The 144,179-nt window shown below is 41.1% G+C and overlaps 2 protein-coding genes across 7 annotated transcripts; one reads left to right on the top strand and one right to left on the bottom strand.

The window, feature by feature from the left end:
- Window positions 1-35,555: 35,555 nt before the first annotated feature.
- LOC136871878 (uncharacterized) lies at window positions 35,556-140,103 on the bottom strand. Of its 6 annotated transcripts, none has more exons than XM_067145536.2 (3): window positions 140,013-140,103; window positions 124,281-125,045; window positions 35,556-37,335 (listed from the first exon to the last, which is right to left on the bottom strand). In XM_067145536.2, the coding sequence occupies exons 1-2, from the start codon at window positions 140,041-140,043 to the stop codon at window positions 124,339-124,341; spliced, it is 738 nt and encodes a 245-aa protein (XP_067001637.2). In that variant the 5' UTR covers window positions 140,044-140,103; the 3' UTR covers window positions 35,556-37,335; window positions 124,281-124,338. The 6 variants fall into 6 exon arrangements, with proteins under 6 accessions (XP_067001637.2, XP_067001638.2, XP_067001635.2 ...); XM_067145537.2 differs by lacking the exon at window positions 35,556-37,335 and adding an exon at window positions 63,277-64,905; XM_067145534.2 differs by lacking the exon at window positions 35,556-37,335 and adding an exon at window positions 95,103-98,312.
- LOC136871877 (uncharacterized) lies at window positions 52,973-86,039 on the top strand. The gene is made up of 3 exons (XM_067145533.2): window positions 52,973-53,079; window positions 62,574-63,269; window positions 84,068-86,039. Exons 1-3 carry the CDS (start codon window positions 53,055-53,057, stop codon window positions 84,175-84,177), a joined length of 831 nt encoding a protein of 276 aa, XP_067001634.2. The 5' UTR covers window positions 52,973-53,054; the 3' UTR covers window positions 84,178-86,039.
- Window positions 140,104-144,179: the final 4,076 nt, after the last annotated feature.

Below are 144,179 nucleotides of genomic sequence, written 5' to 3'. Positions count from 1 at the left end.
CCTCATAACCCTTTATCCTGCTCTTTATCTCCTTAAAGATGGATCGTGATTTGTTTTTCTTAAACGCATGATCAGCTTCTTCCAGCCTCTCATTCCACCTTTTCCTTCTGGCATTCCTGATCGTCTTGGCAGCCATCTTTCTCGCTGTCTCGAAAGTTGACAGGTCCTCTTCCTTCTTGGTAGTCTGCCACCTTACCCACATCTTCCTCCTGTACTCTACCGCCTCTTCACATTCTTCTGTCCACCACTCATGCTTTCTTCTCTTGTTATTAGTGGCCAATCGTTTGGATTCTTCTCTAACCTTATCCTTTAAGTTTTCCCATTTACTCTCCACTGTCAGGTTCTTCATATACTGATCTTGGTTTTTCTTCAGCAGTTGTCTGTCGATATGGTGTGAGTTTGTGTTCGTGTTTCTCCTAGTTCTGTTTGGTATCCATCTACATTTGATTTCAGTAAGATAGTGGTCAGACTCCATCCTGCTGTTTTCCCTGACTTTGGTGTTCATGATCTCTGCATGGTTTTTGTCTCGGATCGCTACGTGGTCTATCTGTTTTTCACCAATTCTATTGCCCGGACTTACCCAGGTTGTCTTTTTACTCGCCTTGGCTTTGTAGTGTGTGGTCATGATTCTCATCTTGTGTCTTTTGCACAAACCAACCTTGTGTTACCACCTACGTTTGTTATACAGTCATAGTTATATGAGAAGTGGAAGTTTGTCTCATTAACTTCCTGGAGGATTAAGATATCAATATTATATTCCTTCAAGAATCGACTAAGCAGCGCTTGAGTTGTAATACTTCTTGCTCCATTAATATTAAGGGTGCCGTAAGTTATAAGAAGACTCACCATAAAAAGACAGAGAGGAAAAGCAAAATGCCAAGATGCTATATTCAATTTTTCGTAGGTGGTTATTTATAGATACGACAGGTAGTTGTTGGTGAAGTCAGTTAAGTACGGATGATTTAGAATTAGACCCTTTCCGCTCGGCAATTTTCTTTCTTGTATGTATACGTGGGACCCTATGGCTTAAGGAAGTGTGTGATGGTTGACTGTCCTTCAAGATTTTGGCCGCCGTGGATGACGTACTGTGTGTTTTATTTATGTTTTGCATTCTCGGTGAAGACACCTTACTCTCTTTCTCTTTTCCAATACACTGTTCGTTTTCCAAACCTTCCTCTGCCAGTTCAGTGTCTATTAGGTCCCTACCGCGCGTTTTTGCATTTTCCATAAATTCATTTTCCGTCCTAGAGGTGAGAGATGCATTATTCGGGGTCTGGCTAAGATCCAGGATTAAGGGGATCCTTGGTATATGTAGCTGGTATTTCACGGACTCCTAGGCGGGCGTGGAGCTTACTGTGTCCAAGGATATGGAACGCACGTCTTTAGTTTCACTAATTTGTTCATAGATTTCATGAGGTAGGGATTAGGAAATGTTATGTTCCAACTCGGTCTTCATACATTCACTCTGACTCTCCGTGACCGAAGGAAATTCATTCCTATCAATAGCCGGGTTGTGTGCTGTGTTTTCCTCATTGTGTATATCTGCCCACGGGGCTTGTTTACATGCTGTGTTGTGCGGCTCGCTTAGCGAGGTTGAAACTGGTCTAGCGGGGTCTTGCTCACTGACGGCGGAGTTAACAGGTATGTGTGTGTGTAGTAGTAGTAGTAGTAGTAATAGTAGTGTTTATATTCCTTCTCTCTGTCAAGTGATTTGGCGTAGTGGACAGTCCGTCTTCAAGTGACCGGGCGAATTACAAGCAAGGCATGTCCTAGTCTGGCCGTCATAAATAACCTGTGCACGAAAGCCTTCAATACATAAGAAGGTTTGTTTTGCTAGTGGCTTTACGTCGCACCGACACAGATAGGTCTTATGGCGACGATGGGATAGGAAAGGCCTAGGTGTTGGAAGGAAGCGGCCGTGGCCTTAATTAATGTACATCCCTAGCATTTGCCTGGTGTGAAAATGGGAAACCACTGAAAACCATCTTCAGGGCTGCCGACAGTGGGATTCGAACCCACTATTTCCCGGATGCAAGCTCACAGCCGCGCGCCCCTACATAACAAGGACGGTATTGGGTCTTTTAACTCCATTCTAATAGCACGTGTACCGTTGCGTACTTTCAAGGGGTACTGCTGTGACCGTTTCTCTTCCCTGTGTTCTACTACTTTCCCGTATTTACCAAACGCTAATGAAATGGACTCTATAGGCACTTACGGGGAACATTCAGTATTCCAACATACTTTTGTACCCTGTCAGCTGGCATCACAGTAACATTTCCTATACAACTATCAGTTAACATTATTTTCTGAATCCCTGAGTAGTTACATACCAAACGTTCGTAAATCACTGTTGAAATTACCTAAATATATGCTGCAGTTTTCAGACTGTCCAGCTGAATCATGTCGATTTGATCTGATGAGAGTTTCAGCAGTGACTGGTTCCAATTATGTACATCCCACGCCGAAGGTTTATTCTCACGTTCAAATATGCATTTCAGAGTATTGCTCGTTGCAAATTTTGTTGCCATGATATTACTTATCTTTTCACTGTTTCACTGAAAATAATTAAGCGAATTTACACAAGTAGAACTCGAAACAAACTCGCAGTTTTCTTAACAAGTACACTTGTCGTGACTCGAGCGACTAGCAGGAGAATGCAGAGCAGACAACGTTCTCTCACCGGTAACAGCGGCCAACTGCAGTATTGGTACCAGTTCTACGAACGGCAATTTGCAATGGGATATACGGTTTGTTCATTACTGGAACGCTTCAAGGTACTGTATGTGTAATATTCCTTCCCATTTCACGAGGTCTTGAGGTTATTGAGGTTACTGTGGGTGACGCTTGACCACACATTCTATGATGTATTAATGTGTTATAATGGCGTTATGGGAATATGTTTAAAAATTTTACTCTAGCTGAACTGCATAGAATTTATGTTCACGGCAGAGCGCGTACCGGAGAGTAACATAGAGCTCTGCTGTGTACACGCTGCAGTACAGGCGGACAATGAGAGAGCCCCGTTCCTTGAACTAACGGCATATGCGCCGGAAGAGCCGAGAGCAGCTGGTTTCTAATAGTTTGTGCTGTAAAAACTAGATGCCAATATGCGGAGTCAAGGCGCAAGCAAAGCCACAGCAATGTATCTGGCTGAGTACAGCGGGTCTCATATAAACTAAGACCACCGAAGCGGCGTTTTTACTCTCTAATCCGTGAACTACGGTATGGGAGGCGTGCGCATATAGTTCTTGACCTTGCAAGCAGCCTGCACGTGTTCGACCTGGCAAGCATCAGTCGCCAGTCTGAATCTCAGCTGTTAACATGGTGAGAGAGTTATTATTCCAACAACGTATTTTCGTATGTAAAAGTTCTGGTTTCATCTCGATGGTAGTGTGAACAGTCATAACTCTCGCTATTGGTGTGTAGAAAATACTAATGGTGTTTATGAAGTCCCTCATTATGATTGGTGTTTGGTGTGCTGTTAGCGCAAGACAAATAATTGGGCTTATATTTTTTTCGAGACGTCAGTAAATGAAAAGAGGTACCAAGATGCCATTTTGACGCCGTTCTTCTATCAGTTAACGAAAGAAGAAACTCGTGGTGGTGGTTTCAACAAGATTCATCCCCTGCTCACACAGCAGAATATTTCCTACTTACAATCTCGGAAGTGTTTGCAGACAGAGAGTGAACAGTGCTAGTGTATTCCCCCCACCCCCATGTTCTTCAGATCGAACAGTGTGCGATTTTTACTTGTGGGGTAAACTGAAAGAAAAATTGTATCGAACAAATCCTCACACATTGAAGCAACTGAAAGAAAACATTATAAACGGAATCAGAAACATTACAGTGGCAGAACTCACCCGTATCAACCAGAATGGTGGTACCAGATACAATGCCTGTATAAGCGAGGAAGGACGACACTTCCAGCATCTTTTATAAGGTAAGATTTCACATAAGATTGTATACACACTTAAAGCAGGGCGTCCGCGCGCGACATGAGTTCGGCTGAGGCAGCTGCTGTAGGGCAGAGTACAAACACCGTGCGTTCGACCGTTGTTTATTTGAGAGACCCTGTGTACGTTTAATCAATACAATCTTCTTCTTCTTCTTCTTCTTCTTAATCTGTTTATCCGCCAGGGTCGGTTCTTCCCTCGGACTAAGCGAGGGATCCCACCTCTACCGCCTCAAGGGCAGTGTCCTGGAGCTTCAGACTTTGGGTCGGGGGATACACTGGGGAGAATGACCAGTACCTCGCCCAGGCGGCCTCACCTGCTATGCTGAACAGGGGCCTTGTGGAGGGATGGGACGATTGGATGGGACAGGCAAGGAAGAGGGAAGGAAGCGGCCGTGGCCTTAAGTTAGGTACCATCCCGGCATTTGCCTGGAGGAGAAGTGGGAAACCACGGAAAACCGCTTCCAGGATGGCTGAGGTGGGAGTTGAACCCACCTCTACTCAGTTGACCTCCCGAGGCTGAGTGGACCCCGTTCCAGCCCTCGTACCACTTTTCAAATTTCGTGGCAGAGCCGGGAATCGAACCCGGACCTCCGGGGGTGGCAGCTAATCACGCTAACCACTACACCACAGAGGCGGACTATCAATACAATCGTACAGTTTGTTTTTCGTTAATTGTTTATGCTGCATTCCTAAACAAGCTTTTGTGTTGGCCTGCAGTATTTCTCTGAGTACAGGTAGTATTGAAAGTGGTATTTAGTTATCACATCATATACTCGGGGACAAAACTTGACGACCACAGTTCCTGGAAGCGAGCTGGAAGCCAGCAGTGAATCACACCCTGCTGAGTTAACGAGTTCTAAGTGATCCTTGCTTGGTGTGGAGAGGTTGCCAAACCACATTCTTCCACACTCTTTTCAGGCTTTACCTTTTCTTCGTGTCGAGTGCAGTAGACGATTTGGCAACTGCAGCCACAGTCTGCATAGTGTACCATTACGTTACATTAGCGGCCGTAAATGTCATGGAAACAGTGGACAAATATGGCGTACAATAGCTTCAGGCAAGGTGCAAATGCACAGAATAGAGATATAGTAAATCGATATCGACCGGTCGCAAAGAAAAGAGTTTCAAGATTAAATAATGATGGACCATAAAAAATTTGAATGGAACCGATTCTTGACTACCTTGAGAAAAGTTACGAGTTGAAGAGGATCAGCACAACCTACTGAAGGAGAAGAAAAAGATTAGCGCAACGTTAAATATTAAAGTAATAATATACAGACATCGTTGAAGACTTTATCTGCAAAATATCGGCAGGAAAAACAAAGATTTGAAGAAGAATATTTATTATTGCAACAGCCAAATTCAGAAAAAAGAGACTACAGCCGAGTCGAACATTGCCGAAATCAATATTATAGCGGCCAATTTATGCTAAGGAAGGCATAATTTATTGTTTCCAAGTGGGAAACTATATCTGTTTAGGCTAAAGAATTAACAAAAAGTAGGCCGAGTTAAAGAAATTATCAAATTAAGAAAGATATTTACGACCAATACGAGAATCACAAGGCAATTAATACGTATTGAATAACCTACTATTCACCAGTGAAATATGCATTCTACCATGTATTTGTTGTTTTTGTCATTTCATGAGAACTGGTGACAAGATGGAGTCAGCCTAAACAGATGGATTGATCGCTCAAGATGAAAATAGCTCAAGCCAAGATTCCCAGCCGGAGCCGCAGATGACGTAATCTTTGGACTGCAAGGGCTGCCTGTTCCAAGATGTCCTAGACCAGGAGAAATCCAGCAGCAAAATCCCGTTACGAGATAAGTATTATGAGTTGCATCGTATTGAATTTGAAATTAATTGATGAAAAATATTTCGTATGAGTGCAGGAGTGCTAGAAGTAAGAGATTTAGTGCCAATGAACGGATACTAGAGTATAAATGCCAATTATTAACCGATGATATGTGCCAATTTCTGCAGTATAACTATGGTGCTTATGAGATAATTTTAGGCTAATGGAAACAAGATCAGATTGAGCACATATGCATGTGTAGTGCTAATCTATACGAGCAGACCGTGAAACGTTAAACCAGTTGTGATTATAGAAAATGCATGCGAGATACAAGACGTAACCTAATATTTGAGGTCAATATGAGTTGCAGACATGGCCAGTGCGATAATTGTATTGTAAGGAAATGTTGAAATATTACGGAGTTGCAGTGTGTGAAAGAATATTCAGGCTATTAAGTATTTCTACCGTAACACAGAGGTTATTTAAATGGAGTTAAATGAATATGTTTTTAAATATGGAGCTATATAAAGGAAATGGAATAATAGTATGGCAAGATGTTGTTAGTATGAGGAGATACGTTTTCTGTTCGTCGCATGAGTAAGGGATAGCTGATTGAATTGCTAGTTCCTGTGTTACATATAATATTTATATTAGAATTAGCACTGCAAGTGAAGGATTTAGGCCATGTTAAGTTGAGTGTATGACTTGAGCCAAACATAATATGTTTCGTAGTGACTTTCAAGCTGAAGGTATTGATAGGTTACTTGTTTATTATACATTACGTAATATAAATATACAAGAATAAAATGGAGTCTCGCATATATATATATATATATATATTTGAAGTTCAGCGCGTCAACGCTAATATGAAGAACGGTTTTCTTTGACAAAATCTTGGCACAGCGAAGAGATATTTGAGAATATAAGTAAATACATTGGCATATGATTAGGAATTCGTGGCACGATTTTCGCAGGTTAGACTGATTTACTATTATATCTATGGCACTCAGTAGTAAGGATATTTGGTTTATTATGTACATATGATGGCGTACAGTTTTAATTTATTCAATTCTAGCTATGATTGGAATGATAATAACTGTGTTGGTGTTTTTGAACCCATATTTAAACAACGTAATACTTATCTCGTGACGTGATGAGTCAGAAGTGAGAATCCAAACAAGTATCCAAATAAATTCAGACAAATAGACCAAAAGGAAAGATGAAAACCCAAATGATGCCCCAAAGACAATCCCAAACAGTAATAACAGGAAGATATTCCACTCCCCCCTGATAAATAAAGTTTTGGTCCCTACCTTTCCCCATGAATCAACTTAAATACTCAAAATATGATATATTATTGAAGGTTAACGTAAATGTAAACAAATATAATGGTAATTTAAAGATTTTCAACTATGTTTATCTCAGAAGTCAAGAATTTAAGAATGATTTTGTGATTTCGTGCGACTTTCTTTTCTTTATTGCCGATAGATGCATTGATATTCCACTTTATAATATATTAGCATGCTAATAAACTAGATATAGTATTACTATTGCGTTTCTATTCTTAAAGTAACTTATAGTACGTAGTAATAAGATAATATATGGATCAATTGAATTTGTTTATGCCGTATACTAAGCGTTGATCAGGCAATTACCTAAATCTATGGAAACTGAATGACTGATTGAGCATATAGCTACTCTTCAACGGAACCTGCGACTTATCTAGAGTATATGGGAATACAATGGAAGTAATTTACCCTGAGAAACGAATATGCACCTTATTGTTAATGCTCGTGTTCATACATGATATCCCCGTTTTCATGTAAATTATCCATAAATGATATAATACAGAGTCTAGGTATGATTCCTGACCCTATGTTGTGAATTTCGTAGCCGGAGCAATGTTTAAACAGGTGTATATTTAATTAATGCTCCAACGCGGCGCAATAGAGGAAGTCACCGCGGGAACATCAATACACCAAACGGTGCATTTAATTGTCGCCCATACGTGTGGCAAGTTGAAGAGAAAGGTACCGTGGTTGCCATATATCATTTAATTGGTTCCCATACGTGCGGCAAGTTGAAGAGAAAGGCATCGTGGTCGCCGCATATTATTTATTTGGTGTCCCGAAGTAAGGACAAGTTTCAGAAGAGAGGCAATTGTGGTATATTTTTTTATTTAGTTCGCGTACATGAGGCGATTTGAAGAGAAAGGCGTCATGGAGAAATATCGCGCATATATTTAATTATGCCCAGATATGAAGAGTGGTATAGAGGAAGGAACTTTGGTTGACATGCATATATTGTGATTGGTTTTCTCAAGAGAAAGGTGAGTTGAGCGGTAAAGCTAGCTGAGGAGGAAAATGGAGTGAAGAGAGTACCGTGGCTGTTATGTAATATTTTGAGCTCTTATTCGTAAAGTGAGTTGTTGAAAAAGGCATGGTGGAAGAAAATGATATGATGGGAATTGAAGATAGACGTTGGACGTGGATGAATATAGTTAAATGATACAACATAAGGCAGAGGATGAGGAGAATATATCGCGGTAAATGAATATTGAGAAGATAGATTATGGATGACATGAAAATATATGAATTCAGATTTTAGCGGTGAAGAGAGATAATAGGAAAAGAGGATGGGAAACGTAATATAGTATACCTGAATCAAGAAGAAAGCTGCACAATGAGTTAAAATGTAACTATGAGACTGCATGGAAGAATGAAATGAAGCATGATGGATTGCGGATGCAAATATGGCATGCGATGAAGGATGATTTCTTGTACACTAGGACTGAAGTAGGAAAGGATTTTCTATACATTTATTTAGATTGTTCCAAGAAATTTTTTTGTAGGTACTTAGGATAGTGGAAGTAGAACAATAGAATGTTAATTTTATTTATTGTATATGTAGATTAAGTGAATAAGGGATAAACATAATTGAAAATGAGTATTGTTTTAAATGTTTGGATTCTCATATGACTTGGACAGGCTGGCTTGGTTGAGCTGAAGTAGTCTTGGGTGATCTTTCCTAATTAAGAAACAATTTGTTGAAGTAAGAGAGATTGTAGAATAAGTATATAATTAAGTCTGACAGACTGTTTTATGGTAAGATTTTGAGATCGAATTGGTTGAGTTTACGGATACATAAAGAAAATTAGGCTTATATAGAATTTAACAGGCATATTAGAGAATTTGAAACGATATAAAGATGTCAAATTTAGATCAGCTGAAATCCCAACTTGAGGGTTACCAGAAGGTAACTGAGGAGGAAAACAGGAAGAGAGACGAAGCGATACAGGAAGTCAGGGACAATCAAAAGGGGATCTTGGAGAGAATCCAAGAAATGATTAAAGAGGAAAGAAGAGAAAGACAGGAAGAATCAAGAAAACGAAATGAGGAAGAAAGAAGAGAAAGACAGGAAGAAGCAAGAAAACGGAATGAGTAGGAAAGAAGAGAAAGACAGGAAGAAGCAAGAAAACAAAATGAAAAATTCCAAGAAATGATTAACAAACTGGAAGGAAGAGAAGAGGAAGCAAGAAAGCAGAATGAGAAATTTCAAGAGATGATTAATGGGCACAATGAAGAAGCAAGAAAGCAGAATGAGAAATTTCAAGAGATGATTAATGGGCACAATGAAGAAGCAAGAAAGCGAAATGAGGAAGAAAGAAGAGAAAGACAGGAAGAAGCAAGAAAGCAAAATGAAAAATTCCAAGAAATAATTAGCAGGCAGGAAGAAAGATTCCAGGAAATGGGTAATGAGAAGAACGAAAAAGCGAGAGAGCAAAATGAGAAATTCCAAGAGATGATTAATGAGAGATTTCAAGAAATGATTATCAGGCAGGATGAGAAGCTGCAAGAAGAGATTAACAGGCAAAATGAGAGGCAGCAAGAAATGAGGGAAGAAATGAAAGATGTCATAAGAACGGAAATTGAGAAATTTGGAAGCGAAGTCACGCAAATTGAAACAGATATCGACGAGCTGCGTAATCAGATGACGGAAATTGTGGAAAACAGGAGTGAAGAGGTTAATAAAAAAATAAATGAAGTCAGCAAGGAGTTGAAGGAAAATAGAGAGGTTATACGAACTCTGAAGGAGAAGGAGATGAAGAGTTTGACGGAGAATTTGGAAAACTTGAAATTAGATTCCACAGAGAGATGGGAACAATATCAAGAGAGGATGAAGAAATTAGATGAGATAATAGGAAATACGAATAAGTCAATGGAAGTAAATTTTATCCTGGCGAGAGTACAAGTATCGAATAAAATAGATATAATCCGAGAGGAAGTAGAGCGGAACAAGAACGAGGTTGACAGTAGAGTTGACAATACGGAAAGGGAGTTGCGGACCATCCGAAAAGAGATACAGGAATTAAGGGTACATAACCAAAACACAGGATCCAGTATGTTAGGGAATATGGATATTCGGATGAACGAAAGAGAAACAACACCAACGATGACGACGGATTCCAACCAGATCATCAACGGCGGTATAATTGGAAATGGGAATTGTAACAATGGAGGTCCAGCGGTAATAAAATTAATATTATTAAGACAGTTGATGATAGGCCAAAACACTTCGATAACACCGCAAGTCTATCACCTAAGCAGTTTCTTAGGGAAATGGAGGATTATTTTAGGGCTAATCAGATTCCAAATGAAAGGAAGCTCAAAATAGTTGAAAAACACGTAGACTCCAACCCTGGTATATGGTACCAAGCATTTAGGTACAGCTTTCATGATTATGAGGAGCATTATGAACAGCATTCTTGCGAAGGTATTGGAGCTCAGAGGTACAATTACAGCTTAGGATGGAGCTGTACTCCAGGAAATACGCATTTAATGGGCAGACAAGATACAGCGATTATTTCGCGTTTAAATTTCAACGATTTCAAGATCTGGACGCTGCACCAAGCGAAGTGGAAGCAGTAAAAACAATACAGAGGCAATTTCCTCCCGAGGTGCAAAGGCACTTGGCAGTAGCAAATGTTCAGACAGCAATAGAAATGGAAGACCGGCTAAGGCAACTAGACATGGCAACTGCACATCCCACGACCAGGTTAATGCGGAATGCAGAAAATGAGGCATCAATAAATGTGATAACGCCGGAGAATTTGGAAAATGGTAGATGGAGAGAACCTAAGAATGGTGTTAGAAACCGTGAAGTAGATGGAAAGAAAGAAACAAAAGAATGCCAATGCCAAAAAGATTATGTAAATCGACGGACATCAAACGAGCGATAGATATGTACCATATTATAGGACGAATAATAGGTACTCAAGAAACGGAGCTCGGAATAATTTTCGAAGAAGGCATCCCTACGAAGGAAGGAGAGGACAGAGTTACAAGGGTAGAGAATTCGCCAATAGAAAGTATGTCCACGAGTTGAGGGAAAATTCAAACAATAAGGATAAGTGGGAACAGGCGATAAAGGACAAAGAAGTGGTTGGTGACATATAAGGTGCGGAGAGCTTAGAACTCCAGGAGTACAAGAAGATGGAGGCAGGGAAACGAGGGTTGAATCCAAATGCACAAAATTTTAGTGCAGGGATAGACGTTTCCGAGAAAAAAACGTCGATTATGAATTAGACATAAATGAAAGGTGCAATAAAGAAAAGAAATCGGATGGCAAAATTATTAGTTGGTTAATTGCGCAAATTGAGTCATGGGAGGTAGGACCGGAATATTTACTGTATGATGAGTCATCGAATGTAGGACCACAAGGAGTAAATTTACCAATAATTATTGTAAGAAATGAGGACGCATTGTCTGATAGATTCAGGGGCAAGTATTAGTGTGATCTCGAACATGTTATTTTTAGAGTTAGAGAGAAAAATGAAGTTGCCAACGATACCTGTATCAGGAATAAAAATCAAAGGAATTATACCAGATAAAACTGTGGAATGCAAGATGCAAACATATTTGAATATTGGAATAGGGAACCAAAGATTTGAGCACCCATTTATAATTATGAACAGAATAAAATACAATATCATTTTAGGCGTGGATTTCATGATTGCTACAAAGATGGTCATTGATATGGAAAGACAGGAAATTAGGTTCCCAATTAGCGAAGATCATGGAAAGGAAACGACAGAAAAACTCAGAATAAGCGTTAAGAAGGAACTTTCGGAACATATGAGAATTGTAGGTCGGGAAACAAATGGCCATGACCAGGAGAGCAGTTACATAAACCAAAGCCCAAATCAGACAGCAGAATCAGAGATAGCCTACACTATTGAAAGAATATTAAGTTTAGAGGAAGAAGAAAAGGATCAAGAACTATGGAAAAGCCTTATGGAAGCTAAGATCTCGCCAGAGGAGAAAACCAGGTTGTACGAAATTTTGAAGAAGTATTCAGACATATTTAAGAACAAACCAGGAAAAATCCCCAATTTCAAACACAAGCTGATGGTTAACGATTGGACACCGTATAAAGCAAAATTGTATGAAATACCTGAAAAATATTTCCATCAAGTGAAAGAAATAATTCAGGAAATGTTGGATGATGAGATAATAATAAAACATCTACACCATACTTGAACCCTTTGGTAGTCGTAAAGAAAAGCAACGGTAGCCTGAGAATTTGCCTAGATGCGAGGGGGCTAAACGGGAAGCTAATTCCAGAATATGATAAGGTACCAAAAATTAAGGACATCATTAAGAGGTTGAAGAACATGAGGTATTTTTCTAGTCTTGATTTTACATCATCATTCCATCATATTGTATTGGAGGAGAAGTCACGACTATTGACTGGGTTCATGTTCGACAACCAAACGTACACTTACTGCAGGCTTCCATTTGGGTTGAAGAATAGTTGTGCAGTTCTTATCAGGGCTCTGGATAGAAACTTAACAGCAGAAGTAAAGGGTTATGTGACTTCCTATGTAGATGACTTGATCCTTGCAACGAGAACATACGAAGAGCACTGTGAGAGACTTGAAAAGTTGCTGGATAATTTGAAGAACACAGGATTTAAAGTCAATGTTGCCAAATCAAAGTTCTGCCAGTCGGAAATCCCTTTTGTGGGACATATTATCGACGGAGAAGGAATACGACCTAACCCAGCTAAAATCAAAGCGATATGCGATTTCCCGAGACCAACAAGGATAAAGCAGCTTAGACAATTCCTTGGAATGACGCAATTCTTTGCAGATCACTGTGATAGGTATACCGAAGTGGCGGCACCGTTACAAGAATTACTAAAGATAAATAATAGATGGAAATGGGGAAATGAAACGGAAAAGGCTTTCGTACAAATGAAGGAATTAATGGCGAATAGTATCAGGTTGGGTTATCCTGATTACGGGAAGGAATTCGTAATACAATCTGATGCATCCAGGATTGGAATCGGGGCATGCCTGTACCAAGAAGAACCGGAAGGCGCAAAGAAACGAACATATTTGGCATTTGCAAGCCGTAAATTAAGAAAACATGAACAAAATTACACGACAACAGAGCAGAAACTCTTAGCAATAGTGTTCGCATTGCAGCAATGGTCGAAAATAATAAGTGGGTACCCTGTGACCATACGCACTGATCATAAAGCATTAGTCTTTGGTTTGAAGGCTGCAATGGCAAGCGAACGAGTAACGGGATGGATATTATTCACACAGCAGTTTCAGTTGAAAATAGGACATTGTAGAGGAAAGGATAATATTTTGGCCGATGCTTTCAGTAGAAATCCAGAACAAAAGGAGGAATTAACACATCAAATAGAGTTGGATGACCGAGCAGGGATATCATTGAAAGGCTGCGAACTATTGAGATATTACAAAGGGCAGATACAAATATAGCTAAAATAGTAGATAAATTGGAAGGCCGGACTACGGAAGCGAACGTAGCACAGACATACTGGATCATAAATGGAAGGTTAAATAAATATCTTCTTGAAGGACAGAGGAAAGCACGAATTGTGGTGCCAACCCAGTTACAAAGTGAATTCATATGGTTGACTCACCGGATCACTGGACACGGGGGCATTGACAAAGTGTTATATACCGTTTTAGAGAGATTCACCTGGAAAGGAATGAGGGCAATGATAAGAAAAGTGATTATGACATGTGACATATGCCAGAGAACCAAACATAATGCAAGATTACTTACTCACCAACCAATAGCAATACTACCAAATAGAGCAAAAGAGATATTCGCAATCGATATTTTTGGACCACTTCCAGTGGCTAGTAAAGGAAGAAAATTTATCGTAGTAACGATGGATATATTCTCTAAATATGTAGTTTTACGACCAATACAAAGAGCCAATTCAAAACAAGTCCTCCATGCGTTCATCAATGGAGTCATACCAAGAATGGGAAGACCTGAAAGAATACTGAGCGATCATGGTACTCAGTTTACGTCGGAACAATTCCGTGAAGCTATGGAGAGGTTGAATATAAAACATGTAATGTGTTCAATTAGGCATCCATCATCAAACCCAGTAGAGCGATGTATGAAGGAGATTTCGAAGTTTTGTCGGATTTACTGCGGAAACAGCCATTGGAGATGGATTGATGTAATACCAATAATTGAGCACAGTATAAACGATACCGTACACGAATCTACCGGACAGATCCCAAGTGTTCTACATAGAGATGAAATCCCAAATAGGCCATGGGATGAGGTGATAGAAAGGCTAGTGGAGGATAAACTAAGTGCACAGAACTGAATAGTATGGTACGCACAAAATTGGAGGAACAATCCCGGAAGAGGCTCAGAAGATTGCGAAACAGAAAGTTTCACCGTCGATTGAGAGTAAATGATCTTGTATTGGTCAAGAAAACGCCCAATTCCAACGTCATAGGGAAGGTATTTGCGAAATTTGCACATTCATATGATTGACCGTATATAATTAAGAAAGTGTTTGGAAACAACGCATACCAGATCGAAAGTATGTCCGGGACATATAAAGGAGTACACAACTCAGCGAACCTTAAATACTATTACAGAGAAAACGAAGAATTAATCCCAAATAACACGTTAGAAATCAGTGAGAAAAATGATGATCCCTATATGGAATATCGAACAGATAATGGGAATGAAAACGATCAAGAATAATTGTAAGAAAGGAATCAAAATCACATCAAAGTAGTTAAGAAATAATCAAACATGAAATGAGATAGGAAGAATGAGGATAATGTAACGTAAAGGTCCATTATACAAGTATATGGAAGTGCAGTTTAAATATGTTGTATCCAACATATTTAAAATTAACTGGGAGGTGAAATGTACCATTACGTTACATTAGCGGCCGTAAATGTCATGGAAACAGTGGACAAATATGGCGTACAATAGCTTCAGGCAAGGTGCAAATGCACAGAATAGAGATATAGTAAATCGATATCGACCGGTCGCAAAGAAAAGAGTTTCAAGATTAAATAATGATGGACCATAAAAAATTTGAATGGAACCGATTCTTGACTACCTTGAGAAAAGTTACGAGTAGAAGAGGATCAGCACAACCTACTGAAGGAGAAGAAAAAGATTAGCGCAACGTTAAATATTAAAGTAATAATATAAAGACATCGTTGAAGACTTTATCTGCAAAATATCGGCAGGAAAAACAAAGATTTGAAGAAGAATATTTATTATTGCAACAGCCAAATGCATAAGCAAAAAGAGACTACAGCCGAGTCGAACATTGCCGAAATCAATATTATAGCGGCCAATTTATGCTAAGGAAGGCATAATTTATTGTTTCCAAGTGGGAAACTATATCTGTTTAGGCTAAAGAATTAACAAAAAGTAGGCCGAGTTAAAGAAATTATCAAATTAAGAAAGATATTTACGACCAATACGAGAATCACAAGGCAATTAATACGTATTGAATAACCTACTATTCACCAGTGAAATATGCATTCTACCATGTATTTGTTGTTTTTGTCATTTCATGAGAACTGGTGACAAGATGGAGTCAGCCTAAACAGATGGATTGATCGCTCAAGATGAAAATAGCTCAAGCCAAGATTCCCAGCCGGAGCCGCAGATGACGTAATCTTTGGACTGCAAGGGCTGCCTGTTCCAAGATGTCCTAGACCAGGAGAAATCCAGCAGCAAAATCCCGTTACGAGATAAGTATTATGAGTTGCATCGTATTGAATTTGAAATTAATTGATGAAAAATATTTCGTATGAGTGCAGGAGTGCTAGAAGTAAGAGATTTAGTGTCAATGAACGGATACTAGAGTATAAATGCCAATTATTAACCGATGATATGTGCCAATTTCTGCAGTATAACTATGGTGCTTATGAGATAATTTTAGGCTAATGGAAACAAGATCAGATTGAGCACATATGCATGTGTAGTGCTAATCTATACGAGCAGACCGTGAAACGTTAAACCAGTTGTGATTATAGAAAATGCATGCGAGATACGAGACGTAACCTAATATTTGAGGTCAATATGAGTTGCAGACATGGCCAGTACGATAATTGTATTGTAAGGAAATGTTGAAATATTACGGAGTTGCAGTGTGTGAAAGAATATTCAGGCTATTAAGTATTTCTACCGTAACACAGAGGTTATTTAAATGGAGTTAAATGAATATGTTTTTAAATATGGAGCTATATAAAGGAAATGGAATAATAGTATGGCAAGATGTTGTTAGTATGAGGAGATACGTTTTCTGTTCGTCGCATGAGTAAGGGATAGCTGATTGAATTGCGAGTCCCTGTGTTACATATAATATTTATATTCGAATTAGCACTGCAAGTGAAGGATTTAGGCCGTGTTGAGTTGAGTGTATGACTTGAGCCAAACATAATATGTTTCGTAGTGACTTTCAAGCTGAAGGTATTGATAGGTTACTTGTTTATTATACATTACGTAATATAAATATACAAGAATAAAATGGAGTCTCGCATATATATATATATATATATTTGAAGTTCAGCGCGTCAACGCTAATATGAAGAACGGTTTTCTTTGACAAAATCTTGGCATAGCGAAGAGATATTTGAGAATATAAGTAAATACATTGGCATATGATTAGGAATTCGTGGCTCGATTTTCGCAGGTTAGACTGATTTACTATTATATCTATGGCACTCAGTAGTAAGGATATTTGGTTTATTATGTACATATGATGGTGTACAGTTTTAATTTATTCAATTTTAGCTATGATTGGAATGTTAATAACTGTGTTGGTGTTTTTGAACCCAGATTTAAACAACATAATACTTATCTCGTGACGTGATGAGTCAGAAGTGAGAATCCAAACAAGTATCCAAATAAATTCAGACAAATAGACCAAAAGGAAAGATGAAAACCCAAATGATTCCCCAAAGACAATCCCAGACAGTAATAACAGGAAGATATTCCACTCCCCCTGATGAATAAAGTTTTGGTCCCTACCTTTCCCCATGAATCAACTTAAATACTCAAAATATGATATATTATTGAAGGTTAACGTAAATGTAAACAAATATAATGGTAATTTAAAGATTTTCAACTATGTTTATCTCAGAAGTCAAGAATTTAAGAATGATTTTGTGATTTCGTGCGACTTTCTTTTCTTTATTGCCGATAGATGCATTGATATTCCACTTTATAATATATTAGTATGCTAATAAACTAGATATAGTATTACTATTGCGTTTCTATTCTTAAAGTAACTTATAGTACGTAGTAATAAGATAATATATGGATCAATTGAATTTGTTTATGCCGTATACTAAGCGTTGATCAGGCAATTACCTAAATGTATGGAAACTGAATGACTGATTGAGCATATAGCTACTCTTCAACGGAACCTGCGACTTATCTAGAGTATATGGGAATACAATGGTAGTAATTTACCCTGAGAAACGAATATGCACCTTATTGTTAATGCTCGTGTTCATACATGATATCCCCGTTTTCATGTAAATTATCCATAAATGATATAATACAGAGTCTAGGTATGATTTCTGACCCTATGTTGTGAATTTCGTAGCCGGAGCAATGTTTAAACAGGTGTATATTTAATTAATGCTCCAACGCGGCGCCATAGAGGAAGTCACCGCGGGAACATTAATAAACCAAACGGTGCAATAGTAAATCCTATAAACCGCTAACAGACACCGGGCTGCCGCTGGAGAGTAGTGTTGTGAGGCGAGGTGATCATGTTTTGTCCCCAAGTATAATACTTAATTTTGGTTCCTACGCAAAACCAAATGAAATGTATATAATTAAACGTATTTACTTAACACAAGGCATTTGTATACACAATAAATTATTTTGTTTGTTCGCCATAATCTAATGAACTGATTAGAACGAGGCATTAGGTACAATAAATCTGTTAAAAGTTTAAATTTGTTTAGATACTTGCCCCTTCACTTGTTATAACCAAACCGAGCTCGATAGCTGCAGTCGCTTAAGTGCGGCCAGTATCCAGTATTCGGGAGATCGTGGGTTCGAGCCCCACTGTCGGCAGCCCTGAAGATGGTTTTCCGTGGTTTCCCATTTTCACACCAGGCAAATGCTGGGGCTGTACCTTAATTAAGGCCACGGCCGCTTCCTTCCCACTCCTAGCCCCTTCCTGCCCCATCGTCGCCATAAGACCTATCTGTGTCGGCGCGACGTAAAGGAAATAACAAAAAAAAGTTATAACCAAGATCCGTGCAAGCGGCTGCTTGGCTTCCATCAGAGTAAACTCTGGTCCTTTACCTGCCTAAGCTTGGGGGGCTGCTCTTTGAGCTGAATTGTGCCCACCTTTGCACTACAATTTTCCGGACAGGAAAAAGGAACCTCTATTATTATTATTATTATTATTATTATTATTATTATTATTATTATTATTATTATTATTATTATTATTATTATTATTATTATTATTATTATTATTATTATTATTATCGCATGGCGTTGACAAGCATAATGTGTAAAAATATACAATGAACATATAAATTAAAATATAAAAGTAATTAAACTATCCAGCTTCGACAACCAGTCCACTACACTTGGTGTCAATTCATGCAGAGCCCGTAAACCGTCCTTAAATGCTGACAGTGAACAGTTCTCAACAACATGAACTAATGTCTGCATCTCAGCACCACACTCACACGCAGCACTTTCACAATATCCCCACTTTTTCATCATGTATCGGCACCTGCCGTGGCCTGTTCTGAAACGGTTGAGTTTTGACCACTCATGTCGAGGAAGATCGAAACCTGGCAATTTCTTCGTTGGGTCTTTAATCAGAAAGGCGTTGGTGGGTAGACATTGTTCCCAACGCTGTCTCCATTCTGCTGTTAAACTGAATTTTTCATAGGACTGTAGATCAGTCCAGAGTGGATTCCGGGATTTTTACCTCATCAAAGGTGGATTTCGTAAGGCACTGAACAAGAGTGATTTCTTTGTGCAAAGGTCTTCTTGAGCATTTGTACTTTCGCTGCTTTTCTCCTCAGATCTCGAGGAGCAATGTTTGCAAAAACAGCCAGCCACTGAGTAGGAGTGGACCTCACTGTACCAGTAACAACTCTCATGGTTTCATTGAGCTGTACGTCAATCTTGCTCGAATGTACGCTGTTTTCCCACACATGAGCTATTATCAACAACGAACGCACAGCCCACATTCGCTAATGCCCTCGAACCATCCGTGTAAATAACTACTGAACCTGGATACCGGCTAACAACGGGCAGGAAGAACATCCGATAAATGGCGAGGTCCATGTTCACTTTTGGGTCGGTATGCAGAACCGAGATGATTTCAGGCCGTTGTATTAACCAGTCGTCTAACAAGATATGGAACTGAAGGTACATCAAATGATCTGTAACTGCTCTCCAAGCGTCTATCAACCTGCTGCGTTGCTCATTGGTAAGCAGCGTACAGCCAACGGTTTCCGTTTGGGAATACGTAAGGATAGCTTGGATGAAGTAGCATCTGTCGCAAATTTGCAGCATACTACAATAATGTTTGTTGGGGCCTCAGGTGTAAGGGCGACCCACCAGATTCAGCGACCAGGCTAGCAATGGGGCTTGTACGGAATGCTCCCGTTGACAACCTGATTGCGCTGTGGTGGATGCTATTCACTTTCACAAGAACGCATTGTCTTGCTGATCCACATGCTGCATAATCTAGATAAAGTATATGCAATATAAAAGCGTAGGAGCACCGTGCGATCTGCCCCACAAGTAGTGACAGCAAAGAACTTCAAAATATTCCATATCTGAGGGCATTTTACATTTAACTGATGCACGGGTGGTTCCCACGATAAGGAACGAAAGAAATCGGTACTTGTCAACTACAGGAAGAGCAACTGCCCAATGCAAATAAAGTACAGGATGGGGATGAAAATTGTGCTTCCGGCAGAAGTGAACAACAGAGTTCTTATCAGTTGAAAATAGAACATCATGTTCTAAGGTCCACTGCGCTACTCTCCTAATAGCTTGCTGTAATTGTCGCTCTGCGACTGCCATATATTGTGAGGTATGATACAGAGCAGAATCGTCTACATATAGCGACGCTACTACTGCCTTACCAGTAGCAGCGATAATGTTTATGGCAATCGCGAGCAAGGAGACATTGAGAGCCGATCCCTGTGGGACTCCATTTTCCTGCACGTGTCATTGCGAATATTCCCTCCCCACTCGGACTCGGAAAAGACGTAGGGACAAAAAATTCGCAATAAACGCCGGCATGTTACCTCGGAATTTCCACTGATGCAGGGCTGAAAGGAAGCCATATCGCAATCTAATATCATTGGTTTTCTCCAAGTCGAATGTCTGGCTCCATGGCTAAATGGTTAGCGTGCTGGCCTTTGGTCATAGGGGTCCCGGGTTCGATTCCCGGCAGAGTCGGGAATTTTAACCATAACTTCTTAATTTCGCTGGCACGGGGGCTGGGTGTATGTGTCGTCTTCATCATCATTTCATCCTCATCACGACGCGCAGGTCGTCCACGGGAGTCAAATCAAAAGACCTGCATCTGGCGAGCCGAACTTGTCCTCGGACGCTCCCGGCGCTAAAAGCCGTATGCCATTTCATTTCATTTTCCAAATCGAATAAAACAGCTATCAGATGTTGTTTTCGGAGAAATGTTTCCTGGACCAGAGAAACGCTTCCTGTTCCGGAGAAATGCTTCCTGGATAGAACTCTCTAGGCGTGCCAAGTGGTCGGTTGTGGAGAGAGTAACTTGAAAGCCATAATGGTAGTCGGACAAATATTCTCTTTTCTCCAAATACTACAAAAGTCATCGATTCACCATCGTCTCAAACAATTTACACAGACAGTTAACTCGGGCGTGGGACTGAAAGGATTAATTTGCATCTCGATTTTGGGTAATAATAATAATAATAATAATAATAATAATAATAATAATAATAATAATAATAATAATAATAATAATAATAATAATAATAATAATAAATGCTAGTTGGGGTTATGTCTTATCATCGCGAAGAAGTAGATAAAATTTTCCAAATTCTTCTAATTGTTTGGTGGAGTACTTACTGTCTCAGAAGCATGTAATAATGTGTTGAGTAATCGTGGCGATTCTATTTATATAAGATGAAGGGGGTTAAAAAGTGTCTGTTCTCGGGATTGCAATACACATTATCTTTTCCTAGAATCGCCATCGGATGGAAGAGAATCTTAACATTGAGACTTAAGTTAAATGTAGGATTCCAGGGCGTTCATCTATTGCTGTTTGATACAAAATACTATAACCTTTCAATGGTCTCAAGGTCGAGTGTGAAGGAGCCACTGAAAGTTATGATAAGAATAGATTAACAGAAAACTGTGAAGAAGTACACGTTCAGCAGGAATACGTCCAATCTACACGTCCAACCACGTCCGTAAACCGAGATAACTCGCTCATCTAAGAGGAAATTTAATGGAAATAAAATCGGGAGAAAATCATAAGCTCAGAACCCCACGGTATTCGGATGATTGAGTTAAGAAAACATGAGTTGGGATACGAATAGAGACCAGCAAATAAAAGATCACATCAACAGTTGTGAAGAAGTTAAATCTCATAGGCCTATGTAACATTTATGTCCAAGAACGTCATGCGGCGGAGGCTATGGAACGGTTTGGAATAGTGCAAGTTTAACCATCAAGAAGGCGTGTGCGGAGTAATGGAGTGTATGCACTAAGAAGATGAATGAATGGCAGAGAGTGTTATTTTGCGTATTTTTTTGACTGAAGAGAGCGACTGTGTTAGACAAAATGTTCCTCAAATGTCAAAAACAGAGATTACAGTATAGTAGTTTTAGTAGGAATCATGTAATACGAACTGAAGTATTATTGTAATATTATAAAATAAGATTTTGTTTTTATGACAATGAATGAAAAAACCATCGAAGAGGGTTGACTAAAGAACAGCTCTGGTACACGTTGAGAAGGAATTGACGAAATTATAAGGAATTGAATGATATTGTAAGGTTTAAAGAGCTCGACAACATATTGCGTAATAGTAATATACGAAAGGCGAGTGTCGTAAAAAAAATTGAGATAATTATAAATCTATTTGGACTGTATTAATATCATTTGTACAGTCCGACTCGTTGGCTGAACGGTCAGCGTACTGACCTTCGGTTCAGAGGGTCCCGGGTTCGATTCGCGGCCGGGTCGGGGATTTTAACCTTAATTGGTTAATTCCAATGGCACGGGGGCTGGGTGTATGTGTTGTCTTCATCATTTCATCCTCATCACGTCGCACAGGTCCTGGGATATCCCGGCACTGAAAGCGATACGACATTTAATTTTTTCATTTGTACAAGTTTCAGATTGGAAGGACGACGGACCTGGTTTATCATATACGTGAATCCAAACAAGGCAATAATAATAATAATTTCGTGTGGCTATTACTAGCCGATTGCAGCCCTTGCAAGGCAGACCCTCCGGTGAGGGTGGGCGGCATCTGCCATGTATAGGTAACTGCGTGTTATTGTGGTGGAGGATAGTGTTATGTGTGGTGTGGGAGTTGCAGGGATGTTGGGGACATCACAAACACCCAGCCCCCGGGCCATTGGAATTAACCAATTAAGGTTAAAATCCCCGACCCGGCCGGGAATCGAACCCGGGACCCTCTGAACCGAAGGCCAGTACGCTGACCATTCAGCCAACGAGTCGGACAACAAGGCAATGATGTGTGCTTAAATCAAGACTAGTGTCTTGATGGGTCCGAGTTCGGTTGGAATTACCTGACAGGATATGGAAATGAATATCCAGGGCTACAGCAACCAAGTAGATGGGCGGAACACCAGAGTCGTCAATGAGAAGTAGCCATAAAGCATTGTCTTCCTTTATTCTATCTGTGGAGAGCTTATAGTAGTATTAGCTTTTTTTAACCATATTAATCAGGTGACCTTAAGGATACATCGTCATTGTGTATCTGTCAGAGTGATAACCCACTCATTGGTAAGAGTAGCTATTCGGTGTTCCGTGAATGTTCAGGCGATGAAGGCATACAAGTGTGGTGATTTTTTTATGGAATTTCCTGATACTGTCTGAATATTTGTAAGAGTCTGTTCGTAAATAAGGTAATATTGAGCGCTGCGTATGTGATTCTAGTGAGAGATTATATGTAATTAACATGTCAGTGTCGAGATCTTCTATAGAATGAATTGTGTCGCATAATAATTTAGTGAAGTGCGATTATGCTGTCAATTATGAGATGATTTTATACACGAGTAGTTGAGGTTCTTCGGATACATGCGCTTGTGTATTTAGAATGATAGTGTAGGCATGGTGCACATTTTGAGGTAAGGTAGGTAAATGTTAGGTTCGTCGAGTATATTATGGTGATGTAATGTGATTATTATGATAATGTGGTTTGTTGAGATTAATACTACGGTAATGTAGTGATTCTTCGAGAATGTCAATGAACCTAGAATTGGTAATGATTTAAATGAGATGTTCATCATGCAATGTTTTAAAGATTTTCGGATAGGCAAGCGATTTGATGTTATAGTGTTTCAAAAGGTATCCCGGAGATATTAAATGTCGAGCGTGTGGAAATCATCGAAATATGAATTTATGGTACGGCAAGAAGGTAAGATGAGTGTATTAATGGATTTTTTTTTGTGAGGATCTTCGATAAATGACACGAATAAACAGTGAGATGTGTTGTTTAAGAGGTTAATGTTACCTGTTGTAGTACGTTAGCATTCAGAGTAGTTGCTTGTAGCAGTTGATTTTGGGCAGTAGTGTTACAGGAAATCTTCGGAGGAGAACAGACGCAGTATGGACATCCCAATATTACCGTTTACATTGAGTGGTCCAGATTCGTGTTATCATCACCATGTTTGATTTATTTATTGAATTTATTTGGTCACTTTGGCTGATTAACAGATTATTACATTTTCATGCAACGTTAGTAAGACTAGATCGTTGGGATATTCAAGTTGTGTGTTAGATAGATAGTTAGACGATCAAAACAGATAGAACATGGGAAGGCAGACTGTGGGCTGATATGTGATACAGATGAATGAACGAAGTGAATGTTTCAAATTAATTATTTTACGATTGGCGGTTTCTGAGAACTGTTAATAATTCATTATTTCCTGGACAAGGATTTCAGAAATGTTATGATGAATTTATTTATGAATTTTAAGGAATTATCGTCAGATAAATGTTCATAATAATGTTAATGGAAACCAACAAAGGTTAATTAATGTGATATTGGTATTCTCCCTCATGTTGTCTATTTGAATGATTGTTATTATTATTATTATTTCCTTTATGAATAGTTAATTAAAGTGGAATGAAAATGAATGAAAACCTACAAGCAATTTTCCAGTCATTGACCGGGTCAGGGATGTAATGAATGAATCATATATAGGCTATTATTACGATGGAGTCGCCACGCCCAAAGTGATGTATATTAATTACTGATAGATGCTATGAAATGGTATTGGAGAGTGTTGCTGGAATGAAAGGCAACAGAGAAAACTGGAGTACCCGGAGAAAAACCTGTCCCGCCTCGGCTTTGTCCAGCACAAATCTCACATGGAGTGACCGGGATTTGAACCACGGTGTCCAGCGGTGAGAGGTCGACGCGCTGCCGTCTGAGCCGCGGAGTCTCAATTAAAGTGGAATATCCTTCCAAAATTATATTTCATAAATTATGATTTAATAGCCTTATGAAGTTAGGTAGGACGTAGAATTTACTCTGTGTTTTTGAGCCTGACGTTGAATGAAAGGGATAAAACCGGTACTCGCCGAATGACCATGCTCGTGAGTGGAATCTCTTGCAAGCCGTTGACACTAGCTGAGGTTTAATTGAAACAAAATATATCACTACGAAGAAGCTATCATACCACATCTCCTGTATTTTTGTGCGGCCGGGGTGACACCTCAACTTTACATCGCACCTCGCCGGGCCAAACAGCATATCGGCTGCCCCTAAGTAGGTTGACGGCCTCCCCCAGCAATGTTATATACCTGCGTAGTTCATGACATTGACCCCGCCATCCCGGAAGAGGACGTTTATGAAGACCTTCTCTCGACCGGTGTCTATTTTGTTAAACGCCTCTTTCAAGGCACTAAACCAGCACCGGAGGTCCTGTTCTATTACCAGTCTGTTACTACCTGTCTCTCCGTCCAAGAAAACGGCGCTCTCATCAATCGTCGCATCTATCCAGTGGAGCCTACACCGTCTAACATCCTTGCTGAAGTAGAGGCTGATGGAGAACTGGCTGCGAGTCCTGACAGAACGCCCCTTCCAGTGTCTTTCTGCCCTTCCCCTCCTACTATTAACACCGCCGAATTTTCCCCAGCCTCTCTTACCACTTATTGTACAATATCTGTTACCACTACTACTACAACTTCTACCTCCACCACCACCACCACCACCACCACCACCACTGTCGCTACTTCCTTTACTACTCCGAATATGTCTTATCCCTTTCTCCTCTCGCAATTCTCTCTCCCACTCCCTCCCATCACTACTCAAACAACTCACCCTCCTTCTACACAGCCATCTGTCGAGGGACATACCGCCGATCATCCAGAGAACGTGGAACACCTACCTCTGACATCACCACCATCTGTCTACAGCTGTGTCATCCGTGGTGTAGATCCCAGCGTAGCGCCAGCCGTCCTTGCACACGACCTTCGCCAGGCAGGTCTCCCTATACGGCGCGTCTTCCGCATCTACAACTCTGACGGACCTACTTTCCTGGTGCGGATCCAACTGCCCACTGCTGCCGCCGTCCAACGCCTCATCACTTCCGGACTACACATCTATGGTCGCCATTATCGCGTGTAACCTTCTCATTCTCCACCACAACCCCTGCACCGTCCTAACACGCCTCGCAGTCGTCCCCGTCCTGACCCTTCTATTTCACCTAGTCCACATCCTCGATCACCTACAGTCCCACCCCCGTCGTGCTATTTTTCTCCCCCACCACCTTCCCCTGATCTCCTCCGTCTTCTTCTTACTTCCCTCGTCAACTTCTCCTCATTCTATCATACCTTTGCCTTACATCTTCTCTCTACCCCACTCTCATAACTCATCATTTATATGTTTTGTACTGTTAATGTTCTGTATCTCTTATGAATCCTATAATAAAGTTATCTCGCTTTCACTCACCTGGAAGTTACAATCCCATTCCCTCCACATCACCTATCCATCACTCCTTCCATACCACACCATCTCTCATGGCCAGAGAGAGGGTGTTGCCCTCTAGGTGGCCCGCCCCACCCCTTCGGGGTGGGGAATGAAAACGTTTGAATAATAATAATAATAATAATAATAATAATAATAATAATAATAATAATAATAATCACTACGAACCACCCACATCTACGAACGGTTAAAATACATAATTTAAAATTTGAAGAAATAACCACAATCATTCGTCCATCCTCCCAACGAGGTTGACCACAGCGATCCAGAATCTGTAAATGAAACATGCGTAGACCTACAGGAACAGAAGATTTCTAACATCAAATTGGAGAACTAATAAAGTAGTTTATGGACTTTTCAGCCATGGGTGGGATCTTCTGAAGGATATAGTTGGAAATTCTTAATTTGTGGTAAGTCATAATCTGAAGTGGGCATTTCATTTTAAAAAATGATTATGAAGAGATTTGAGGGTGAATTTTTATACTGAGTCCGGGGCACCGAAAATTACGTCTGTTATTGACCTCGTAGCAAAGAAAATTAGCTATCGCTCTGTCTTATGAGCAGTGACTTTATAATGGCGACTACTCACTTTCAGAATCCTTAGCAGTTTATTCATACACACATAGTTATATAGCGTTCTACTCTAACTGAACGACTGATGTTTTGTCACGAAGTGTGTACTTGTTTACGGCACATTCTCTGATTACAGTGGCACAAACAATGGCCGTCGCTCTCTATCGCTATAGTTCTGTTGCACATATCAGAACGTGTGTGCAGCAAGATATTCTGGCCTCCCAAGGTCACGGTGAGGCAATGTTACATCAGACTTGTTGGGTATTCAGAATAGTTTGCTTATTATCTACATTTTAGTACACGGCCCTGCAAATACAGATTCAGCCGTTCCTCAGTTGAGGATTCTAGGGTAAGACAAGTAAGAATTGGCATACATAAATGTTTAAAATCACCTGACCCTACATTTTTAGTTTCGAAGGCATATTTAAATTATTTTTAGTTTCATGTGTTATTATTGTCCGCCTCTGTGGTGTAGTGGTTAGTGTGATCGGCTACCATCCCCGGAGGCCCGGGTTTGATTCCCAGCTCTACCACGAAATTTGAAAAGTGGTATGAGGGCTGGAATGGGGTCAACCGGGAGGTCAATTGAGTACAGATGGGTTCGATTCTCTCGTCAGTCATCTTCGAAGTTGTTTTCCGTGGTTTCCAACTTTTCCTCCAGGCAAATACCGGGATGGTACCTAAGTAAAGGCCACGGCCGCTTCCTTCCCTCTTCCTGGACTATCCCTTCCAATATTCCCATCCTCCCACAAGACCTCTGTTCAGCATAGCAGGTGAGGCCACTTGGGCGAGGTACTGGTCCCCTCCCCTGTTGTATCATATCCGCCCGACTCAAAGTCTCACGCTCCAGGACACTGCTCTTGAGGCGGTAGAGGTGGGATACCTCGCTAAGTCCGAGGGAGAAACCAAGCCTGGAGGGTAAACGGATTAAGAAAGAAAGAAAGATGGAAAGAAGTGTTATTATTGCTATGTAGTTTCTAGACCGGCACGGTGTCGTAGGTCTAGCTTCATCTTTTCCCTGGAGGTTGTAGGTTTGATTCCCGATCTCCAACAATTTTTTTAAAATGTCTTAACAGTTGCGAGCGAATTGATAGGCCTATTTCTTTTTTCGTGATAGTTGTTAACGTGATCATAGCTACGGCACTTCCAGTTTTACATGGAACATGAAGCATAGGAACTGACATCTTATTTGAAAAGTCCAAAAACTGGAAATGCATTTAGTAAACCTTGGGAGGCCAACGGAAGAGCTGTCTCATATGAAAGTCAGTGAATTCAGTCAAAAAAGCAAAGCAGTACGCCTGAGAAACCCTTCACACTGACCACATACACTCCATGGAACAGATTCATTCCTTAATGGACTATACAGTATAAGTTTACTTTAAAGGCCGTCTTCTTTCAGTACCCGTCCGCTTAATGCTCTCGTTGCGTATATATTGTAGGATGCTTCGAACATAATATTCAAAAAGCTCCATGTACGCAATGTGTGAGGAATGTTTCTGATAACATGTGTGAATGAGGCGCCTCTATCAGCGTTCGTGTACTTGTAGTTCATTGAAGGTGAGGTGTTAGGAAGGAAGCGAAATACCCTGTAAACTACGTCTAGGGTTTCAAAAAGTCAGTGGCGGCTGGTGGTGTCTGAAGCTGGGTGTTACACCAAAATTTTCAATGTGGCAATTTTAAATGAGAATCTTTTAGAAATAACTAGAATCCCTAGTATCCGTATGTAATGAACTGCATTCATATTAAAATTGAAATATATCCAGCAATTAAAACGCAGGAAATAAGAGTATAACTACAGTTATTCTTACCTTACTTGAATTGAAAATTCGCCCTCCTGTTTTTCATTGATGCAAACTTGTCAGTCACCCGTTGATTGAAGTCTGCGATTTCCATCAACAGATCTGTTTCTATAGAAAGCATTGCCAAGGCCGACCATCTTTCCTGGGCTATAGATTTCCTTAAGAAATTCAAAATAGAAAAACATCTTTCTGCTTCGACAGACGTCATAGGGATTGTAAGAATTAACTTCAGTAGTTTCAAGCACTCAGTTTAGTGAACGTCATCTCTAGGTTGTTGGTTATTATAAACTTTTCTAGACTAACAGCACCCGACAATGATCTGAATTCTTGAGCTAAACAGATGGACGATAATTCATGGCGTAGTTTCAGTTTGTCCAAAAACGCATAGGCTACACTATTTGTTGAAATTAAACTACACAAACACCGGCAGCTTTGTGACGAACTCTTACTCACAATTTAGAATCCATCAGTTATAATAATAACGCACAGAAAAACTATCTAGAACCAAAACACTCAGTCACCTGAAAACACACCAAGACCTGCACGTGATAAATGTAAACATAACGTCTACATTAACACCAACAACTCCATGTCGCAATAGTCCAGCCGTTTACCAACATGTGACAATGTTGGCACAAAGCTCGTTTTACGGTTGACAAATGTATGATTGTGATAGTGATTGATAACATGAAGTTATGCTGATGAGAAAACGTTTCCTCTGAAAGTATATCCTCAAAAAAAATTTGGGATTTTAAAAAAAAGGTTATGATTGCCCATGTAATATCAATGTTGGTAACATTGTGAATGGTGCGGTGCAGCTTATCCTAGAGGCGTGGGAAAGAAATTATCGTTGCGAGAGGGGAGAAAGCAGGGATGAAATCATCTCTGCAGAGTGGTGCAATCTAACGGGGACATTTGGAATTGTTTTTCCTTAGGGGACTTGCTGGTCTCATGCAATTCTCTAGGACCGGTACTAGCGGGCTTGCTACCTGATGCAAACGTAAACTTAACGACGTAACGTAACCGTAAAATTAACGTAAAATTTGAGGTATTCCCAATGGAGGAACGTAACACGAACGTAAAGAGTACATAGCAGCCAATCAAACCACTGCCATGTTATTTAGCACGGAAGTCTTGGGCTATCTCGCAGTTGTATATTTTAATACCTCGATGGAATCAAACAACGTGGTAGTGGAATTCATATTACTTCAAACACCTCTTGCTTTGCTCCTAGGAGCTGTGTACCTGAAAAGGCGAACTAAGCAACGGTGCAGAAAATGGGTTCATCCCTTGAATCAAAGAAGGTTATCTCAGGGCGATTTCGGTAATCTACTGTAAGAAATGGCCCTCATCAGTTCGTTTTGTAGATGTGGATGAAACCTGAACTGTTTGACACTATCTTAGGATTTGATTCCCCTTTTCTAATAAAAAGAAGTGTAAGGTCTCCTGTGTCCCTAGCTAGGTATCACACCCCGATGATATGTTTGGATCTATTTGGTTAGATGATATCGTTTTCGTAAACTAGTAGTCCGTCATAATGTTAAGAAATATACAGGGACACTGTTTTATCTATGACAGATTTTGTCTCTCGTCCGTTCGCCAGCGCTGCGAGCTAGTCTCCCGCCATTTAACGTCAGATTTCATTGCTACAGGATACTTATTTCCACGTATTATTTTTCGGTACAGCGTCTTCGTAATTATTTTCCCTTTTATCATACACACACACACACACACACACACACACTATTTTGAAAGAGAATTACAAGTGTTTCGTTGAAAGAAGTCATTATATCGTACACAAAATACAATGTTTGCATCTGCTCTGATTGGCTGGTTCTGAAAGCTAACGTAAAATTAACCACAAGAGCTTGGAGTTTGCAATCTCTAAATTTTACGGACTCGCAGTTAAGTTTACGTCGGCGCATTGTGAATGGTTCCATTAGATAACACGGCCCCTAACTTCTAAGTTCACGTTAATTTTAAGTTTACGTTACGTTACGTTACGTTTGCATTGTGAATGGGGCTTTAGGCTCGACCCTGCTGAAACTAAATAGCGGCGCGCTGTGCGCTAGGGAATTGGCGTAGGAAAGTCAGCTCCCTGAGGTTGATTTGAAGACGGCGGAGTTTAATGGTCCGTTATGAGCATTAGTACATCGAACGACAAAGGGTGGTTGGTTTTAACACATTTTAGAGTACATGTTAGGTTTATTAAACTGCAAAATAGGAAGAAAAGACGACAAATGAAGCGTAAAATTATTGGGAGTTGTGCAACTTTGCAAAAATACCACGCACCGCCCCTGCAAAAGTGGAAAATTACTCCACGTCATCACTTCTCTTTACAGTTGTACCCTCAGTACTTGACGTAAGTTATCTCATTCATGCTAACCTGTAGTTCCCTATAAATTTAAATAACCTAACCTAACCTAACCTAACCCAATGGCACTACAGACCTGAAGGCCTACAAAGCGATCGCTGCTCAGCCCGAAGGCCTGAAAATTACGAGGTGTTATGTGGTCAGCTCGACGAATCCTCTCGGCCGTTATTCTTGTCTTGCATTCGGGAGATAGTGGGTTCGAATCCTGAAGATTGTTTTCCGTAGTTTCCGATTTATACACCAGGCAAATACTGTGGCTGAACCTTAATTAAGGCCATGGCTGCTTCCTTCCCATTCCTATGCCTTTCCAAACCCATCGTCGCCGTAAGACCTATCTGTGTCGGTGCGAAATAAAGGCAATTGTAGAAAATAAATTAACTTATATAATTATGCTTCAATTCTTTTCGATATAGGCTATGTTCCTTAATCACAAAATTATGGTTTTCTGGTTTTTGTAAGGGTCACCATTTAATAATCGCAAGTTATTGTAAAGAGGAAACGACACCTTTATGTTTCTCAGTTAATAGCAGATTTAAGAGAAAATGTATAGGATCAATTTCAATAAAATTTAAAAGTCTGCTTTGTGTGCATTTCAGGTAAATAAGGTATCTAAAGCATAAATAACGGTGTCTTCGAGTGTTCAAACCTGAGTGACCTGTCACTGACGTACAACGTATAGTATGGTTTAACTTGATGATAGGATAATAATAATGATAATAATAATAATAATAATAATAATAATAATAATAATAATAATAATAATAATAATAATAATAATAATAATATTGTAATCGATAAATCAAAAAGATCTCCATCCCTTCTAGAAATTGCTTGTCCAAACACCTCCAATCTGCAAACAACAATGGCCACAAAGATATCAAAATACACAGAACTGGCAATAAAAGCAGAGCAGCACATCACGCAACACGGATTCTCATTATTTTTGACATCTCATTATTTTTGATTCGACCGGGTGACGCCGCACCTCTACCATCGCACCCAGCCGACCCAACAAGCATATCGGCCAGACGCCAATTTGGAAGTCGGCTATAGACAATGTTCTCCTGTGTTGTCCTGGACGTCCACCACTCCATCTCGGAAGAAACCATCCTATCCGACCCGCAAAACGGGAGTATATAGCGCAACCAGACTCTACGAAGGCTCCGTACCAGTACCAGACGTCCTTCTATTTCTCACCTCTCCGACCGACCGTGACCATCTTCTCGCCACTGGTGCCCATATTCGCAGCGGTCTTCATCGCGTGGAACCCACTCCTCGCCAAGTTCTTGACCAACTACCGGATTACTCGACTGATCTTCCGGCATCTGCTGCTTCTACGCCACTTCCCTACATCCCCCCGCCACAGCCCTTGTCCTCTCTCTGCATCACTTCTACAGCCACCACCACCTTCTCTGTTCACAATCCCATCACCAACTCTATCACCACCTCGGTTACTGCCCATCCCACCCCTATAATATTAACTTCTTTCCCCACCCCTTCCCCATCAAATCAACAACCAGCATCTGAAACTGCCACCGACACGACGCCATCATCATCGCCAGAATGCACCTGCGATATCCGAGGAGTGGATCCGCTCTTATCCACAGATACCATCGTCCAAGCCCTCTGTCAGACCGGAACACCAGTGCGCCGAGCAACCCGGATCTTCAATGCCTCAGGACCTACGCACCCCGTTCGACTTCATCTAACGACTCCGGACACCGCCCAACACCTCATCGACAACGGAATTCATCTCCAACGGCGCCATCATCAGATTGAACCCTCTCGTTCTCCTCCCCAACCTTCTACCCGACCTCCCACACCTCGTCGCCGTCCCCGGTCAGCTCCACCTTTCCTTCCACCGAGTCCACAAATCCGCTTTTATCCGCCTCCACCCGATTTCTCTCCCACACCACCACCCCTATCAAACCCCCTCCATATATTACTCCTTTCACTGCATCACTTCTCTCGTATCTTCCACAACCTCGCCCATTCCTTCACACCTCGCACACACCCCTCAGTAGTCCCACAGCCTTTGCATCCTCCCTTTACCCCATCATGCTTCTCTGCCTGCTTATAATTCAATGAATAATCTTTGTAACATGTCGCAACCGAAATTGTAAATCTGTGACTATCATTGGCAATAAAATCTCCCAACACACTACACCCCCCTTAGCCAAGAGGCCCCTTTTCACAACACTCCTTAAAATTACACATCTCCTTTCCCATCTCCTTCTTCTATCAAATATCCTCAACCCCGCCCAAGCTCCCGACCAGAGGGAGGGCGTTACCCTTCAGGTGGCCCGCCCCATGAAAACATTAAAAACGTTAAAAAGGTGGCAATAGAAATATAACGCCTGGAGAAACTACTCGTAGAATCATACACCACAGTGCCAATAGTAATAACATGAACCGGCGTAATTCCAAAAAGCTTGCACAGCTCTCTGGCTGCATTAAACCTGCATCATCACACATACGTTGAACTACAGAAAGCCACCCTCCTGAGCACCTGCCACATTGTGAGAAAGTTTCTAGCCATGGAGCATAAACCAGTAAATTGTGTTATACCTGTATTTCTTTAAGTACGTTTTCGGAGATAATGGGAAAGAACTAAGGCTGAAAAAGTATCAACCCTGGTCTTAAATTAACGTTCTGCCTCGGCATTTGCCTGGTGTGAAAATGGTAAACAACGGAAAGCCTTACTTAGGACTGCCGATTGTGGAGGGTGATTACACCCACCATCTGCCTAGTACAAGGTTACATTTGTATTACCCGTTCTCATAGTCAGCTCGTAATTATTATTATTATTATTATTATTATTATTATTATTATTATTATTATTATTATTATTATTATTATTATTATTATTATTACATCAAATTAGGAAGGCTCGGCTTGTGCCGGTAACATAATGGGCTGACTCGGCCTAAGCAAGGAGTCACCCTCTTGATTATGAAACTGTAGGTACATATAACTACAAATATTTACAATAGAAATAATTACAACATATGCATTAATACGATAAATATGCACAGATGATGTCGCTAAACAACTTCATATCTCCCCGTTTTGGGAATCTGTTCTTCAGTATTGCTGGAACTGCGGCCTGGAACTTCATGCTGTTTGGTTTATGCTCCATGGCTAAATGGTTAGAGTGCTGGCATTTGGTCACAGGGGTCTAGGATTCGATTCGCGGTAGGGTCGGGAATTTTAACCATCACTTGTTAATTCCGCTGGCAGAGGGGCTGGATGTATTTGTCATCTGCATCATCATTTCATCCTCATCAGGACGCGCTGGTCGTATACGAGCGTCAAATCAAAAGACCTGCACCTGGGGAGCCGAACATGTCCTCGGACACTCCCGGCACTAAAAGTCATACGCCATTTAATTTTATTGGTTTATGACGTTTTTGCACACTGAATATGTTTAGACTAGGTAAACATTTTTATATTACACTACACACAATGTTATATCATATTACACGATAGTTAAGTTCAATTTTACAACACCAAAAATTCGAATTAAAATCAGGGATGAAGACACCAATCAATTAGGTACCCTCCAAGGTAACATTACATTCAGACAATATAGATAGTGCATTTAGTAATTTAGAACTGAAACATGTTATGCGTTAGCCTCTGTGGTGTAGTGGTTAGTGTCATTAGCTGCCACCCCCGGAGGCCCGGGGTCGATTCCTGGCTCTGCCACGAATTTTGAAAAGTGGTACGAGGGCTGGAACGGGGTCCACTCAGTCTCGGGAGGTTCGATTCCCATCTCAGCCATCCTCCAAGTGGTTTTCCGTGGTTTCCTAATTCTCCTCCAGGCAAATGCCGGTATGCTACCTAACTTAAGGTCACAGCCACTTCCTTCCCTCTTCCTTGCCTATCCCTTCCACTCTGCCCATCCCTCACCAAGGCCCCTGTTCAGTATAGCAGGAGAGGCCTCCTGGGGAGGGACTGGTCATCTCCCCAGTTATATCCCCCAACCCAAAGTCTCACGCTCCAGGACACTGCCCTTGAGGCGGTAGAGGTGGGATCCCTCGCTGAGTCCGAGGGGAAAGCCAACACTGGAGGGTAAACAGATTAAGAAACAAAGAACAACATGTTATGCTTTTTTATGACGAAAACGTTTAAAATACTTTACACAACCGATTTACCTAAATAATGAAATTGCACAGCCACATTGACCATCGTCTCAATATTCCACGGCATGAAAGTATGGATTTTATAAGTCAGGCAAGTCGAATGGCCCACCTGACTGCATTGTTAATCCTATTTCTTTTGCTTACTGAGGAGTGAATTCATCTTACTATAGTTAAGATTATGGTCAATAATTGAAGATTAATAATTGTTACGGAGTAATCCGTGGTAGTTAGAGGTGAAAGCAGGTGCGGGTTGGAATAGGTCTCAACTACAGAAGCAAAGTTAATTTAAAACTTTAACAACGGTTATATTTTCTTTTCAAAATCAACAGATAACAACAACAGAGTAACAGGTACCAAGTAGCAGGAAAACAAGTTAAGAAATTACAATTGTTACAAGATTTGGGCTTCGAGCCCCAAGATTAACTTACATAACGTACGAATACTCTCAGCCTGCTCCTCAGGTAGATGTCTAAGATCTAACAACATCTCATCCTGGGTAGGAGAAATAGATGAACATGACACAGAACTACATTTTTGCAAAGGGATTTTGGAATTACTGTCAAATTTGAAAGTGCACGACTTGCTCTGAAGATCGAGCACTCGGCCAGTTATACAGGGGCTAATCCCATACTAGGGAGGTGACTCGTAGGAGAATAATTTATTACACTAAGAAGAGAAGGAAATCGGGTATGAAAACGTAGTCACCTCAAAACAACATGAGTGGGAGCTCGAGAGGGTTAAGCACTCTCTATCCCAAATTGCGGTTAATTTACATGAATATAGTAAGGTTTACATTAAAAGGATTCGAACCTTCCCCCGCAGGTTAAAACTGCTGAGCTAGCAAGAAATGAAGATGATAACAGGCCATTACCTTGTTGATGAACTGCTGCCCGAAGAAAGAGGCGCTTCCCGCCCCCTGCTACATAATCACACACTAAGAAAGATGTTACAGAAGTGGCCCCGAGACAAGAAAATCAGCAGTTTATATACCCTCGTGGAAGATTCGAGACCTTTCATGAATGATAACAACCCGCCCACAAACTTTTATTGGCCGACAGCAAAAACTAATACACAAGACGATGAAGAAACACCTTATTGGTGGAAAATTAATTACAGAAATTTATGATTGGCTAATTTCAAAACTGGCGGAAGGAAAGGATTATATTGCCAACCCACAAACTACAGAACAAAATTTAGTAAAAATACAACTTAGGAATACAATATTTATTCAAGAAAGTTCATTTCATTGCACCAGAGTGTGTTACCATAGTTTTGGGTAGCTACATCTGTTAGAGAATGTTCAAACTTCTTGATACGGAGCAAACAAACACAAATCAAAATAGACACAGTTCAGAACACTTCAAGATTACCAAATTTACAGTAGTGACATCTTCCGAGAAACCGTTGAGTTAATACAGTTTGTTCAAGTTCAGGGTTTCTCCTGTAGACAGGTTTCAACTGGCGCAATATTTGAATTCGTGGTGTGGAGGTGCACCTCCCGGTACAGCCCCCCCCCCCAAAGTCCTTCCAAGGGGTGACACAGAAGAAAACAAAACTTTGTTAAAAATGTCCAACTTTTTGTTGAGGAGTTGAAGAATTTAGAAGAGAAAATCAGAAGTTAGTTTGATATAAGTGAGATTAAATAAAATCCAGTTTTTAAACTTTTGTAGTAGATTTGATGAAAAGGTCTCTATGGTTGTAGTAATTGAATTCCCAAGGAAAACTTTAATTCTTGGAAGAAGAAAAAAACATTTTTTTTAAAGTCCACTAGATGTTGATGTTGAATCCAAAAACGCCGTAATTGTGGATATGGAATGTCCATGTAGCTGAATAAGTACATTAGTTGTTGATTAAGTTTGACGGGCAGACCAGTCGCCGCTGCTTGTGTTCAGAGGAGGCCGCTCGGACCCCTCAAGTACCCTGAGATACACCTCTCCCGCTACTATGAGAGGGGTAGTGGTGGTGAAGCACGCCGCTCACGTGACGATTGTTTACAGTCCGCAGGCAGTTAGCAGGTGGTGCGCCGCACATCAGCCTTGGCCGGAAGGAGGACTCCGACTCGCCGTACACTGGTTGACCTCACTGGAGTAGAGCGGGCGCGTACTCCACCACAGTGGCGGTACGGCGCCGCACGGCTGCGGGGGCACTGAAACATTAAGATCTCGGCGGCAGAATTTTGTTGGACCATAATGATTTTAGGGTACAGTCTTTGTGGTGAGGCTGAGGGGCCAGCGGCGTGGAAGTTTTTATTTCATTTTAATTAGCCACTGGTGTGGTTTAACGGGAGACGGGAGCTTGGTAATGGCCTTACGGAGAGGACAGCAGAGTAACCTGAGGGAAGGTTTCACACAATTTATACAAGGCAGATTCAACCAAATGTAAAACAACAAGGGGCAGAAGGCCTTAAAATGAACTTAAAAATATAATATTCAGGATTCTTACAAAATTATATGGACCAAGTTAGCACGGAAATTACACAGGTTTCACCTGCGACAGGTGAACCCTAAATATCCTCTCGGTGGCTGGATTGCTTAGTAACAACGTCACCGGGGTAAGGAAATCTAAAAGGACGCACGGCCCATGAAATCTGGGGGCAAGCTTGCCCGCGGGAACAAAATTCTTGACCATAACCTGGTCGCCTACCTTCAAATGGGTGGGTCTCCGTCCACGAGCATATCTTTCCCTAACCTTTTCATGAGACACTTTAAGGTTGGCCTTAGCCTTCTTCCAAAGATCTTTAATGTTATCAGGATCTATTGTCTCGGGTAGAATATCACTAAGAGACCAAAGGTTAGAGAGCGGCGTGTTGGGAACAAACTTGAACATCAAAGAAGCTGGAGTTAACTTATGAGATTCATGAACCGCCGAATTCAAAGCAAAAGCTAACCAATGCAGAGACGTGTCCCACCTAGAATGATCTTCATGATGATATGCAATCAGCGCCGACCTCAGATTACGATTGACCCGTTCAGCCAGAGATGGTTGAGGATAGTAAGCAGAAGTTGAGAGATAGATATATCAAAACAAAATTTACGGAAAAGATTCGAAGTGAAAGCTTTAGCGTTGTCGGACACGATATATTGACAAGGACCAAAAGAAGCAAAGATAGAATTTAAACAGGAAATGGTGGACTGAGCGGTAGCCAGCTTAGTCGAAAATAACCATGAGAATCTAGTGAAGCCATCTACACACACAAGGATGAACTTGTTGGCGTTCCCCTTTGACTGGGTGAAGGGTCCGACGTAGTCGATATACAGACGTTCCATTGGGCGCGATGCTTGATGAGAAGACAATAGGCCTACCTTGGTGGACATGGTGGGTTTACTAAGCAAGCAAGATTTACAAGCTTTAACTAGTTCACGAATTTCACCGTCCATACCTTTCCAAATAAACATCTCCCGGATCTTTTCACGGGTTTTGAAGATACCTAAATGCCCCCCTAATGGGGTTTCATGATAGTACTTGAAGATCATGGGCACGAGAACAGCTGGAACCACAACCTTCATCTTATTATCATGCCTCGACGGGCAACATAAAACACCATTCCTCAGCACATAAGGGACAACATGTTCTCCAGAAGAAAGGGTTTCCATGATAGGGGCCAGCGTCGGATCTTCACGTTGATATTTCTCAAGATCCCTAAACAACTTGGGAGCATCAGTTAAAATGGCATTAACCTCAGGTCGTATGGACTCGGGAGGTGAAGAACTATCGACCAGTTCATGGGTCTCTACATCATTGGAAAACATACGGCTGAGTCCGTCTGCCACAACATTTTCAGTACCTCTGATATGCCTAACGTCAAATTGGAAGGCAGAAATTCGGATGGCCCACCGGGCTATACGACCAGTACGACGCGGCCTACCTAAGACCCAGCTTAAGGCTTGGTTATCAGTCTACAAGTCGAACTTGACATGTTCCAGATAAAGGCGGAACTTTTCTAGCGCAAACAAGACAGCCAAACCCTCAAGTTCATAGATGGTTTACTTGGCTTCTTGAGCTGAAAGAGTCCTAGATGCATAGGCGATGGGTCGCCTCCCTAGTTCGGTCTCTTAAAGAAGGACCGCAGCCACTGCCGACGACGACGCGTCGGTTTGGACGATGAATTTCTTCGAGAAATCCGGCATAGCCAGAACAGGGGCATTACACAGAGCTAATTTGAGATCTTCAAAAGCGGCTTGTTGAGAACGTCCCCACTCAAATTTGACGCCTTTCCTACGTAGTTCAAGGGCGCCGCTCTATTGGCGAAATTTGGAATAAATTTCCTGAAGAAATTCACCATACCAATGAACCTAGCAATACCTTTGATGTCCTTGGGAGGCTTGAAACCACGGATGGCCTGTGTTCTAGAGTGATCGACTGCAACACCATCGGGCGACACAATATGCCCTAGGAATGACATGGAAGGCTTAGCGAAGGCGACCTTGGACAACTTCACAGTTATCCCAGCCTTACGAAGGCGATTGAGAACTTCTCTCAGATGATCTAGATGTTCTTCGAAGGTCTCCGAAAATACGACGACATCATCAAGATAGTGGTACAAGTACTCAAACTTGATGTCGGAGAAGACCCTGTCTAGCAGTCTAGTGAGTACAGCTGCTCCCGTGGGGAGCCCAAAGGGCACGCGGTTGTATTCGTACAAGTTCCAATCTGTGGCAAAAGCTGTCAGGTGTTTGGATTCCTCTCCTAGCGGAATCTGGTTATAAGCCTGATTGAGGTCTAAGATGGTGAAGAACTTAGCTTTACGAAACCATGAAAAACAAGAATGAAGGTCGGGAAGGGGCACAGATTGTAACACCGCCTTCCGATTGAGAGCCCTATAATCAATCACGGGTCTGAAGCCACCTTGCGGTTTCGGAACAAAGAAAATAGGCGATGAATACGCCGACTTATAGGGCCGAATAATGCCATCCTTCAACATCTGATCAATGATCTCCTTCAGAGCCTTCATTTTAGGCGGAGATAGTCTATAAGGTGGAAATCTGACGGGGATGGAATCCGTAACCTCAATCTTGTATTCAATAAGGTCAGTAACACCAAGAGTATCCGAGAAAACCTCTGGAAACGACTGACACAGCTTACGAATACTATCAGCCGGCTCCTCAGGTAGATGTCTAAGATCTAACAACATCTCATCCTGGGTAGGAGAAATAGATGAACATGACACAGAACTACATTTTAGCAAAGGGATTTTGGAATTACTGTCAAGTTTGAAAGTGCACGACTTGCTCTGAAGATCGAGCACTAGACCAGTATAGGACATGAAGTCTGCTCCCAATATAATGGGGCAAGACAAGTGCTTTGCCACCAATAGTTTAACCTTCCAAGTAAATTTAGATATACGAATTTTGGCATATAAAAAAACAATTCTAATGGAGAAGAATTAGCCGAAACATATTGAACCGAAGACGAGCAAAAATCAGGAAGTTTACAAATAGATTTTAACTTGGAATACCACTCAGCCGAAATAATTGAACATACACTGCCTGAATCTAAAAGAGCAGTTACGGGCTCATTATTTAATTCAATTTTGAGAAAAGGAACAGGTGCGGGGGTATCCGCCGCAATCCTAAGACATTCTTTGGGACCTTCAAAAGATACATTTGAAGACTGAGTTTTCCCTGAAATTTCGATATGTTTACTTGGGGCTGAGCCTCGGGAAGATGGGTTAGCCGACTCAGCCGAAGCCACTAGGTTTCAACTGGCGCAGTATTAGAATTCGTGGCGTGGAGGTGTACCGCCCGGTACAATAATAATAATAATAATAATAATAATAATAATAATAATAATAATAATAATAATAGTAATAATAATAATAATAATAATAATAATAATAATAATAATAATGACGGATAGCTTCCGGAGAGGTCTGCTGGAGGTCTTCCGCGTTGACGCCGTATAGGCGACCTGCGTATCTTTGAAGATGATGACCTACCTAACACCCAGCCCCCGAGCCATAGCAATTAACGAATGACAGTTAAAATCACCGACCGAACCGCGAATCGAACCCGGGACACTTTGGATCAATCCCAGCAAGGTAATCATTTAGTCAATAAGCCGGACAATTGAAGATTTATTACAATAAATGATAGAATGTCAGTACTTGAGAGGAAAATATTTGACTTTGATGATTAATTTCTTTTTTTTTTTTTTTTTTGCTTGTGGCTTTACGTCGCACCGACACAGATAGGTATTATGGCGACGATGGGATAGGAAAGGCCTAGGAGTTGAAAGGTAGCGGCTGTGGCCTTAATTAAGGTACAGCTTGCCTGGCGTAAAAATGGGAAACCACGGAAAGCCATCTTTAAGGCTGCCGACGGTGGAAATCGAACCCATTATCTCCCGGATACAAGCTCACAGCCGCGCGCCCCTAACCGCACGGCCAACTAGCTCGGTTTTCTTATTTGTCTCCACAAGAGACACCCTACATTTGATTAAGTCAGTTCGACTCGGTGCAGCATTAAAGTTATGCCTCATATTCTGATTAGGTATGGTCTACATCTGTATTGATTATGTGTGTATATTTTGCATACACGAATGCCATACAACATTCTATGTCCTCGTCTATTCCTTTACACTGATGCGAAAGTGATTCGATAGTTAGTCATTTAATCGGAAGAGATAGCGGGCTGTACAGTCCAAGCGTAAGTAGCCTACCTCTTACCGGGAGGATTCGATTCCATATGCGGTCAGATCAGGGATTTTTGTCTGGATCTGAGTGCTGATTCCACCCAATCTACTTGAGACCGGGCAAGCTGGCCGTGCAGTTAGGGGCGCGCAACTATGAACTTGCATCCGGGAGATCGTGGGTTCGAACCCCACTGTCAGCAGCCCTGAAGATGGTCTTCCATGGTTTCCAATTTTCACACCAGGCAAATGCTGGGGCTGTACCTTAATTAAGGCAATGACCGCTTCCTTCCCACTCCTTGGCCTTTGCTATCCCATCGTCGCCATAAGACCTATCTGTGTCGGTGCGACGCAAAACAAATTCTTTAGAAAAGTCTACTTGAGAACAATTAAGAAGCTCTTTGTCGTTGAGATAGCGGCCTCAGTCTAGAAAGCCAAGCGCTATGGCAAAGGGAATTCGTAGCGCTGACTAAGCGTCACCCCGTAATCTGGAGGCTGTCGGGCTGACAAGTGGTCGACTGATAGCGCCATGAGTGTTAGGCTTTTATTTATTCCTCTAGATTCAAGGTTGGTATCATCGGGATGAATATGTAAATTGGTCGATCGTAACAACCAATAGTTCAATACCGGTACGTCGCATTTTGGCTAGTGGTGAGTCAAACTTTCAGAATTACTTGAAATAAACTACACATTGATTACGATTTCCAGATTATTTTTCTGCAATACTTCTAATAACATATAGAGCTATAATGTTGCTTCATTTAAGTTATAGTTAGAGAGTTATTATTTTATAGTACTAAAAAGCTAAACGTTTGTATACCACAAAAATGTTTGGAAAATAAAGGGTATGATAATGATGATGCTTGATGTTTAAAGGGGCCTAACATCTAGGTCATCAGCCCATACTGGTACTACAAGAAATGAAATGATAATTAACATTTTAAAATTTATCCACTAACTAGAATTTAGCAGAGGATGGTGACAAATGATTATGAATTTAGAATAATCAGTGGATCTCAATGGAAATGCCTCAATTTCTTATAACATTGATTTAAAATATATTAAAATATTAAAAAATTAAATAAGCATTGCCTTTGAAGTGAAATAAAATATTTCATGCAAATTAAAAGTTTAAAAAATTAAACTACAGAAAAAAACAGACTAAAACAGAGTCAAGAAAATTCATTTCTAAGCTCGATAAAACGGATGACGAAGTATGCTGACTGCTCGTCATCTCGTAGGATGAGGGAGATAGTATTCGGAAGTTTTAGACAACAGCGCAGATTGGCAGATCGCCCAGGTCCGTGCACTCCGTAAGGTTGTGTACTACGGTCAGATGACCGCTAGAAATACTGTGGTTGAAGGGTGGGACGGGGGGGGGGGGAGCTTCTCCTCTTGAGTAAGTAGGAATGTGTCACCTTCTTGCGCCTCCTTGGCAGCCCTATCAGCTATCTAGTTTCCCACTACACCCATAAGGCTTGAGAGCCACAAAAAAGTGATTCTGCTGCTAGAACTCTAACACCCGGCCAGCAGGTCCTGGATCCGCTGCACTAGAGGGTGCCACAGAAAACATGCATCAATAGACTGTAACGGGCTCAAGGAGTCAGTAGAAAGCAGAAAGTGCGCCGACGTTCAATGGACAGCGCGTATCGCAGATCTTCAAGAAAAGCAGAGAGTTCTGCTGTGTATACGATACAGGTGCCATAGTGCGGACATTTAAAAGAGTATTTAGCTTGTAAGCGACGAGACTCTTTTTACCCTAAACACCAATATTAACATCCACATCTGTGGGTCAATGGACGAGAAGATTAGTGCTTCTTCGAGACTTTTCGCTGGATGGATTTCTTCCTACGAGGGGAGTGGATAGATTTTAAAGAAGACATACCTGCTGGCGCTGGTGCGTACCCTCCGGATGGAGGATATGGTTTGCCGTTCGCAGGAAGGAAAGGGGGGGGGGGCGAGTGCTTGGTATTGACGTCCATCTTCCGCGCCTTCTTTTCTTGTTTAGACGGGCTGGGACGTGAATTCCCATTCCCGGTCGACTATGCACCCCCGCCGGCTTCAGTGCAGCTATAGCCTACCTCTTGGGGGAAGATGTTCTTCCACTTTGACGGGGATTTCGCCAAAGTGGTCGCACTTAAGCAACTGATTAGCCTGAACTTCAGTGCGCGTTTTCAACAACAAACCATCGCTGGGTATTTTCTTCAAGTCTTCAAGTTCGCCGTAGACACCTTCGATGTATCTACTGAACAAGATAGACTTCACCAACTTGAAATTTTGCCCATCGGTTCTAGTAGCAACCAAGAACCTAGGAAAGTTGGATTCCGTGTTTTTACGCTGCACTTGTTCTCAGTGGGGGAGGGGGGTGCCTCTCTCAGGGAATCAAACGTTAAAGACTTGAGTGGCGGACCACCGTGGGCAGACTTGAGATGTTTTTAAGCCATGCCCGTAATCATTGTCCCCGAATGCCACCCACTCCGATCGGGGGCCTCTGTAGCCCCACCTGGTCGTGGCAGGTATTGCCTAGTGTCCGATGTTGGGCTGACTGAAGCTATGAGCACTAGGAATCGTTTCTTCAAAACATCCGCAATAGTATGTAGCCTACCCCTTTGCATATACAGAGTGATAAGCATAGATAAGAAAAAATAATAATGATATGTTCTTCTGGCATTCGGCTGTGCTGGGACCTGCGTAGTCAGGTAGATACTACAGCCGAGTACATGGCGCTCCCTCCGGACAGGCTAGGGATACCGTCTGGGCTTTCGAGCGTAGTAGCACACGTAAGAGGCCCTTCCTCAAGCAACACGCACATACATTTTAATTCGGTCGACAATCAAACCTCAATACAGAAAGAAAAAAGGAGGGGACCGATAGCCTCATGAAACTTTTAATCGTCTTTTACGACAAGCAGGAATTGCCTGTGGATGTATTCAAACCCTCCCATCGACAGGGATACATTTCACTGTCCCATAACCAAAATCCAAGTCCACACCCAGGTCTCCCCTTTCAGTCGCCTTCTACGACATAGGATTTACCGTGTGAGTATTCTTCGTTTGCGTCCGCCATCCACGGGGGGATATGAAGGATGTAATGCAATAATAAAGTTGTTTGTTGTACCGCAGACACACACAACCTAGAAATGTAAACTTTTACAAACGTAAATGTATTTCTTCCAATATCTAACAGAACTAAACAGTAATAATGAACATTTTAAAATTCGTGTTTTCCTTTTACTGAAGATTGTCCCTTCTTCACTCTGTCTTAGTACCGTGTATGGTCTCCTCTGGCTTTTTTCAGGTCTGACACGTTGTGGTATGCTTGCGATCAGTTCATTGAATTCATCTTTGGGAAGAAGGTCCCATTCCATCTGGGCAATTGTAATGAGGTCTGGGAATGTCTGTGGAGGCTGTGGTCGACCAAAAACAGCCATTTTCAACCCGTGTAATGCATTCTCAATGCAGTTCATATCCGGTGATTTAGCTAGCCAATTCATATAGTTGATACCCACCTACCTCATGAAGTTCCTTACTACAACGAGGGCGACCATTATCGTCAAATAAGAGGAATTCAGCACCGTATTAATCCCTTAAGGGTTGTACAAATGGTCGAAGAATTTCATCAGTATACGGCTGGGCAGTTAAGGTCCTTTGAATTGGTACCAAAGGTGTACGACGACCATGCATAACCCCAGCCGAAGATATTACCACCAACAAATGCATATACCTCTTGAAAATGATGGTGATTTCCGCCGAGTCCTTTACGTCTCCTGACCCTTTGTTATCGTGTATCTGGCCTAAGTGATATCTGTGTTTCAATAGAAAACTGTGATAGTACATATACCACACCCTCCTACTATATTCAGAAATAAGAGATATTATTGTCATTATTCGTATTATTATTATTATTATTTCATTTGTATATGTATTCTTAATATTTTAAGCTGGAAGGGCTTCATATGTGATATGAGTAATTTGCGTTGTACAAGCAGATGGGAACACAGTGCTATTTACAACTCGCAAACTTTCTGTGAGTCATGTGGAACAGCCCAGAGTCCGATGAGGTGGCCTTGTTGTCATTATCTTGGGACTCGGAAGAGGTTTGAGGCGTGGTCTTGGTGTGGTAAGATGACCTTCTACTCGTGATTGGATGGACAGGATCAATCTAGAAGTATCATGTGAGAGTAGGGGAAAGCTGAGGTCTATATAAGACTTGACTGAAGACAGTAGAGAGGTTGATTTAAAAATCTTTGGTGGAATGTGGGAGGAGATGTAACTTTTGTGAAACATTTTGGTCTTAAAATCTTTGTTGAAACTGTAGAGGAGATGTAACTTTTGTGGAACGTTGTTGACGTGAAATTTTGTGGAATGTGATGTGTGGTACTGACCTACAAACTGTGGAGTGCTTAGGCACTTGGTATATCATTTGTGGTGGCTTGGTGTCTTATATGTTGGTGAAAGCTATGGTGTACGGTATCTCAGGAACAACAAGCGTGTGTTGCTCAAGTGAAAGTATCTTTAAACCAAGTGTTAGAATCAGTGAACACAGTATTATAAAGTTACTGTATCTGTGTGATATAACAAGTGCGCCAATTATGAGAATATGCAAGTTGTGTTGATGCACAGAGATAGTGAAGGGTATTTATCTACATAAGGGAAAAGGAATACGAAGACGAAGAACCCATGGGACTTTATGGATATGGAACAAGAAATGAAAGGGGAGACAGACTCATACAGTTTGCACTAGGACAAAGATTAAAAATTGTAAACACCTTCTACAAGAAACACCCGGAAAGTAAATGGACGTGGATCGCTCCGAATGGAAAAACCAAAAATGAAATAGACTACATCCTAGCTCATAGCCTAGAAGTTGTAAAAGACATCCAAGTAATCAATGGTCTAAAATTCGATACAGACCACAGAATGGTCCGACTGAAAATGAGAATAAAGAAGGAAAAGAGACGCTACTTCAACAAGACGACCCCAAACCCCGAAAGTACAGATCGAACAGAATACACAAAAGCACTACAGCACAACCTCCAAGAGCTTAGTCAACAAGCAGACCAGAAGGCACAACAATATTATACAGAGCTCGTAAACTGCATATCCCTCTCAGTCAAGCAATCTTCGACACCGGGAAACAGAAGAAGAAATAGAATAAAATTAAAGGATAGTACTAAAAGACTGATCGAAGAAAGAGAACGTCTGAAACCACAAGCCAAAGAAAATGAACGCTCAAAGCTGGAATATACAAAAATCAATAAACAAACGAAAAGGGAAATCCGAAAAGACATCAGAGACCACAACACGGAAGTAGTCAAAGAAATCATGGAAAATACAAAATCATTGAAGGAGATTCGAAAGGAATTAACTCCGGACAAACATTGGATACTGGGAGTGAAAGACAGTAATGGTAAAAGACAAGCCAAGAGAGAACATATAGTGACACAAGCGACAGAATTCTACAGGAAATTATATACAAGTAATTCCCAAAATGGCACACAGTGTCATAAGACGCCAAAAGAGGACATTGAGGAAGGAATACCACCCGTTCTTCCCAGTGAAGTAAGAGCAGCCATAAGGGAAGCAAAGAATGCAAAATCCCCAGGGGAAGATGGAATCTACAATGAATTCCTGAAATGGGCTGAAGAAGACATAACCCCATTCATCACTACGCTATTTAACAAGATACTCGAATCAGAAGACATACCAAGGGAGTGGAAACAAAGCACCATCATACTTCTGCACAAAAAAGGAGCCAAAGACGATGTCAATAACTACAGACCTATCAACCTAATTGTAAATCTTTACAAACTCTTCATGAAGATCCTAACTAAGAGAATGGCGAAGACACTAGATGAACAACAACCAGTGACACAAGCAGGATTTAGAACAAATTACAGTACATCAGACCACCTACAAGCAGTGAATCAACTGATCGAGAAAACACAGGAATTCAATCTGGATGTATATATAGCATTTGTGGACTACAATAAAGCATTCGACTCCGTGGAACGGGAATACGTTTTAGAAGCACTGAGCAAACAAGGGATCCAGAACAAATACATCAGACTCCTGGATAAACTCTACGAAGGCAGCGAGGACAGAATAAAAACAGAAAGAGAAGGAAAGGACATCAAGATAGAAAGAGGAGTTAAGCAAGGGGACCCTCTCTCACCAAAATTATTCACGTGCTTACTGGAGAATCAGTTCAGAAAACTAGATTGGGAAAACAAATACGGCATCAAAATAGATGGAGCAAGACTAACGCACTTACGATTTGCAGACGACATCGTATTGGTGGCAGAGTCGGCAACGGAGCTAGAACAAATGATAATAGAATTAGACAACATCAGCAAAGAAGCAGGCCTGACAATGAATCCAAGAAAAATAAAATTGATGACTAATGCACTGGAAACTCCAGTTAGCGTAAACGGAGAAATACTGGAATACGTAGAGGAATGTGTATACCTTGGCCAGAACATATCATTCTCAAACTGTTCAGAAAAAGAGGTCAAACGGCGAATAGGACAAGCATGGAAGAGGTTCTGGTCTCTAAAGTTTATACTGACAGACAAGACTCAGAAACTCACCTTTAAAGCTGAAGTCCTAGAAAAATGTGTGATACCAGTCCTACTATATGGATGCCAAACCTGGGCGCTAACACTAAAACAAAGGAAAATGATCCAGATATGCCAGCGCAAAATGGAAAGGAAAATACTCCAGGTCTCATTGAGAGACAGAATACGGAACGAAGATATACGAAGGAGAACCGGCATGAAAGACGCTCTGACGACAGCCGATCAGCTAAAGTGGAAATGGGGAGGACACGTAGCGAGACTGGAGCAAAATCGATGGACCTGCAAAATGACAATGTGGGATCCCAGACAAGGAAGAAGGAACGTGGGAAGGCAAAGAACTAGATGGGCAGACTGGTTTGCGAGATGGGGAGGAAAACAATGAACAAGAACAGCAAAGATCAGGCAAGAGTGGAAAGAGCTGGGAAAAATTGTGTGCAGAGATCACTGACCTTACGGGATACACCTTTGCTCAAGCCCTGTAATAACATAGGTCGATCAAGACACATATTATAGATATTGTGCAGCAGTGAAATATGTAACAGTGCGCTTCCGCAAGGAGACCTGGAGATCACCTCTCTGATCACTACGGCATAATACAGTAAAATTGATAAAAGAGGTTTTTATGAAGTGGTGAATATAAAATTATCATCCTCGCGTACACTGCGGAAAGAAGCCGAGCAAGTGTAAAATATGTTGAAGTACGCTCTCAGGACAGAGGCGAAGAATACAACATACAATTGTACGCTTCGACAAAGAGGATACCGTGATGGTCATTTTCTGTGCACTCGGTAGAATAGCAAGACGAATGTCAAACAGACAGACGTTTGCATGCAGTAGTGATATAACTCATCACGTAACACATAGTGGAAGGAAGATATGCACTTGCAATGTATGTCAGGAGAATTTCAACGGAGGATAAGGTCAAGAAATTATAAGAAACGTCTACAACATTCGGAGAAGAAGCTATGCAAGAACGAAGAGTACAAGTTTACCTTTTACCTAGAAATAACCTGAACCCTCCCTGGGATAAAAGTGTACACGTGTCATTAATGCAACAGTGCGTTTTCGCGAATTGTTGTTCCAGAAAAACACAATTGCATTCACTCGGGGGTGAGACTACACAAGTGTACAATATGCGGTAATACGTTATCATGAAAAAACTACAGATTAACCAATATAATAATGCTCTTCAGGACCTGCTCACCTGATGAGCTAAACTGAGCACTGTCCCTGCATTGCAGGAGGCCATAGCCCTTAGGGGATTCATGCGGCTAATTTATTTTTTATTTATTTTATGTGCTTTGTAATTAATGTTCAACTTACTGACTGCGAATGGTAGCTTGGTGCTCGCTTTTGATTTCCCACGGTTCTTGTTCTTGCTGTTGTAAATATGAAGTCTTCCAGCAGCATTTTATGTGTGTATTATATGTATATTTTGATGTGTTGATGAGGTGCTCATTCATGGATATTGTTCAGAATATACTGTAGTTAATTAGTTTTTCTATTTGTTTTACGTCACACCGACACAGATAGGTCTTTTGGCTACGATAGGATATGAAAGGCCTAGGAGCTGGAAGGAAGCGGCCGTGGCCTTAATTAAGGTACAGCCCGGCATTTGCCTGGTGTGAAAATGGGAAACCAATGAAAACCACCTTCAGGGCTGCCGACAGTGGGATTCGAACCCACTATCTCCCGGATGCAAGCTCACAGCCGCGCGCCTCTAACCGCACGGTCAACTCGCCCGGTAATCACATAGTTCTCTCTTTGTTAACTTTAAAACTAATGTTAGTAAAGGACGTATGGGTTGGGGGGGGGGAGGTAGTGTGCGACGGGTGTGGGTTTTTTCCACTGTCCTCAATGTCCTCAACAGACCCACACCCGTAATTACGGGGAGCAAAGGAAGTGAATTGGACAGGGATCGTACAACAAGCTATCCAACCTGATATGTTTATGAATACGATTCTTAATTTAACCAACAGCGGATACACCGTTTCCACTTAGAAAAGGATAAACAAAAGGATCAACCTTTTTAGTACAGTACAAAGTGACGAGGAAAAAACTAGAAGTCAAGTAAAGAAGAAGCACATTTCACCAAAAAACATTTCTTCAGGATCACAACACCAATTTTTTAGTTTTTTAAACAACACGTGATTTTATTAAGCCGTCGGGACTTAAAATGTTACCAAGTATTTTTAATTCATTTTAAGTTTAACGTCCTTGTAACAACCGCCCCCCCCCCCCCCCCAGCCCCTTCCAACCCATACGTACTTTACTAACATTTGTTTTAAAGTTAACAAAGATTTAACTAAGTGATTGCTTTATGCTTTTTATCTAAGCTTTTGTGTATGCAGCTGATGATGATCGAAAAGCGATCGTAACATGTCCTGTTATTCTTAATGATTTTATAGGCTAAACTGCCAAAGGCAAAATAAAAGAAAGGTATCGATTAGGTGGAAATATTTTCTTATATTGATTAGATTATATTATCGATATGGCAATGAAGTGATTGTCTCTGTGCCTTGTTGATGCACATAGTGAAATCCAAACAATCTGGAAACTACAGACGTCTAAATTAAAACTGTATATCTAAAGGGGTGATTTGAATCACACAAATGAATACTACTTCACCCGCAGTATGTGCAGTCATGATTGTGGCTTCAATAATATTTGGCATCAGTTTTTTGACTGAGAGTCGTGCCCCATAGTTGAAACGATAAAAATAATAAAATAATTAATGAAGGCAGATCTTTACCTGTATAAAGGCTCATCTATGAATACGCTTCTATTAGCAATTTCAGATCTCTGCTTGCCGTAGATTTGGATGGGCATCGCACACGTACACACATACAAGCCGCTTCTTGTTGACGTTTACAGCTTCATTGTCCGGCTCCATGGCTAAATGGTTAGCTCGCTGGCCTTTGGCCACAGGGTCCCGGGTTCGATTCCCGGCAGGGTAGGGAATTTTAACCTTAATTTGTTAATTTCGCTGACACGGGGGCTGGGTGTATGTGTCGTCTTCATCATCATTTCATCCTCATCATGACGCGCAGGTCGCCTACGGCCGTCAAATCAAAAGACCTGCATCTGGCGAGCCCAACTTGTCCTCGGACACTCCCGGCACTAAAAGCCATACGCCATTTCATTTCATGTTTACAGCTTCATTTCTAGAATCAAGAATTGCTCTTTGATACAGCAATGCGTGAAAATTGTAAGTGAATAAAATGAATATCGAGTTAATATTGAACCTCACCCTTACGTGCAATTGGAAGTGTTTATTTTCAGTGTTATTGCATTGCAATGGCTCGATTCCTGGTCAGGTTAGGGATTTTTTAAAAACTGAATTTGAGGCCTGGTTACAGGTCCACTCAGCCGAGGTGAGAACAATTTCGCCGGTGATATTAATTTCGTACGGTTGATTCCTCTCGATCGGGGACTGGATGTTTGTGTCCATCTTAATACACACATTACACACCACTCTACCGACTTTTACAGTACGATATTAACATGACGTGTGGCCTCCAGCGAAGCCTGCTGTAGGTAATTCGAGTTGACTCCCATGGGCGACCTGACCACTTGTGAGAGTGGGGCAATACATCCGATGTAATCTACTGTTGAAGGGAGCACAAACACAGTCCCGAGCTGGGGGAAATAAACAATGAAGATCAAAATTCCGGACCCAACCGGGATCGAACCCCGGAACATTTGAACTAAAGACTAGCATGCTAATGAGTTGAACCATGGAGCTGCACCGTAATGTAACACAAACCAAAAAAAACAAACCTCATGGCACTACAGCCCCTGAAGGGCCTTGGCCTACCAAGCGACCGCTCCTCAGCCCAAGGGCTGCAGATTACGAGGTGTCGTGTGGTTAGCACGACGAATCCTTTCTTAGCTTTCGATACCGGGGCCGCTATCTCTCCGTCAGACAGCTCCTCAATTCTAATTAGGGCCTACGTAGGCTGAGTGACCTCGAACCAGCCCTCAGGTCCAGGTAAAAATCCCTGAACTGGCCGGGAATCGAACCCGGGGCCTGCGGGTAAGAGGCAGGCACGCTACCCCTACACCACGGGGCCGGCTAATATAACACATAAAATAAGAAATTTCTTTAGCCCCTCACTAATTTTCTACATTTCTCTTCTAGCAGAACACACACTCACGTCGCGTCAAATCTCACAACAATAGCAGCTGCGCAAGCAATTATTGTCAGCAATGACCCCTACTGCATTATGCCAAATGACTCAACAGCAGTTGAAATTACATAGTGTTAGTTATATTTTATATTTCCATATATCAAAGAAAATTAACTCGGCTCTCTGTGACCCGAGTAATTAAGGTTTAACTGGACAACTTCATTTATACACACATCTCCCGTTAAGGTCATCTTAATTTTGAAAATCCATCGATTTCAGCCCATGACTAGTTCGCAGAGGAAGTGATCAATAGGGATTGTTCATACAATCGTATATAAACAGTCTCACCTATCAACACATTCGCACAGCATGCGACGTAATCTACTCGAACATGTGTGTCTATCTCCTCGACTCGGCTCATCCTTGAGCTTGACTCACTGGTGGATGAGTCGGACACCTGCTTAATATCAGAGGAAGGATTCGGTATATAGTAGGAGCCGATACCTCTCTGACATTCACTAAGTTGACATCATGTGGAAGCTAACGCTGTTTTCAGGTAGCGTATAACATAGATAACTATTTCGAAATATTTAAAGAAATGTATATTGAGGGATTTGAAAATTTATATTTTGGTATGTAGGTTGCCGAGCCGAAGTAGTAAAGGTGTGCTTGAGGTAACTGGGAAGGACGTGGGCTCGATTACCTGTAAGGAAGTGGAAACATGTAGAAAAGAGATTTCTACTTCTGAGCAGGCTCACTCATAATAATTGTCAGAATAATTGTGAGTTATCATAATCAATATCTCAATATGAACGCGTCATTTTTGTACATGATATACGGAGAAAGTATAAGCACAACTACATTTACTAAAGCACATTAAGTATAGAATTATGATACATATGTTCAATATTTTCAAATATATGATGGTATGTTCAAGTTTGATTTCGAGATCCAGAATATTTATCCATTCAGTTGCTTCTGAAAATGCTTGACAGATGTTAGTTTAGTTACAGAATTCGTCCAATCTCGGAGGTACCCAATGGGTGATTATATGATTTGTATGCGCCCTCCCCCCATCCCAGCAACACCACAGTCACAGCTTGCAGAAGTAACTGAGGCGCATTAGTATAGCAGATATACACACCTGCCTTGTCTTTTTGGGTTCAGATTAATGATCGTACATTGGCATCCGGGGAGACTGAAACTATGTATTGCAAGTTTTCTTTCGTTGACTGACATAATACAATCTTGTTTTTATGAATTCCAAGAAAAGTAACGTGTTACACTTACAGTTTGGCCTCGATTAATACGGAGCCTTGATAAATCGCGGTGCGGACAATCGGGATTTAAAACTTAAAGTTAGTATTTTAAGCAAAGCATTAGTAATAACTTACGTTATATCACTCATACTTACCGACCAAGGGACAGGACGCCTTAAATCACGAATATTTGGACATGGTATACTGTATACACGGGTTCGAATATTACAGTTAGTCACCTTTAAAGTGTGTTTCCGTGGTTTGTCATTTCATTTCCAGATTAATGCTGTTATTGTACCTACCTTAGATCACGAGTGATGTTTCCCAATTGTTGTCCCAATTAATCACAGTATCCTCGTACACACAACAACATAGGCTATCGGACAGAGTTATCATTCAAAATTTTGTTTTATCTTATAGGAGGCGTATATTTATGAGAAAATCATACCAGACAGTTACGTCTCAAACCTCACGTGCTAACATTAGTATAAAATAGTATCAAAACATACAACTACAAACTAGTAGCTAAATTAACATTCTAATGAGTCTCAAAATTCACGACTCCGGACAGCAGGTACCTGCGATGACCGTAGGAGGGATGAGGTGCGCGATGTCTCGCGCTGCCCTTTCACTTTTAGAATGGAATATCTCATGTACTGTTAACAAGAATTATCGTCCTACCACAGGACCAAATTCTCCAAAAACACTGATCGATACTCAGTTACTCTGCTTAGTGTCATCGAGCAGTGCACAACATGGAATTCATTACTTCGCAAAAGGGTAAACTAAATTTAATATACAACGGTTTTATAAGCAGGGAGAAAAGAAGTCGGGCGAAACAGCACGGTTTTGTCATAAGACTATCACCCGCGTGTGCCGGTAAAGTTATCATTGCGAGTGACATAGCGTTTCAAGTGGAACAGTCCACCAGTGTGCACCTGATGTCCGTGCGTTTTTTAGCCTCCTGTCGCGTATACTTTGTGTTCAGCTACACAACAGACCCACCTCTTGGTAAGAGGAGTGCCAATTACAAGAAGGCACGCAGTTTCGGCTGGAGCTAACAATGGACCTTTTGGCACAATTCCAATTCTTCTTCTTCTTATTCTTAATCTGGTTTCCCTCCAGGGTCGGTTTTTCCCTCGGACTCAGCGAGGGATTTCACATCTAGCGCCTCAAGGGCGAGGATGACCAGTACCTCGCCCAGGCGGCCTCACCTGCTATGCTGAATAGGGGATGGGGAGATTGGATGAGACAGACAAGGAAGAGGGAAGGAAGCTGCCGTGGCCTTAAGTTGGGTACCATCCCGGCATTTGCCTGGAGGAGAAGTGGGAAACCATGGAAAAACCACTTCCAGGATGGCTGAGGTGGGAATCGAACCCACCTCTGCTCAGTTGACCTCCCGAGGCTTAGTGGACCCCGTTCCAGCCCTCGTACCACTTTTCAAATTTCGTGGCAGAGCCGGGAATCGAACCCGGACCTCTGGGGGTGGCAGCTTATCACGCTAACCACTACACCATAGAGGCGGACACAATTCCAATTACTTTTTCAAATATCTATGTGGGGTAGGGTGGGCATTTATTCATTCCAAAAAGAACTGGCCCTGTTCGTGAGTTTTGAGACTGGCCCAGGTAAAGAAACCTCTTACTAATCCTCTTCTTGGAATTCATGAATTTTGATACTCGTGAGTTTAAGACTCGTGAGTTCTGAGACGACACGTATCAGGTGTACTTCATCAGTTTCAGAAGTGATCAAGAATGAGTTGAAGAAATAATACATAGAAAGTTTCATATTTTAGTCAGAAATGATTACATAGCGCTGACTAACCTAATACAGATATACCATTACCATAAATACAGCAAAGCTGAGTGGCTCAAATGGTAGAAACGCTGTCCTTGTAAGTCCAAGTTGGGGATTTGATCTCGGTTTAATCCGGCGATATTTAAAAGTGCTCAAATATGCCAGCCTCGTGTTGGTAGACTAAACGGCATTTAGAAGAACTCCTGCAGGAGAAAATTCCAACACTTCGGCTTCTCCGAAAGTGTAAACATATTTAATAGAACGTAAAAGTATTATTATTATTATTATTATTATTATTATTATTATTATTATTATTATTATTATTTTGCTATTTGCTTTACGTCGCACCGACACAGATAGGTCTTATGGCGACGATGGGATAGGGAGGGGCTAGGAGTGGGAAGGAAGCGGCCGTGGCCTTAATTAAGGTACAGACCCAGCATTTGCCTGGTGTGAAAATGGGAAACCACGGAAAACCATCTTCAGGGCTGCCGACAGTGGGGTTCGAACCCACTATCTCCCGAATACTGGATACTGGCCGCACTTAAGCGACTGCAGCTAACGAGCTCGGTATTATTATTATAAAAAAATTCGTGTGGCTATTTCTAGCCGAGTGCAGCCCTTGTAAGGCAGACCCTCCGATGAGGGTGGGCATTATTATTATTATTATTATTATTATTATTATTATTATTATTATTATTATTATTATTATTATTATTATTATTATTATTATTATTATTATACGAAAAATATAAGGAAGGGAAGCTGTTGTCATCAGTAGGAGATATGGTTACATATAACAGCTATGCATACATTGCACCGTCCCCACCTACTTTGGACGTGATCGTTCAGAGTTCTTGTGATAACACAGTCCATTCCGTCTTCAGTGCCATCTTCAACTGTTGCAAATCGTCCAGTGAGTGTTCATGCGTAGCTACTGTAGGCTACGTGTCTTCTCAAGATGTCCTACACATGTTCTAAATTATTTAAAACGGGAGAACGGACAGGCCAGTCTAACCGTCAAATATCTCTTACCAACATTGCGATTAGAAAGGTGTCTGTGTATGATGTGGTCGTATAATATACAGTGGGTAAAATAAGTAGGCTATGCATACATACCTGTACATTGTTTCAAAGGGTACACAAATGGGAAATATCGGTAGTACTACGGATGCACTACTATTTGATGTAATTAACTGTAACGTACATTGTTCGTCGCACTATATTCCCTGGTTTACAACAAAGTATTGTCGCCGAATGACGGCTGAATACAAATTATTTAGTGTGTATCCAGGATAACAGTGAGTATTAGTGCCTGGAACTAATAGTGTACGGAAATGGGACGTCGAGCGGGTGAGTTGAAGACTGATGTGAAGGAAACAAAATACTGTAGTTTCCGTATGACTATGATACCGAAACATTGCTAGAAAACTGAACCTCTCGCGTGCTCCTGTCCAGTATGTTGTGAACAAATACAAACAAATAAGATCTACGGCGAATGTGCGAAAGTCTGGACGTCCTAGTGCTTTAACGGACGGAGAGTCACGATATGTAGCCTACTGCAAGAAGCGCGCAAGAACTCAAGCGTGAGTGCCCGAATGCTTGCTGAAGACATAGCAACAGCAACATACAACCATAAGGAATTACATTCAGAAGCTGGCTTAAATGGCAGAGCGGCAAGGAAAGAACCATTCATTAACAAGTGCAATAGGATGAAAAGAATGGATTTTGCTCACACATATCTCAACAAACCCAAATAATATTGGAAGGAGCTTGTATTCCCGAATAAGAGCAAGTCTAACCCTTTTGGATATAATGGGCGAATATATGTGTATAGTATAAACCAAATAAAAAATTTGATCCTAAGAAAATTGTACTAACTATCAAGCATGGTGGAGTTCATGTCATGGTTTGGGGATGCACGAGCTACGCTAGGGTGGGAAAACTGGTTGTTGTTGAGGGTAATATGATTACCATGCGTATGAGAACATACTCTGTGATAATTTGTTGGCCAGTGTTGCGAAATTAAATTCCGAGGACTTATTTGTTTGTTCAACAAGGCAACGATCCCAAGTATACAGCTCGTATAACAAGAGAATGGCTGCTGTATAATGTTCACGAGCAACTTCCAACGCTTCCACAGTCCCAACACATCAATCTCATAGAAAATACGTGGGCATTATTGGAGCGGAGAGTAAGGGAACGGATATGCCGGTCAGAAGAAGACTTCCCCGATCATCTAAAGCAGAAATGGTTGAAATTTGATCAAAAGCACATGAAGCCTTGCAAGCTTCATGTCACGAAGGCTTCAAGCAGTTATCGATGCCAAGGGAATGCATACGAAGTACTGATTGTCAAACTGTGTGTGTCTGAGGACATTGTTCCAACAAGTATGAATATTAATTTTCGGCTATTTGCTTTACGTCGCAGTGACACAGATAGGTCTTATGGCGACGATGGGATAGGAAAGGCCTAGGAATGGGAAGGAAGTGGCCGTGGCCTTAATTAAGGTACAGCCCCAGCATCTATCTGGTGTGAAAATGAGAAACCACGGAACACCATCTTCAGGGATGCCGGCAGTGGGATTCGAACTCACTATCTCCCGAATGCGAGCTCACAGCTGCGCGCCCCTAACTGCACGGCCAAGTCGCACGGTGAACATTAATTTTGAGGACAGAAAATGGATTTTGTTTTGTTGGGAAGACTGCATAATTTCTATCCGTAGATGGTTCTTCACACTTAATTAAGACATATAATTCGTGAACTAGGGCATGACGTATTTCTGTTTTTATTGTGACAAGCCGCACATGCAGTCTATGAATACTTATTTAATCCACTATATGTTATAAATTGAAAAAGTGACATTTCTGACGTCAGTATGCAATCGGTTCGTCGTTGTCCTTCTATTCCAAATCTAGGCTAAACTCGGTGGCATTTAAAATATGCGATAACTGCCCGTTTTTTTCTTTTTTGGCTTCCGTCACGTTGATGAACTCCTCCGAGGAAAGAAACTCAGACATCTTGGTGTATTATATTATTATTATTATTATTATTATTATTATTATTATTATTATTATTATTATTATTATTATTAGATGCGGAAAAGACCAGAAAACTGATCACGCAAAGCTCACTTAGAAGTTGTTCATTTCCTTCTTTGCCAGGCAGCCTTCAATTTTTCTCTCATCGTGGTTCTTCGTTCTTCTGTCCACTTAGCTCCTGTCTTCTTCTTGTGGTTTCTCTCTGACTCTACTTCCCACTTGCTGATTTTAGTTCTATAGCAGGTTCGGTCAGCGATGTCGGCCACTTTGATTCCTGATTTTTCCAGGTCTTGGCGGATTTCCGTTGTCCACCTATTTGTTTTGATGTTTTCTGTTGCCTCAAGTAAGATTCTTGTCAGTCTGCTTTCTGGAAGGCGTTTGATGTGTCCGTAAAATTTCAAGCGTCCTTTTCTGATGTCAGCCGCAAGGTTTGAGTGCTCCTCGGTTTTTGTACGAGACTGCAGTCGGTATCCTTCGTCAGTCAGTTTTGGGCCGAGAATTTTTCTGATGATTTTACGTTCCTCTTTCAGGATATCTTCGAGTACTGTTTTTCTGTGGAGATCCAGTGTTTCACTCGCGTATAGTATTTCAGGTTTGATCACAGTGTTGTAATGTCGAATTTTGGTGAAGATTGAAAGGCATTTTTTGTTGTAAATATTTTGCGTTCGGCCGAGGGCTCTCTTCATTTTCTGGATGCGGACCTCGAGGGCCTTCTGTTGTTTTCCTGTTGGTACTACAATTTCTTCGAGATATCGGAACTTAGTTACTTTTTCGATTGTGCCAATTTTCGTGTTCACATTCTGGAGCCTGCAGTGGTTGCACATGACCTTGGTTTTTGAGAAGGAGATTTGTAGTCCGAATTTTTCTATTATTTTGAGTATTTCTTGAGGGTTTCGATTTGGCTGATTGCCTGTTGTTCGTTTGTGGCGAGGATCGCGAGATCATCTGCGAAAGCGAGACAGGAGATTTTTACATGTTTTCTTGTCATACTTAATGGTTGCCAATTTCCTTGAGCATTTAGAGCTTGTTCCCATTCTCTCATGATTTTGTTCAGGATTATGTTAAAGAGTAGTGGGGAAAGTCCATCTCCTTGTCGGAGATTATTAAAGCGAAGCTGTATGAATAAAACGGTTTCGGTGGTGGAGTTATTATTTATTTAGCGTATGACTGTTAGTGCATGGTGTGTCCGAGGACACGTTAGGCTCATCTAGTGTAGGTCTTTCTAGTTGACGCAATATAGGCGACCTGCGTATCTGGGTGCGAAATAATGATGATAAATGAGGTAGGGAGATGGATAAACTCGGTGTCGGAACATAGCCTACTCTTGTTGAATAACAACAAGGGGTCTGCTCAAGGCTTAACGCCTCCATTCGACGGCCGAATCTCCATTAACAGCGTCATATGCCCTAACTCCACATAAATACTGCGCAGAGGTTTCGAGTAGAATCAGGATTTTGTCAAGCAATCTCGTAATTAGAAATTGTACACAACCACCTCTCCTAACCTGCCGGTCAACATTCTGATGGTGAATCTTTTTCACCAACGGGACTCGAAACGGCCAAACACATTAAAGACTTAACGCCATAACGATCAAGGCTACCAGGTTGGCTAGGTGGTGGGGCCATGTGAAGCAAATGAAGGAGTATAGGTCTCCTAGCAGAGTTATGAACTCGGCCATGTGTTGTAAAAGGAGTATCGGGAGACCAAGGTAAGGATGGTCAGACTCACTTTTTAAAAGGTCTGAAACTAAATAAGGCTGCGGGGCTAGTTGAAAATTGAGGTCTGTGGAGACTCGTAGTTAATTCAGAGAGGCTTGCAGACTGAATGCTGAACGGTCTACAATGAAGGTGCATGTAGGCTATGTATCAGTGACGGAGTGTTCTATATGTTCAGTAGTTCAGTAATAATAATAATATTATTAGTGGTTCATTGAACCTCCTAGAAATAGAAAATAGATGTCTTAGTAAAATGGTTTATCAAGTACCTATTTATTTAATTATCTCTGTAGCGATAAGTTTGACATCAACAGTCGCTTGCTCTCCGGAACCAGCGAAGAGGTTCAATTTCTGCATTGAGGGCACGGGTCTGCGAGACGTAAGTAGGGTGCACAAGGCGAGGGGCTATGAGGAGCAAGGAGAACATAGCGCAGAAATCGCTGACAACTGGACCAGCGATACACACGAATTACATCGAGCAGCCCCGAAATTAACCGAAGCGCTGTCTCAGAGAGCGCGGTTAATACGAGTATTTACCTATGTTTTCAAGATTTTGTGGTTCTGATGTAATTAATCACAATGAACCAGAATGTTTTAAGTTTATATAAATAATCACACTTTTAATTAGTAATACGTGTTTTATGAAAAGTGAACAACGAAATACATCAAGACATAAATTACAGTAGTCTGCCTAACACGTTCTTGAAGCAGTTATTCCTACGCAATGTCTTCTGAATCAGAGAAAACTGGATCAACTAAAGCAACTGTAACTTAAATTATTTCTCTACCGTTCCTCATCTTTTTAGTAACTTTAGTAACTTTAGTAACAGCCGTGTGCCTTAAAAGGAAAGTCACGCTGTTAATCAAGCAACGTCACTATTTTACTTCTATGTAAACATCAAGTAACAAATTTGAACACGTTATTTTTCAAAGAAGTGAACTCCCATACGTTTTATCCACGCGCCGCCAATGGTATGTATGTTATAGAAGTCGAACTTCAAGATATTCTAGCATTAAAATTACATAATATTACGTTTTTATTGAATTACTTGTCGATTGCTTCAACTGGGAAGGAACTCCTATTCTTTTATGAGGAAAAGCTTTATAAATATTGAATTATTTCAACAAAAATGATGACCACTTCGTACACGGTATATTGACATTTGCTTTCTTTTTTGTTGTGGTTTAACGCCACACTAACTCAGGTTGGTTTTCAGTCATGATGGGAAAGGAAGGAGCTCGGATTGGGAAAGAAACGGCTGGCCTTAATTACGGTACAACCGTAGAACTTACCTGGTGTGAACACGGAGAAACCACGGAAAGCTATCATCAAGGCTTCCGATGTTAGGATTCGAGTGCACCGTCTCCCAAATGCAAGCTTACAGCCACTCGCTCAGTACAAAATACTGTATATGTATTGTATATATACCATGTAGATTCTTGTATTAATGACAAAATAATCATTTAATTCGGTCTGCACTGTGGTGTAGGGGTAGCTCGTCTGACTCTTACCTGAAGACTACGGGTTCCATTGCCGGCTCGTCTAAAGTTTTTAATGCTAGACTTAGAGCTGGAATGAGGTTCCTTCAAGAGGCCGGAACGTGATTTAGGTACACTATGTATGTAGGTATGTATGTATGTATGTATGTATGTATGTATGTATGTATGTATGTATGTATGTATGTATCTCGAGTAGTGGTTTGATCCTCAACAGCTCCGCCATTAGCTGTCATAGATGACATAGGCGTCACTGAAGGGTTATACTAGGGAAATGAGGAGTGAGGAAGTTTCCAGTTGCTTTTCTTATAGAGCCAAAAGTTGCTATCACATATCAGTCAGTCGATCCCACTAAAATGTGCACACCAATTGACCCTATGTGTGACACTTTTACACCAGGAACTGGCTGCATGAGGAGTGGCATTGCTAGCATCGCTCATACCTCTATCACTTTCATATTGTTCAAGTCAAGCACGAAGCCGAGACAGTTCAATAAAAGTAACAAATTGTTCTAGCCCTTACTAGGAGACATAGTGCCCTGTAAACACCAGGTCTTGCCAGCAAAGGCACACTATATACATGCATATAATTTATCCCTTAGATTACTAAATGAGAGGAGATAATCATTTATTTGTATTTCAAACAATATTTACATTTCGTTACACAAACAATTTCTATGCACACTCCACTTGGTATAAATATCTGTTTTAATAACAAATATATGTATGTTTCTGATTGCAGTGTTTATAATCAACACATTTGAGGTTCATCTCGTCGCCAGCGCTTTTTCACGTGTGCCGTGGCATCCACAGCCTCCGTTGTCGGCCATATCTCCACATCCACGTCCAGCAAAGCCAGGGCATTCGCGTCCTATAATAATACCGGCTATAATACAGCTACCATCCACGATGCAGCACTCCTCTCAGCTGTCTCATGCTGTTATAGTTCCTCTCCCGCCCACGCAGAATCCACAGTTTCATCAACAGCCTGCATCTCCCGTTGGTTATCCAAGTCCTGTAAACTATTATCCACCTCCCCATTCTCCCTCTAAAGGAAATCTCCCACCACGCTATGCCTCTCGTCTTCCGCCACCCAGTAAATATCCTCCCGCACATTTAAATGCAGTTCATGTTCAGCCGAATAATTACAAGTACCTTCAACCCAATGTTCAACTTCCTCCACCTAGGAGATATCTTCCACCAGTCGCCGATCACATGCCACGTTATCCCCAGCCACCCCCCGACCCCAACCATCTTCCACCACCTGTACCACACCAGGATTCCATAGCAAAAAATACGTTTATTCCTGCCAAGAACGTGTTCAAAGGCGCGTGCCCCATGATCCATTTGCCAGTCTGTGCCGCCAGCGGCACGCAACCACTGCGAACCTTCTACAATATCTGCTTCATGAGACTTTTCAACTTGAGGAATAGAGTGGGTGAGTTATTACCGAAAATTAATTATTCCGAAAGTTTTAGAAAGTTTCTCTCAGTTGAACTCAATTGAAAGTAGACAGACAATTTTAATATTGAAAATATGGCTGAGAATTTAAAGGAATACTTATACGAAATAACTGAAGAGATTCTTCTCTAGGCGGCACGTGCAAGAGACATTATGAATGTTTCGACTGTTATAGACTTTGGATAAATTGTCATTTTTTGAAATATTATTTTTTAAGGCTCTTATGTTGATGACGTAAATCATATTTATATTGCACTTAACATGTTAAAAATGACTTTATTAGATGAGCTAGAATTAAGAAAATGTATTATAAAATTTATAAAATGATTTTAAAAATTAATGTTTAAAAGCCCTTCAGAAAATAATAGGTTAGACACAAACTTAAAAAGTACATTATATAGGCCTTTTATTTGGATGTTGCTTGAAGACATGGAATACACAATGCAATGAATATTGGTTGAAAGATTACTAGAAGACATAGAATTCACAATAAAATATTATAATTTATTAAGGTACACTCGAACAAGAGCCTCCGTGGCTCAGACGGCAGCGGGTCGTCCTCTCACCGCAGGATAGCGTGGTTCAAATCCCCCGTGACTCCATGTGAGATTTGTGCTGGACAAAGCGGAGGCGGGACAGGTTTTTCTCCAGGTACTCCGGTTTTCCCTGTCATCTTTCATTCCAGCAACACTCTCCATTATCATTTCATAGCATTTATCACTCATTAATAAAATCACCTTGGGAGTGGCGACCCCATTGTAATAACAGCCTATATATGTTTCATTCATTACATCCCTGACCCGGTCATTGACTGGAAAACAGGTTGTAAGTTTTCATTCAAGGTACACTCGAAAGAGCATTGACTACAAACCAAACATACTTTAACACTCATGGAGACCTGATTCAGAGTGCAATGAACAATCATAATAAAACTGAAATGATCTCCCGAACAGGGATTAGTTTTCAGTGTTATAATCAGACAAAGATTTTGTCCTCATCTGGCATACCGCTATGTGGTACAGGGTACATCTCTGCCCGCATAATTCACACACACACACCTTTCGTTCGGGGAATGAAAAAGCTTATTCTCACAAATCTTATAATGAAATTCATGAATGGCCAGTCTCGTAACGGTATGTCTTTGCTCCTGGTGCGGCTTTGTCCAGTTGCGGTCGATCATCGCTGATATTCCATAGAAGTCAATATCTATCTCTGTTCTCTTCGTCCTCCTATGTTTTCAGTAGTTTATTGGATGCCTCAGTAGAAGGCAGGCGTAGTCTTAGATCCTCCATAAAAAAAGTGTCCTTGGCAAGTACGTAAACAAGTCTAGATGGTGCATATTTCCCCACCCTAAGGGCATGTTTTAGGAAACGAGCTTTCACCTTTTCTATGCGATCTAAGTCAGTGATGGGCAGATTTTCCCATATTAGTTCCAGACCGTAGGTAACTATGGGTGATATCATCGTATCAAAAGGTCTCATGGCTGTCTTCAGCGATAGTGTTGCAATGTTCCATATCCTGCATATTGCTTTCGTGGCCTCTGCTGTCCAACCTGGATGTGACACCGGAAGGAGCTCGCTGTCGTTTGAAGGGTTACACCCAAATATTTGAACCTATTGACTGTCAATACATAATACAATGAATATTGGTTGAAAAAGGAGCAGTTTGAAAACAACTCGAAATAATAAAATACGATTTGTGAAATTAAAGTTTACAAAAACATTTTGAAAAAATATTAAAGAATCAACTTGAGAAATTAATTTCTACAAAATTTAAAATATAAATATGTTTAGAAACAAAGACTCGAAAGAACAAGAATAAGACTACATAATATGATAATGAAATGTTTTATTTCAAGATTCGCGAAACTACTAGATAAGGCTTTGAGACATAATTTCATGAAATAATATGGTAACATGATAAAAGGGAAAAAAAGACCTAAAGAGACAAATATCTCCAAGATATGACCGAAAAATTCTCCGAAATCAAAGAAATTGCTCTTAAAATATAGAAACACAAAAGATGAAAAAAATAGTAAACAATGCAAATTTAGAGTAATAAACTTCATGGTTGGGTTCCGTATTGAGTTAAGACTTAACTTAAAAATGAGTGCAATTTTTTTTATTGTTCCACCTTCTCAATACTTAAAATCATTTAACGTTTGTCAAAACATTACAATATAATAATAACAGGTACTAGTTTCGGTCCGTTTTTTGGACCATCATCAGCCTAGCCAAAGTTACAAGCAAAAGACATATTCTAAAAATGAAGTGATGTGGATGAACAAGGGGATGGGATGGTGATGGAATGTCATACAAAAGTAAAAACCTTATACATGGGTTACAATAAATATGACCGGAATATGTTAAAATTAACAGATGAATAAAAGCATTGTGATGTCGTGTAAAATCACTTGATGACAAAGTCTTAGGTTGACGGTTGAACTTGTGTTGCACACTTAAATTCGAGTGAAATCTTATGTAAGTTCTTATGTTTCGGGAAGGTTCTAAAAGCGAGTTCCACAATGGCGCAGAGGGAATTGTCCAATATGACCAGTATAGACTTGACGAATTGAGAAAGACGGACTCGTTCTATGTAGCATGAACGAACGATTGCTGTTCTTTAAAGGTAGTCTCAATTCAGTCGGAACCGAATGAACCTGAAGAACAAAATTGGAATTAACTCGAGAGATCTAATAGAGAAAATACAAGAGGAGGGTGGGGGTGGGGGTGGGGGTGGGGGTGGGGGTGGGTGGGGTGGGGTGGGGTGGGGTGGGGTGGGGTGGGGGTGGGGGTGGGGGGCGAAATAACGAGTATTTACCTTGCGCTTTTTGTAGAACAAGCTGCTGGAATGAGTGCAACGGACAGAGTGAGCGTCACGCGAAATAGAACAGCAAAAGAGGAGAGGGGGATGCGGAGGGGAAGGAGACGTTGGGAGGGAGGGAGGGAAGGGGGAATGGTTCAGGGCGGGCTAGGAGAGAGGGAAGTTAATGGTATTTGTGGTGGTGGGGGACCCTTAATTGATTTTAAAAAAGGGTTATGAACAGCGGATTTATTTTTCCTATAATAGGAAATAAAAAGATCAAATAAAATATTGGGTTTCTCTGTAATTTCATTAAGATTGTAGTTGGCATTAAAACATTGATCCAAATGTATGTAAAAACTCTCGATTATGTTGAGTAGAGGTCCCTTTTTTTTTAGCTATTTCGAGTATGTCCATATCTGTTTCGATGTTGGTAAAACTATGGTTATAATCGACCATATGTTGGCCGATGGCTGAAAATTTGTTGTATTTGATCGCGTTGAAATGCTCAGAATATCTAATATTGAAGTTCCTACCGGTCTGCCCTATGTAGGAAATATTTGAACATGTGTTACATCTAATTCTGTAGACACCTGATTTTGAGTACCTGTTTATTTTATTAATATGTGAGGTGTTATGTAAGATGTGCATGTTGTTGTTGCTGGTTTTGAAGGCTATTTTCATACCTTTCTTCTTTAAAACATTAGTAATCATGTGAATTCCTTTGACATAGGTAAAAGTGGAGAAAGAATCGTGTTTGGATGGTTCTTTTTTAAGCGTGGTCTTAGGTCGGAATTTGTGTTTACTAATGATATTTTCTATGAATTGATTATTAAAGCCATTGAATCTAGCAATGTGACGGATAGTATTCAATTCTGTGTAGAAATATTTTTTATTCATGGGTACGTTGAATGCTCTATGTATAAGACTATTGTAGGTTGCTTTTTTGTGGGGGAAGGGATGAAATGAATCTTGTCGGATTGTGACGGCCGAATGGGTGGGTTTTCTGTATATCTTGTAGGTTAAGGATTCCTGTTGTCTAGTAATGGTAAGATCCAAAAAATTGATTTTTTGATCTACTTCTGACTCCAAAGTGAACTTAATATGAGGATCGATGTTATTTAATGTTAGAAGTGTGGTATTAGCATCTTGCAGGTTCTCGTTAATAACTACAAGGACATCGTCGACGTATCTAGCCTAAAAAAGGACGTAATCAAATTTATTGTTGATTTTTGTGTTCTCGAGAAAGTCTAAATAGATTTCTGCGAGAATCCCGGAAGCCGGTGAACCCATTGCTAGATCGCTTTGTTGGTAAATAGTACCATTAAACATAAAAAAGTTGTTGTTAACTATCAATTTGAGCAATGTAATAAAATCTTGGATTTCCAGTTTACTCAGGTGACCGTTTTTCTTGTAGATTATTTTTGATGATGGGAATTAGTTTAGAAATTGGTGACGAAGTAACTTGGATCGGAGCCACACTTATTCCAGTCCTTATTGTTCATAGCATCTATGATATACAAATCAATACCATTTTTTAATTCTTCCTCTGATATTCAGGGACTACCTGTTGGTACTGCCAGTAGCATATGCAGATATTTAAGCAAAACCGTATTATTTTCTTAGCTTGTTTATGAAGACGTGGCGAGGTGAATTTAGAATATAAACACCACTCGATTTCCTTTAAGATGCCATACCAAAAAAATAATTTATATTTATCAAAATCACTAATCTCTTCAAGAAACAAAAATAGCCTGATATGTGGAGTTTGAGGAGTAAGTCAGGTGCCGATAATGCGCCATCTCAGTTCACAACGTTCGGAGAGGCTTGAACCTATTCAATAACTTCTCTGATTCTGTTTTCGGTAACAATAGTACCTTTATAAGGACTCAGATAAAGCGAAGATATAAATGAACAATTATAAGCCTTGCTGAGAGTGCACTTGATGAGGTAATCTCAGTCTTCTTGATTTTTAAATGTTCAGAGGGGGAGGGTGGTCGTGGGTGGGAATTATGTTGCACATGTGAGCCAGCCGTGTTTTACGGCCGGGTACTACTTCTGGCGCCAACCCTATGTGGAGGGAAGTGTTATCCATTGGTTAGTAGTGTGGTGTGTTATGTTGTGTGTGTACGAAGAAAAGTGTGTTAGGACAAACACGAAAATCCAGTCAGAAGAATTAACCAGACGTGATTGAAATCCCCGACCACCTCAGGAATCGAATCTGGGACCCAATTAACCGAAGACCTCGACGCTGAACATTAATCCAAGAAGCCGTGCATGTGATCTTAATTAATATAGGTTCGATTCCCGAGGTGGTACACCTCAACGCCGCGCATTCAAAATAAGCGCCTTAATGAACTCCTCTATCGAACAAAGTGGAAACTAATACAACAGGAACTTAGAACTTTAATAAGAAGATGTCACCACTAAAATACTGAGTAATTTTGTTATTGTGAAGTTTCCTAACCTGACCGAATTTCTCCTTGTTTTGTTTGCTCTACATCAAGAAGTTTGGATATTTTTCTACAGATGACTCCACTAAAAATGTATGATCATGCACCCTGGTGCGAAGTGAAAGAACTTATGATTTAAAGTTTTGTGTTTCTAGGTTTTTGTAACTGATTGATGTTCATTTATTTTTGGGTTGGCAATATTTCCTTTTTATTTCCGCCAGTTTTGAATCTAGCCATTCACTAATTTCTGTAATTAATTTTCCACCTATCACAGGCTTCTTGTTCGATTCTGAGTGTTACTTTTGAAACCTACCAATAAAATTGAGAGGGTGTGGCTAGTTCAGTGTTGAATGATCTCGAACCTTCCCTGAGGGTTTATAAACTGAGGCTTTTCTCGTTTCTTGGCAATTGATCGTCGTCTTACTGAGTGTGTGTGCTTAAGCAGGAGGCGGGCGGCCTCTTCGTCTGCAGCTAGAACATCTACAAGGTAATGGCCACATAACTTTATTCTTTCTTGGTACCTCCGCAGTTTAACCCGAGGGAAAGATCCGACTCTTTAGTTATGTAACAAGCTTTTCTAAAGTGTAACTTTACCGATCTCGATAGCTGCAGTCGCTTAAGTGCGGCCAGTATCCAGTATTCGGGAGATAGTGGGTTCGATCCCCACTGTCGGCAGGCCTGAAGATGGTTTTCCGTGGTTTCCCATTTTCACACCAGGCTGTACCTTAATTAAGGCCACGGCCACTTCCTTCCCAGTCCTAGCCCTTTCCTGTCCCATCGTCGCCATAAGACCTATGTGTGTCGATGCGACGTTAAGCCAATAGCAAAAAAAATGTAACTTTCTTCCGGCTAACGTAAAACCTTCATAAAATCTTCAACTGTAAATCGGGGATAGAGAGTGGTGTACCCTCTCGAGCTCCCCTTCATCTTGGTTTGAGGTGACTTCATTTTGTAACGGTTTTCTGCCTGTAATGTATTATAGTAATTTCTATACCAGTCACCTCAATAGTTTGGGAATTGCTCCGGTTACATCGGCCTAGAGCCCCTTAGGTTTTTTTTAGTGTTCATATCTAGGGGTGCAAGTATACGCCTCCATTCATTTTGTGTTCGGGCCATTAATTTAACCTGTTCCACGAAGGCCCAGGGGGTTGGGTATTTAATACCCCTGTTAAAATAAGTCCCATTTGTAAATGGTGGTTTGAGAGACCCGAGATTGATGTAATGTTGCCTTGTGTAGGCAGTATGGAACCGAGAGCCTGTTAGCTCTTTTTCAAATGTTGTAATTGTAAAGAGTGCCTCTAGGAGGCTAGAAATTGTATTTCGGGAGCAAGTGCTCCATGAATTAGGGGATTTCTGCCCTTGAATAAATTTGTGCTCTTTGTAAATTTGAGCTGGGAGCTCAGAAATTGTGAAGCGAGGGGCTTGAAGCCCAGGATTTGTAAAAATCACTAAAACTTGGATCTTTCTTGTCTTGGTCCTAGTTTGTCATTGTACCTGATATATTAGTGTGTTCACCCAGTGAAAGATTGTTAACTTTGAAGTTCTAAAAGAAAAATATAACCTTTTACAATTTTAATTCAATTCTTGACATTGTAGTTAGACCCATTCACCCCAGCACCTTCTTTCACCTCTGCGTCTCACCGATACCCCGGAACATTAATCATTGTGGTTTGTGTAGGTATCACGCATAACATTATTGTATTAGCACTGGGTTTGAACCTCCAGACATACGCTTCAACATTGACCCGTTAACGCCTTTTTTCTTCCTTTAATCAGTTGTTTATTTTAGGCTTCGAAATTTACACAGCACAAATGAAATACATCTGAAACATTGTCATGGACCATGTACAAAACAGATGATTGAAAAAATCTGAGCAGTTCAAATTATAACTGTTTCCACATAGTTCAATCACTCACAGGCGTCGTATAACTTAATGATAAGTAAAGAATGTCAGGTAAAATCATTGTTGTACCTTAGACGGGGACATTTGAACCTAAGAACTGAGTTCATGACAATAAGAAAAAGAACACACAAGAAAACATTATTATAAACCAATACTCTTAGTAACCGCGCCTATCTTCCAGCTGTCCACTTTCACCGAGTTTTCACCACTCTTTCTTCATGTGGTACAAGAGACTGGAAGAAGAGCGTCATCAACACTGTCCATGATGTATTATATACTGTTCTATTACCCACACAATCGCTTGTTGTTTGATCTGGGGGAAGGCCGTCACAAACAGTCGAATCAGCTTCCGGTAGTGATGGATTGACAAAATATGATGTCATTGATGTAATTAAGTGTTATTGGTTTTACACCCCACTAACTACATTTTAATGGTTTTCTGAGACACCGAGTTGCCGGAATTTCTTTCCCGCATGAGTTCTTTTATGTACCAGTAAATTTACTGACACAAGAATGACGCATTTGAACACCTCGAGGTCGTCGGTGTTTCCTTAGGGCAGATCCATGAGCGACACACTGTCATTTATACGCCTTCTGCGACAGAGAAGTCGCTTACAGGAGTTCTCATAATATTTCAGCGTCAACATAGTTTATGATTAACACTCTGCATTCATTCATTTTAACTTCCTTATTACTGGATGGTCAGTCACGAATGTACCCGTGTACCTACAAAATAACTTATTGTAGGAAGAGAGGGGAGATGTTTTCTCGTTAGATTAAGGGGTAAGATGATTTATTGTAGAATCATAAACATCCTGAATTTACAGGTTACCACTGTGGACAACGTGAACTAATACAGTATAAAATATAGGCTTACACAAAGAAAAACCAAGTCACCTCCATACAGGCCATGAAGGCCCTTGGAGGAGTGGGAGGTTAAAGGCTTCTACTATCCGGAACCTCGGCACTATGTGGGGTAGAGTGGGTAGCTCTACGCCCGGCTGCCTTGGTCCTAGGAATTTACCTGGTACTCATTTTTGTTGTAGGCTGAGTGAGCCTCAGGGCATGTGCACCTCCAAAAGTGGGAAATTTAGTTTCTTAAATGTTTCGACTTCCTGACGGGGAATCGAACTCACGTAATTCCGGATGAATCGAGCATGCCTTTACAGCCTCGGTAGCCACTAAAATATAGGCCTTCTTCTTCTTATTCTTCTTTTCCCGCCGCTTTTTCCAACACCTGTGGGGTCGCGGGTGCGAACTGCGTCGCACATGTGGATTTGGCCCTGTTTTACGGCCGGATGCCCTTCCTGACGCCAACCCTCTATGGAGGGATATAAGCACTATTGCGTGTTTCTGTGGTGGTTGGTAGTGTAGTGTGTTGTCTGAATATGATGAGGAGAGTGTTGGGACGGACATATACACCCAGTCCCCGAGCCAGAAGAATTAATCATAAGCGATTAAAATCCCCGACCCGGCCGGGAATCGAACCCGGGACCCTCTGAACCGAAGGCCAGTACGCTGACCATTCAGCCAACGAGTCGGACAAAATATAGGCCTACATTGCTGTTAATTTATAGTCTGTGTAAATACATTGTATAAATATGCGTACTGCTAATTGTTAAGATGGCATTGTACAATTTTCAATGAGCTACGGATTACATTGGGTACAACGTTTTGTATTTCAGCTTTTTGGAAGTCAAACTTCTTCCAGAACTTCATGAAGAATGCTGGTCCCGTACGGCGTGCTTCAATCATCAGCCCAATAATTTCAATCTCTGGTAGATGGTATTCATTTTTGTAGAAGGGGACTGTTGGAATGTACCCACTCTTATTCTCAGATGTCCTGTCGTAAGAGGCAACTACAAGGGGCCCTAGAAGATCTTAACTTGGGAGCATGGGTTGGCAACCACGGGGCCATTAGCTGAGTCCTGACATTGCTTCCACTTACCTGTGCCAGGCTCCTTGTTCATTTTCGACCCCGACAGTATTGGATCACGAGGCCTAGGGAGTCTTTCATTACCGGGCGGTTAGGAGCGCGCAGCTATGAGCTTGCTCCGGGAGATAGTGGATTTCAACCCCACTGTCGACAGCCCTGAAGATAGTTTTTCGTGGTTTCTCATTTTCACACCAGGCAAATGCTGGGGTTGTACCTTAATTAAGGCCACGGCCACTTCCTTCCCACTCCTAGGCCTTTTCTGTCCCATCGTCGCCATAAGACCTATCTGTGTCAGTGCGACATAAAGCAAACTGTAAAAATAGAGTATTTCATTTTCACTCCCTTCGTGGCCTTTGTCTTTCTTTGGCCGATACCTTCATTTTTTAGAATTGTCTAACCCCTTCCATTTTTTCCCTCCGATTAATGTCAACATAGGTTGGTTGCCTAGTTGTACTTCCTCTTAAAGCAGTAATCACCAATCAACCAACTCTCAGACCGGCTCCGTGGCTAAATGGTTAGCGTGCTGGCCTTTGGCCACAGGGGTCCCGGGTTCGATTCCCGGCAGGGTCGGACCATCATTGGTTAATTTCGTTGGCACGGGGCTGGGTGCATGTATCGTTTACATCGTCATTTCATCCTCATCACGCTGCGCAGGTCGCCTACGGGTGTCAAATCGAAAGACCTGCACCTGACGAGCCGAACATATCCTCGGACACTTCCGACACTAAAAGCCATACGTCATTTCAACCAACTCTCAGAGGTTATTTCTTTTTGTTGGCCTTCATGATGCTCAAATCCGATAGTCGGATGTATTATATAACCTTTTTTCTTACTATTTTCAAGAGCAATCATATCTATGCGTCCAGTGCTGCCATCTGATGATATGCCATGTTCTTCATAAACGGTTTAACCTTTCCTTCGAAGTTCATCTGCGATTAAAGATCTTACTCGATGGTTCCGAATCTCAGTACTGCTGGTTGCATAAATCTGAAGAAATAGGAGCGGGTGATTCACGCGGTGTAGTACCGTATATAAAATTGTCTTTATGTAGCCTATGCACATTTTGAATAGGCCTGCTAACCTGATACTTGGTTTTTATAAGGTTTAGGACAAAGAATGACGTATGTCAGGTTCAGTTTAGTTTTTGACTGTTTGTCTATCTGTTACAGCATCACGGGAAAACGGATAGGTGGATTTTCATGAAACTTGGTATTTCAGTTCAGGATAAGGGAGAATAGGATCTTAGTTATAAGTTTTTCGACAAAATTAACTATGAGGGTCTTCAACGGGAGAATTAACCATACAACTCGATGTGCCTATATTTTGGTTTTACAGAAAAAATTCTTATGTCAACATTCATTTTAATTAATAATAAGAATATTGCACAATGTACATTAATTGTTACAGAATGTCGTTATAGACGTCTTACACTCACTTCAGATTAAAACATGGTATCTTTTTAAAAGCTTCTCGCACAATATACACACGCAGTTTAAGTTCGGCTGATGGTACGTCTTCTCTTTGCAGACTTTAAAATGCAAGCCGTGCACCGCCATTCGTGTAATCATGTGGCGGAGTTCATAATTAAGAGTTCATCCACTCGTAGGTCGTCATGGCGTCACTCCTGATATCCTTCTTGTTGTGAAGTTCGTATAGTAGTTTATCGTATGCTCCAGTGGTAGGCAGCATCCGTTGACTTCTCAAATCTTCTATATAAAATGTTTGATTGGCTAACACATACCAGACGGGAGGATGTATATTTTGAGAGGTTGAGTAACTTCTTTAAAAATACTGCCTTCACTTAGAATGTCATTAAAAATGTTGTTCAGTTTTTTTCTCGATACAGTGAAAAATATGGGAAATATCAGTGGCGATCGTATGAAACTTTAAGTACGAGAGCCGATATGTTAAGTGTTACAATGGAGAACATCTCGGCCATGTTTTAAACGCTCTGTATGAACTATTAGCGATAATTCGGTTCCTTAGTGCTCAATCAATATGAATCGGTTATCTTCGGAATTGGCAACCTCTAACACCAAAATTGAGTTGATTATGTATTGCTGTGGCATATGGCGGTATAATAACAAAATTGATATTGTTTATACAGCAAGGAAAAGAAATACAGGTCAAAATTTTACTTTTAAAATATATTTCAATGGCAGGAGAAATTTCACTTATATCGTAGGGACACCTCCTCTCACCCGGAGGCCCCGGGTTCGATTCCTGGCCAGGTCAGGGATTTTTACCAGGATCTAAGAGCTGTTTCGAGGTCCACTCTGCCTACGTGATTACAATTGAGGAGCTATCTGACGGTAAGATGGCGGCCCTGGTCTAGAAAGCCAAGAATAACGGCCGAGAGGATCCGTCGTGCTGACCACACGACACCTCGTAATCTGCAGGCCTTCGGGATGAGCAGCGGTCACTTGGTAGGCCAAGGTCCTTCGGAGCTGTGTATTTTTTTAGTTTTCGTAGGGACACCTTAGAATGTATTAACTTAGTGAGTTTCATAGTTTATTTATTAGTGTCGTTTCGTCTTAGTTGAAAAAAAAAGAGGTGACACTACAGTATCTCTAACTATGGTGATTTGGTGACGCAGACGCCATTTCCAGACCGTCATCTGGACTCGTAAGCATGGCATAAAGATGACGGCATAAACTGTGAAATATGAAGAGAATATCGATCGATCGATCGATTGATCATGCCATCTATTTTGTGGTCATCAGATGGAAATATTTCAGGCACTTGGAAGACATTACAAACTACCAGTGCAGTCATCATAAATATGATGATGCTTGTTGTTTAAAGGGGCCTAACATCTAGGTCATCGGCTCCATCATAAATATCAGATAAGTACCGTAAAATACGTAGATAAGTATCACAAAGACTATCTTTATTGGAACGCAATTTAATTGGATGTCAATATAATTATGCGTGAATTTATCGCGAAGACTACACTAGTGCCCCAAATTACAGCAATAGACAGACATTCTTTACCTCTACGTCCTCACAATATGATCACGTGATAGTAACGAGTAAACAAATGATGCCCTAACCGTATTCCGCACGGCAGAAAAACCCTGAAACCGATAACGGAAGTGCCCCTATCAGCCGGTGTACATCGTGTATACTGCCCTATTCGTCCAACTTACATGTTTACTGTATAAATGTTTAGCTACGGCATAGAAAAGATGCCTGGACGACTCTCTGCGGTGGAGGCCGACTGGATGAATGGAATCTGGACAGACGCAAGCTAAAATAGCCAGATGCCTTAATAGGCATCGGGCAATTGTTTCTTGGATCTGGCACCAGATTTTAGAATCCGAAAAATGTGTCCCTAAGACCAGGACAAGGACGACCAAGAGTGACATCCGAAAGAGAGAACCGCTAATAGGCCATAAAGGCGAGACTGTACAACCGCACGACTGCACGGCAGTTGACATCTGGCCTCACAGTAGCCACTGTAACTGTTGTACCGAGGAAAACGGTGTAAAGAAGCCTTAGGCATAGAGGCTCCTCTCACTGTCGGCGACCAGCTGTATGTGTACCCCTGAGGCGTGTGTTCAAAGACGTCAGGAGTGGAGCCAACAACTAATCATCTGCATAGCCGAACAGTGGGCCAACTTTCTATTTACGGAAGTGTCCCGACTCGGTCTTCAGAATGATTCACGGCAGATTCTCATTTGGTGAGATCCTGGAATATGATTTCAGCCCTAAACATTGTGGAAAGGGATCATTATGGTGGTGGCGGCACAACTAGATAACCATCCTCTCTGAACAAATTAAGTGCAAATAACAATGAAAATAAAATCGGATGAATTTGAATATTAAATAAAAAATAAACCATTTTATTATGCCGAAAAGGATACAGAACCCTAGAAATTTACATACCCCTGATTAATCCTCTCTTACATATAAAGCGAATGACGAAGTCAGAAGTAGTCACGTCATCGGCTAGTATGAGTTCGAATGTCTCCTGCAGGCCGAGGTTTCATCTTAGGCGAGGGAGATCGGCGCACTCTGTGAGGATGTTGGTCACGGTGAATTCGGTACCTCATGAACACACTGGGATCTTTCCTCTTCAGGAGGAGTGTGTAGATTTTTCATGACCTATCCTCAGCCTACACAAAACAACGGTCTCTCTCCGTGAAGGCTGGAAAGAGGACCGTCACACGACAGTTGTCTTCTTTTGGAAATTCGGATAGCTAGCAATTCCGACTCCCAGGATGCCAAGATGGTTCGACGCAGCTGAGAACAAATATGCCTAGCAGGTGCTTTCACAGATATAGGTGGTAAAAGTACCGCTTCTTTTCTGCTTGACCATCAGTTTAATTTTCCGCAAACCCAACGTGTCTTGGAAACCACGCGAATGTGATTCTGTTGCCAGTATCGCGAAACCAGGCTAGAAGTTCATGAATCTGCTGCACCAGTTGGTGTTGCGTGAAGCAGGTATCAACAGACTGCAGAGAATTTAACGAGTCTGTACACACGAGGAAATGGTCTCGTTTCTCGTTCAGCGCAAACTGCAGGTTTTCTAAACAGACAAAAACCTCCGAAGTATGTACGCTACAGACACTGGAAAGCAAAATCTTCGTGTTAACATTATCGCGTCCGGATACTGGCGAACGAAGTCTTGGAAATACCTCGATGAACAGAGGCATCTGTGTTCATCTTGATTCCATGGAGTAGATACAGTTGTACAATACCTGATTAAAAAAAATTGAATCACCCAGAAGGGGAGGAGGATACGAAATGAAACTTCACGTCTTGAGAGGGTATGTGATGTTATTTCAGTGATTACAAAATCGAGTGAAATTTACAAAGAACTTGTCGGTAGGAGCCCAGTTATCAGTATGACGTTGCACCCCCTCTGGCCTGGATGCAGGCACTGATTCGGTTGAGAAGGGTTCCAAAAAGCCGTTGTATCCTCTCCTCAGGCAAGCTGACCCACAACTTTTGTAGCTGGTCCTTGATATCCTGTATACTGGAATTGGGACTGAGTTGACGTCCGCGTTGGTCCAATACATGTTCTATCGGGGACGGATTTGGCGATCTTGCTGGCCACGAGAGAACCTCAACATCACGCAGACAGTTCATAGAGACACGTGCCGTGTGTGAATGAGATGTGGATGAGCATTGCCCTGTTGGAAAATGGCACCACGATACTGTTGCATGAGAGATAACACATGAGGACGCAGGATGTCCGTGACTAATCATTGTATCGTCTTAGTTCCCTCAATCACTACGAGCCGTGACCTGAAATCATAATCGATGGCTCACCCCACCACGACGCCAGGAGTAACACTGCTGTGCCTCTCCAAAATGGAAGAATAGGACCTTTATCCAGATCTCCACCATACTCGCAGACGATGGTCATCCGGCGTTGTGCAGAATCGGGATTCATCGCTGAACACAATGCGACGCCATACATCAGCAATCCATGCTTCCCGATCAAGGCACTACTCCAAACGTAGCCGTTTGTGTTGTGGTGTTAACGGCAGCCATTGTATGGGTCGGTAATTCCCTAGTCCGGCTTCTGCTAGTTTCCAACCAGTGGCGCGAATGATACAAAATATTATAGGCAGTCTATTACATATTCTCGGATGACAGGCGCAGTTGTGAAGGGGTCACAATGTGCTTGATGCACAATACAGCGATCCTCCCTCGCGCGTGGCTGTTAGACAGGGTCGAATGGAACCTTGACGACGAGTATGCCTGCCCTCACGTTCCCATGCAGTCCAACGTCGGGCCACTGCCACATCCGAATACCCCACAAACCTGGATATTGCACGATTCGATCAGCCGGGCAAATGGAGACCCACAATGAGGCTTCTTTCAAACTGTCAGGTGCTGATAACGCTGTCTCACACGAGTACGCCTGTGTCCTCAAAAAACTTACTTACTACCTATTTTCACTGGATCGGTCCAAACTAGCTAAGAAAATCGCCAGGAGCTGAACCCGGGCCTCTTTGATTTATAGACAGAGTGAAAGAGGCACGCCCCAGAAATAATAACAAAATAACGCAGATCTGGGGTTAATTTAAAAGAAACACATTTATTAACACAAAATGGGAAGAAATCAGTCCAAGACTGGCATAAAAGAACAAATAAATAGGGACATTGGAAGTCATCTACTAACATACATAACGTTCAACAACGGTCCATCCAAAGGGAGTGTTACTCAATCTCATAACTCTGTTGTATACCGCTATAAAGCACGGCAGATGAATCTGTTTAGTTACATAATATTTCCCTTACCACACAGTGAGCACAGTGTTTAAGATTAGATTCCAAAGTATTCCTTCTCGAAATAGGAAAAGTAATAATCCCGAGGTAGAAAGTAACAACCTTTTTACATCATCAGAATCTCTATTATCGTTTTTATTTGACAATCCCCACGGAGGTTAAATTCCTTATAAAATCAAAGATGCCAGCAAAATCAAGACCGGCTGTAAAGAACAATCATGGAACATAAAAGAGTAACAAAAAGGGTTGCCGTAGCTACAAGAAATAAATAAACACGCGGCAGAAAGGCGTAACAATGACGTTAAAATCCAAAAACAAACAGATAAATCGGCTAGGAAGGCCAGGAATGAAAGTAAGACAAAATGGGAACAATGATAATAATAAACAATAACTGGGTACTGAAAAGTAGCATAGGCCCGGTAATCACACCACACTCACGCACACACATAGAGACCAGCATACGAAGTATAAAGTACAAGAGTACGATGGCATGACACACAACGACGAGAATCGTGCTGCATAAAATGCTTCGATCAACGGCTCATGAATTCGATCTGAAAGCACAGATCAGAAACCTGGATTGCCACAAGAGGGGTATGGCACACCCAGTCCAAACACACAACGTAAACAACATATTTGCTGCATAACACGTATTCATATCGTATAAGAAGACGAACATGAATCACACAGTATCAGAGGACAAAACACAATGTAGAGCACGAACTCGAGCCGAGACATCGAAGATAAAGAAAAAATTAAAGGTCTCCAACCAAACACAGCAAGCAAACCCACCACGCACATGAACAATCGGGCCGATGCCACCTTACGCTCTAAGCCGAAATGAGCACACATAAGCAGACATGTAAAGGAATGGAGTTAACGGAATACAAGTCTGCAACAAGATATAAAAGAAATAACACACGAAACGAGAGACCTCCTTATAAACAGGCTAATAACTTATAACTATGGCAAAACGCGAATGATAGAAACAAATATTACCTCGAGAAGAAGTAGTCATAGTTCCGACTCCAAACTCTGAGAGTCGTACAGGATAACGTTTTAAAACATTTATAATACCTTCTGTAAGAGACGAAAGCCACATCACAAGACACCGTCTCCGTCTTTTCTTTCTCACCGTCCGACTGTTAAAGATTACACAACATGCAGATAAGATAAAAAGAAATGTTTTGGTGATCCTCATAGCATGAGCTATCATCTGTCTAAATAGGGATAAATTACACAGCGTGCACAAATGCGGTATATGAAGAATATAAAAATAAGACAAGCAGGTTACGAGGTGTGGCTCGGTCTTTCACAGTGACCACTCAACTCTGACGCTGTTCACGCTCCTTATACACCATACCAGGCCTGGTAACAACACTAAACACGAACAACTCTAATGTACTCTGGTGGTCGTTCTACCTGTCGCAGAGAATTGCAACTCTAATCACTTAGATACCGCCGATGGTGTGTACGCGTACGAAGTTACATTGACATCCGACCATTTATTCCGGGTGCTTCAATTTTTTGTCATGCAGTATATATCCAGCCGTGAAACTGGAACTGAGGCACCTCGTTAGGGGTCCGCTCAAACAAACCACAAGTTACTAATTCGAATCCCAAACGGCTGTGTGGCATTCGGCCGGCTTTCGTACCTCTAGTGGTATTGTGCATTAAAGAGGTGTTGATAACTTGGATGTTGCAGTATTTCACAAATTATGGCGGCGCACGTGAGGAGTACATGCTGCCGTTCTCAACATAAAAATTGAACTCCCGATTTAGGCGAGTAGGCCAGGAATGGGGCTAGCACGGAAAACTCAGGTTGCCATCCTAACTCCACTATGGAGTACACTATCTAAAAGGTTTTTTGACGCTGAGCGGTATGCCACAGTACCACAGTCCATTCGGGATAGAACCGTTGCCGTGTAAAATCGTAGCAGCACCCCACGTTCGAAAGCTCCACGATGTGGCACTAAAAATCTTTAAACATATTACGTCTCTTCACGCAGGCTACCTTCAACTAACGGATGTGGGGCTGCCACGTTAGACGCATGTCAAAATGGAGACCCAGGACCTTCAGGTGTCTAACATTGATAAGACACAGTTTCACAAGCGGAGCTCTGGTTCAGGACAAACAAGCCGACGTCATCAGAAGCGTACAACAGAGGTTTTCGCCGCTGAAAATCGAAAACCGTTTAGCAGGGCACTCTGTCGACTCTATTAATAGCTTTCTGTCTCTCAGTAACCGCCATCCTTCGGGAGCTGAAATGGAGAGCTAAATTGTCTACACATAGCGATGGAAAAAGACAGCGGGCCCAGGAGTGGCAACTATGCCGTTGATGACGATTGCGAACAGTATAACACTCAGAACATATCCCTGTGGTACGCCATTTTCTAAAATGTAGTTTTGAAGAAATGCATTCCCTACTCGGACTCGAAAGATTTGGAGTTCTCAATAAATATCGGTAGATTCTCCACTGCTGTAGGGTGGAGATAAACCCATAACGCCAGATTTCAATATTTGATTATGGATTTTGTCCGGCCCAGGAGCCGTGTCCCTGCACAGCGCGAGTGCACTCCACAATTCCCACTCCCTGAAAAGCACTTCAAATGAATACGAAGCACTAGAGGCAGATGACAGGTGCTTAATAAGCAGAAATGCAGGGTCGTATCTCCCAGAGATGGACGTATCGGTGAAATGTGACGCGATGTGATCTGCAATGACTGAAGGGATCATAACTATATCTCCAATACGGGAGATTCTGGAGACCGAGGACATTTTCTGGATTCCAACAATACGGCGCAGTTTGGTCCATATATGTACGTGCTGAAATGGAAATAGCCTTCTTACCCTCTCGAACCAAGAATCGGGCTTTAGTGCGGAGGTGCTTAAACCCAATATGGTTGGCTATCCGACAATAATTCTTCAAATCCCGCCGACGATCACAAGGCTGCTGCAATTTCGTCGGTCCACCATAGGATTTGTTCTCGGCGAGGTAGGCCGGACTAGGAAAGTATTGTTTCCTCTGCAGCAGGCATAATGACAGTTGTAATGGAACAAATGTGGTCGTCAAAAGATCCCAGCACCTCAACAGCCATCACTGTGCGTTGCGAAAACTCTGGCCATTTTTCCCGTCGAAGTACCCAGCGCTTCGGCGCGAATAAAATAAATTACAGTTGTTAAATATTAAATAAGTACAGCTACTTTCAGTTTCGGAAAGGGGCCTCAGAGCACAGTAGTATATCTTTTGAATGTGCACCTTGACTACCAAAACAATCTAGGGCACAGTATTTGGAATTCTCACTTTCGAAATTATGTGATATCTGAAAGGACATTAAACCTTCGACATCAGGCCAAAACTCAAAACGAACTAGGGTCTCTCAAGTGACCCAAGAAATAATTAGTATAAAATGAAGGTGCAAGAAATTTTGATTTAACTATGGGTTGTGTACCATGTCCAAAAATATGTGCGTTTCTCAACTGAACTTCACCTTCTAATTATTAATGGTATTGCAATTACACAAAATATGTCTTTTAGCTTTCTATGTTAGTACTGACATATTCGTTTCATAGTATAATATTAAATCGAGTACCAAGCGAGGCCCTATTTATACACATTTTAAATTTAAATTTTTGCGCAAATTTTCAATATTCTAATATGGAAGGCAATATTTGTTTTGAAAAATTCTTACGCACCGCAAATCCAGTTTGTTGTTCATAATTTCAGTTTAGTAAAACCTAATAATTATGCCGGAAGATGGGCCTGAGGCACCAACTGCACGAAACAAAGAGGGTCTGCGTCTTGTTTGAACCTAATAAGCACATGTACAGAGGAGCATAACTATGATAGAGCGGTGTCAAATTCAAGACCCGTTTAACAGGCGTTTAAAAGTGGAGGAAGCCAGCCGTGAAGAAACTCTGTTTCAAGATGGTCACTAACAGCCGTATATGAGCAGAGAACTTGGCGCGAGTAAAAAATTCGTTTCCATGTTATGGAAACTATTCAATGAACTACACGCTATTCAAAAGCGGTCAAAGTCAGGGTGTCGAAGAAATACATCTGCAGAGGATCGCTACCAGCCCATTCTTTGCAAATTTTTCTTGGGCAACACGAAATCATTTTCTGAAGTGACACCTTACATCCATGATTTCAGTCATAAACGGCAAACTTTCTTTCTTCCTTTGTTTGTTTGTTTGTTTGTTTGTTTGTTTGTTTCTTCCTTTCTTAATCCGTTTACCCTCCGGGGTTGGTTTTTCCCTCGGAATCAGCGAGGGATCGCACCTCTGCCGCCTCAAGGGCAGTGTCCTAGAGCGTGAGACTTTAGATCGGGGAGTAACAACTGGGGAGGAGGACCAGTACCTCGCCCAGGCGGCCTCACCTGCTATGCTGGACAAGAGCCTTGTGGAGGTGGGGGGGGGGCAGGCGGGGATCGGAAAGGATAGACAAGGAAGAAGGAAGGAAGCGGCCGTGGCCTTAAGTTAGGTACCGTCCCGGCATTTGCCTGGAGGAGAAGTGAGAAACGACGGAAAACCATTTCGAGGATGGTTGAGGTGGAAATCGAAACCCCCTCTACTCAGCTGACCTCCAGATGCTGAGCAAACGACACTGCAGCAGCGTTTGGAGGAAACTCAACAAGATGACTTACATGAAATTTCACATCAAATTTTAAGCCTAGTTAGAACTGCGCCAATACGCTGTGCTGCAGTAATTCGAGCTGGAGGAGGAAACACAAACTGAAGATTTCCCGAAGGAAAGAGAGAAAACGACATTTTTGTTTCCAATTTTCCTAAAAAGCCTTTTAATTTTACCAAATCAAACCCCATGGCTCAACAGCCCCGAAGGGCCATGGCCTACCAAGCGACCGCTACTCAGTCCGAGGGCCTGCATATTACGAGGTGTAGTGTGGTCAGTATGAAAAATCCTCTCGGACGTTATTCATGGCTTTCTAGATCGGGGCCGCCATATCACCGTCAGATGGCACCTCAATTCTAATCACGCAGGCAGAGCGGACCTCGAACCAGCCCTCAGATCCAGGTAAAAGTACCTGACCTGGCCGGGAATCGAACCCGGGTCCTCCGGATAAATGGCAAGCGCGCTAGCCCTACACCGCGGGGCTGGCTAATTTTACACCTCTTTAATTTCATGTATTCTTAATGCTTAGAGAAGTAATTCACTGTAAATTGTTACTCTATTGCCCGTAAGGTAAAGAATAAGGTGTTTTGTTATGCAACCAGTTTTTAGCAGAATGTTTCCTATAGGTATATTATATGGTCTCATGCAATACATGTTTTTTAAATTTGAAGAGTGATTATTTGCACTGTACAAATGATACACAAGATACTAGTACTGTACTAGCGTTTTTAGAACAATGCTTCCTCATTAAATTGTACTACTTCCAGCCCGTAAGCTAACGTGTTGCTCTCTCTCTCTTTCAGATTATCGTGTGATTCAATACGGTCCTTGCAAATTCCTGAATTATGATGGGAAGAAAGCAATGAAAGCTTACTCATATTCTGGAGGACAACGTTATCCTCCACACAAGTAACTTCATGTATTCTCACAAATTGATGATTTAGTACAAAACTTGTACTGAATAGCAGAGATCTTCAACTTGCATCCACCGGGCTGAATGTACACCCCGAATTGTATTTCTCTTACATTCCAGGAAGAATAGCCCATTCCTCATAGTTTTGGAAAACTGTGATTAGAAATGGATGTCATTGAAAAAGGATTCAACATGAGGCTAATTATATTCTGCTCAACTCCAGATAAACAGCAAGTTTTGTAGGAATCCTTTTGTATGTTATAAGCATTGTTTCTCCCCTATATCAAACATATAGGGCTGGAATATTTAATCGTAATAAGTATTCCAATAACCAGCACCCATCGACTGATCTCATATTAGGAGTAATTATTCATCCAACATTGAGATGATTATGCTAAAATTCCTTTTTCATAATCCGACCAGGCTATTTAGTTGCTAATAATTAGACATACCAAAGTTTGTATTCAGTCATTACCGAATTTAGCATGTATTTCAGAGGGAAAATGTAATTGTCCCTCGTAATTATTTTCTCACGAAATTGAGTTTCTTTGGCTTAAGTGGGGACGACACCTTTGACTGGCCAAAAATGCGATTTTTCAATTTATTTTTCATTTAAAATTGAACTTTTCTCTTAATAAAAGTGCAATACTTTTGTTATTATCTTCAATATTTTCAGAGTTATCACGAAAAACGTGAAGCCCTGTCACTTAAGTAAGCCCTTTTTTTTGGTAAGTTTGTTGTTCGTTTGTTATTCAGAACCATTTTCCTGACTACTCTGAAAGTTTTTAAGATGATATTTTGCATGCATGTATATTTCATATCGAATATATACTAGAATTATCGAGCTTGGTTACGTTTAAAAATATTTTCAAATGAAAAATAAAGAAAAAATGACTACTTGAAAATAACTTCAAGAAAGATATATTTATACTTGATGGATTTCACTGATTCTAGTATATTTTGTAGCTATAACATTACCGTAGAAAAATATTCATCTGTTTGGAAATTATCAGGGAAGTGGCAAAATAGTGGCCATGACACTGCCATTTTGAATAATTAAGTATATATTATGACATAGGTTTATACGATTTGTAAATATATAGGCATATTATTAAGAAATAATGTGTTTGTCTTACTACGTTTCATTTTAGTATCCATTTTAATTGCTGCGGGAAAAAAGTTTAATACAGCCCATTCTTCTATGTACAAAGGACTATTTCAATTTTAATCTTTATTTATATACATGGATACCATCATGAAATCTTCAATTAAAAGTATTTTCATGACCCCGACAAGCAAATGCACATGTGATCTCAGTGAACAAGTCTGTGATTTAAAAAATGTCTGTGATCGTCACCATGTTACTATTTGTATAAATTGAGTAAAATCGCTAGTGGATATTTCTCTTACAAACTGAAGTGATCGGAATGCGAAAGTGTACATGGTGTGATAATACCAAACATTATGCACAACTTGTGCGCATTTCAAAAAGTAATTAATAACAGTTTAATGTGATAAAATTTAATTTCAATGTAACCGTGATGAAAGTTGTTGAATATTATATATTCAGTCCGTAGGTCTAGTAGCTTATGAAGTGTTAAAATATTGGATGTATTTTTTGTGTAATAGTTTAACTTAATAAGCCAGATTTTGTTGTATTTACTTGTAGAAAATAAACATTAGCTGATCTATACTGCAAACATTCGGTAATCATGCAGTTTGCAAACCCGTCAAGAGGTCTTGAGTAAAACATAAAACAATGTTGAAGAATCATGTTGTAAATTGTTATTATGTTGGAATAGTGTGTATTGTAACATATTATTGTTAATATTAATAAAATGGGCATGTATTATAATATTCTATTATTTTTTAATATTCATCTCTGTTATTTAGACAAAGCATACCTACTGTAAAGTATTACAACTTATGAATTTCATGTTGGTTCCGTGTTGAAAATATAATATACATAAACTCAATTCTTATAAAAGAATTTTATTAATGGGTCCAAGGTCCTTAAAGTCAAATGCTTCCAGTCTCATCACGACCAGCACACAACAACATGTCATTATTTTATTCGAGTAACATTTATCATTTGATCTGATAACGAGAAACCGCTTGAACATTCTCCATCTTACAATCAGCAATATATTCAAGACCCGTTAAAGTGGGAATTTTTACTGCAACATCAATGTGTAGTTTTAATATGCTGTTTAATATGTTCTTTTAACATATAACTTTGTAATGATACTCAATTTTTTTAAAGTGTATAGCTAAATTTGATAGCAGCTGAAGATGGCCAAATATGATAGGCCGAAACATGTCCTGATGTTTTTAAGAAATGTTTACTGTAACAAGACAGGTACTGAATTAATAAATTTCTTTTATAAGAACTGAATTTATGTATGCTGTACAGTATGGTTATGCACGGCCTGGACTGTAACTTCCTCTTATCCATTGCTTCTCGGTGGTAGCTCGTTACTCGTTGAGTTACTCAGAGGGAATCCGTTTCTTACCACCCGCTAACAAACAGCATTTCATGCATATCAGATAAGTTACAGTATGTTAATCGCCCTACAATGGGCTTATGTCGTTTGTTTGTTTGTTTGTATATCAGACACTTATATCTAGAATCACTCAGTTTATTTTCTCATTTTTAGATAGATGACTTCAAAATTCAAAGGTCGTTTCTTTTGGCACGAGTATCTACTCATCTACGTATCTACGAGTGCTGTCCTACTATGCTCATCACGGAAACTTTTGGATTCTGGTTTTCTTCCCCTGGCGCATTTCGTCTCTCCTTAGCCAACCTGTTCGCCTTAGGCTCCCCTAAGATGCCCATATTGATGGCAAGCTTAGCGGGGCACCAAGTAAACATGAAGCACTGAGTACCAGAGCTCCCGTCGTCATACAAACATGTATCCCATTGCGCATACATAGTTTAATAACAATAATAATAAACATAAATCTATATAAATAAAGTTGTAGGGGGTCCGCTATCTGTAATTTCGTTTGTTTTGCCAATTTTTCAAATATTTATAAGTAGGTCAACTCAAGATCGAATCTGTGGTTTTTATTTTTCGTGTCTGCTCTGTTTATTCCACCATCACGACGAAACGGCTGAATATATCTGGAACAAACGTCATATTTAGAGTATACTCATCCCGTGGAAGGTTTCAATATGCATATGATTTGAAAACCTTCGAATAAACAGGGGGTTTATAGGAAAACTAGAACAGTTTTCCTCAATTTTCTCTTATACTGTTGATTTTCTGTAAAATTCGTGGACTGTATATGAAACGCCTCTTCATTATAAACAACTTTTGTAATGATCATAATTTATCTTACTCTTCAAATGACGGAGAAAATTACTATTTTCTGCGGGTATCATGCTCTGCATTGAGTGACTGACAGACGACTGACCCCTACAGGTTATCATGGCAACGTCTCTGACTGCTTGCCAGCGGTGAAGTAACGTATTACCATTTTCGCCCTCATTCCTGTAAACTCGTGGTTGTTCCTAGCGTAGAAAGCAAGAGAGATGTCAATCGGCCATTCTGCGGGATATTAGCGGAATATCGTTGGAGGTTATAACCGGCCTCGAATAGCTTAAGTAATAACACCATAAGTCATCTTATTATATGTTTATCTAAGAATCCCTGCGCCTAAATTTCTCCTCTGTTACCGCTTTCTTATATCCGTAACTCACACCAGCATAATTTATTGAGAGAAATTTGATTTTCCAATACGTCCACTCCCATTTATGTACCATTTAACTGAACTTATTTGTACCTTGGTGTACCATTTCTTTTCATGACTTAACATATTATCACCGACACTGAAAAAGCATGCTTTACGGCAACACTATTTATTGCACCAGTTGCGATGTATGAATGATACTCTGGAGTATCACTTACGTGCTCCCAGTTCCATTCCCTATCGTGTAAAATATGATTAGAAGCCGTTGGTGTGGCATCAGTTGTAGGCCTAAAATTCAGTGACATACTCGACGACAAAACAGCACTTTGTTCACCCCTATCAGCGCTCCCGTCACAGTCACACGAACTATTTTCACTATCTTCATTGCCAATAAATTCTTCGTTGCTTATTTCTGTATCAATGTCACTCTCTTCTAAAAATTCCCTTATAATCGCTTTGTCACTCAACTTGGAGGCAGCCATGATTTCGCTTACGATGAAGTTGCTAAGATACAGGTCATTCATTCCACAGAATAACTGCACAGGAGTGCTTATCGAATACATCAATGAAATAAAACAGTGCTTCAATCTGTCAAGAGGTTACCTTACTAATATCAAATCCTTTCACAAAGGAAACCGGCTAGGAGCGAGTCCGGAAATAAACACTATGCGCGGATGGAGAGATCCGTCTTTGTACCGGAGTGCGGTCGAGAGCCGGGACGGAGACATCCGTCTTTGTACGGGAATGGGTTAAGTAATAACACCATAAGTCATCTTATTATCTATTTACCTAAGAATCCCTGCGCCTAAATTTCTCCTCTGTTACCGCTTTCTTATATCCGTAACTCACACCAGCATAATTTATTGAGAGAAATTTGATTTTCCAATACGTCCACTTGGTATTCAAATATTTGTCGTTATCCGGCTGTCCTCAGTTATAATCCATTTTCTATTAATTTCAACTTTCTTAACTGTATTATTTTCTTCCCTAATTACGACGTATGTACGCGAGTGCTAATCTCGATACCTCGACACTCTTTCCTTTGAGAAAAAATGTCAAGCTATACAAATGTATAACTTTCGGCCGCGGAAAATATCGAAATATGGATGCAATTTTAATGACGGTGCAGACCTTCGTTTCGGGATAATTGGTGGCTAAACGGTAAGACGTATTACAAAACAGATAGCACAATCGCCGTTCTATTGTTGATACGATTGTTGAAACGTAAGATAGCGCTGCATTTCTCGATTATAATCAAATATTTCGAACTCGATTGTGACTTGCATTAAGAAAATTGGCCTGCCTTTTAATGAAAATTCTCCATCTCTATTGTGAATGGCAGTTACCAAGTGAGCCTGCTGTTATAGTACAAACTCCCGACCTCGAGTGTGATTGGCAGTAGGAAGTGTGGCCTGCCATTATCTCAAAACTTCCCTAATGCCTACCTTACATTGGAAACAACGTATTTTTTCCTCCCTGCTTTGTTTCTAGCATAGCGCTAAGAGGCATGCAATTTAATATAATCTTACTCACTGCCCTTCCAGAAATGTACGGATAAATCCGTATAAAATGTAGATTACCGTAGCGAAGCACGTGTACATTTGCTAGTTGATAATAATATGCTGTGGCATTCAGATGTGTTGGGACCTATGCCGTCAGGCGGTTACTGTTGCAGCTTACATTTCGCTCCCACCCGACGGGTTGTGGATACCGTCTGGGATTTTGAATGTAATTGCACACGTAAGAGGCCCTTCCCCTAACAGCACGCAAATAAAATTTGACCAGTCTACCCAACTAACCCCCGAGAGGGGAACGATGGCACATGACCCTTTCAGTCACCTTCTACGACAGGCAGGGTTGTATTCAAACCCTCTCACTCACAACGGGGTCCAAGTTATGGTTCCAATGTCATAATCCATTTCTGCGCCTAGGTCGCCTCCCCCCCCCCCCCACCTAAGTCGCCTCTTATGATAGACAGGGGATACCGTGGATATATTCTTCGTCTGTATTCCCCACCACAGGGGTCAATGAAGGTCGGTTAAGTAGATGGGAACAATGCCAGACTTCGTCGTGGAAAAGACAGAGAAACAATATACACTCTGGGTAACATCAGTCATAAAGAATCGACTGAAAAAATGAAAAAGGCTGAAGACCAAAGTAAATCCTACTAATATTACAGTAGAATAAAAACATCCACATCACTCAAGGGTGGAAGAGTAGCCTACTCATTCAGACGGCAAGGAAAGCAGAAACAGAATTTCTTAGTGAGTCAATCAACTGAGTCTGTGGTGGTACCTTGGAATCAAAACTATCAACTTTAAGAAATCCAAACTTAATCCTGTACAATATACCTGATGACGATAAAGAAACAGTCAGATTTCAAAATTCAGAAATAGTACAGCAGAAACCCGAACTTCATCTATTGTAACAAGGAAAATAAACGGAACATTGTAGTGCGAGCGGCCTCAACAGCGTAGAAAAAGCTCTTGCAAAAAAAATATCAAAATGGTTGGTAATGTGCAAAGCAGAAAACTATATCGTTTCTACCACGAGTTTCAAATTTAGCCGATTTAATCACAAACATACTAAATGCGAAGACGAAGAAACTTGTCCTCTGTGCGCAGGGAACCATAAACTGAAGGAAAGTGCAGCTTCACCTACTAGTTACAGATGCAACAAATATAATAAAGGGGAGAAAACGTGCTCTCACTGAAAGAAACTGCACCTGTCTACCTGCATTTATCAGGAAATATAAATATAAAATTGATTATTAATATCTTCTTCTAAAAATAAAACTCAGTTAAAAGCCCACAGTTAAATATGCAACTTTGAGGTTCAGCAGATTATCACATTACACAACTAGTTGCGGAACTAAGAACAGATGTAGCTTTTATACAAGAATATTACTTATTTCAGAATAAAATGGCATTCCTTCTTCTTCTTCTTCCCCTTTTTTTGCTACAGCTTTTTCCCACACCTGGGGGGCGCGCGTGCGAACTGCGTCGCACAGGTGGATTTTGCCCTGTTTTACGGCCGGATGCCCTTTCTGACGCGAACGCTATATGGAGGGATGTAATCGCTATTGCGTGTTTCTGTAGTGATTGGTAGTGTGGTATGTTGTCTGAATACGATGAGGTGAGTGTTGGGACGGACATATACACCCAGTCCCCGAGCCAGAAGAAATAATCAGAAGCGATTAAAATCTCCGACCCGGTCGGGAATCGAACCCGGGAACCTCTAAACTGAAGGCCAGTACGCTGATCATTCAGCCAACGAGTCAGACACTAATGGCATTCCATCTAAATATAGATTTATTCACCTGCGGTGAGGTTAAATGCAGAACAGCAATAGTTGTGCTGAACAAATCAATTGACACCTTGATAATTAACCAGTTGTCCGATGAAAATGCAGTAATCATTGAATGGCGCCTTAAGTTTCTTAGTCACTCGGCTATACATCGACAGTCAGCGAGATATCGAAATCGGCATATCTAAAGTCAAAAGGATACGGAATTTTGCACAAGGAAACGGTGTATTAATAGCTGTTGGCAGCAATGCGAGATCTCGACTTCGGTATGGTTACGTAACCAGTAAGAGAGGAAAACGTTTTGAAGAATTTATAACCAGCTATACATCACGAATTAAGATATTAGATTACCAACCTTTCAGTCCAGCAGAGTCCGACTCGTTGGCTGAACGGTCAGCGTACTGGCCTTCGGTTCAGAAGGTCCCGGGTTCGATTCCCGGACGGGTCGGGGATTTTAACCTAATTGGTTAATTCCTACGGCACGGGGGCTGGGTGTATGTATTGTCTTCATCATCATTTCATCCTCATCACGACGCGCAGGTCGCCTACGAGAGTCAAATAGAAAGACCTGCACCTGGCAAGCCGAACCCGTCCTGGGATATCCCGGCACTAAAAGCCATACGACATTTCATTTCAGTCCAGCAGAGGATCCAGTAACGTTCATTGAACTATTTATAACCAAGTGCTGGTTAATGAAGTAATGAATTGGGACAGTGCTTTGGAAGAAAGCTGTTCTACCCGCAGTATAATCACATTCGAAATAGTATTATTTCCAACCAGGAATTACATACAATTCGTTGTAAAGGAAAATTACTCTTCAGTGAACATAAAGGTAGCGAAGGCACAACTGAATTATGAAGCAAGTGACGTATATCAACTGGATTAGTAATTACAGGAAATAGCCTTAAGGCGTCCACCTCTGGGGTGTAGTGGTTAGTGTGATTAGCTGCCACCCCCGGAAGCCCGGGTTCGAGTCCGGCTCTGCCACGAAATTTGACAAGTGGTACGAGGGCTGGAACGGGGTCCACTCAGTCTCGTGAGGTCAACTGAGTAGAGGTGGGTTCGATTCCCATCTCAACCATCCTGGAAGTGTTTTTCCGTGGTTTCCCACTTCTCCCCCAGGTAAATGCCGGGATGGTACCTAACTTAAGGCCACGACCGCTTCCGTTCCTCTTCCTTGTCTATCCCTTCCAATCGTTCCATCCTCTCCCCCCCCCCCCCCGCAAGGCTCCTGTTCAGCATAGCAGGTGAGGCCGCCTGGGCGAGGTTCTGGTCATCCTCCCCAGTTGTATCCCCGACCCAGAGTGTGAAGCTCCAGGACACTGCCCTTGAGACTGTCGAGGTGGGATCCCTCGCCGAGTCCGAGGGAAAAACCGACCCTGGAGGGTAAACAGATAAAGAAGAGAAGAAGAAGAAGAAGAAGAAGAAGAAGTCAATCAGACATAGAAGATATGGTTATTAAATTTCAAGCTATAATTACAGAAACAAGCCAGAAATCCTTTGAGGGGAGTCATGATTATAACGTTACAATTTTTTTACCAAAAGATCGAATTTTCAATTTTAACCTTAAAAATTCCCAAAATTTTCCTCTTTCAGGTGCCGTTATCACTTTTGACCTAACGCCATTTTTAAAGCTGTAAATGCCGGATTTAAAGGAAAGTGGCACGGCGTATATAGATCAAACATACGATCCATTCTCTCACGTCAGACAATATTGGCTTCAAAGTTCTTTCGGACTGCTATTTCAATAATCCCGCAGGAATATACGAGGGTAATCCCAAAAATAATGTCTCCTATTTTCTTTTATAAATACAGAACTCTGTTCGTGTGGCTGTTGATTACAATATTGTGAAGAGTGTTTTCCGCGCTCGCACATAAACATGCGCCCGCCGCGCTGAGGCACTTAGTCTTGGTTTTGCGGCAGTTGAGAATAGAGCTCCCGTTGAATGTTACCGCCAAGTGCATGGATGTGGTGTAGAGAGTTTGCAGCACGTCGGATTGAAATTCACGACGAACAAAGGAGTGAGAGACCGTCAATTTCCGTCGAGACAGTCCTGAAGGTTGAGCAAATCATGCGTGAAGATTGGCGGATCACCCTGGACGATCTCTGCACTTTGGTTCCGGAGGTTTCCCCGAAGCGCCGCTCACAGAATTTTAACGAAAAAGTTGAAATACTGGAAGTATTGTAGAGTGATTATGCAGAAAAATAGCTAAATGTTCAATCTGTAAAATGATGTAAGCCATTGTAGAAATAAACAGGTCTATGTATTTATTTAAAATAGTAGGAGACCATATGTTTGGGATTACCTTCGTATTTACCTTGTAGTAGGCCTAGGCTGTGCATAGGAGACGCAATTCTGAGGGAGAAACTTACAGTCAAGAGCAGTGTTCATTCAAGTATCATTCTTAAAACTCTCAATTGAATTTTTCTAGCTTAAAATATTATCACCTCATTGCCATATATAGGGGCTGCCTGGCCGAGGCGGTAAAGGCGTGCTCGGTTCGTCCGGAAGGACGTGGGTTCGAATCCCCATCAGGAAGTCGTAAAATTGAAGAAACGAGATTCCCACTTCCGGAGGTACATATGGCCCTGAGGTTCACTCAGCCTACACCAAAAATGAGTACCAAGTTAATTCCTGGGGGCAAAGGCGGCCGGGAGTAAAGCTAACCACTCAACCCCATCACGTGCCGAGGTTAACAATGGTGGAAGCCTTTACCTTCCACTTCTCCAAGGGCCTTCATGGCCTGTACGGAGGTGACTTTGCTTTGCATTGCCATATATAAAATATAAAATGCTTCTTGCGACAGAGTTCTTATCAGATTCACCTCAAGGTTTCCGATAAAGTTTTCATTATGTACAGGAATTACAAGTAGTTCTGCGTTTTATTAACAGTTGAATATTACCTTCATAGTTTTATTCTTAAAGTAGCACCAAACTAGAGTTTTGCCTATTGCATGAATAATGAGAAATTGAAAAATTTATATCTCCAATAGTTTATACCTGACTGCAAAACCCAAAGTTATTATAAAGTATATGAGTATTTTTGATAAGTCGGTAAATATATATCCCAAAAATAATGAAAACTGTGCTGCAAGGAGCATTTTCCATGCAATATATAAAAGTAATAATAATTTGTTAATACATTTGCAACAAATTAACTAATCAACTTCAAATTTTTTCTGGTGCTCTATCTTATTAATATATGATTGTGTTTTAAATTTGGTTGTGATAAGTGGTAAATTGTAAAAGTTGGAAATTTCAGTCGTAACTCCCCTTAAACGACGAACACCTACAATGAAGGAAAGCAGCGGGAAATCGTTACCCTGACGGACAACGGAGTTCACGCTGCTGAGGTAAAAGCTCAATGAACAAAGGAAAAGGTTCGAAAGGACATCAGGAGACGATGAATTGCGTCAGGTAAGGAAACTGCAGTACCAAGGAACTAAAAGGCAATATCAGAACGCCATTCTTCAAGAGAAGCTGAAATCATGGAAAGAGTATTGCAGCGCAACAACCTAAAACCATTGGTATGCGTGTATAAACTAACATTAGGAAAAATAAGGAATAACAGCGCTCTGTCAACGCTAAAGAGAACGAATAGAACTTATACAGAGAATCTGAAAAATACTGTGATTTTCATTATAGCTGATTTCACTCCACATTACATATCGACGGCCTAGTTCTAATACCAGGTATCTCACAATGCTGTTCTATCCATTATTTTCCTTAAGGATGGTTATTGTGTTCATTTTCCTATGCTTATGTGTGAAGAAAAATGAACCTTAAATACACTATTCTGCAGGATTGTGAAAATTCGTCATACAAATAATATTCCTAGAGTGCAGTACGGTAAGGTCCATTTTGCTTTACACATTAGCATAGAAAATTGAACACAATGAAAATTGCTATCATGGACTGCATATCTATATGTGGCTGGGAGGCGTGACCAAATGGATATATACGTGGTATTAGAACTAGGACGTCGATATGTTAAATTCAGATTCAGACGAAGCTCATCGTCGTATCTAAAAACTTTGTCACAGAAATGCGTTCTTTATATTTGTGAAATAAAGTTTTTACAGTGCATTGTATCTTCTGGTATAAACTAGTGAACATTTGAGACATTGACATTGGAAATTAAGTCATAAAAAGTGAATTTGCAGGAGAAGAAAAAAGTAGTTTTTCCAACATTCTGAAGCAGATGTTACTGAAAATGCATTCATACATACATACATACATACATACATTATCACTATAGACTGTTATGCCTTTCAGCGTTCAGTCTGCAAGCCTCTGTGAATTTACTAAACGTCGCCACAATCCTCGATTTGCAATTAGTGTTGTGGTCTCATTTAGTTCTATACCTCTTATCTTTAAATCGTTAGAAACAGAGTCTAACCATCGTCGTCTTGGTCTACCTCTACTTCTCTTACCCTCCATAACAGAGTCCATTATTCTCCTAGGTAACCAATCCTCCTCCATTCGCCTCACATGACCCCACCACCGAAGCCGGTTTATGCGTACAGCTTCATCCATCGAGTTCATTCCTAAATTAGCCTTTATTTCTTCATTCCGAGTGCCCTCCTGCCATTGTTCCCACCTGTTTGTACCAGCAATCATTCTTGCTACTTTCATGTCTGTTACTTCTAACTTATGAATAAGATATCCTGAGTCCACCCAGCTTTCGCTCCCGTAAAGCAAAGTTGGTCTGAAAACAGACCGATGTAAAGATAGTTTCGTCTGGGAGCTGACTTCCTTCTTACAGAATACAGTCGATCGCAGCTGCGAGCTCACTGCATTAGCTTTACGGCACCTTGATTCAATCTCACTTACTATATTACCATCCTGGGAGAACACACACCCTAAATACTTGAAATTATCGACCTGTTCCAGCTTTGTATCACCAATCTGACATTCAATTCTGTTGAATTTCTTACCTATTGACATCAATTTGGTCTTCGAGAGGCTAATTTTCATACCATACTCATTGCACCTATTTTCAAGTTCCACGATATTAGACTGTAGGCTTTCGGCACAATCTGCCATTAAGACCAAGTCGTCAGCATAGGCCAGACTGCTTACTACATTTCTACCTAATTGAATCCCTCCCTGCCATTTTATACCTTTCAGCAGATGATCCATGTAAACTACAAACAGCAAAGGTGAAAGATTACAGCCTTGTCTAACTCCTGTAAGTACCCTGAACCAAGAACTCATTCTGCCATCAATTCTCACTGAAGCCCAATTGTCAACATAAATGCCTTTGATTGCTTTTAATAATCTGCCTTTAATTCCATAGTCCCCCAGTATAGCGAACATCTTTTCCCTCGGTACCCTGTCATATGGTTTCTCTAGATCTACGAAACATAAACACGACTGCCTATTCCTCTCGTAGCATTTTTCAATTACCTGCTGCATACTGAAAATCTGATCCTGACAGCCTCTCTGTGGTCTGAAACCACACTGGTTTTCATCCAACTTCCTTTCAACGACTGATCGCACCCTCCCTTCCAAGATGCCAGTGAATACTTTGCCTGGTATACTAATCAGTGAGATACCTCGATAGTTGTTGCAATCCTTCCTGTTCCCTTGCTTATAGATAGGGGCAATTACTGCTTTTGCCCAATCTGAAGGTACCTTACCAACACTCCACGCTAATTTTACTACTCTATGAAGCCATTTCATCCCTGCCTTCCCACTATACTTCACCATTTCAGGTCTAATTTCATCTATTCCTGCTGCTTTATGACAATGGAGTTTATTTACCATGCTTTCCACTTCCTCAAGCATAATTTCACCAACATCATTTTCCTCCTCCCCTTGAGCTTCGCTGTTCACAACACCACCAGGATGAAATCCTTTTACATTGAGAAGATGTTCAAAATATTCCCTCCACCTCTCCAGTGATTCCCTGGGATCTATTATGAGTTCACCTGAATTACTCAAAACACTGTTCATTTCCTTTTTCCCTCCCTTCCTAAGATTCTTTATTACTGTGCAGAAAGGTTTCCCTGCTGCTTGACCTAGCCTTTCCAGGTTGTTACCAAAATCTTCCCATGACTTCTTTTTGGATTCAACAATTATTTGTTTCGCTCTGTTTCTTTCATCTACATACAACTCCCTATCTGCCTCGGCCCTTGTTTGGAGCCATTTCTTATAAGCCTTCTTTTTACGTTTACAAGCTGCTCTCACTTCATCATTCCACCAAGATGTTCGCCTTTTCCCGTCTTTACACACAGTTGTTCCAAGGCATTCCCTGGCTGTTTCTACTACAGCATCCCTATATGCCACCCATTCACTTTCTATATCCTGAACCTGCTTAATGTCTACTGTTCGAAACTTCTCACTAATCATATCCATGTACTTCTGTCTAATTTCCTCGTCCTGGAGATTTTCTACCCTTATTCGTTTGCAGACAGATTTCACTTTCTCTACCTTAGGCCTAGAGATACTTAGTTCACTACAGATCAGATAGTGGTCTGTATCATCGAAAAATCCCCGGAAAACTCGTACATTCCTAACAGATTTCCTAAATTCGAAGTCTGTTAAGATATAATCTATTATGGATCTGGTACCCCTAGCCTCCCACGTGTAGCGGTGAATAGCCTTATGCTTGAAGAATGTATTTGTAACAGCTAAACCCATACTAGCACAGAAGTCCAGCAAACGCTTCCCATTCCCATTAGCTTCCATATCTTCCCCACATTTATCAATCACCCTTTCGTATCCTTCAGTTCTATTCCCAACTCTCGCATTGAAATCGCCGATAAACATTTTTTTTTTTATCCAAGATATCCCGCATAGTCAGTAAGTCCTTTTCTTCGGTTCGATGATGGTTAGTCTCCTTCCAAGTTGTTGTAAGATCTGTATGTTGTTGAGGATATTGTGCTCCTAGCATGGTTCTAACTCGAATGACTGCTTTGTCTTGACTGAGGTAAGTTCAGCTCTTGAAATCATCCAGCTTACAGTGCTAAAATTAAGGTGCCGAGTATCCAAATATCTCTTGCTTTCCATGGCGAAGTCACGAAAATCCCTAGACGTCATCATGATTACATGAAATGGTCGAAAATGTTTAGCCTCTCTGATTATTTCCGCCTCTTCTTCTGGAACCATTGTTGGGCATACGTAGTACCTGTTGATGAAAACAAAGAACAAGTATGAACGTTATGCCAAGATGCCGGCATTAACGACTTACCATTTTGAATTCAATAGGTTTAGGAGGCATTATGGTAATTGAAGTATCACTATGACGAACTATAATAGTTATAAACAAGGTTTACACACAGTTAACTTTCAACAAATGGCAAAGGTTATATCTAGAGGCATGAATTTTTCGCATTAACGATAATAATAATAATAATAATAATAATAATAATAATAATAATAATAATAATAATAATAATAATAATAATAATAATAATAATAATAATAATAATAATAATAATATTTGCTTTACGTCCCACTAACTACTCTTTTACGGTTTTCGGAGACGCCGAGGTGCCGGAATTTAGTCCCACAGGAGTTCTTTAACGTGCCCGTAAATCTACCGACACGAGGCTGACGTATTTGATCACCTTCAAATACCACGGGACTGAGCCAGGATCGAACCTGCCAAGTTGGGGTCAGAAGGCCAGCGCCTCAACCGTCTGTGCCACTCAGCCCGGCGCATTAACGATAAACGTGACAAAAAATCTTTTGAAGCGATTTTGCGATATCTTTACGAATCATATGTTTCTGGTTAAGAAAAGATGGATATTACGTTCGCGAATTAAAGCGAATTCAAGCGATAAGGCCATTTTAAAGCGAAATTCAATTATTTCGCGATAAGCGCGATATTATAGCGAAATCTGTAGTGAATAATGAACTTGACATGATGTTCCAAGATTATGTATGAAAAGAAAAGGAAGAGCGAACAAATATTCATCAACAGGAAATAAATATGTTATCATTAATGTTCTGGAAAATCTCTTTAAGACATGGCATCAAAGAAAAGGGGTTGCCTCCAGGCTTCTTGCCAAACGAAATGTTTGGAATGTTGTTCTTGTGGTGGCTGGTAATCCCACCCCAGCCTGTCTCCTTACGGCATTGTGCAATCCTGGAATCCCTAATGACGTCTACAAGCAGCACAACAGAGTGGTGTATTTCGGCTTCGTGGTCAGGTAAAATTAAGAAAGTGATCACAGACAGTAGATGGGTCGCTCGACAAGTGTTACGGTGCACAGCAGAGCTAAACAGTTAGCGAGTGAAGGTTTATACGTTTCGGAAAGCAATATTTTAATGTGTAAATTTTGTGATGTTCGTATCGAGTGGGAGAAAAAAGATACTGTCTCAAAACATTGTTTTAAAAATAAGGAACATTCAGACGTAAATTTAGCACTCCAACAGTGAAACGGCAGGCAACAATAGAACTCTCATTAGACACGCAAAAGAAAGCTAAGAGTGAAAAAACATACTTTTTTCACGAAACAACAGCGATGCTACTCAAAGCCAACATCCTGGTGGAGAAGGTAGACGACCCTGAAGTCCGGAAATGGCTTCAAAAGTATGTACCAGGTATGTACAGTCTAACAATTAAACCTCCACAATCAACGATCAGTGATAGTAAGACTACGTTTTCTAACACCGAGCTCGATAGCTGCAGTCGCGTAAGTGCGGCCAGCATCCAGTATTCGGGAGATAGTAGGTTCGAACCCCACTGTCGGCAGCCCTGAAAATGGTTTCCCGTGGTTTCCCATTTTCACACCAGGCAAATGCTGGGGCTGTACCTTAATTAAGGCCACGGCCGCTTCCTTCCCACTCCTAGCCCTTTCCTGTCCCATCGTCGCTATAAGACCTATCTGTGTCTGTGCGACGTAAAGCAACTAGCAAAAACGTTTTCTAAGATCTCTTTCTGATAAAGATATTTCTTTTTTTCTATTGGTTAGGATCTGGATACCTTCTCACAGCCAACCAACTAAGGAAACAATGATTAATTTCATTAAAGCGATACGGCAATGTCTATTGCGCGAAATAACGCGAAAATAAGGATCCTTCTCGCGAAATCGTTCAAGAATTTATGCGAAAAAATCATGCTTCTAGTTATATCTAATTCCACCAGAAGCACGGGCTGACTTAGTACATTCTCCATGTCAAACCTCGTTGACTTAACACAGGTTCCGTCTTGCTCCAATAGTTGAAAGTAATCTACTGTACCAGTTAACTAGCTAACTTTTCCATGTCATTGGCATGAGCGTTTAATGCAGTCTCCATGTAAAATCTAAATTCGATTTTTTTTTTACTAACTGCACTTCCTATCTCAACACTTTCATAAATCTGCCTCAATCTCATCCTTATTTTTGACAATATGAACGTGACTGAGGTATGAGTCACACTTGTAACTTCGTCTGAATCGGTTATTTAAAAAAATACACATGTCTACTATTACTAGTTTTGAGAAAAGTTGAAAAAAATGCCGACATCTTCTAATGTTTGGAATTTTTAAGATCTTTTGTAATAATCGTGATCATTTAACAAAAGTAAGTTTCCAAAACGAGTAATATGAGGACTGAAAGTTACTGGACATGTGTGATTTCTCAAATAAATGAACTCATGCTAGCAAAAACATAACAAAATGAACGTATTTAATGCTTACAAAAATGTAATTAAACTGTAATTATGTAATTTAATTTCATCTTTAAATTTCTCTTCATACAACAATAAGACGCAGCAGGTCGTTATGCTACTTAGGTTCCAAAATGGGTAAAAAGAAAAGTAAATAAATGCAATGTAAATTTTAATCTTATACCAGTTGCATAGTATTATTTGAAGTAATTCCACATACTGTATATGAGTTGACTATGTTTGTAACTATAAGAGATATTATAAGTAGAATTTTGTAAACAATATAAATTTATTAAGAATGACCTGTTTGTTTAATAGAAAAAAATTGTTAGCATAAATTGTATATTATTGTATTCTAGAATTTTTTTCTTCTCTTGTTAATTAAAATGGTTCATGTTTATGGGTTACTGTAGTCACGTCCTAGTTCGTGAACCATGGGCAACGGCTGAGTGGCCTAGTAAGTGGTCCTGAGAGTCGGGATACCAGTTGCTATGGAATGGGAGTGGGCATCTCGGACATATTCTGAGTCGTGGCCCTCCTTGTGCTCAGGCGGCTAGGGCTACACAATTCACCGGTGGTCCATAACCCGTTAGAGGAGAGATCCTCACTTGGACTATGTGCAAGTAGGGCAGCATCCTGCTTCATGAATTTACCGAGCTCAGAACACTTTAAGCAAGCCTCGGACCTATGGGAGTAATGGAGTCCCACTCCTATTTGACAGGCGAGGGACTCCTTGGAAACAACTTCGCGAACGAAATGGAATTCGATGGGGAGCTATCAATATTAATGGGGCTTATGGAAGAAAGAAGGTAGAACTTGCTGAGTCAGCAAAGAGGATGCATCTGGATGTGCTAGGAGTAAGTGATATTCGGGTAAGGGGAGATAAGGAGGAAGAGATAGGAGATTATAAAGTGTACTTGACGGGTGTTAGAAAGGGAAGGGCAGAGTCTGGGGTAGGGCTCTTTATCAGGAATACCATTGCACGCAACATAGTTTCTGTTAGGCACGTAAGTGAGCGAATGATGTGGGTAGATTTGTCAGTGGGAGGAATTAGGACAAGAATTGTGTCCGTGTATTCACCATGTGAGGGTGCAGATGAGGATGAAGTTGACAAGTTTTATGAAGCATTGAGTGACATCGTGGTCAGGGTCAACAGCAAGGATAGAATAGTGCTAATGGGCGATTTCAATGCGAGAGTTGGGAATAGAACTGAAGGATACGAAAGGGTGATTGGTAAATGTGGGGGAGATATGGAAGCTAATGGGAATGGGAAGCGTTTGCTGGACTTCTGTGCTAGTATGGGTTTAGCTGTTACGAATACATTCTTCAAGCATAAGGCTATTCACCACTACACATGGGAGGCTAGGGGTACCAGATCCATAATAGACTATATCTTAACAGACTTTGAATTCAGGAAATATTTTAGGAATGTACGAGTTTTTCGGGGATTTTTCGATGATACAGACCATTATCTGATCTGTAGTGAACTAAGTATCTCTAGGCCTAGGATAAAGAAAGTGAAATCTGTCTGCAAACGAATAAGGGTAGAAAATCTCCAGGACGAGGAAATTAGACAGAAGTACATGGATATGATTAGTGAGAAGTTTCGAACAGTAGACAGTAAGCAGGTTCAGGATATAGAAAGTGAATGAGTGGCATACAGGGATGCTGTAGTAGAAACAGCAAGGGAATGCCTAGGAACAACTGTGTGTAAAGATGGGAAAAGGCGAACATCTTGGTGGAATGATGAAGTGAGAGCAGCCTGTAAACGTAAAAAGAAGGCTTATCAGAAATGGCTCCAAACAAGGGCCGAGGCAGACAGGGATTTGTACGTAGATGAAAGAAACAGAGCGAAACAAATAGTTGTTGAATCCAAAAAGAAGTCATGGGAAGATTTTGGTAATAACCTGGAAAGGCTAGGTCAAGCAGCAGGGAAACCTTTCTAGACAGTAATAAAGAATCTTAGGAAGGGAGGGAAAAAGGAAATGAACAGTGTTTTGAGTAATTCAGGTGAACTCATAACATATCCCAGGGAATCACTGGAGAGGTGGAGGGAATATTTTGAACATCTTCTCAATGTAAAAGGAAATCATCATGGTGGTGTTGCAAACAGTCAAGCTCATGGGGAGGAGGAAAATGATGTTGGTGAAATTATGCTTGAGGAAGTGTAAAGGATAGTAAATAAACTCCATTGTCATAAGGCAGCAGGAATAGATGAAATTAGACCTGAAATGGTGAAGTATAGTGGGAAGGCAGGGATGAAATGGCTGCATAGAGTAGTAAAATTAGCGTGGAGTGTTGGTAAGGTACCTTCAGATTGGACAAAAGCAGTAATTGCACCTATCTATAAGCAAGGGAACAGGAGGATTGCAACAACTATCGAGGTATCTCATTGATACCAGACAAAGTATTCACAGGCATCTTGGAAGGGAAGGTGCGATCAGTCGTTGAGAGGAAGTTGGATGAAAACCAGTGTGGTTTCAGACCACAGAGAGGCTGTCAGGATCAGATTTTCAGTATGCGCCAGGTAATTGAAAAATGCTACGAGAGGAATAGGCAGTTGTGTTTATGTTTCGTAGATCTAGAGAAAGTATATGACAGGGTACCGAGGGAAAAGATGTTCGCTATACTGGGAGACTATGGAATTAAAGGCAGATTATTAAAATCAATCAAAGGCATTTATGTTGACAATTGGGCTTCAGTGAGAATTGATGGTAGAATGAGATCTTGGTTCAGGGTACTTACAGGAGTTAGACAAGGCTGTAATCTTTCACCTTTGCTGTTTGTAGTTTTTATGGATCATATGCTGAAAGGTATAAAATGGCAGGGAGGGATTCAGTTAGGTGGAAATGTAGTAAGCAGCCTGGCCTATGCTGACGACTTGGTCTTAATGGCAGACTGTGCCGAAAGCCTGCAGTCTAACATCTTGGAACTTGAAAATAGGTGCAATGAGTATGGTATGAAAATTAGCCTCTCGAAGACTAAATTGATGTCAGTAGGTAAGAAATCCAACAGAATTGAATGTCAGATTGGTGATACAAAGCTAGAACAGGTCGATAATTTCAAGTATTTAGGTTGTGTGTTTTCCCAGGATGGTAATATAGTAAGTGAGATTGAATCAAGGTGTAGTAAAGCTAATGCAGTGAGCTCGCAGTTGCGATCAGCAGTATTCTGTAAGAAGGAAGTCAGCTCCCAGACGAAACTATCTTTACATCGGTCTGTTTTCAGACCAACTTTGCTTTATGGGAGCGAAAGCTGGGTGGACTCAGGATACCTTATTCATAAGTTAGAAGTAACAGACATGAAAGTAGCAAGAATGATTGCTGGTACAAACAGGTGGGAACAATGGCAGGAGGGAATTCGGAATGAGGAGATAAAGGCTAATTTAGGAATGAACTCGATGGATGAAGCTGTACGCATAAACTGGCTTCGCTGGTGGAGTCATGTGAGGCGAATGGAGGAGGATAGGTTACCTAGGAGAATAATGGACTCTGTTATGGAGGGTAAGGAGAAGTAGAGGGAGACCAAGACGACGATGGTTAGACTCTGTTTCTAACGATTTAAAGATAAGAGGTATAGAACTAAATGAGGCCACAACACTAGTTGCAAATCGGGGATTGTGGCGACGTTTAGTAAATTATCAGAGGCTTGCAGACTGAACGCTGAAAGGCATAACAGTCTATAATGATAATGTATGTATGTATGTTAATTTAATATTTAGTGCTTGACAATAATGTATTTTAGTGTACCATTTGCCACCGAGGTAGACACCTCATTTGCAAATAAAGATATTTTGATTTGATTTGATTTAAGTCAAATTTCAGGAAGTTTTCCAACATTCCGTCTTATCAATATCACTTATTACGAGTACAGTTACTCAGGGACATCCTCGCTTTTAATAATAATGCCTAGAGAAGGTCTTGTCATGCCTATTATTCATGTAGGCCAGGAGAAAATTCTCATGGTCCAAATAAAACCCGTATAATGAGGTGGACATGTATGCTTCCTCTCTGAAAGATGGAAATACGTATAAATTTCGTATGGTTTCTCAAATAATCAATTCATTTGTTATGCAGCCAGATCCCGAGATGAGTGGTGTGGAAATATCGAACGTAGGATCGATTGGTGTATGCTTTTCAATGAGCTTGGCATTCTGGAACGTCAGAGAAGCCTCCGGAGTGATGAAGGAAGTGACGGGAAACTCCCTCACTCCTTATTTTTCTAGAAAGCTCTTTCATATATGCCCAGGCTCCTATGCTGTACAACTGAAGGTAGAGCTGTTGGGGATCCAGCCAGCATTTGTTTTCAACACACACCACAGAGAGAGAGAGAGAGAGAGTGAGAGAGGGGCTGATATTAAGAATGAATGTAACTTAGAGAAATTGAACATAAAGTACTATGGTCGTATGACGAGAAGTTGCGTAGATGCGAGGTAAGAGGTGCGAGGGGTAAGCATGTCTGCCGGGCATGCGCCTGTCTCAAGTCTCAAGGCCTGACAATAAACATCTGTTCCGTCCGTGATGACTTGCGAATTGAGATGCTGTCATGAAGTCTCAAAGTGGTAGTGCAATTATGGTTTAGTTACACGTTTACTGTACGTTCTACACAATGAACAGTTTGATAATAAATATGCATTGATTCAGAGAGCTCGCATTATCTGTCACGACTAATGTTTGTAGCTAGGAGTGTAGTATCTGTTACTCGCGCAGTACCTACAAGCTGCCGCGACTTCTCGTCAGACGCAGATAGTATTATCTGTCACGACTGATGTTTGTAGCTAGAAGTGTAGTATCTATTATTCGTGCCGTGCCTACAGCTGCCGCGACTTCTCGACAGACGCAGATAGTATTATCTGTGACGACTGACGTTTGTAGCTAGGGGTGTATTATCTATTATTCGTGCCGTGCCTACAGCTGCCGCGACTTCTCGTCAGACGCAGATAGTATTATCTGTCACGACTGATGTTTGTAGCTAGAAGTGTAGTATCTATTATTCGTGCCGTGCCTACAGCTGCCGCGACTTCTCGACAGACGCAGATAGTATTATCTGTCACGACTGATGTTTCTAGCTAAGAGTATTATCTGTTGCTGGCGCCGTACCTACAGCTGAAGCGACTTCTCGACAGACGCAGATAGTATTATCAGTCACAGGTAGCTTCTATTGTCTTACATTTACACAAATGTCTACATTGCCATTGTCTCTTCAATAAACAGTTTTCTCATTTGTTCATTATTATTCACAAAAACTGAAGGGAATTTGAAGTAGATTAACGATTTACTCTTTCAGACAGTAGTTTTATCACCTAGGCTTGAGATGTTAATTCATTTCAGCATATTGCTTTGGAATTAATCAAACTGTACATGTCTGGAGAGATACAACCACGAATTATTAGACAAATTTCACTATGATCCATTTATAACTGTCTTTCTGTAGAGCAAGGGTACGAGCTGTGACGAGACAGTTCCAGAATGAGTAAATACGAGGTGTAGTAAGATGATTTCTTGGTATTACCTCCCCCAACCTGTCAATAAATAAATAAATAAATAAATAAATAAATAAATAAATAAATAAATAAATAAATAAATAAATAAATAAATAAATAAATAAATACATTAATTAATTAATACAATCAATGAAACAAATAAATAAGTAAATAAATAACATGCTTTCTATTGAGGTCAATAAGTACTCATAATAAACTGGATTTTTCGAGTTGTTTGTAAGTAGTTCCTACGTATTCCAAGTTCGTCTACATACCTAAATAGTTAGCGTTCTGACCTTTGGTCCAGGGAGTCTCGGGTTCGATTACCGGCTTGGTCGTTTTTTGTACACACTACCGACTCGAGGCATTATCACTATATTATAACACCAATTATAGTGTGAAGATGAAACCAACGTGCAACAAAATAACTTTTATAACTTCAAATGGACCAAATTGTTTACTCATACAAATACACAACACAAAACAAAAGAAGACGCGGCAGCGCATACGCAGACTACAGCAGACTAGCCAACATAAAAACAAACTCAACAAAATTTACCAGGAAACTTTATCACCACAGGGGAAGGTGAAATTTAGATCAGAGTGCAAAGGAGCGTTGCATGACTGAACTTACAGAGACGCGCAGTCCTTTTAAATAGTTTTTAAAGAACTAAATATGATCAAAACAATATTAAAATACATATCATTTTGTTCAGAAAATTTAGGAGAATTTAATACAATCAAAAACCAAAAATACATTTTTTGATCCTTTCACACTTTCCAGTTGCCTTTAGTTACATTTTTTGAAGTTTTAACTTCATTATGTTAATTAACCATGTGCTGTAAGTGAGCAACCTAAAACTTTATGATATTTTTAGCAACAATAACAAAACCCGATTTGTTCAACTATAGGGTATACCGACCATCGATTGGAGATCCCTACGGGGTCGTTAAAACCGATTTTGACTGTATATGAAGAACTTCCTAAATAACAGTCAGATAATATTAAAACAAAATAATTAGTAATTTGAGAGCAAAGCATGGCTAGACAAACGTATACAACGCCACGAAACCTGCAATAAAACGATAAATAGGCACGGCCGACAAACATCTGCTCCGTTCTGGTTCTCCTTGAAGAATTTGAATACCAACACAATCTTTATCACTACTGGACTATGTAAAGAAAAACATGAACTACAACACAATTTAACCTGAAATAATATACAAAATAGACATAATAATATCATGCCATGGGGTCGGTGCACAAGTCCACACAAAACTCTTCTGCCTCCTCGGATGAACAGCTTCCCTTGCCAGACATAAATCCATGTTCATATAAATGCAATGCTGAAATAGATGATCAATCACTCTGCAGAATAAGTCGTACTCAGTAACTCCAGTCGCAATATTCCTACACGCGGCAATTGTCATGAATCATGGCTGATGATCTACAGTATAAGTTTCTGGTCTTATGAGATTATTCCTCCAGAAGAATCCATTAACGTCTCAACTAGATCATGATAACAAAGCTGGGACAGTTTTAATATTGGTAGTGTTCACGATATTGAAGATCCATACCTTTTCACACATCATGTACTTCGCTACGCCAGTGCCGTTACCTGGCGACCCAACTCTCGCGGAAGCATAACCAATACAATCATGGTTATGTTTACGAACACTCAGTCTTAATACATCATCACATTTGACTCCATTTCCATGGCTAAATGATTGGTGTGCTGGTCTTTGGTCACAGGGGTCCCGGGTTCGATTCCCGGCAGGGTCGAAAATTTTAACAATCATTGGTTAATTTGCTAGCACGGGGACTGGGTGTAGCCTATTTGTCGTCTTCATCGTTATTTCATCCTTACCACGACGCGCGGGCCGCCTACGAGTGTTAAATCAAAAGACCTGCACCTGGCGGGCCGAACATGTCCTCGGGGACACTCCCGGCACTAAAAAGCCATATGCCATTTCATTTCATTTATTTTAAATAACTCGAAGACTACTTCCCCTATAATTACTCAACCACATGCCACCCCGTCGCAAAGATCATTTACGACAAACACTTCATCTCACTATGCTTCATATTCCGAAAACTCATACTCTCTGACACATACATCATTCTAAAGTTCACATAGTATATATTGTCATCATAACGTTCAATTTGTATTAGCATAACATTATTTAGACCCCTATTTGAAGCTTGGCGTCCCAAATTCATATACGCACACGTCCTAATTTACTGTTATCTACCATATGAACGGTTATTTCAAGATGACTCCACGAAACTCAGATAATCTCTCAGGTTATTTTAGACCACATACCATGTCTCTCTATAAATGTAAAACGTAACAACACACTTTAAACCATGAACTTAATAAACTCAGATGAAACAGTAAGTTACCAACATATCCTGGAGTATCAACACACCGTTTATTCATAAACATATTCTGTTAATTTAATGCTGTTGTTCATCATCCCGATAATCTCAAGTATCACAAGAGTTTAAGTTCAAGGTACAGTACAGATCGATTCCCCATTGAACGAGTTAAAAAGATCCTATATGAATTACCTCAATCTACAATTAGTTAATCCTAATTCCAAAAGTAAAATGAATTATATAGACAAACATAAAGAGAATAAACGAAAGGTTAATAAGCATTTCCACTTAGCTAGAGGTGGCTTCATCACGACCATGCGCTGATGGCTCACGGGTTCCAGTCTGTACTCTCCATTTCTGGGTTCTTCCACACCATTTAGCTTGACAACTGGAACTCGGCACTAACACACTCGAATTCCATGCGATATCCCTGAAACTCGAAGTGAATGATTCCACTCATACTGTACATTATAAATAACTCTCAAGCTTCAAAATTTACACTCGCCTTGTTTAAAAATGTGACGATTCAGCACATGTGTGCTCAAATTAATATTGGACTCTCATATAAACCTCTAATTTAAATTATACTTATTAATTCTCGAATGTAATTTCACTGCAGTCAGCCACCCGAGTATTGGCGGGAAAACCATAGCTATTGGGGGGTATAGAGGAAATGCCTACTCCCATCCCTAACCAACTAGGGTGAACATTATCCTGGCAGAAGGTATAAAATGCCCTCTGGGCTCTTTACCTCAGTTGTAACAATGCTACCGATACTGCGGTAGCCCAGCTTAATACTTCGGCTTGTGAAGTAACTATGGAGCACATGATAATCACTACTTTACCCCAGGGGGTAAATCTCCCGTCGACCTCGGTCGACGCAAGCAGGTTGTCGGATTCTGGGAAATCTGCATCGTGTGCGGAGGGAGAGTCGGAGCTCCCCAATACCTCAACGTCCTCAATACGCCGGACACAAAAAATCAGACCCAAGACAACCTTTAAATCAGGAACCATCAACATACAGACCATGATCAGAGTGGGGAATCTGAAATAAATCCTAGATGCAATGAGAGAACATGGAATCGGCATACTGGCTCTACAGGAAACGAGATTCAGTGATGATGATACGGTGGAATCTGAAGGATATGTAGTATTGAAGGGAAAACTGGGTATTAGGATGAAGCAACAGCCGTTTATGTTTGGTACGGCGTTTATAGTAGACCGAAGCTTCTTTAGTAGTATCATTGACGGGAGGGGTGTGAATGAGAGACTGTCATACTTGATGACAAAAATTGGCAATAAAACGTATACACTTGTCAATGCACATGCCCCCACAAATGATAAGAACAAAAAATACAAGGCAGGGACAGAGAACTTCTGGAACGTACTGGATAAGGTAGTAACGGAGGCAGACAACAGAGGTGTCACGATCTTGCTGGGGGATTTCAATGCACAGCTAGGCACTGAAAGGAGATTCAAAGGCCCCTGTAGGGGATTACCCTGCGCACAAGAGAACAAATATGCATGGAGAAAGGCTTGCGAACTTGTGCAAAGGACACAAGATGAGAATCATGACCACACACTATAAAGCCAAGACGAGTAAAAAGACAACCTGGGTAAGTTCGGGCAATAGAATTGACGAAAGGAAGATAGACCACGTAGCAATCCGAGATAAGAACCATGCGGAGATCATGAACACCAAAGTCAGCAAAAACAGCAGAATGGGGTCTGACCACTATCTCACTGAAATCAAATGTAGATGGATACCAGACAGAACTAGGAAATACACGAACACAAACTCACACCAGATCGACAGAGAACTGCTCAACAGAAACCGAGATCAGTACATGAAAAACCTGACAGTGGATAGGAAATGGGAAACTTAAAGGCAAGGTTAGAGAAGAATCCAAACGATTGGCCACTAATAACAAGAAAAGGAAGCATGAGTGGTGGACAGAAGAATGTGAAGAGGCGGTAGAGTACAGGAGGAAGGTGTGGGTAAGGTGGCAGACTACCAAGAAGGAAGAGGACCTGTCAACATTCGAGACAGCGAGAAAGATGACTGCCTAGACGATCAGGAATGCCAGAAGGAAAATAAGGAGTGAGAGGCTGTAAGAAGCTGATCATGCGTTTGAGAAAAACAAATCACGATCTTTCTTTAAGGAGATGAAGAGCAGAATAAAGGGTTATGAGGCGAGAGAACCTTTTGTGAAAGGACAAGATGGCGAGTTGAAAATAGGTGAAAAAGACGTTTGCCAGGAAATGACAAATTATTTCAAAGACATACTGAACACAGAAGCACCGGCAGGGAGTGTGACTCTACAGTACAGCAGATACATTAACCAAGGACGAGCACCCACCAGAACAGGAGTTGTGAAGGCAATCAATGATCTCAAGAACAACAAAGCGGCAGGTAATGATGGTATATGCGCCGAGGAGATCAAATGGAGTGGTCCTGCAATGGAAGAAAGCATGTACAGAATAATAATGGACATCTGTATATATAAGAAGATACCTAGCGTCTGAAAAGAAGCCATAATTATACCAGTACATAAGAAAGGCGACAAATGAATACTGGATAACTACAGAGGTATCTCACTACTAAACATTGGGTACAAGATACTCTCGAGATTATTGCTGAATAGAGTGGAAGCACAGCTTGAATCGACCATAGGATAATACCAGGGTGGTTTCCGGAAAGGAAGAAACTGCGTAGAACAGATCTTTGGACTCAAGAGAATCATAGAACACAGACACAGGAAAGGAAAGGACACAATAGTGACATTTGTAGACTTCGCAAAAGCCTACGACTCGATAGACAGGAACACACTACTGAACATCCTACGCGACAGAGGATTGGATTCTACGACACATGCATTGGTGGGGGAAACATTGAAGGCTACAACCGCTAGAGTAAGATACCGGAGTATGTTGTCAGACAACTTTGAAATTAAGACAGGAGTCCGACAAGGGGATGGTCTGTCGCCAATATTATTTAACCTAGTTTTGGATGAAGTGGTGAAAAGTGGTGAAGCAATGGAGACAGTTGAATAGAACCATGGGAATTGAAAGTATACAGATTGGATATAAGATCAAAAGCAATTTCATAGTGGATTGCCTTGCCTTCGCAGTTGATATGGTGTTGTTACATGAGAAGGAAGACGACGCAAAGTTGGCACTAGCAAATTTAGCTGAGACTGCAGAAAAGGTTGTCTATAAATAGCCTACAACAAGACGAAGGTACTGAATACGAAGACCATTTGGAATGTAAACGTCGAAGTGGTAGAGATATTCGACAGCTTCCGGTAGCTAGGTGAGAATATCACGGGCAAAGTACAAAGCAACAAAAGAAGAAAGAAGAACCTCTTGAGGAACGCCCAACTGCGACACTACAAGATAACCATCAGGAATGCTGTATTATATGCAACTGAAACGCTGACATTTGGGCAGGATATTGGAGAAGGAGGAAAGAAGAATCTTGAGAAATATATGGGGCACCAGAAAGCAAGGTGAAATCTGGGTACACAGATCAAGGCAGGAACTATATGCGAGTATATAACCAACCTCGAGTGTGATAAGAAAGAGAAGGTTAGGATTTGTTGGACATCTCATGAGGATGGATGACAGTAGGCTGACGAAGAGATATGGAATGCAACCTGCTTAACTGGAAATACGTGGATGAAGGAAGTCAGAGAGGATTGGGAGACTATTGGCATAAAGGAAATGTATCCACTGATGACAATACAGGATAGGTCCAAATACAAGAAGTTCGTGGAAGGTCACAAATAGAGAGAAACCAGGATCCAGATTCAGATCACGAAAGCAGAGAGAAAGAGGATGAGCGAGAGAATGAAGAGGTATTGGGAAGAAAGAAAGCGTGTCGAACAAGTCACTCGTGGTCCTCAGGGGTCGTAACGAACCGAATAGAATAGAATCAAGTCACGCCGGTAACTCAAGCAAAATACCGACGCTAAAGACGTGCAGACGATGTATGCTTCCTTGATTTACAGACAAAAACATAGTAGACTCAAAAGTAGCCACGGAAGTAGAATAGCAAGTATGACAAACGATGTTGGAATCCAACCTGTTATATGGATGGTTAGCGCTCTCGCAACAATTTAGAAACACTTCAGTGAAATCTTACGATATCTACATTACGCCATTAGTGCATATCGTACTCCAAGCTCACTTATTATTTTAGCTTCTGAGCCATGTGTGAATGGCTGTTTCATGAAGTCACCTTCCTATTATTGCTAAAGGCCTCTTGCGGCTTATCATTGATTGACTTAACTATTTCCAAGGTTGTACTAGAGAGGGCAGCACCCTCAGTTGTGAACATGGAAGGTCATTCTTTCCGGCGAGACTTTAACTTTACCTCTTTGACTCGAATGTTTGTTGTGGTTATGAGAGGGGAATATAAAATGGACTCCAAACAGATCGGAGTGGCTTTTCTGAGCTATAGATGGGTATTTATTAGATTTAAATTCAGCCTATACTGCCACCCTTCTTTTTATTTTGACGGCTAATATTGCAGGTATGGTGATCCTTGTTTTAATATATTTTTCTACGGTCCTGTAGTGATATTCTCCGCATTTAATTACAGCTGATAGATATGCACCTTTCTGCTCTGCGGCGTGAATGGGCCGCGTGTTTGTTACTGTTATTGTGATTGTGTGATGTTGGTAACTGTGTCTCTGATCGATTCTATTTATGCGCGCTGCATTCTAATGTACTCTGCCATCAAATGAATGTATGCCCTGCGTGTAGACGCGGAGGTCCATTCGTGTCGTACGGAGTGCGTAGGCTGATGTGTTTATGCGTGACCACTAGTTTTCCCACGAGGCCGCCATGTTTGCCTTCTTATATTCAGGCTATAGGCATGCCTGTGATTCTCCTTGGGTTTTAATTTTGTTTCCTTGGACAAGAGATGTTTCCTCTCTGTGCTATGCTGATACCTGCATTCCATTATTTATCTGCTCTGAGTTTCTTCTCCCGGATGCTTGGGGATCTTATCTTTCTATAGCTATTGTTGTTGTGATGATGATGGAGTTTGAAGGACGCGTATGCAAACAATGTAATTAATCTCGTGGAAAGAAAGACCAAACTTATCCGTGTAGATTGTATTCAGATTGGCTAAATATGTAGTGAGATTACAATTGAGACGGCGAGCACGTCGTAAATTTAATATTAAGGTTGTTTTTTTCAGAAATGCTGTGCTCACGCATTTACGTTAGTACATCGACTGAACCAAATGAACGCATGTACGTATCTTTTTAATACTTTAAATTGCTGGCTTCATTTTCTTTTTCTTTGAATTTTATTGCATCAATAAACCCTCATTTAAATTTTATTTGAATTTTATTGCTAGCAGTATTAGTCTCATTTCCGTTGTGCATTGTTGATTAGGGTCATTTCCAGTTCAGGGCTATGTCTTAGGCCTTTTCTAGTCGCGGTCCAGGCCTCAAATCTCCCGATGTGCGTATTATGCTATGTCATATATTATCGGCAAGGGAGGGGTGAGGTTCACTTCACTGTCTGCCAAACGTACTTATAAATCACTACTCTAATTTCAATTTGCGGAAAGTCCTGACTCCTTTCATATAATAATCCGAAGTGTACGACATCTTCTTCGTTCATTCAAATATTCCACTTTCATAATTTTAAATCCTACAAGTGTGAATGACTGTCCTTACGTTGACAATTATGCAAGCCTAATATGTTTCAAAATTGAAATCCTAATACTTCATGATATTTCATGAAATGATAATGCTTTCTTATCAAATATATGTCCGGCCCCATGGCTAAATGGTTAGCGTGCTGGCGTTTGGTCCAGAGGGTCCCGGGTTCGATTCCCGGCCGGGTCGGGGATTTTAACCTTAATTGGTTATTTCCAATGGCTCGGGGGCTGGGTGTGTGTGCCGTCTTCAGCATTAGAATTCATCACAGGTAGGGCCCCATTCTCATAGACGCGCAGGTCACCTATACGGTGTCAACTCGAAAGACCTGCACCCGGGCTCTTCGGAGGTCACACGCCATTATTATTATTATTATTATCAAATATATGAAAATAATTCATTGAAATTGGACCGTCAATTTCTTCGAAACCGAGCCGGAACACACCGACTGAATGGCTCATGGTCGATTTTACTCTGTTTGGAAGACTCTGAATGAATCTCTTTTCTATAATAACCGCAACCAGCCAGGTAACACTCTGCCATGTTTAGTCCCGTAGCTTGGACATATTTATACATTTAAAGGTCACAATATACAGAAATTGTCAATGCCAGGTATGAGCAGCATTTATGTTTAGCAGTTGGGTGTTTATGACAATTCTTAAACTGAGAGGAGTGTTGAAATCTAGATTCTGGTTGTTACAAACGGCGCTGTTGTACACACTGCACAGCCTCTACTACAGGTTTATTAAATGCTGCCTTGAACTTCATGTAATACGTTGGACTCTGAAATTGACCAGTGATGGGAAAACCGGGTTATGAAATATGGTATGAACGCATTTATTAGTAGTAGTAGTAGTAGTCAGTACTCAGTGCTCAAGCCTGAGGTTGTTCGCCTTCACGGGTCTGTCCTTCAAGCAGCGTATGTACGGTGGGAGTAGTAGGGAATGAAGAACCAGGTAATAACAGTGGCCGCCTCTTCGGTAATCAACTACTGAATCGGTATCGTAATTTTAATTGATACAATTACCGTCTTATTAATAAACAGTATATAACTTTTATACAAGGTTTATACACCGTTTATGTGAAATTCGTTACTAATAAACGGTGTATAAGCCTCCTCTGTATACATTAGTTATTCACTGAATTGCTTATACAGACCAGGACCCTTGTATAAGCGTTTTACAGCAGGGAGTAGCGGGAAAATAAACGAGTGAACATTTATTTTCGTAGTATTTACTGTCTGCAGTAATATAATCGTGGTGAAATATTCGACTTATCCATTTTACATTGGACACACATTGAAAGAATAGGTGATAACGTTGATGACCTTCACGATATAAGCATTTATAGGTTATGGAGGCTAGACATCTTCGTAAAGTAAAACACTTTAAAGAGACGGAATGACAATGAAAAACTATAGAAGAAATTATAGTTGGACGTATTTTTGTGTAATAATGTGTTACTGCTTAATAGAATTTTGAAGTTCCGAGCTTATTATACATTGATTATCTGCCTCTACAAAGATCTTTCTCAAATTTGGTTATAAAAAGGAACATATTCCTTGACATAAAAAATGGTATAACTTGAAAACCGTACGTAATATGGTTTCCATACTTTGTAGTTCAAAACGCAGATATGTGATGTAAATAATGCTTAATAGAAACTTTTTTGATCACACCTTTCTTTTAGCTACAAAATAGTTTTTCCTTTCTCCTGAAATGTAAGGATTTTGGAATGTGTACCCTTTTCAACTCACCGATTCAATTACAATTGCCTACGTTTTCCGTACTAACCCAGTTAGGAGCTCTTGATCTTTTCTTAAGCTTTTCCATTTCTTTCGTGGCATTCATTACACAAGCAAGCTGGAATTCAAGAGGACAAATTGGGGCAAATATTCGTTTATAGGTAGGGGAGTTAGGGACTGGAATAGCTTACCAAGGGAGATGTTCAATACATTTCCAATCTCTTTGCGATCATTTAAGAAAAGTCTAGGAAAACAACTGATAGAGAAACTGCCATCTGAGCGACTGCCCTAAATGCAGATCAGTAGTGATTGATTGATTGATTGATTGATTGATTGATTGATTGATTGATTGATATCAATATAAGCCAATTCCCAGCTGTCTCACTTTGTGTTGCCACTACCTTTTCGATATGCCGTGCTATTACGCGATCCGGATAGTTTTGCTCGTAGATAACCAGTAGAAGCGATCTTAAAGGCGGTAAACGTGCGAAATACGTCAGTGAACTGCAGGAAGAGATTCCTACGACTTGGGACGAGTGTATACGTGCTTTATAGTAATACAATGCGTATACCACGTTTATTAGTAAGAAAAATATACAACGCTTATACAGGGTTTATTCACTGTATAACCATACAAGTGTTAAACAACTGTATAAGGACTTTTTATTAGTAAGACGGTTAAAGAATATATGCTTTATTTTAAAGGACGGGACACTAAGAAATTACATTCTCAATTTTACCTAACACAGAAAATTAGCATTTCTTTCAACACCAGCAAACTACCTCATTGTTTTAGAAAATGGGCAAAACTAACAAAAACGGATAAAATGCCATCAGTAATGAATCATAATCTTTGTCCCGTTAACAAAGATTCTTTGCTTTACTTATTCTAACAGAAACATCTTTTCTTCTTCATCAGCGCAATGTCTCATTTTTGGGCATCAAAATGTTGTAACAAATGATATAAACCTCATCAGTCAACCCATCATTGTGCTATGTTGTTTGTTGTTTAAAGGGGCCTAACATCTAAGGTCATCGGCCCCCTTGTGCAATGCAGTGAATGAGCTGTCCCCATTCACATGCACGAAAACCTCTATGCTGATCGCAAAACAAAACAAAACTATAGGCTGGTTACGATACTTGACTTAGGTTCATATTGTCGGAATGTACGAAGCAGGACGCCAGCTCGTCGCAGAACCAGTCATACAGCAGTTACCACTATTGCACGCTGCGTACAGGTCGTACGCCTTGTAGAACAAATACTGGTACGACCAGAACCACTGCACACAGAGAATATTGCCATATCCACCGAAATGCAGAGGAAGGCAATAGCGAGTCATCCCGAGAGATCCTGCAGTCTTTCGACCCACATTATGTTGGTCAATTTCTACACGAACAATACGTTCCGTTTTAAAAAGTGTGGGCTATACGCAAGGCATTCTTGCCGGTGTTTGCCTCTGACCCCTCCACATCTTACGGTATGTCAACAATGAATGTTGAAACTGGATACACGAATCATGACGCGTTGTTTTCGCTGATGAGTCCCGCTTTAGTTTTAATTCAGGTGATGGTCGCATCAGGGTTTGGTGCTCCGTGGAATAACGCAATAACTCAGCATTGATTCGTCAATGCTATGCATCCGCGATACCAGGCATTACACCCTCCGATCTTCTTTCGTGTTTGTTGGAGGCACGGCGACAGCACGGCGATAAGTCAGTGAGGTCCTTCAACCCCATTTTCTGCCATTTTTGCGAAGCATACTAATTGCAAGTATGCAGCAAGATTATGTCCGTCACCTTATACATGGGATCACCTAACAGTCTCTACGAGATGTGAGCATCAGTCGTCGGTCTCCGAGGTCACCAGACCTGTCATTAATTGAAAACATTTGAAATGTGATGGGGCAACCTCTGCGCCACCGTCAGCTATCTGCACAAACACTGGACGGTCAATGTGTACAGTTGTGTAAAGAATGGTTCGTGTGACTCAGAACTCTATTTGGAAGATGTATGACGGACAGAATATCTTATACATCGCTGGGTGCATAGCCGTGAAAGGAGGCCATCCCCGATATTGAACGGTACTTAGGGGATGATAAAAAAGGGTTATTCTGCGTGTAAAGAACAAATCGTTGGTGGTTTGTAATATAATTTATCAGCCTGTGACGGTTTCATATTTCCGGTAGGGAAAGGAGGTGTAGCATTCCATGTCCACTTACCTTCATGCCAGACACTTCGGTGACTTACAGACACCCAGTTGAATTTAATATTCGTTGATGTTCTTACTTTCTCACTAACGTTCCATCTTTATGAAGATATTAGAAATATAGGATTTGGCTCCCTATTACACACATAACAAATATCAAGATTTTCGAATGATAGAAACTGTCAGTTAGAAATATTACCCCTATACAGATATTCGAAAATAAGATCTAATTTACTTCTGTGATGTAATCAAATGGTAGAGGCTAATTCAGTTCCAGTTACAAACGGTAATTCCATCAATACATTCGTAAGGTAGGAATTAATTTGCTGTTAGTTGCAAGATAGCTTCAGTTTAACTGGCATCTAGTAGGCCGTGAGTAAAACAGCAGATGGCGTGCACACGGTATCTGAGGCTATTATTATTATTATTATTATTATTATTATTATTATTATTATTATTATTATTATTATTCCGTGAAACCACCAGAGAGTGAGGTCGTGTGTAAAAGCGCTGCGTCTTACATCCGCCTATACAGAAAACCTGCGCTTCTTTCGTAGCTTCTGAGGAGTATTTGTGGCTTATTTTGGGTGCTGAGTTGGTGTTAGTGTTATCCAAAGAATACACTCTCGTTTGATAGTGCTTTTAGTGTAATATTTATTATAAATTTTGTGCAGTAAGTGTCAGCCATCTTGTTAACTTCTACAATAGTTCCATATATAACACTACCTAGATAGTCACTCATTTTGTCTTTGCTACCATAGAAACTATGATGAAGATTGGCACTGTGTTTAGCATTCTTAGCGTTGCCTAGGTCACACAGCCGGCCCATACTGTCAGCCATCTTTAAGATGAGTAAAATGAGACTTCTGAACTAACAGCATATTACATATTACCTGGTCAGCTTGCGTGGGGGTTTGGCTCTGAAATGAGTAGGAGCTAAACATAACCTTGCGTGAGACACTGGGGTGGGGGCCTCAACCCCGACAGCGCGCGTCCCAATGGCTGATAGGGGACGTCCTGTAGAGATGCAGGACAGGTGCGAATAAGGCATGGTCAAATAAGCACCCACGGATCAAATGAGGCTAAAAAGAAAATGGTCAATGGTCTCTAAGGCGGAAGAGGAGATCTCCCAACGGCTTGGAGGGCGGAAGAACTAATCCTAAGTCTTACCAAGTTGGTTTTATTCTTGGATAGAAGATATGGACCGAATACCCCCCGGGATAAGGGGTCCCTTTTACGAAGTGCCAACGGCCTCCAAGGAGGGCGGATGAGCGGGTATAGGGTAGGGAACTCTCTTGCCCTTGGAGTGGGAAACTGCTCCTAAAGGCGGATGAACCAGTATGGTCAACGGCATAGGATGGAAAAGGCCCGAGGGAAACCACTCCATTAAAGAGCCACTGGATATCCCTTGTTATGCAGCAATGATGGTGGGCTTTGGAACTAAATGTAATTCCGGAGGTAAAATAGTCCCCAATTCGGATCTCCGGCTGAGGTCAGGGACAAAGCGTGGAAGAAACACAAGAAATATTATCTTAGGAACTTGGAATATACGATCTCTCAATATTTGCGGTAAGCTAGAGAACTTAAAAAAGGAGCTGGCTAAACACGACTTAGACATATTAGGAGTGAGTGAAATAAAGTGGCCTGAGAAGGGGGACTTTTGGAGTGATAACTTTAGAATTATATACTCTGGAGAAAAAAGAAGCCATGCAGGTGTAGGAACAGTATTAAGTAAAAACGTAGGTGTACGAGTTCAGACCTATGTACAATACAGTGATAGAATAATTATGGTGAGAATAGAAAATGAATCAGTTGACATGATAATGATACAGGTGTACACGCCAACAACGAATCACTCAGATGAAGAAGTGGACCAGGTATATGATCAGTTAGAGGAGTTGATGGATACGATTAAGGACAACGAGAATCTCATTTTTCTTGGAGACTGGAACGCTTCTGTTGGTGATGGAGAAGATGGGAAGACTGTAGGACAATATGGTCTTGGAGTAAGAAATGACAGAGGACAACAACTAATAGACTTTTGTAAAGCAAAGGGGCTAGTAATTATAAACACCTTGTTCAAACAACCCAAGAGAAGAAGGTATACCTGGACAGCACCTAGAGATAAAGAGAGATACCAAATACAGTAGATTATATTATGGTAAGGGAAAAATACCGTAACCAAGTCAAACAATGCAAAAGTTATCCAGGAGCTGATGTAGCGAGTGACCACAACCTAGTATTGTTAAAATCTGATTTAAGACTAAGAAAGAAGAGCAAGAACGCGGAAAAGTGTTGCAGATATAATGTCAGGAAACTAAAAAAAGACAGAATCAAGGAAAACTATCAAACACCGGTAAAATAGAACGTCGCAGAAATACCCAAAATGAGAAATGGATGGGCCTTAAACACTCTATCATAGAAGCTGCAAATCAGGTTATAGGGAAAACGACGAAACAAGCACGAAAACCATGGGTTACAGGGGAAAATTTAAAAACTCAAAGTGTGAAGAAGGAATCAGAAACTATAAAACACTCCGAAACCTAGTCAACAGAGAAGCAAAGAAGGCTAAGGAAGAATATATAATGATACAATGCAAAGAAATAGAAGAAAGAATAGAGAAAGGAAACACGGAAACTGCTTATGAATTGATTACGAAACAATTTAGAACAGTCACTGCCCGTAGTAACAGCATATTAGGTGAAAATGGGAAACTGTTGTCTGAGAGCAAAGAAGTGGCAGAAAGATGGAAGCGATACACAGAAACATTATCTGAAGATCCTACTGACATACGGTAAATGATCTGGAAAATGAAGACAACATAACAAGTGATCAACTGGGACCCTCTTTAACAAAAGAAGAATATCTTAAGGCTGTGAAAGAATTGAAACCTAATAAAGCGCCAGGATGCGATGAAATAACTGGAGAAATGATACAGAGACTGGATGATGAAACACACGGCTATATTTTTAAACTGATTACGGAAATACATGAAACCGGAGAAATTGCAGAAGATTTTAAAAAGTCTCTCATAATCCCTATACCAAAGAAACCTGGAACTCTAAAATGTGAAGAACATCGCACTTTGAGTCTGTTGGTGCACATGTCAAAAATATTGACAAGAATAATACATAACCGAATAAGCAATAAAATTGAACCACATTTGGCTGAAGATCAGTTTGGATTTAGACGAAATAGAGGCACACGTGAAGCTATTCTAACGTTACGACAGGTTATAGACAAAATGCTAGACGTTAGAAAACCTTTGTTTATTGCATTCGTGGATTTAGAAAAAGCTTTTGATAATGTCAACCGGAATATGTTAATGAGGATTATGACTAGTGTTGGTCTATATTTTAGAGATAGACGAATAGTATATGAACTCTATAACAACCAAAGAGGCATCATAAACATAAATGGTGAAGTATGGGAAGCTTATATAAAGAAAGGGGTACGACAGGGATGTAATTTGTCACCAGTGCTGTTCAACCTGTATATTGAGAAAGGCATTGAGTAATGTAAAGATGATATGGAAGGGATAAAGGTAAATGGAGTAGAAATCAAAATGATAAGATTTGCTGATGATATAGTTGTCATAGAGGAGAACGAAGAGAAACTACAAAGTGCATTAATAAGAATTAATAAGCTGTTGAGAGATAAGTATAACATGAAAATTAATACAAAAAAGACCGAAATTATGGCCAGCATATTGCAGTCGACATCAGAATTAATGATGGCAAAGTTCAGTCGACATAGAGAGCAGAATTTCCCAAGCAAAGATTGCTTTTTACAAGAAAAGGATACTACTTACATCAAGGAATTTAAATGTGGAGACCAAGAAGAGATTTATTAAGTGCATTGTCTGGAGTGTGGCCTTGTATGGTTCAGAAACGTGGACTATTAGTGCAGGTGATAAGAAACGTCTGGAAGCATTTGAGATGTGGTGCTGGAGGAGGATGGAAAAGATCTTATGGACAGAAAAACTTACCAATGAAGTAGTTCTTAGACGAATAGGTGAAAAAAGACCCTTTTTAGCAACAATAAGGAGAAGAGACCAATTAATTGGCCATCTATATAGGCACAATGGTTTCGTAGTTAATGTCATGGAAGGAATGATTCAAGGTAAAAGAGGAAGAGGAAGACCTAGACTGCAATATTCAATACAGATCAGAGATGACGTAGGAACAGGCTCATGTGTGGAAATGAAGAGATTAGCGGATTACAGAGAAGAGTGGAGAAGACGAATTGCTGGCAACCAATCTTAGGATTGAGAATTGAGAAGAAGTTGCATTTGCTCTATAAATGCACTCATGTTCATAAAAACCAGAACACCTTGAAAAACTAGAGACAGGAGGTTCATATTCGCAGGACATGTGCGTTAGTATGTTGTGAAGAAATGATTAGCATTTGAATTATTTCGGCCCTCAGGTTGAAGGTCCATATCGATATATCGGTGCACCACCAACGACTGGTAAATGTGCCTGCGGCTCTCGTTGTCGCTATAAACCAAAGATAATAGATCAGTGTGACTTTACCAGACGTGCAGGATACCTCGCAGACGTATGCGAGAACCGTACCATGAAATAAGTGAGTTTGAAAGAGGGCGCGTTATTGGCATGAGAGAACGTGATGCATTCATCCGGAGAATTGCTGCTCCTGTGGGACGAACTGTATCGGCAGTGCAACGGGCGTGTACAGAATGGTTCACAGAAGGCCGTAGAACACGACGAGATGGGTCTGGTTGCACCACCTAAACCACCCCCCGAGAAGATCGACACCTCATCCGAATGGTATTGCAGGACAGATCTGCGTCCTCCTCGGCTCTGGCGCAACAGTGGAACAGTGTAACACACCGTACACTATCACGAGTGACAGTTCGTCGCTGTTTATTAAGGTCTGGGTTACCGGCGCGTCGTCCACTTCTCCGTCTACTTTTGACTAATGTGCATATACATGCTAGACTGCAGTGGTGTATGGAACGACGTCACTGGGGACAGGAATGGCAGAAGATAGTGTTTTCGAACAAATCCAGGTACTGTTTGTTTGAAAATGATGGCCGCGATTTGGTTCGCTACAGACAGTGGGAGAGGCATCACATCGATTGCATTCGCACAAAACATACAGCGCCAACTCAAGGCCTTATGGTCTGGGGTGCTATTGGGTACAACCACAAATCACAGTTGGTGCGTGTCCAGGGTACTGTGAGCAGTTTTACCTACGTGAATGGCATCCTGCGACCCGTAGCCATACTCTTTCTGCACGACTCCCCAGACGCCATATTTCAGCAGGGCAATGCGCGACCACATGCTGCTGCACGAACACGAGCCTTCTTGTTTTCACAGGATGTCAGACTGTTGCTCTGACCCGCCCGATCACCGGACTTGCCGCCAATCGAAAATGTGTGGGATATGGTGAAACGACGGGTACGGCGCTATGACTCAGTGCCAACCACCAAAGATGAACTGTGGAACCAGGTGAATGCAACATGGGTGGCTATACCCCAGGATGCCATTCGTGCCTTATAGGCGCCGATGTCATCACGCATGGAACAAGTTGTCAGTGCCCTTGGAGGACCCAATGCCTACTAGGCAACAGGACACATGCTGAACATAGGTGATTTAAATGCTAATCGTTTCTGCAGAATATAGTATTGAATATGTGAGTATGAACTTCCTATCTCTAATCTTTCAAGGTGTTCTGTTTTTAATGAATATGAGTGTATATTTGAATTTTAGGAAGTAACGTATTCTTATGTACCGTATATAAAGATTTTATCTCTATAAAGTTGGAAGGGTAGAAATTAATGTACACTCAATTGCATACGCTATCTACTTAAAAATGTTCCGCGGATAAGAACTTCCCCTCAGATACTTACGTTATCTCTACAAGGATTTTCGAAATAAAGTTTGAATTTACTCGTAGTTACAATTATTTCTATATTGATTTTCAAATGATAAGCCATAGCACACTTTAATTAAATTAATTTAAGATTTCTGTATACGTTTCGTACTTACTTTCATGCCAGACACTTTGGTGACTTCCAAACATCCACTTGAATTTGGTATTCGAGGATTAACGATGATATGCGAGTGAATAAAAAAGAGGAAGATGTAAAGGATAAATTAAACCGTATGCTGAAGGAAGACAGCTATGCGCATGTGGATGTGGTAAGACATTGCAAATTGAGCAACACTGGTGACAGTTATACAGAGAAGGATGGGAGGGAGTTTGTTGAATAGCAGGTTGTGGAGGCAATGAAGGATTTAGAGGGGGAGAAGGCTGTGGCGATGGAGAATTTGGAGGTGATGGAGGAGGAGGTGGAGCAGGTGGAAGAGGCTGTGCCAATGAAGGATTTTCAGGTGGAGGAGGTTGTGGCAATGGCGTATTTGGAGGGGAAGGGGGAAGAGGGGGAGAAGGCTGTGGCAATGGAGAATTTGGAGGTGATGGAGGAGGAGGTGGAGCAGGTGGAAGAGGCTGTGCCAATGAAGGATTTAGAGGTGGAGGAGGCTGTGCAAATGGAGGATTTGGAGGCAAAACAGGAGGAGTCAATGCTGGATTTAGAGGTGGAGGAGGCTGTAGAATTGGAGGATTTGGAGGCAAAACCGGAGGAGGAGGCAATTCAGGATTTAGAGGTGAACGAGGAGGAGACTGGGGAAATGGAAGATTTGGGGGTGCAGGTGGAGGATTAAGAGGTGAAGATGGAGGAAGCTGAGCGAAACATTCGCTTCCAGAATAAAAAGTTGTTCCATGAAGAATTCCGCTCAGGATCAACAGCTGCCCTGAAAGTATAGTAGATACTCTCATTATAGTTAGCCAAAAGTTTGTGATTTATCATTAAGATTCAATATCTACCTTTTTATAAGGAAAAAATGAAACCAGTAGGAAATGTCAATAACGGTTATAATTTTGAATTCTACAATATTGTGCTGCAGTTTAGACTGATGCAACACTCCACGCAATTCAATCTGAAGCTGGCATTTTCACTTCACCACAATTATTACACCGCAATAACTCTCATAATTTATTGGTATTAATATCTGGAAGTCTTCTACCTTTCTTACCCCATTGCTATTCTTCCAAAATTAAGTAAGTAGTCTTAGATGTCTCGAGGTGTTCTCACAACATACCCCTAATTTAATGAGATGCATAGGCACTTCCTGTACAATAATAGGGTTCTCAGAACTCTATAATTTCACGTTTTGATAATGTGCGTGTCCAGAAAGATATAATCATGTCTCGTCAGACACAAACGTTAGTTGTAGGTCCAAAGTTCCATTGTAAACACTTACACGAAATGTCTCACAGAACATTATTCTTGCGGAGAAATCTGTCCGGTGAAGTTTCTGCACAAACCTTATTTTATATGATGGAAATTTCAGCAATCCTTGTCGCTTTGTACATGTGTTAGTTTACTGCCTTAGACGTTTAAGAAACATAGTCATTCTTCAGAAATCGTTTGACGAACGAAGTCGAGTTTTCACATGATGATTGCTTTTTTATACCCTATATGTGAAAATGAACTATTTTAAAACATTCAACCCCTTGGGGTGTTGGCATTAGAAGCTGAAATATTCATTGCCTCTTGGTTTCAGTTCTTAAGAATTTTAATTTTCGGGTTCAACTTTCAATACTTGATAGACTAACACTCACAATTTAAGAGATAAATGTAGTCATATTTTCTTTGATATATGTTCCTACCTATTGTGGTCATCATAAGCCAAATACAATTAACAAAAACTTTGAAATAACATCTTAAAATCTATGAATGAATGAATGAATGAATGAATGAATAAAATGATGAGTATCATGAGTGGATGAAAACATTATTTAAAAAAATACTCAGTAAAGTGTCTGTCATTAAATCCTCTTGCCAAGCTCGATAGTTGCACTCGTTTGAGTGCGCCCAGTAACCAGTATTCTGGAGATAGTCAGTTCGAACCCCACTGCCGGCAGCTTTGAAAATGCTTTTCCGTGGTTTTCCATTTTCACACAAAGCAAATTTTGGGGCTGTACCTTAATTAAGGCCACGGCTGCTTCATTTCCACTCCTAGCCCTTTCTTTTCTCATCGTCGCCATAAGACATATCTTCTGAGTTGGTGCGACGTAAAGCTACTAGCAATTTTTCTCGGTCCCGTAATATGTGCTGTCTGATCACTAGAGCCCGGATTATATGCACAAAGGGCACTAGGAAAGTTTTGCAATGTGAGTGTACGCTTTAGACTTTTTCAAAATAATTTCCACCACCCTCAATACACTTCTCCATACGTCAAAACCAGTCACTGAATCTACTCTGCCAGTTTTCTTCGGTTACATTTTCACACTCTTGATCCCATGCTGCCAGAAGCTCCTCTTCGGATGCAAAATACCGCCCTTTCATCTTCACTTCTGGAGAGAGTGTGAAGTCTCATGGGGCAAGATCCGGACTGTATGGAGGGTGATCAAGTACAGTCAACCCTGATCTGGCAAGAAAATCCATTGTTACATTAGCACGATGTGCTGGAACATTGTCGTGATTCAAGAGCCAAGTGTTGAGCCGTGACCTTGGACGGAGCTGCTTGAGAGCCTGGATGACCTGAGGCAGACAAGTCTCACTGTACACTTCGCAGTAACTGTCCTTTGTGTTTCTAGCACAACCCGAGTCAGGATGCCCCGTTTAGTGAAGAATACTCCAATCATCCTTTTCTTCATTGACCTTGACTCCCGCACAGTCGCAGGAGTACCCTCATCTTCAAACAGCCACAACTTGTTCTGGGATTTTGTTGGGACATCGTAATAATAAAGCCAAGTTTCGTCACTTGTAACGATACGTTACGCGAAGTTCTATTTTCAAACTGTTTTAGCATTTTTCGGCACCATTTCACTCGATGTGCCCTTTATTCCTCTGAAAGTTAATGGGGCACCCAAAGGGAACAAACTTTTCTAATATGGAGATGGTCGTGTAGAACTGAATGAATAGCTGGTGCAGGGATATGGAGGGTCTCTTCTACCTGCCGGTATGTCAACCGCCTCTCTTGCTGGAACATTTTCCTCACAGCTTCAATGTTTTCCTCAGTCACTGATTCAGACAGTCGCCCAGAACGAGGATCGTCTTCAACCCCAGAATTTCCCCTCTGGAACTCTTTGTACCAGCGGAAAATTGTTGTCCGATGTGTACAGTCTTTCTCCAGCACAGAAGTCATTTCTTCCAGGCACTGGCCAACAGTTAATCCACGAGCAAAATTGTAGCGGATAACTGCGCGATTTTCACCTGACACAGAGATGGGTAAGAAGGGCTACTGTTAGAACTGCTCAGTCCCTGAAATGAATAGTTCTTTGTGAGCAGTTCTTTTAGCTCCTACTCTTCTCCTTCAGTAACTTCGCTCGCAAGAGTCCCAGACGGCTGGGCTGCCGATAATGGTCCGTGATCAACACGTGGGTATGTTATACCTGCTCGCGCTTCACGCCACAGCAGCCAAATGCACCTTTAAAAATTAACAATCATGATTGTTTTAAAGGGCATAGCAATAAGGTTACCGAGAAGAAAATTATTAATTGTAGGATTTTAAATGCATTTTCTTTAAATATGTACAGGAACAATGTTTTCTATACAGTTGAAATGAAGCCACACAGCACTTCTTCGGTTGGACATCTTTATCTGTGACAAAGAAATAAAAGTCTAAGCTTTGAAACGTATGATAAATTTTGGCCCCTACTTATTTATTTTTCGCGATAAACTGCAAAAAATTATTGGAAGTCTATTTGTAGAGTCCTCTGATTCTTAATGGTATTTTTTTTTCCCTAAGTGGGGGTTAGGAAAAGGATTTGGAAGGAATTAGTGATAGCTTTTGAAGAAGGTGCTGTTCCAGCATGTTCCTGGAGGGAACATGGAAAACCACGAAAAACCCTTTAAAGAGAAGCCGATGGAGGGATTCGAACCAACAGCGCCTCCCGAGTCCGGGTTACAAGCAAGCAGTGCTTATCGTCACGATACACTTATCGGTGATAAACTATGAGTTCGGTGATTCCACATTATTAATATTTTGATTATAAAATTTGGGCTATGATTTCAAACCCTCTAAATATCGCATAACGTGTGTTTGAATTAGTCCTATTTTAGCTTTGAGTACTTTACATCACGAACACAAAAATAGTGTCGATACTTACAGAAGTAAATTAACATTTCATTAGAAAGTTCTCTCCGAGTACTCCTGTAGAAGAGTCCCGGGCCAACCTTCTGGTTAGTCGTATTCCAACTCCTACTCCTAGTCCCATCACGTCCCGCTCAAATCGCATACAAGCCTCTCATTGGTCGGTTGAGACTAAAAGAACTACAGCTCCGTAGCTAGTCTCCCGACACGAAAATGTAATAGATTATGGCGACACTTACGTAAATATACGCCAAGTGTTATGATTTCGCAACTGGCATCACATCATACAATCAATGTACACAAGTAAATTTGCATTTCACTAATCACTGGCCAACCTTCTGTTTTGATTGGTCTTACTCCTACCCTTAGTTTCACCATGTACCGCTCATATCCCATGCAAGCGTCTCATTGGTCGGTTGGGACCGGTTGAGACTTAAAGAACTACAACTCCGTAACTAGTCCTTTCTTGAAGACTTACTCATCCAGAGGAGCAGTTCTTTAGGAGCAGTTCAGTCAGGAACGACACATCTCCACACGACACCTCATAATCTGCAGGCTTCGAGCTGATTAGTGGTCGCTTGGCAGGCCATGGCCCTTTTGGGGCTGTTGCTCCATGGGGTTTGGTTTACTTTGACGGAGATTTCGCCAGAGCTATCGCACTTGAGCAACATATCACACTGCATGGCAGTGCACGTCTTTAACAACAAACTGCCGTTGCGCATTTTCTTAAAGTCTTCCAGTTCGCTGTAGACACCCTGAATGTGTCTACTGAACAAAAGTCATTTCCATCGGTTCTGGTAGCAACCAGGAACGTAGTGAAGCGGGATCCCATATTTTCACACTGTGCCTCTTCCCAGGGGGTTGCCCTTCTGTGGGAATCATGGGTGGCGGACCACTCTGGGCAAGCCTGAGATGTTTCGAAGCCATGTCCGAAATCATCCTCTCCGAATGCCACCTACTCCGATCAGGGTCCTCTGTAGCCGAATCAATCAGCCAAAGAGAGAGCCTGATTGCCACATGACCGTTCTAATCCCCTTCTACGGCAGGCCAGGATTACCTTTGGATGTATTCAAACCTTCCTATCCATAGGGGGTACAATTAATTTTACCAAAGCCATAATCCATTTCCGCGCCAAGGTCTCCCCTTTTAGTCGCCTCTAACGACATGCAGGGGATACCGTTTGTGTAGTCTTTATCTGCGTCCCTTACTCACAGGAGGTGCGGATTGGGCCGTATCTATGGTGAATTGTAATGCTGTAGACAGCACACGCACCCAGCATTCGAGCCATCGGAATTAATGAAGATTTCCATCCCCGTCCCGGCCGGGAATTGAACCCGGAACTTCTTGGCCCAAAGGCCAGCACGCTGACCATTTACCCATGGACCCTACATTTTTGCTAGGGGCTTTACGTCTCACCGACACAGATAGGTCTTATGGCGACGATGGGATAGGAAACGCCTAGGAGTTGGAAGGAAGCGGCCGTGGCCTTAATTAAGGTACAGCCCCAGCGTTTGCCTGGTGTGAAAATGAGAAACTACGGAAAACCATCTTCAGGGCTGCCGATAGTGGGATTCGAACCTACTATCTCCCGGATGCAAGCTCACAGCCGCGCGCCTCTACGCGCACGGCCAACTCGCCCGGTGACCCTACATTTAAGGGATGGTCTTCGAAGTTGGATTTTCTAGTCCTGTTTGAATGCAGCATGAAATTCAGAGGACCATAGATACGCTACAATAAACTAAACAACAAATGTTAATACCATGGATGTTTTGTAAGCCTACCAAACCTCAGATGGAATGAGCGACTAATTCTGATGAATCAGTTACCAGGGATGAGATCATTTAATACTATAGATCTGACTGTTTCTTGTTACGACTTCAAAGTTATGAAACAAATCTACAGTAGGATATTAAATTATGGTAATGGTGATTATTATATTAAGAGGAAGTACAACTGGGCAACCTTCTTTTACCAACACTAATCACAGGGAAAACACTGAAGATATTCGATCTTTAGAAGAATGAGGCTATCGGAAACAGGAAGGAAAGATCCACGTGGGGTGTGAAATAGATACATTTTTACAATATTGGCTTTTACGTCGCACTGACACAGATACGTCTTATGACGACGATGGGATACGAAAGGGAAAGGAGTGGGAGAGAAGCGGCCGTGGCCTTAATTAAGGTACAGCTCCAGCATTTGCCTGGTGTGAAAATGGGAAACCACGGAAAACCATCTTCAGGGCTACTGGCAGTGGGGTTCGAACTCACTATCTCCCGAATGCAAGCTCACAGCTGCGCGCCCCCTAACCGCACGGCCAACTCACTCGGTCAAACGTAATGCCTCGGAGTCAGAAGAAAACAAGAGTTGACCAAAGGAGGGCAGGTAAGAAAGCTGTTAGTGAGCAACCTTACACAAGTAAGTGGAAACAATGCCAAATTCAATTACAGGCCCCATGATCACAAAACCACACTCATAAGTTGAGAGTCCCAAGACGTGTCCCTTTTAGTCGTCTCTAACGACAGGCAGTGGATACCGTGGATGCTGGTTCGAGCCATTGGGTTTGATGGATGCTTATTTGCATTTCACACAGACACTAGTTCAGTACCAACACAAAAGAGTTTCATTCATGGACCCAAAAGGAACAAATAAACTAACTAATTAACAAATGCACTTGCTGAATGATTTTTTAATCATAGAATAGCAGCTACCGTCCTTGGGTTCAGACTGTGATGGACTCAATCAACCATCAATGTCTGTTCCTGAAAGAGTATGCAGTAATCCTTTGAGTTCCTCAGTTGCCCTCATAAACCAGCGTAAACCTACTCCAGGCTTTCAAACCCCTCATAAGTTCCTGGGAGAAACAAGGATCGAACCGCGAACCGTGCAAAAGAGAATACTTGCCAGTTCCGAGCATAATGAAAACCATAGCACAGCGGCGATATTACCGAGTACATTGCGTGTTCCTCGTTTATGTTGTGACATATGGGTGTATGCTTTCTTGAGGATTAATTTAAGTAACAGCTTTTCTTCACACTTTGTCCAGGCTTAGGACTGGCAGGAAGTCACTGGCATGGATGTGGTATTCCTTTACCGTTTCCTTTCAATGCGGATTTTGACATACACTGCTGGCCATTAAAACTGCAACACCGAGAGAGATGTGCCTGATGGACACAACATGGAAGAAATACATGCAGCAGAGTAGGATAACGATGTGTAGGGTTCGGCAGTTTATGACCTAAAGATGTACAATATGCAAGAAATATGCCCTATAAACTAAATATGACCTAAAAAGGTAAAAAAAAAATGACTTAAGCATTTTAGGGATGGGTAGGAAGTATTAGATTATTACCAACATTAAACGTGCCAAAAAGTGATAAGAGATAATAGAGTACACACATGTAAGCAGTTCACACTCTGTTTTCCTACGGGCAAAAAACAAAAACGGAGTATTTTCACGCATTTTGGTATCCGTTCGTACAGCATCTCTTTCTCTGAATAATGTCCTGTAAATCTTCCGCCTTTTCGATCCGGCAAGAGACAGAAAAATACATCTACTACAATATTTAGAAATCATGTGTTTGAAACTCGACGCAGATAACACGCAGCTAGTTAAAAACGACGCATCAATCTAAACAAGCTCAAAGTATGACCTTATATAACTAAAATGAGCTAAATATCACCAAAACAATAAAAGTTGATGAAATATGCATTTATATGCAACATAACATTGCATTAAACGTGGTTAGGGACCCGTCATTCACAGTTAGTTTTCAGATTTTGGGTAAAATTATCTCAGGAAGGAAATATGGCGTTTCCTTAACATACGAATCTTAGTGATGTGATTAGTTGTTCAGCTGACTGACGCAGCACGTGAGTCAATGGTGACATTGATAAAGTATATATAAGTGGAGGTCGGAGAGCCACCCAGAGGTAGTGATATTGAGTTTCCCCGCCGTTCGTATGCGTAGGCTGCATCAACAAGGAACATGGCAACCATACGAATAGGCTTCCGCCTATGACGGCGGGAGAATCGTAGACTATTGGGATTGCTGATTACCCCACTGCGCTCCGGTTCCTTGGCTGAGTGGTCAGCGTAGATGCCTTCGGTTCAGAGGCCTCCGCGTTCGATTTTCGGCCAGGTTAGAAATTTTAACCTTAAATGGTTAATTCTCTTGGCTCGGGGACTATATTTGTGCTGTCCCCAACATCACTGCAACCCACACACACCATTATCCTCCACTACACTTACACGCACAGCTGCAGTCGCTTAAGTGCGGCCAGTATCCAGTATTCGGAAGATAGTGGGTTCGAACCCCTCTGTCGGCAGCTCTGAAGATGATTTTCCGTGGTTTCCCAATTTCACACCGGGAAATGCTGGGGCTGTACCTTAATTAAGGCCACGGCCGCTTGCCTTCCACTCCTAGCCCCTTGCTATCCCATCGTCGCCATAAGACCTATCTGTACCGAGCTCGATAGCTGCAGTCGCTTAAGTGCGGCCAATATCCAGTATTCGGGAGATAGTAGGTTCGAACCCCACTGTCGGCAGCCCTGAAAATGGTTTTCCGTGGTTTCCGATTTTCACACCAGGCAAATGCTGGGGCTGTACCTTAATTAAGGCCACGGCCGCTTCCTTCCCATTCCCAGCCCTTCCCTGTCCCATCGTCGCCATAAGACCTATCTGTGTCGGTGCGACGCAAAGCAACTAGCAAGAAGACCTATCTGTGTCGGTGCGACGTAAAGCAACTTGTAAACTTACACGCAGTTTCCTGTACACGGCAGATGCTGTCCACCCTCGTCCGAGGGTCTGCCTTACAAAAGCTGCACCAGGCTAAAAGTAGCCACACGATTTTTTCTACCCCACCCCGAAATTGGTTCTCGCATTGGAAAAAATGCAACCACAATGAAGCGGATATCGGATCAAAGGGTCGAGGAGGGATGATCTGAACGACTCCCTACATTTCTTATGAAGAGCGGTTAACCTTCCCGTTCGTTTGTTAGTCAGTTGTGGCGGTGATTATTGTTTTAAGAAGTGCAACTAGGTACCGTCCTCTATATACTACCAATCAAAGGATAGAAAATTGAAGGGGTCCGACACTTTGAAGGTATCGGTCAAAGAAAGGCAGAGGCCACGAACGACGTGAAAATGAAAGACTCCCTAGGCCTCGAATGCTCTAATACCGTTGGGTTCGGAATACAAAAAAAAGTTGACAAAGGGAGGTCGGATAGGATAGGTGAAAGTGAGGAGTATGACACAAGTAAGTGGAAGAAATGCCAGGACTCAGCTGAGGGCCCCGTGGTCGCCAATCCACGCTCCCAAATTGAGAGCCACTGGGGCCCATTTTGTTTCCTCCTACGACTGGCAGGGGCTACTGTGGGTGTAATCCTACCGCCCCCACCCACAAGGGGAGTAGGTTAGCACGGTGGGTTGTATTTCGATAGGCCGAGTTGTTCTTTTAGGAAGATGGCGTTTACCTTTCAATACAGAATGGTTGCCTAGTTGTGCTTCCTCCTAAAACAGTAATCACACCACCACCACCACAACCCCATCACAACCACTTTTACCTTTCAATTTTCTAAGGTTGTCCGCCTCTGTGGTGTAGTGGTTAGCGTGATTAGCTGCCACCCCCGGAGGCCTGGGTTCGATTCCCGGCTCTGCCACGAAATTTGAAAAGTGGTACGAGGGCTGGAACGGGGTCCACTCAGCCTCGGGAGGTCAACTGAGTAGAGGTGGGTTCGATTACCACCTCAGCCATCCTGGAAGTGGTTTTCCGTGGTTTCCCACTTCTCCTCCAGGCGAATGCCGGGATGGTACCTAACTTAAGGCCACGGCCGCTTCCTTTCTTCCTTCTTCCCATCCCTCCACAAGGCCCCTGTTCAGCATAGCAGGTGAGGCCGCCTGGGCGAGGTACTGGTCATACTCCCCAGTTGTATCCCCCGACCAAGAGTCTGAAGCTCCAGGACACTGCCCTTGAGGCGGTAGAGGTGGGATCCCTCGCTAAGTCTGAGGGAAAAACCGAACCTGGAGGGTAAACAGATGATGATGATGATGATGATGAATTTTCTAAGGTTACGATCGTACTAAATCAAATCGAGACATTATTTCACAATAGGTGTTATTTCGCTCAGAAGATTCTCATTATCAAATATTCACACCGATTCTTCTTCTGGCTGTTCCGCCGTTTCAATGGCTCTATTTTTCAGGTGCATATCTCAGACTGTTCCCTTACTCGAAATTTCATACACAGGCCGTCGTCTTCAGGAAATATTTTGATTTGTGATTTCAATCCCATGCATAGCATTTAGGCCTAGTATACTTTCATTTAGCATTACGTAATTATATTACTTAATCTTTTCGTCTTCCTTTACCTTAGAGATGGTTACTGTATCGAGTTCCTCCAGTTAAATATTTATCTATCGGTAAATATCGAGACGAAACCTTCAATCAAAGAATTCAGTGCATTATTCCCTCCCGCGATGGCATCGAACAATATTGATGACATTGTTTTCTTACTGGGTGCAACTTCCGTGGTAAAACGTTTATGTTTTTTCAACGTCTCTGATTATTTATCGTATGGAGTTTTAGTGCCGGGTGTGTCCGAGGACATGTCAGGCTCGCCTGGTGCAGGTATTTCTATTTGACACCCACAGGCGACTTGCGCATCTGGATGTGGGATGATGATGATGACGACGTAAGAAGAGGGTAAAACTTAAAGTGAGCCATCTAGTGACGAATTATAGTACTACTTTCTACAGTCCGACTCGTTGGCTGAACGGTCAGCGTACTGGCCTTCGGTTCAGAGGGTCCCGGGTTCGATTCCCGGCTGGGTCGGGGATTTTAATCTCCATTGGTTAATTCCAATGGCCCGGGGGCTGGGTGTTTGTGCTGTCCCCAACATCCCTGCAACTCACACACCACACATAACATTATCCTCCACCACAATAACACGCAGTTACCTACAAATGGCAGATGCCGCCCACCCTCATCGAAGGGTCTGCCTTACAAGGGTTGCACTCGGCTAGAAATAGCCACACGAAATTATAATTATTATACTTCTACAGACCACGGTCGACTTGATGCGTCGCTCTAGCTAGAAGGAGCGCAGCGAGGGATCCAGTCGGCCGTGTACAGACTGAAGGAACAGCATTCTAAAATTCTTAAATTCAAACCTTCAAAACTTATCAACAATAGCATTACGTTGACCATTGTTCGTTCTGATGTGCTTTGTGCCTTCTGTTGCCACTCATCTACGATATATAGGATTAGGCCTACTGCTGCGTACCGAGTATTTTTTTAATTTGCCTTACGTCGCACCGACGCAGATAGGACTTATGGTGACGATGGGATAGGAAAGGGCTAGGAGTGTGAAGAAAGCGATCTTGGCCTTTATTAAGGTACATCCCCAGCATTTGCCTGGTGTGAAAATGGGAAACCACGGAATACCATCTTTACGGCTTCCGACAGTGGGATTCGAATCCACTATCTCCCGGATGCAAGCTCACAGCTGTGTGACCCTAACGGCCAACTCGCCTGGTCGTACCGAGTGTAACAGCCTGCCTGAATATTGGCGGGAAGTAGCTGGGGAGTTAGATAACCTTCTTCTTTAGCATGCCATTCTTCTGTTTCATACATTTTCTGATACTACTGGTACGTAACATACTGGTTCATCATACCATTCGAGTTATTCAATCCCTACTCTGAGGCACTGATTAGAATGAGCAGTATGCATATTTTACAGAATAATGGTATAGGAGTGTTCACGGCTGTCTGCGGTCTGGACATTCCAGCTCTGGAACTTTGGACTGTTAGATCGGCACCGTAGTACTGTTCGCTAAAAGTGAGAAAATGTGTGGTTTTTCCTTTGATTGATTATTTTATATGATAACATTGCTTTCAATCGCTACTTTCCTACTGGCGTTTTTGTAATGACTAGGGCCCGGATTTTTTAAAAATGCATATGCGCATATGCAATTGCATATTTTGACATATTTTGAGGGTTAGTGCATATTCTAGACGTAACAGCATATTCCGGTATATAATGTCTGAATTTAAGGATAATTACAAGAACTACTAAAATAAATCTGTTTTGTACATCCCTAGCTAGTTGCCTATTTTATGTGCATCCTTCGCTAATTGGTATTTTCGACTGTCTGTGTAACGGCACTTTACTTTCACAACTGACAATGGCAACAGATAGCTTAGGTGTGGGTAGGCAGGTTGGACTTCCCTGAATTCCTTTCTCTACCACAGCAGATAATAATCTCAGGGGGCTGGGCACTTGGTCAGGACAGAAGTATCTTCAGTTCACTAGTTACGTTCCATTTTAATGCCCTGCATCTCATTTCTAAAAGTGTTAGTTTTTAAAAAAATGCCTAAGGAAAAGAGCAGCAGAAGAGATTTACTAAATCAGTGGGTGTCGGGTAATAGGGACTATTCAACAGATGGTGTCATCGTGTACTGTCAAGTTTGCTCAAAGGAAGTGAAATGTGAAAAGAAATTTCAGCTTGAACAGCATTCAAAAACAACTGCACATATTAAAGCAAAGGAGAAGAACAGCACACCACAACAACTACTTCTTACACAGGTAAAGCCCAAGTCCTGTAGTCTTAGTCTCGTTGAAAAAGCTGCATCTTCGTTGAATTACGCTCCAGGCGAAATTGGAGAGAAGATTAAATGCAAGTTAGAAAAGGTGTTGAATTCGAACCCAGGACTGAAGAAGATTACGTTAATTAGTCAATACTTGAGTGGAAGTAGGGTATCCTTGCCAGATGTATGCTCCGAAACGTTGGTACCCATGTATAAGTACTGTCCAGTTACGTCAGTTGATGTAGAACGATCATTTTCAGCCTATAAACTCATTTTGACGGACAACAGACATAGCTTGTCTCCAGAAAACATTGAAATACTACTAGTTACCTATTGTGATGCTTATTTTTGCAATAAATGCTACCTGTAAATAGGTAAGTGAATAAAACTGCATGTTTTTAGAGCATATTTCCTTATTTTCCGTGCATATATTGCAACTTTTTAGTGCATATTTGCATGCATATTTTCAGGTTTTTTAGTGCATATAAATCCGGGCCCTAGTAATGACCTACGTTGACTTCAATTAGGAAAATCATAAAGTCAGTCTTTCTGAGCATCCCGTAGCGAAGCACGGGTACCTCAGCTAGTAGAATTATAATTTTGCTGATGATGCAGTAACATCCCGGAGAAGTTAGGGCTTAACAGACTGGGTGTCAGGAAGTCAGTCTTGATGTAACTGCCTCGAAATCAGTTTATCTGTCAGTCAGAATCTATGCAAAATGCTAAATTATATCCCTATGCGACAAATATTCGTTATTTGGGAGTGAACAATACAAGGAAACTCTATCTTCAAATTTCATGGCAAAGCCGGGAATCAAACGCGGGCCTCCGGAAGGGGGGGGGGGTAGCTAATCACACTTAACACTATACCACAGTGGCAGACATTATTAGTAATGCCAGAGATAGATAGATACGGTTTATTTTAACTGGCAAAGTTAGGGACTCGTGTCCCTGTCTTGCACTTAATCAGTGAAATTCATAACATAAAATAAATGAAGTAAATGAATAAATGAAAAAAGATACTGAAACAAATTACTATACTACTATGCTATCCTACTGTGCATAAAATATATATTATAATACCCTTATAGCACTCAAAAACCACTGAACCGATTTTAAAAATTACTTCACCTATAGAAAGCTACATTGCCAGTGAGTAACATGCGCTGTATTTTATTTTCAATTCGAGGCTGGGGGGGGGGGGAGGGGCGACGGGGAGAGATATAAAAATATAAAAATAATAGGCTAATATGGGCGAAATCGAATTTGTCGGACAAGGACGAGACAAAGCTCATTTTAAGCTACAATCTAGGCCATAAATAATTGCATTCACTCTGAGAAAAATGGTAGTTTAGGGGAGGGCCTAAAATTTAATTCTCAAATATTTATGTTATTAGTGGTCCTATCTTAATGAAAATCGGCATGCAAAGTCGGGGAATAAGTTGCTATAATCTAGGCCGTAAATAATTTTATTCACGCTGAGGGAAATGGTAGTTTAGGGGAAGGCCTAAAATTTAATTCTCAAATACGTAATGCATGTTATTAGTGGTCGTATCGATAAATACCACATAACTAAAGTTATACAGTATTAAATATCCGAACATTTATGTCTTATACTTTGTTACCGGACCGGCTGTGATCACAGAGATAATCGTGAATTTGCACAATGAACAACCACGAAAAAACTAAGGGGTGAAGGCAGGTGAGAGACTGTCCTGCTGGGTTTTCGTGACAACGTCGTGCCATGCAGATGGTAATATTCGACGCCCTGATTGTTCACAGTACGATCACAAGATTCTCTCTTCATTGATACACACATAAGGGATCGGACTTTACATTCAGAATTTATTATGAAGCAAATGAAGAAACTGTCATATTTCTGTTCTCTCCCCTATAACTTTGTCCCTGGGGGTTGAATAGTGCAACCACTTGTACCACATATCGGGATCATAGAGAGAGCTTTAAAACTGTATCCGCATAGGAGCGGTTGGATTTGATATTTAAACGGTCAAATCGCGGATTTTGGGGGGAAAATTCCCAGTTTAAGTTTTGGGCTCTTATTCTTATTCTTATTCTTATTCTGTATCTGTTTACCCTCCAGGGTCGGTATTTGCCTCGGACTCAGCGAGGGATCCCACCTCTACCGCCTCAAGGTCAGTGTCCTGGAGCGTCAGACTCTGGGTCACCGGGCGAGTTGGCCGTGCGCGTAGAGGCGCACGGCTGTGAGCTTGCATCCGGTAGATAGTAGGTTCGAATCCCACTATCGGCAGCCCTGAAAATGGTTTTCCGTGGTTTCCCATTTTCACACCAGGCAAATGCTGGGGCTGTACCTTAATTAAGGCCACGGCCGCTTCCTTCCAACTCCTAGGCCTTTCCTATCCCATCGTCGCCATGAGACCTATCTGTGTCGGCGCGACGTAAAGCCCCTAGAAAAAAAGCAGACTCTGGGTCGGGATACAACTGGGGAGGATGACCAGTACCTCGCCCAGGCGGCCTTACCTGCTATGCTGAACAGGGGCCTTGCGGGGGATGGGAATATTGGAAGGGATATGCAAGGAAGAGGAAAGGAAGCGACCGTGGCCTTAAGTTAGGTACCATCGCGGCGTTTGCCTGAAGGAGAAGTGGGAAACCACGGAAAACCACTTCCAGGATTTTTTTTACAAGTTGTTTTACGTCGCACCGACAGGTAGGTCTTGGGCGACGAGAGGACAGGATATGGCTAGGAGTGGTAAGGAAGCGGCCGTAGCCTTGCCTGTTGTGAAAATGGGAAATCACACAAAACCATTTTCAGGGCTGCCAATAGTGGGACTCGAACCCACTATCTCCCGAATGCAAGCTCACAGCTGTGCGCCTCTAAGTGCACATCCAACTCGCTCGATCCGTTCACTTAAAGAATCTCTTTCACTGTATCAAACAAATTTTCAGAATAACGTCTGCATCCTTAATTAGAGTCAACCTGGTAACCAGGGAACTAAACTATACCGGTGCTCTTTCTGTCACTAAAATTATATTGAAAAACTTATTGTACTTACATATAGGAGCTTTTCGTGATGTACGTAACATGTTTAGACTCTAAAATTATGACGCTATATTTATAGCTTATATAGCCACCAACGTGTTCCTGTGTGCCTCCTGCCAAATGACCTCATTATGATAGAGGGTGTAAGGACGATAACGGACCCACCGTCATCAAAGAATGTGTCACATTGCTGCAGGTAATCGACAGAATATTAAACTGGCAACTGGAAATCTCAAAGTTTCAATACATCGACCATTATCAGTACGGGATTTTAAATAAGCATTAAATGCATGAGAATCATGATTACTGAGCAATTCGGCGTAATAAGATGGCTGGATTTGTCACAAAAGAGAGATTATTATTTTATTATTATTTGCTTTACATCGCACCGCCAAAGATAGATCTTGCGGCGACGAAGAGAGAAATACACAAAGAAAATAAATGAAAAGTGAAGAAAGAAGGAAAGAAAGAGAAAATATGAGTAATAATTTTGAAGGAATGTTTCCATCATCATTTATTCCATACTAGCTGATGTACCCGTGCTTCGCTACGGGATTCTCAGAAAGACTGACTTTGTGGTTTTCTTAACCTGAAATCAACATAGGTCATTACAAAAACGTAAGTATGAATGTAGCGATTAAAAGCAATGCTATCATATACAATACTCGATCAAATGGAAAGCCGCACGTTTTATCACTTTTAACGAACAGTGCTGCGGTTAGATTGCGGTGCCAATCTAATAGTCCAAAGTTCCAGAGGTGGGATGACCAGGCCGCAGATTGCCATGAACACTCATCTGCCATTATTCCGTTAAATATGCACACTGTTTATTCCAATCAGTGCCTCAAAGTAGGGATTGAATAGCCCGAATGCTATGATGATCCAGTGTGTTACGTACCAGTAGTATCAGAAAATTTATAAACCAGGGGAATGGCATGCTAAAGAAGAAAGTTATCTAACTCCCCCAGCTACTTCTCATCAATATTCAGGCAGGCTGTTACACTCTGTACGACTGGGCGAGTTGACAGTGTGGTTAGCGGAGCACAGCTGTGAGCTTGCATCCGAGAGGTAGTGGATTCGGACCCCATTGCCGGCAGCGCTGATGATGGTATTCCGTGGTTTCCCACTTTCACACCAGTCAAATGCTGGGCCTGTACCTTAATTAAGACCTAAGGCACTCCTAGCCCTTTCCTATCCCATCGTCGCCATAAAACCTATCTATGTCGGTACGACGTAAATCAAATAAAAAATACTCTGTATGCAGCAGTAATCCTATCTACCGGAGATGAGGGGCAACAGATGACACAAAGCACATCACGACAAACAATGGTCAATGTAATGTTATTGTTGATCAATGTTATGAGCTTTCTATAATGTAGGCCTTCACATTTAGTTTTCTTTCGACTCTATGATTTGTAAAATATTTTATACCATAAACTGTAGTTTCTTATATTCCGACTTTACATGCCGATTTTCATTAAATACTGTTTACCCATTTTCTGGTTACTCGGCGCTGATATGGACTTAGTAACAAAAATCCAAAATCATGAATATCTTTGTGATCATAGCCAGTACGGTAACAATGTATAAGACATGAATAATAGGAAATTTAATACTATATAACATTAGTTATGTAGCATTCATCGATTACACCTCTAATAAGAAATATTTGAGAATTACATTTTAGGCCTTCCCCTAAACTACCATTTCACTCAGCGTGAATAAAATATTTTACAGCCTAGACTATAGCGACTTATTTCTTGACTTTGCATACTGATTTTCATCAAGATAGGACTACTAATAACAACAATATTTGAGAATTATATTTTAGGTGTTCCCCTAAACTACGATTTTTCTCAGCGTGAATACAATTATTGATAGCCTAGATTGTAGCAACTTATTCCCCAACTTTGCATACCCATTTTCTTTAAAATACGACCACTAATAACATAAATAGTTGAGAATTCAAATTTAGGCCTTCCCCTAAACTACCATTTCACTCAGCGTGAGTAAAATGATTTATAGCCTAGGTTGTAGAGGCTCATCCCCCTACTTCACATACCGATTTTCATCAGACCACTAATAACATAAATAGTTGAGAATTCAATTTTAGGCCTTCCCCTAAACTACCATTTCACTCAGCATGAGTAAAATGATTTATAGCCTAGATTATAGAGGCTCATCCCCTGACTTCACATACCGATTTTCATTAAATTCTCTTCAACCGTTTTCTCGTGATGCGTGTACAGACAGACAGACAGACAGACAGACAGACAGACAGACAGACAGACAGACAGACAGACAGACAGACAGACAGACAGACAGACAGACAGACAGACAGACAGACATTACGGAAAAGTAAAAAGTACATTTTCTTGTTACTATGGACATGACCCATACAGAAATACCATTATTTTCAAATTCTGAGCAATGTACAGACAAAACTTATTCTATATATATAGATAGCTCATAAATGAGAGATTCGAAAATAGTGCGTAATAAATACAATTTTTCACGAAGTGTACTTTATACAAGTGCTATTTTTTTTTATTTTTGTTATATATATTTAATCCTTTTACCTCTAGCGTTGGTTTCCCCCTCACCCAGACTCAGTGAGGGATCCCAACTCTACCGTTTCAAGGGCACTGTCCTGAAGCGTAAGACGTTTGGTCGGGGATACAACTGGGGAGGATTCACATGATTATGAAGATAATTTAGGGGTTGTAGTAAGGATGCAAAGAAGAGGGCATATAAGTCTCTGGTAAGACCCCAACTATAGGTAGGCCAACGTAAGTTTGCACATGACAGCTGAGCAAAATGTTGATCACACTGCAATGGCGCACGAAGCGATGTCGCCGCCATACCAACAGCTGATTGCACAATACATGAGATTTTAGAAACATGGAAGAAATATTATTAATGTCATCGCGATGATACACAATACAAATAAAACCGGCCGACAACAATCGCACTTTCAACTCACCGATTAAGTTTACAATAAAATATATCATCACACAAAATTATACGAGATAAATCTACTACGAAGTTCTTTTTATCGCAATGTTAGAAAATACAAAAGAAATAGGCAGACAAGAATTTCACTTTAAATACACCAATAAATGTTACAATAATATACACCGGTGCTAACACAAAATATTTCGAATAACATCTATTAAATTCACGAAATTTCAGAAGCGTTATTCTTCTTACCTTATTCACATTGATAGACGCTCTATATCTTCCAAATCACTGCCATCACTACAGTCGTCTTTGTTGTCGTCGTCGTCCAGGCAAATCATCAACTCCTGACGGTCACTGCCATTGCCGAGTTAATTAATGTCGCGACATGGCTAACTTTCTTCCTCCACGAACACTTCAGTAATTGTGAAGGACTTGTTATTTGTGCGTACGTAAAGTTTCGCTTTACTCCATACCAACTCAATAGGGTTGAAGTGACAGTGGTACGGCGGCAACCTAACAACCTTCGCTACCTCATCGACTACATGTGCCGGTGAAATCGGTTTGTTTTGTTTCACCAGTGCATACAAGGCTAATTTTGCCATACCCAATGCCCTGGGATAGGCTATTTCTTGCCTTGCAGCCATTCCACTAACAGTTCTTTATGGGCGCTCGAAGTAGGGGTCATGTCCATTATTACGAAGTAAGGTGCATTGTCCATAAAAATGATAGAAGGGCCATTGAGCAGTTGCAGGAGCTTCTTAAACCAATCTAAAAGGCGAACATGGTCCATATCTTCGTGATAATCATCGATAGGAAAATTAAAAACCTTCCACAATACCACTGGATGAACCTGCGTGCGTTGTTATTAATCTGGCGCCCCTCCCAGTTAGTTGATTACGGGAGCTTTTAGGACTGTCCTCAGTCCAAGATTATCCGACTCGCTGGCTGAATGGTCAGCGTACTAGCCTTCGGTTCAGAGGGTCCCGGGTTCGATTCCCGGCCGGGTCGGCGATTTTAACCTTCAATGGTTAAATAATTCCAGTGAATCGGGGGCTGGGTGTCTGTGCTGTCCCCAAACATCCCTGCAACTCACACACCACAAATAACACTATATTCCAGCACAATAACACGCAGTTACCTACACATGGCAGATGCCGCCCACCCTCATCGGAGGGTCTGCCTTACAAGGGCTACACCCGGCTAGAAATACCTACAAGAA

The sequence above is a fragment of the Anabrus simplex genome, chromosome 4, assembly GCF_040414725.1.
Source record: "Anabrus simplex isolate iqAnaSimp1 chromosome 4, ASM4041472v1, whole genome shotgun sequence".
Taxonomy (NCBI): Eukaryota; Metazoa; Arthropoda; class Insecta; order Orthoptera; family Tettigoniidae; genus Anabrus; species Anabrus simplex.
Note: the sequence above shows the minus strand (reverse complement) of the source record. Positions and strands in the feature narration are given on the sequence as shown.

Excerpts from the sequence above, each read along its gene's own strand:
- LOC136871877 (XM_067145533.2), top strand. The coding sequence starts at position 53,055 with ATGTGGAAGCTAACGCTGTTTTCAG. Across the intron at positions 53,080-62,573 it reads GAAGCTAACGCTGTTTTCAG|TGTTTATAATCAACACATTT; the intron begins GTAGCGTATAAC and ends TTCTGATTGCAG. Across the intron at positions 63,270-84,067 it reads CAACTTGAGGAATAGAGTGG|ATTATCGTGTGATTCAATAC; the intron begins GTGAGTTATTAC and ends TCTCTCTTTCAG.
- LOC136871878 (XM_067145534.2), bottom strand. The coding sequence starts at position 97,954 with ATGTTTATCGGCGATTTCAATGCGAGAGTTGGGAATAGAACTGAAGGA.